At 55.0% G+C, this 116,041-nt stretch overlaps 1 protein-coding gene across 3 annotated transcripts; it reads right to left on the bottom strand.

Annotated features, from left to right (window-relative positions):
• Nucleotides 1–2,265: 2,265 nt before the first annotated feature.
• On the bottom strand, nucleotides 2,266–115,697 carry FRMD5 (FERM domain containing 5). 3 transcript variants are annotated; one of them, XM_050903626.1, is made up of 15 exons: nucleotides 115,552–115,697; nucleotides 30,087–30,191; nucleotides 25,777–25,819; nucleotides 25,098–25,176; nucleotides 18,418–18,515; nucleotides 16,318–16,441; nucleotides 15,150–15,237; nucleotides 12,541–12,629; nucleotides 11,288–11,351; nucleotides 10,458–10,549; nucleotides 8,419–8,493; nucleotides 7,582–7,650; nucleotides 7,292–7,398; nucleotides 2,952–3,304; nucleotides 2,266–2,772 (listed from the first exon to the last, which is right to left on the bottom strand). In XM_050903626.1, exons 1-15 carry the CDS (start codon nucleotides 115,651–115,653, stop codon nucleotides 2,725–2,727), a joined length of 1,536 nt encoding a protein of 511 aa, XP_050759583.1. In that variant the 5' UTR covers nucleotides 115,654–115,697; the 3' UTR covers nucleotides 2,266–2,724. The 3 variants fall into 3 exon arrangements, with proteins under 3 accessions (XP_050759583.1, XP_050759581.1, XP_050759582.1); XM_050903624.1 differs by having other exon boundaries at nucleotides 2,266–3,304; XM_050903625.1 differs by lacking the exon at nucleotides 30,087–30,191 and having other exon boundaries at nucleotides 2,266–3,304.
• Between the last annotated feature and the right edge of the window lie 344 nt (nucleotides 115,698–116,041).

Here is a 116,041-nt window from a genome sequence, read left to right as displayed (position 1 = left end):
CAGGCTCGCTGCCCCGCCACACTCCGGGCTGCTTGAGGTTGCTCCTCGCTTCGGGCAGTGGGCTGCTGAAAGGGCAAATGCCTCGCGGGTTTGGAGCTGAGTTTTTACCCGAGTAAAAAATTGGTGCCGACACCATAAATGCGGAACAAATCTCATACCAGCTCTGGTTTTCATGATATTTAAATATTTATTTAAATTTAAAAATACTTTTCATGGCACCAATGATTTTATGCTAACTAAGATATTGAATATGTAGAAAAAGGTACATTTTGAAGGAAAAATGTAACTTACAGTATTTGGCACATGAAAGGTTAATTTCTAGTGGTTTTTTTTTATGAAAACTAAGAAATTCACATTTTCAGGTATTTTACCTTCTACTGCTTAAAGATGCAGTATGCTATTACGAGATTTTTTTTTTTTTTTTCTGATGTAAGAACCTATGGAAACAACATTTTAATATAAAGACAGGTAAAACTAACAGGTAGTGAAACACGAGACGTAATATGGAACGTACAGGAAAAACATACAATGAAAAATCACCAGTTCTCGTGGTTTTGCAGTAAAACGCTGGGTGAAAACTGCAGAGGTAAACTAGGTCTGGCATTTATCGCTATTCTAGAGTAAGCCGATGCAGAAGGTTTCCAAGGTCAGTACTTAGAGGCTGCACTTTGTTTGGAAGGAAGATGTCTCATGTACAGAGCGCGCGGGGCCGGGCGCCTCGCTGGCGGACGGGGCTGTGCTGTTACGACATCACGCAGTACATCAGCAGTGAGGAGGAGGGAACACTGCATCTTTAACCCGGGGCGAAAAACGTCAGGTTCGGGACTACCACGCACTGCATAGAAACACCATTAACTACGGACTGAGGTAGGAACACTACACTAAGAGTTAATTTTGCTATGTTGCATAAAACAGGATTATCATGTTAAAAAAAAAAAATTGATCCTCCGCTCGTAACGGCTCCCGCCTGCTCAAGAGTTAGGGGCTGTACGTGAAACCCTCCCTGGCCCTTGTGCTGTGAGCGGGCGGCCACGGCCGCGTCCTCAGCGGTGAGACACGCCGCCTTAGGTCTTTATTCCCCCTCCCCGACAGACAGCAGTTAAACGGGACCTCTCTCTTTATTGCAGTGACAAACGATCCAAGTCTGGCCGACTTGTCGTGGTGTTGGATCGACCAACATCATGGTCACGCTCCTTTGCCAGGCGCCGGCTGAGGGGTCCGGACCGGGCAGGAGCCGGCCTCGGCGGGGAGCGGCGCTCGCACGCGCGCACGGCGATGGATGGTGGGATGCTCAGAGACAAGAACACAGACATCGGGCTTTTTAAAACTGCAGTTATGGCCCCAGCTTACGTAAAATCTCTCCCTGAGATGAAATAAAACTCGCTCACCTGTTTTCACCTTTTTTGTTAAGTATGTCCAACTTCTCAACCAAAACTCAACAGAACTGGCTTTTATTGCTCCCTGTGCAAATAGACTGCTGCTTCCCAGGTAACTGAAGGTCCCGGTGGTTATGTCACAAGTACGATGAGTTGGTTTTATTGATTTTTGCTTAAGAACAGATGGGTCTAACGGTTGTCCGTTGGCTTGTTCAGTGTCGCCTCCACTCCTGTAGTTCTGTCCTTTTCATCTTCAGAAAAGTCACAAAATTATAGCTCCTTTCTCTAGTCCAAAACTAGCAAGGGGTTAATCTGGCATTAGGCTTCCAAGCTACAAAAGCGTTCACTCTTAAACCATTTGCTCAACGTGAACCGCTTGGTACAGCGCACCACGGTCACCCAATCCGTAAAGTAAAAAAAGACTTGGTTAGATTCGATAACAAAATAGCATTTCATTGTTAAAATAGACCTTGAAACAGTCTTTTTTTTGTTGTTCTTTTTGTTTGTTGTTTTTTTTTTTTTTTTTTCTACAAAACAGGTACAACTTTCGGAGGCTAAAGGTCTTCCTAATAAATCCGACACGGTCACTACTGGCTACGCGCCCAGGCTCAGCCAAGGCTGCCTGGCGTGTTCTCGCCTGCCCATGCTCTCCCTGCCCTCGGGAGCACCGACGCTTCAAGGCTTAGAAAAGTGACGAAAGGCTGAGTCTGCAGCGCAGGGCGAGGGCTCCCGGGCGCCGCTGTGCCGCACGGAGCCGGCTTGCGCACCCGCCGGGGAGTGGGGGAACCGGGGCGTCCCCCAGTAGCGTCACGCCGCGCATCGCCGCGTAGGAGACTCCGGTTAGCAGGGAGGGATTTCTGCAAAGCGGTACTTGGAAGGTGGTGGTGGTGGTGTGCACAGTGGCGGATTTAATAACGTAACAGTACACGAGTGTTTAAATTAATACTCAGTAGCACCATTGCTAAAGCTCCTGCATAATACAGCATCGCGAGCCTCCCGGCTGATGCTCGTACACTGACGGGTGGCAACAGTAAAATAAATTCCTCTCTTTGCTCGGTGCTTCCGAAGTCGTACGCGCGTCTGTGAGAATCGAAACGGTAAAGTGTTGTGCGGGCTCCGGGGGTGGGAGCAGCGCGGCTGAGCACGGGGAGGAGGAGGCCCCGGGGGCTGCGCCTACCCCCCTCTTCCTCCCGGAAAGCCGCCTCCTCGGCCGCGCCGTGCTCTGGGTCGGGAAGGGAGGATTAGTGTGTGTGCCGAAGGCGCCCCGGCGGGTCCCGCGCGCGGGGGACGGCGGCAGGTCTCTCCCCAGGCCCCCGGCTAGTTACGTGGCGACTCCTGCCTTCAGGTGTCAATGAGCAGGCTTACCACGGCGCGGACTTTGCAGGCAAACCATCGCCTGAGGGGACAAAAGTATTGGTAATGGAACTGCTCGAACTCGGGGGTCTGGCGGATATCACGGAAAAAGGCAGTGTCAAGGTCGGACTCGGTAAGGACGATCAGGAGGAGGAGCAAAACAAAGAGGAGTCCAACTGTCACAAGGAGCAAACGGAGGACACTTAAAACAAACTTATTCACCTGTTCCGCCTGCGCCGCCCCCAGGCCGCCGGCGCCCGGGCACAGGGCCCGCAGCTCGCCGCCCGCCTCCTCCGCCTCGGCCGCCGCCGGCGTGCCGGCCTCCGACTCCTTCTCCTCCTCGATGCTGCACGGGGCCCCGTTCGCCTGCCGCGAGAGCAGCATCAGCTCCAGGCTGTGCTCGGCCACCGGCGTGGGCAGCACACTGTCCGCCGGGCTGTAGTTCTCGTCGGCGATGACGGCCACCCGCTCGCTGCTCTCGGTGCGGCCGCTCCGGCCGGGGGCCGTGAAGGCGTCGCCGTGGGAGGCCGAGCGCACCGGGGTCGAGTGGGCGCTGTCACGCAGAGACTCCAGGCCTGGGGGAACAGCAGGGAGGGGAAAAAGGGGGACGCTCAGCGGTGCAGAGGTGTGGGGGGGTTTCCCTCCCACTGCTGGAAACCCCCCCTTGCCCAGCATCCCCTGTAGGGAGAGGGCACGGCTGCCTTGGGTTGCTTTTTGTTGTTTTTGGTCCGCAGCCCAGCCGGAGCCCACGGCAGCCCCCTCGCTGCAGCTCATGACTGCAACGGCAACGCTCACACACCCGCCGTGGCTTGTCACCGTCACTGACAGCCGCCGGCTGTCAGTCTGGACCGCGGGCAGGGGCCTGGGCTTTGTCATCAGTCACAAACACATCCGTGTGCTGTAACTGCTCTGAGGGACAGCCCCCACGGCGCGGCTTGAGGCCCCTCTGCCATCGGCAACGCCAACCCCTACCCAGGAGCAGGCGACGCCGCCACCGCGGGCATGCTGCCCACGCTACCGAGACGCAGGCAGGGATGAGCCGGGAAGCGCGGCCATAGCAGTGGTAAGGGGTGGGGGGCAGAAACACACCCCCCCAAGGGGTCCGCACTGGGGCAGCTGGTGGGTCCCTGCCAGCCCTGAGCCAGGGACCGGGGGTGAGCTCTCCTCGCAGCACCACTGCAGACAGCCAAGCCTGCTGCAGCCCATGGGGCGATCCTTAGGTATTTATCCTTATGGATTTACCTCCTGGCGGCACAGCCCTGCCCTGCCAAACCCCTGCACCCTGAAGAGGCGCAGTGGGGTCCTGACCGAGCCGGAGCCCTGCACGGGCAGCAGGGCTGACCCCGCTGTGGGAGCCCTGCGACAAGCATCTGCCTGCCTGCCTTGAGGTGATGAATTAAAAGACAACCTGGGGACGACACGTGTGGAAAGGGAGGGCTGTGCCTGCCTGGCGGGGAGGAGGTGTCCCGGAGTCGCAGCCCCATCATGCGAGGGAGACTTCCCCGCAGAGCAGGCTGCTCGGGGGCTGCGAGTCAGACCGGAGTCACTGACACCTCTGGTTTCTAGTGATTCGCTACCAAAAAAAAAAAAAAGTTTTACACGCACACAGGAACAAGAGCCGCATGAAGAGCTGTGTGCCAGCCACACGCTCGGCTGAGCTAGAGTTACAGCCGAGCTGCCCTTTGCGCCGAGGCTGAGCATGGCGGCAGGACGAGGGGAACGCCTTCCCCCCCACCAACTCCCCCCCTCCAAAACCCTCAAATTCCAAGAAACCCCACAAGTGCGGGACTTGTTTCTTGCAGTTTTCAAGAGGGGCAGGCGATGGGGGGGTGGGAGGTTCTGCCATCGCAGCGTCCCGTGCCTCAGGGAGGGTGTCTGAAGGTGGTGGTGGCCAGGACCAGCGGGTCCCCAGTGCCACCCCGCAGCCTGCTGTGAGGGGGACAGGGCTGGATATTTCCCCAGGAGGCGAGGGCACAGCGCACCAAAGCACCATGGACGGTGTCACCGGGTGCCCTGGCCCTGGGTGCTGCCAAAAGGGTGAAGCGAAGAGCCCGGAGCCCGTCCTGCCCGCATTCCCCGGGGCTTTGCAACCTCTCGCTTGTAAATACTCCCCAGATGCCTCCGGATCAGCTCAGTTTAACGCGAGTGCCACTGCGGGCACTGAGCGCGAGCGGCAGCTCAGGCGATAAGTGCAGCAGAGGAATAAACATGTTCTCACCCCGCCAGCTACGTTTTCTCCTGTGTAACAAAGCTCATGTGAACATCCCCTCACTGCACCCGCTGCGTCCTCGATGGGGTGGGCACCCACCAGAGCGGGCAGCAGCTCGGCTCCCCAGGGAGGGCAGCCGATGGGGAGGGCCCCCTGCTCATCACTGCCATGAGAGCAGTGCTGGTCCCCCCAAACCCAAACCGTCCTGCCATCCGCTTGCTCCACGGGACTGACATAAAAAGCTAGAAAATCTGGGGAAAGCCTGGTCCAGCCCCAAAACTGGAGCTGCTTTGCGGTAATAACGTCCCAGGTCCAGCCAGCACCGGAGACCCCAGCCCGCTCCCCACAGCATGCATCCTGCATCCGACATTCCTGCATCCCGCATTCCCCCGGGGGCTGCGGTCGTGGGGAGCCCGTGGGGATCCCTGGGGACACTCCTGCCAAAGAAGAGCCCAGATCCCGCGCAGCCCGGCGGCGCAGCATTACCTGGCGCGGGTGCGTCCCCGGGGCTGTGCAGAGCATCGCGGCCGAGGCCAGGGAGAGCCGGGAGGAGCGGCAAAGCCCCCAGAGCCCGGGCCAGCAGCCGGGGCCCCAGGGCCAGCACCCGGACCCTCACCTCCCGGCAGCAGTGGTTGATGAGCCGCAGGTGGACGCTGACTTTGGTTTTAATCTTTATCAGGCACTTCACCATGGTGGCACGGGCAGCGGCCGGCCTGGCCCGCAGCACGGGGCGCCCGTGGGGACTGCGAGGGGCCGTGGAGACGGCTGCTCGCCCGCCGGCACGGCTGACGCAAGCGGTGCTGGTGCCGCTGGCCCCGGGGTCAGGGCTATTTTGGGCTCCCACATTTCCATGGGACCGAGTTGAAGTGAGAGTGAAGAAAAGCAGCTGCCAGGGCAGGGGTGGTGCCGGGAGGCCGTGCCAGCTCAGGGTAATTTGTTGTGGGAGGCTATTTAATGCTCTTGCCGCTTCGCAACGGCACGCGTGGGAGGCGGGGGAGAGGGTGCTCACATTTAACTGGGCGGCAGAGGTGACCCTGTCTGCAGGGCTGCCGCAGCGGCCAGGCACGCTCCCACCCCAAAAATCACCACAGACGTCAGCCCTGGGATCCCTTGATGGAAACAAATACCTTTCCTGCTCTGAGGGACCTGTCCATTTGGGCAGGCAGCGTTTCTGCACCCTGCCCATGCCCGTAGCCCGGGGAACAGGATCGGTGCGGCTGTGCTGGGGCAGGGGCTGGCCCCGCAGCCCATCCGGGAGCAGGGTACAACCGCAGGGTGCACCCACCCCCTCGCCCCATGCTCCCTGCCATCCCCGTTCCCTCGTCCACCTCCCAGTTTTCCGAACTTCTGTGCATCTCCACATGGCCCCAACACACCCCAGCAGCACCCACCACACACACTGCTCTCCGTCACCCCAGTGTCACCGGGAGTCAGACGCTGCCGTCACCAGTGGGTACCACAGCCACCGCCAGCAGCACAACCACAGCCCCCAGCGTTGTCCCCAGCCCCACAGGGCAGCTCCAGGGCTGGTCCCAGTGTTTTGCCCTCTGCCAACCCTCCTTCCCGGGTGCATCCCACCCCTGCACAGCCCCAACCCTGGCTGCAGCCTGGCCCCGGGACGGGGGGAACCAGCCTCCCCGCCGCAGGCTGGCATAGCCTGGCAGACTGGCAAGCCATCGGCGGTGGCCATCAGCCAGCCAGGAGCAGCTCCCAGGTGGGCGACAAGTTCTTTTGCAGACCAGCTTGTTCCTGTGTGTGGTCAGACGCCAGCCTGGCGGCTCTCGGTAACCCGCTGCTCTGCTGGGACCCCACCGGGTGCTGGCGTGCCTCTCCAGGCAGGTTTGCTTTGCTTTTAAACCAGGGCGATGTTTGGAAGAGCAGAGTGAGGCACACCAGCGTGCCAGGGTAACTTCAAAGCAGGGCTCACTCACCTCTCCCCTGGGTCAGAGCTATCAGGGCAACCTGGAGCCTTCTGCTGTATTTCCAATTTAACCTAATTTAACATTGCTGAGAAATTCTCCTCTGCCTTGGTTCTGCACTGGAAACCTCTGTCCCGCGACCAGGCCTCCACTTTGCCTGGGCTCAGCTATTGATGCCAAACCGGCCCCGAGCCGCGAGAGCAACATCTGGTGCTGTCCAGCCTTGCCGTCAGACCCTGGGGACACGTCAGGGACTTGCCCTGCCCCGGCGTCCCCACATCGGCATCAGGGGCTACAAAAATCTGATTTTCAGCTGGATGTGCGCATTGTGTGTGTGTGTGTGTGTACGTGCACACGCATGCGTGTCCCCGGCGCCGGGGCTGCCCCAGCTCCCGAGCCCCGGCAGTGGCAGGGAGAGCCGCCCCGAGCCCTACCTTCCATGATGGAGATGTGCACGGCTCTCCTCCGGGTGCGGGGCACGCTGCTCAGGCGGGGGCCGTGGGTGATGGAGGGGCAGCTCCGGCTCGGCACCAGCCCTGCCCTGAGGACGAAAACGGGGACAGTGTCAGAGCCCCGGCCCGTGCCAGAGCCCCGGGTGCATGACAGCTCTCCCGCTTGGCTCCTGCGGCTCCCTCCACCGCCCCGGGGAGCCGGTACCAAACCCCTGGGAGGCCCCAGCCCCCGCGGGCTGCACCACGCCGTGCCGCTGCTGCCGGGCTCTTACCGGTGAATCTCAGGCGGCTCCCTCTTGATCTTGGCGCTGGACTCCATCACCTCCTTTGCAACGCGGCCACTGCAGGTGGTTCAAGAACAGCAGCCGTGAGGACGTGAGCACCGCACCGGCGAGCCCCCCCCGCGGCACACCGTGCCCCGGCACGGCCTGGCCCCCTCCCCACGCACAGGGGCTGGTGGGGGGGGGCTCTCCCCGCGGCTCCAGGGGAAAGTAGAAATATTTGCTGGAAACAGGGGTGATGGGAAGAGCAGGGAAAGGCTGGGCTGACACCTCTGCCGTCACGTTTTGCTGCTTCTCCTGGCATGAGATGCTGGACACCATGGGGTCACCTCCCCTCCGGGGGACACACACCATGGGCACCCAGGCCCTCCCGTGCCAGTGAGGAGGGTGCCGGCATCATGCACCTCGCAGCTGGGGATGTGCTGGGGTCTCTCGCCCTGCAGATACGAGGTCCGAGGTCCAGGCTCTCACTCCAGGGCCAGGGAGGAGCAACACCCCCCAGGAATTTAGGAATTGCAGTGATTCGTTTGACTCCTTGTTCTTCTCAAAAGCCAAACCCCAAAGCCCCCCATCCTCTCCCCTCCTCCATGCCTGTCCCTCCAAAAATCTGCAGTTCTGGGGCTGGGGAGAGGGAATTCAGCTGTGAAACACAGAAAGAAGTGGTGATGGCCTCGCTGAGGCGGCAGCGCTGCAATGGGAGGACCTCTGGCGACAGGAGAGCCCTCAGCAAGTCCTCGGGCCGCTGCAGCCCTGAACTGCTCCCCACAGCACATTCAAAGGAGCATCCGAAAATACACCCAGTAGCTGCTGCTTACTGCCATTATTTACCTGTAGCGGAACCGGCTTCCCTTGAAGAACAAGTTGCTGCTGGACACTGTCCGGACCTGGCTCGATTTCTCCAACCTGCAACAGCACCAAGAGCTGCGTGAGCTCCCTGTGTTGCCGGCCAGGCGCTGAGCACCCGGGCAGGGTACGGCCCCCGGCACCCCTTCATGGCAAAGCCTCCGCCCAGTTTTGTTTCCGATGCACCGCGCCGGTGACGAGGACGGATTGCTCTGCCAATGCTCCTACGGCACCATCCCCGCCAGACTGACCCGCAGCATCAGAGGGAGGGAGCCGCGCGCTGCCAGCAAACGGCAGCGAGGCCAAATCACAAGCCCAAAGCCCTGGAGATGCGAAACACCACCAGGAACAACACAAGCCACCGGCGGCTGGTGGGGTGGCACCGGCTGGCGGGACACGAGCACCCGGGCTGTCACGGCATCACCCCGCAGCCCTCTCTGCCAGCGTAGCACGTCCCTGCCAGCAGCTGGAGCGCTGCCCAGCCCCTGCCCGGGCTCCAGGACGGACCCGCTGCCGACGGCTTCCCCAGCGGCTGGAGCGGGGCTCGGGCTGCAGCTCACGCCGGGTCCCCCGGGCCACCCGCATGCAGGAGCTGCACAGGGCTGAAGCTCTCCAGGGAGCTAAAACCCTCACCACGACGTCTGCGTCGCAGGGGTGCAGGCATCGGCCCGTCCCAGGCAGGCCAGCACTCGCGGGGGTCAGTCCGGCCAGCGGTGGGTAAAACTGCCGGGAAGGACAGTCCTGTCTCCTCCTCATCCCATGGGAGCCGGTCCCTCGCCCCGGGAGGAGCCCAGCAGCACCTCGGCGGAGCCCACAGTCCACTCCACCGGGTGCGTAATGCAGCAGTAATTTACTGACATGATTAATCATAAAAAGATTTGTAAAGCAATATTGCAATTTCATTTCATGTTAATATAATGAGAAATGAAACCTGCTGATTGCAGCTGCTGATTGCAGCATTCCCAAAGAGAATACATCACACGCTTTATCTCGCATCTTGCTGATTAAAATAAAACTCATTACAAAGCACAAAGCAGGCTATTTTTAAGTACAACATGAGCAGGATGGTAAAACCAAACCGTTCCACCTGGCACCTCCCGGTGCAGACAGTCCAGCCTGTGACCTCTCCCTTTCTGTTTGACAGCCCAATTAACCAAACCGGGGGCAGAAAAGCCGCCTTGGTGGCCACGAACCAGGGAGCCCAGAGCTCCTGGGGAAGGACACCACCTTCCCCATCCTCCCCAGGCAGGAGCTCCCACCGCCTGGGTGAGACCCCCAGCCCAGAGGTCTCCCAAAGCCTCCCCAACATCACCTCCCCGGTCCCTTGAATATTTTCCATGAATAATTAACTTGTTCCCAAAGAGCTCAGAAGCAGATTATTTCTGAAAGTTGTTGAGCCTTCCCCATTAAAAGGCAGGCTTTTCTAAAGCACCCCAGGGCGCTGGCTTGACTTCAGTGGGGATTTTCTTGCAGGATTCAGCACAACAGGCCCTGCAAAGCCATTTTGAAAATCCACCCTTGAATATTTCAGAAAATATTCCCTGAGTTTTGCCGGTGTCCGTCCCTGCTGCATCCCGCACCGGCCACGCGCCGCACTCGCAGCGCCTGAGCATCCGCACGCACGGGCCGGCTCCGAACAAGCTGCCATTAACCAGGAAAATGCTAAAACGCATCCGCTGCTGCGGACAGGACGTGTGCCGGTTGCTCAGCATTAAAGGCTTAATTTCCAAACAATTAGTTTTAATCTCCTGATTAAAGGTTTGCTGCGGAGGGATGAGCGCAGCGGGGCTGGGCCGGGAGGGATGCTGCCGGGCAGAGCCCCCAGCGTGGGGGCACCGGTGCTTTTGGTGGCTGGTGACTTTGCCAGGGCCACGGGGACAGGGGTGCCACGCGGCCGGTGACAGCCAGTGCCCGAGCCCCGGTACCTGGATGGAGCCCTCGGGTGGGCGCCATGTGGGGCAGTGCCGACCCACGGGGAGATGCAGAACACACCACCACGCACGCCTGGGGGGCCTGGCACTTACTTGTAGAAAGCCTGGTTTTCTATCCCGCACTTCCAGAGGTGTTTGCAGGCTTCTGGTGTTGGGGCAAAATACGTAAGAACAATTTTCTTTTCCTAAAGGAGAAAGACAGGGAGTCGGTAGGGGAACAAGTGAGTGGTGCCCACAGGGCAGCACGCTGGGAGTGTGGACAGAGGCCAGAGCAGTTGGAGCTGGAGAGCGGCGCTGACACGGGGCACATCCTCCTCCGGAGCTGCTCAGGACACGGGGAGCCGTTGGAGCATCAGCCGACACCCCAGCATGGCACCTCGCAGGAGGGATGGGCAGCCGTGCGTGCCAGTGACCTGCCACCCGCCTCCTCTGGCACACCTGCCTTTTGGAATAGGCAGAAATACATTTTTAAAAATAAGTCCTGCTGATGGCTTGCGTGGGAGCCAATTTCAGCCAGAGGTTTTCAGGCTGATTTCTTTAACCAGGGCTGACCGAGCGGGATGGCAGTAACAAATAATCACAATAATCCCAAATGCAGCGTGCGGCTGTGGCGGGCAGGCACGGTGAGAAGCTGCGGGGAGGTCCTGGGCTGCTGCTCAGGGCAGAGCCCTTGCCACGGCACAGCCCGGGGCTAACCCGGCGTCTGCAGGCTCTAACGCCCAGAGCAAGGCGCCAGCGGGAGCAGGGAGGTGACCCCAGCGCTGCTGCCGAGCTGCAGCCCCAGCCGCCGTGCCCGTGTCCCTGCACCGCCAGGCATGGGGTGATGCTGCTGCAGGCTGCAGCCTGCCAAGCTCATGGAGAACCTGCTGAAGTGACGACCACGGCTGCGCTCGGGAAGTCCCACGGGAAGGGAAAGCACTCACCTCTTTCTGACTTACGTACAAATAGAAAGTCTTCCCTTCGAATTTCATTTTGGTCACCTCGTTCCTGAAAGGACAAGGACGGGCAGGTGAGAGGCTGCGCGGAGCCCACCGCAGCCCGGCTGGCTCACCGGCAGAGCCCCGGCCAAAGCGCTTGTGGGGGGAGCTGCAGGTTGAGAGCTGGTGCTGCGGGGGTGGCAGCGGGGCAGCTTCAAAACCCCGGGTTCCGTCCCTGGGAGGTGCCACGGGGCGGTGAGAGGAGCCCTGGCTCAGAAACCAGCACCTGGAAAGGGGGATGCCCTGGGGTGACGCTGATGGTCAGCGGGGCGTCCCAGAGTCACTGGGACCTCGTCACACGGGCACCGGCCGGGTGGCAATGCCAGCCGTGAGGGACACGCTGGCCAAAATCTGAGATGCAGCAAAGACCAAGGAACAACGCAACCAGGTTCAGAGGGGCTGGGGGGGCTTTCGGGGGACTCGGCCAACATGCGGACGATGCAGTTTAATGTAGACAAATGTAGAAAATAGTAAGTCTGGGGCAACAAAGCAAATGGAGAGAGAGTGCAGCTCAGATGGGAGAGCCCTGCTGCGTACTGACCAGTAGCAGGCTCAGGGGCCAGGGTAGAAAAGTCCTGGGAGCCAGCAGCCCAGCATACGGCTGCAGCAAAGGAGGCAGCCAGGCTCCTGGGCTCCTCCAAGGGTGGGACAAAGCAAGAAGTGACACCCTGAGCGGACATCGCAGGCTCCGCTCAGCGCCGCTCTCCCCGTCTCAGGAGAGTCCCGCTGCCCCGGCAGCGCAGCGACCACACAGCACCGTGAAGAGGACCTGTTTTCCCCCCTGCTTCTGAGACGCAGGCGTGCAAGCTCACGGGTGGGCTGGTGCAAGCGTGTGCGGGGCACGGGACGGATTTTCCAGCCGCCGCAGCATCGCTCCCCTCCGTGTCCTCTGCTCGGACCCCGTCCCAGCTCAGACGTGGGTACTCGGTGGACTTACCACCGTCCCGTACGGGCACATCGCCCCTACCCCGGTGCGGTGTGAGCGCCCGGGGAAGGCACCCGGCGCTGGGATCACCCACATGCCCCGTCCGTGGGAGCTCACTCGAGCATCCCTCGAACACCCTGGGGTGATGTGGGGCACTCGTGGCCCCTGCCCTGCAGCACCGTGCGCATCTCGCGACTGAGCGAGCAGAAGCGAGCCGGCTGGCGCGGCTCCAAGCGAGCAGGGCACCGCGGGCGATGCCGGGGCGGGAACTCACCATTTGATGAAGTGAACTCTCTTGTTTCCCTGCAGAACAACAAAACCGAAGGGAGTGAAGGCCAAGAAAGCCGCGTTCCCCGACACGTCCTGGAAGACAACAGCAATTTCTCATCAAAATATTGCCGAGCTGGCAAAGCTTATACATCAACGGCGACCCTCAGCCCTAAAGGCAGTGGCGATGCAGAATCCTCCGAGCGGGATGCTCCCGGCAGGTTCACCCGGACCGTGACACCGTGCACACACAGCAAAACCCGCAGCCGAAGAACGGGGCAGCTGGTCCAGCAGCACGAATGAGGAGAAACCACAACACAGTTCCCAGCCCCAGCGGTCCCATCCACTTGCTGCTGAGGAATAAACAGCGAAGGCAGTGCCCCACCACCCCTTTCACTAGTAATTAAACCAGAAAATGGTAAAAACCCGTTACACTTGACTCCCTCAGAGCCCTGCACAGCCAGTGCAGCTGGGCGGCATCAAGACAGTTTAAAACCAATAATTACTGTCATGTACGGAGCAAGGCAGCAGTTTAACTTAATCATAACGTCTAGACTCCAGGGAAGCGATCATTAACAGCACTGGTGTGCACGGAAAAAACAGATATACACTGAATTTTTAAAATATTATGAAACAGTTGGGGCCGATCACTAATTGTTAGATTCGTCCTGACTTTTTTTTTTTTTTGGCCAGAAGACATTCAGACAGCTTTCAAAGGATGCTGAGCCGAAGGGAAGGTGCACGCCAGGCTCGGGATTTCTGGTGCACTGGGCAGGAAAAGCAGGCAAGGAATTTTACATGGGCGGTTGTAGAAGAGTGATGCCTGTTTGGTGCCTGCGATGTTTTCTTGGCGGGGAAAGCGTGGCACAGGGCGTCTCAGCGGCGAGCAGAGCTGCCCTGCAGATGCGGGGCAGCTCTGCTCGCCGCTGAGACGCCCTGTGCCCAGTATCTCCCCAGTTTGGGGGTACAACTCTCCCCCTCTGCTCCCAGTTGTACCCTTCCCTGGCTTAATCAAGAGGCAAGACATCTTCTCTGCTGTTTGCTTTCCAGCCCGGGATGCTGGATCTTGGCTACTCTGCTGGCACAGTGCAGGGACGGCAGGGAGCCGGTGTTGTGATAAGATCTTCTGAATTTGAGCGGAGAACAAATTGGTTTTAAATCCAGATTAGATCAAAAATCCATCTTAATCTATCAAGGGTGAAGGGCTAAAAAGCAGAGAGCCCTGAACCTCAACCCAATACCCTGCACAAGGCAAGATGTAAATCCCCAAACTCATCGTGTCTGAGATGCAGCAGCCCTGTCTTGCAGAGGAAGGAAGATTTCTGCGCATCTTCGCAGAAACCAGCCCGGCAGCAGCTCCTGCAGCTCAGGCCTTGGGCTGCCCACAGCTCTTTGGCTCTTTCCTGAATCTGGGAAAACCTTTGGGAAAGGGAGAAGCAGGGTCTCAGCAGAGGGATGTACCCTCCCGGCGGGTACGGACCCCCTTGCCCCTGCACACCACTGCCACAGCAACCCACTCAGTCCTGCCCTGGCTGTGGCTGATGCTGCAGCCACGGGCAGCGAGCGGGGCAGGTCGGAGATTAACGGGGTGTCAGGCTGGAAGCTGCATGGTTTTGGAGTTGCTGCTTTGGGATGGGAGGAGTGGGGCCGAGCTCCCCACGGTCGGGGGTACCCCCCGGGAAAGGTGGGTGATGCTGGGGGTGAGGATGGGGAGCTGGAAGTGCAGAGGCTCGTTAGGGGCTGGGGATCCTAAATGGGCACAGGATCCTACAGGGAAATAAGAGCAAAACACAGATCCCCCAGCACTGGTGCTGAGCCAGACGTGCTGAGCATCGCTTCCGGGGCAGCATGGCCCAATCCAGCAGTAACACAGGAGAGCTGAACTGGTGCCGTGATTCAGCTCCTCCAGCCTGGCAACCTCTTTGGTAATCACGGACTGCCAGTAAACAGGACACCCCCCCACCCAGGCCAGGTATATTTACCACAATTGTGTATTTATGTGGCATAATTCAGTTAAAAGCCCCGGGGGACCACAGAGCAGGCACTGCCCTTACAGTAAAATTCTGTCTGCTTTGCATCCGCATCCATCTGTATGCAATGAGATTGTAAGGGACCAGAGAGAGCCACGTGCAATGACATCTACAGTCAATAAAAAGCATTTCAAACAGAAAACTGGATTACTGGCCAGGGAAGAGCAGAGCGATAGACTGTCTCTGGCAGATGAATGCTTTGTTGGTTTCTCAGACACATTACTGACCTTGTTACTGCCTCCAAATTACATGCTTTAGCAGAAGATGATCGGCCACTGTCTTTTATAGCTGTCTGCATGTGAAAACGCTTTCTTACGGCTTCCCTGAACACTCTCTGGAAGGATTTCAGAGTAGTCACCCTCCCTGCTCCCCTCTGGGCACACGTGCCTGGTTGGGGCTGGTTTTTAAGGCTGGAGATGGCTGCTGGCTCCAGCACACCCCACGTGCCACTGCTCTGCTAGCACCAAAGCCCGCTGGCAGGCGACGAACGGCTGCACTTGGGACCAGTCACTGGTCCCTCCGCAGGTTGTTACCGGCTGGAGCGAGAAATCCAATGCAAGGAATAGCGTTCGGAAAACTGTTTTACCTTGCAAGGGTGTGGGTCAACGCCATAGGTCTCCAGAGTCTGGGCTTTCCTGAGGAAATTCAGCTCTGAAGTAGCTGGTGTCTGCCCACTACAGGAGGGGAAAAAAAGGAAAAAAAAGAATATTCCATGAAAGACATGAACGTGAAAGTCAGCCCTCGGCTACAGGGTTTCTGTTAACAAGAGGTATCAGTTGTAGCATATTGCTGTTACATTCGTTAGCACAATCAATCTGCAGCAGGAGACCAGCACTGAAACCCAGCCTTTCTTCTCTTGCCAGCCTGATCTAGCAGGAGATACGCTGAACCAGCAGCACCAGAAAGGATCAAAATTCAGGAGCATCTGCAAAATTTAGGGCTGAATTTCCTATCGCAGCACAGGCATCTCTTCAGTGGGGAGGAAAGGGGAGTTTGCCGAGCAGAAGACAGCAGCCCACAGCACGTAAGGGCACGGCTCTGCCGGGTTTCTGGGGGGTAAAACTCCACTGTCCTCCCCGGGGACCGGTGTGCGGCTGTCCGGTCGGGACGCGGCCCCGGAGGCACCGCCAGTGCCATGGGAGGATGGGGCTTTGCCAACGGTCTCTCACACCTCATGTCCCCAGAGCAGGGTGAAGGCAGCGTGGGGAGATGGCAGGAGGGGATCTCTAGGGGACAGGGGGTTGGTCACTGTCCCCATCCCACCAGGGGAGACCAGGGACCCCCTCGGGTTGTGCTGGCTGAGCCAACAGCCAGGAGTGGGAGAAACCCCTCAGCCCTCCCTGAGGCAGGAGGGATCAGGGCTGATTTTGCACCAGGACCGGACTGCTGCATTGCCGGCGTATTTTTTTATTTGCCTGCACTTTCTGTGGCTTGTCCTTGGCCGCTCGATCACGTCTTCCTTCCAGCGAGCAGAGGTTTGGTGGGACACGGCAGCTCCTCTCGCAGGGTGATTTGTTGTGACGCCTCCACGCCACCAAACGACCTGCTTTCCTGAAGCTCGCTCTGCTCTGCATTTTTGCTATTACCAACGCTGCCGAGAGCACCGCTGGCTCTCAGCTGGATCTGACAGACCAGAGCGGTGAGTGCTCGTCCCACGGCACGACTGACAATCCCAAACAGGGATAAAAACCAGCTGAGCATCAGTAATCCCTACAGCAGCTGACACTCCCGCTCTGCGAAGCCCCCGGCCGTACCTCAGCTCCGACTTGTGGATCTCCGCAATTTTCCTCTCCAGCTTCTCCGAGTGTTTGGGGAAGAACTGGAACTTGGAGCTGTAGCCTTCTGGGTGCTTCCCCGGGTCGTAGTCCCCGATCTCGGCTGGGGGGAGACAGAACTGGTCAGGAACAGCAGCACAACCCAGACCGCAGTGTGCATCCCCGCCTCGGCAGCGGAGCCGGCGGCAACCAGGCGCAGGGTCAGGGCTCAGAGCATCCCAGGAATGCTGGCCGTGCTTCCCATCAGGAGGGATCGTTTGTAAGGCATTAACTGCATCCAATTAATTTCACCGTTTGCTTGGGAATCACCTGGCAGCAGATGGTCACTGTCCCAAATTTATTAATTCCTCAAGCTATTTGCCAAGAAGGCTGGGTCCGTGCGATGGCACCCTGGGGTGGTCGGCCTGGAGCACCCTAGGGGCACCCCTGGCCCCCACCCCGATCCCAGCCAGCCAGGAACAAGGCAGCGAGTGAATTCTGCTCACCCTGTGGATGCAACCGCACCTCGAAAAAATATAATTAGTTGGAAATCTGTGAAGTGACATTGAGAAAAGCTCCTTCCCCTCTTTACCTGCCCCGGGGAAGTGCTGCCGGGTGATCCCGGGGACAGGCTGACCCAGCAGCAGTGCCCTGCAGCGGGGCGAGGGGGGGCTGCCTGCAACGGCTGCGGGCAGGGATTGATCCCCTGCCTGGAAAACCTCCTTCAAGCCTGGGCAAGCTACAAGCGCAGCGACAGGAGGTCTGTCCTCAAAACAATCCCATGGCCCTGACCCCAAGCACAGAGACCAGGGTGCAGAAACGCCCGAGAGGACTGGATTTCTGAGCTCAGCCCTGCTCTCTCCTCGGCGCGGGCTGACACAGCTCCGCTCCCTCTCCCAGCACCCTGTGGGAGCCGGCAGTGATCGCCACTGGCATCTCACTGTAGCACAGCTCTGTAGCTGGTGTCTCCTGCTGGGATTTACAGTAATCCGGCAGCCTCCTGCCACTGGGGATGAAAGGACCTTGCTCTCATTTAATTCCCTCCAGCCTCAGGTCCTAAGCGAAATGGAGACGTTACATTAATTTTTATGTTTCCTGCTTAAAACACTAAAATGGGGGAAATACACCAGCTCTGTGAAATAACTCCAAAATGAAATAACTCTGAAATTTGTCTTTTTTGATTGCATCTCCCCAGCTCGTCCCAGGGACGCGACCACAGGCACCAGGGGACTGCAGAGAGGGGCACTGGCATCGTGCCGAGCCAAGCACCCTTGAGTGGGGAAGCCCACTCGCACGCCCGGCATCGCAGTGCTAACGGCACGTCAAGGTGCTTTTCCACCACGCCAGCACCACCCAGCTCTTCCAAACAGCCTGACAACCCCTCGCTGAGCACCTGGGTGTTGCACCATGCCGAGCAGATGCCGTCCACCTCTGTCCTCTCGGTGCCACAGGCAGCGGAGGCAAGAGCAAGCAGAGCCATGCCGGCAGGAAAACAGGCAGAAGGGCAGATCGGGCAGAAGGTTTTCAGAGCTTTCCCCACCTCCTGCTCCGAACTCCACCAGCGCCTCTGCAACTTGCTGACAAAAGCGCTTTCTTTGCCGAGGCGCTCAGCAGCAAGCAATGAGCTTACCCAAGGCCATCTTCATCCGTCCTAGCAATCAGCAAGACTGCATTTCACTCTGGAGCCCTCTTTGCAACTGCAAACCACAGGCGCTTGCCAGAGTTACCGCAGGCTGCGCACAGCCCCAGAAAGAGAAGTGCTTTGTCACAGGGCTGCTTCTGCATCTGGACAAGCACTGAACTAGGAGACACAGGCTGGATTAGCTGCGGGGATGCTCACGGGGACGCCGCTGCCCCAAATGCAGGTGGGACAGCTCAGGGAGTGGGCAGCAGCACGGGGCTTCTGCTGTGGGCGAGACCCCAGCATCAGTCCTCACCCTCCTCCAGGCCAGCACTGCACGGCACAAGCACAACCTTGAAGCATGAGCCCTGCACTGGCAGGATGACATTTGTATTCTAGGTGCAGTGATCTGTTGTAAGTGAAATAATGTAATCAGTACTTAGCATGAAAAGCAAATTTATCTTGTCAAAAAGCATTACCTTGAAGGATATAGGCGGCCAACAAAGCAGCATCCGAAGTCTTGCAGAGGAGACGGCCGTGGTAGAGATCCCTTTTGATCTGCAGGAAGACTAAATACCTGAGGACAGAAGAGATAGTCCATTTATTAAGCAAAGTTTAAATTACCTAAACAGGCAATTTAGATGTGGAATATCTGCCACAAGACACTTGCACTAACATTTCTCTCCGAGCAGCCCATTTACAAGACATTACGCTTCCTAGGAGTGAACACGTGCTAATTACCAGGTAGCTCCCCCCAGTTAGGGCCGGTGCTGGGGCTCAGATCTGCACGTCCCAGCCCCGCTCCAGCCCGCAGGGACATGGTGCCTGCTCCGGGGCCGGCACCCAGCCCGAGGGCTGACAGAGGTCTCCACCGACCCAGCTCTCCACCGGCATGGCCACTCGCAGCAGAGCGAGCTCCCTTGGGCACGAAGATACTCAGACGAGCATTCCCACCAGGAAAATGCACAGAGGAGGAAATTCAGAGGAGGAGGTGCCGATCCCCTCTGCCTGCCAGCCCCCGCAGCCCCGGCGATGCTTCACCCTGGTTTGGGCAGTGGTGCCCCAATGCAATTGCAACCGCCCCAGCCCATCACAAGGGTGACTGAGGTGCCCGGGGATGATGCTCTGAAGGGAGCCTTGTGGTCCTGAGCCCACCAGTGACTGCTGTGCTTCCCAGTCCGGCATCCTTGCCCAGCTGCTCAGCTTCCCCATAATGTGATTTTCTCCTTCCCCAACTTTCTGTATCCTTCCAGGTCTCTGTGTACGCACCCACTTCCCTCCTCCGTGCTCGCCAATGATCAACAGTACATCATCTAGATCGAGCTACCTCTTGCGCTCACCCATCTCTATCTCCACGCACCAAAGCCCAGTGAAAAGATAAACTCTGTTGGAAAGTTACTTATTTGAATAAATTTAAACCTAAGTAACAGTTTGGGCTGAGTCATGTAGCAATGAGTTTGGGAAAACCTTTTGATGGTAAAACGTAAGTCACAAAGTGAAGGAGCAAAATGGAAATTGGAGTGCTCAGAAATGTGTTTAAAAAAATCAGACTTGCACTCTGCAATATCTTAGTCATGCTTCATTTCTCAAATCCATATTTATGATGAGATAAACCACTAATTTTCACAGATAAAATACATTAAAGAGAAATCCAGATATTAAAGTGCACTCAGTCCAGGGGAAAGCGAATTTTAAGGCCAGGTTTCAGCTGCAATTGCAGGCACACCTCGAACGGCAGCAAGCAGGGGCAGCCCACCCGCACGGGGAGCTTGCCCTGGTGCCGGGGAGGGACCCGGGGGGAACCATCAGACCTGGACCCCAGCTCCTGGGCAGACAGCCTGAGCCCGGCTGGGCTGCAGAGCTCCACACTCGCCTCAGCCGCAGGGCACAAACGGGGCCGGAGGTGGCTGCAGTCCTGAAGCCGGGCTCATGCTTTATTGGTGAGAAGGAGAACACGGTGTTCTGCTCCCAGTCCCCACCGTCACCTCTGAAGCACCGGCAGTCTCAGTGGTTGGTGGCCAGGGCTTCCAGCGCTCAGGGTGACAAACCCTGCTGCTGCCTGAGCGCACCCGCCTGCGGCCAGCCTGGATGGAGACCCCAGGCTCGGCTGGCACCCTCGCCCAGCACAAGACCTTCGCTGCACCAGCCCTTCCCCAGCACCTAGCATACGCCTCACAAAAAATGCATCGCCAAATGGGTTTAACCCTGCCGATCCCCCCCCTCCAACCTCCCCCGTTCCCTTTAGGCAGGGCAAGTCTGTACATCTGAGCTGGTTTTACAAACAAAAACATTCAGCAGGTACCAAACAGCTTTTCCAAAGCCTTGCCTATGCCTCGGAAATATCCCCTGGAAAGGGGAGTTTTCCCTGGGGCAGCACTCGGCTGTGGGATGAGGCTGCCTTGGAAAAGGACATTAAAGATGGGAAATATTTCTGAGCTTGAACCAGCGAGCTCCTGGCCTGGCTCCGTCCCCGATGCTCTTTGGGTCCAGCTCCCGCCCTCCGCAAGGGTAAATCCCTGACCTGCATTTCAATTCTCCTTACTGTGCTTGACAACTGCAGATGTTTGCTAAGCTCTGATTAAAGGAAAGAAATACAATTAACATATTGTATGCACAGCTTAATACCCACATAATAGCTGTCGTTACTCAGAGACCATGTCTTTGGCCATTTCACATTTAAATTAAGGCCTGATGGCTCCACAGGGCTGCAGTTGCTGGGAGTAAATGTAAAATCTGCAAACTAAATAAATGCCTCTTAAGCAAAACAAGAAGATGTATACATGTGAAACTATTCCTGGGCACTTCTGTGGGTCCCCTAAAATGTGCCTGTACGAAAAAACAGATCAATCCTATCCAAGAAAGCTGATTGCAGCGCACGTCCTGGCAGCAGCAGAAAGACTGGCATTCTGGACATGAAGATGCTTCTAAACAGGCCCAGCAAATGCGCACAAGGCTCTTTACAAATGCTTTCCTCCTAATCTGCGTCTCCCGTCTAAGGTCAGACCTGAAGAACCGAAACTTTCTCAGGCTTCCAAACAACATCTTAAGGGGTTTTTTAGTTTCGGGTTTTGGGTCCTTCTGTGAAACACAAGCAAAGCTTTCATTAGTTTTGCACATTATCATGGGGAAACCAAACTCCAGAAGAGTTTTTGAAACACGTCACCATCCTCTACTTCTTCTAACTGATCTGCCCAACAAAAATACAGAGTTTATTAATGCAAAACTGAAGTAAAAAGCTCAGTCCAGGTATATTCCAAACACGCTGCATAACAGGCTGCAAAAGCCAGACATCCTCTCTCATTTGCTGCCTGCAGAAATAGACTGAAAATCCCAAGAATTAAATCCTGAAATATATTTAGCTCTATCAGTAAGCCTACTTAATTCTCGACGCGCTTAGCAAGGACCCCAGCTATTCATCGGGAATGTGTAATGGCAGCCAGAGCAAATGGAGACATGGCAGCCCAGCGTGGGGCTGGGATGCGCAGAGGGGTTCGGGGCTGCACGGCTTCAGGCGGCTGAGACTGAGCCACTCTGAGCGAGTGACCAGGGCTACCTGCCACCATTTGAGGGTATCTGGGGCCAAGACGCTGGGGGTCCCGCAATTCGCAGCAGCTGACTGTCCGCAGTGCGGCAGGGTGCTTACAGCCTGCTTTGAAGATGTCAAGAGAAGCTTGTGCTACTTTTGTCCCTGTTCTTTACAGGTAAGCAGGGGGGCTTCCTTCTCAGGGCCAACGATCCCCTGCCTTGGACTAAGGTACCTCACAGGTAAAAGCTGAGGTAGGAAGAGGGGAGCACTGCAGCTGCAGACACAAACAATGGTTTCTCCCTTGTGTTCACAGATGCAGCTCACTGGCTTTGTCTGGAGCCCTTACCTGCAATTTGGCAGATGGCACCCTACAAGTTTTGCACCCTTTCACACCCCAAACCTAGATCCAGGGCATAGTCAGGAAAAGCATTTCTGCAGTCATTTCTTCACACGTTGCTTCTCCAGATCATCTCCCTGGCCTGGACTTCACATAAGGACACATGCAAATGACTAAAAGCAGAAGGAAAGTGAAACGTTTCCCTCCTAGAGCTTGCTGTGACAATCAGCCGGCTCCTGCCGCAGTGGCCCAGCTCCTGGGGCTCAGCAGCCAGCACTTTTTGCCCCAAAACACTTTTGGATCCTTTGAATTGATTCGATACTTTTCTCAGCGGTCTGCAGATGCCCACGCACCAGGAGCGAGCTGACCGTCTAAGGTACAGAGAGGCCCTGCTTTGAAGCCAGGAAAAACCAGCCAAATAGTCTGAAAATCAGGGTGGCAAAGCGCAGCCTGGCAGAGGGGAGCAGCAGATGCTGCTGATGCCATCCCAGCGCCCGCCAGGGACCCCTCTGCCCTCCCGCTCCTGGTCCCTCCCCGGGCAGAGCTGTCGGATGCTCCGGAGCTTCTGGTGGCAGCAGCACGAGATGGGGAGAGGTGTGCGGTGCAGCCGAGCGCTCCACACCAAAACCTGCCGCCTTCACCCGGCGGGAGATGGCTGGGCTGCTTTAGCATCGCGGGAAGGTTGCCAGCCCCTCATTCATCATTTATTTCTCTGTGGTTTTTACCATAAATTTTTGGATGCATTTAAGAAGCAGCAACTTTTCCCCCACGATACAACAGAGAATAAAGGGGAACTGAAGCTGTTCGCGGGTAGACACAGACCTGGCGCTGTGCGAGATCCAGCGGCAGCGAGCCTGCCTCCATCTCTGGAGCGACAGGAGAGGAGAGGTCCCTGCATGAGCTGTCCCTGGTCTCTGCATGACATTGGAGGAGCACAGCTGGTGAGCAGGAGCTGCTACCCAAAAGGTGACAGTCCCCTGATCAGCCAAAGCACCCTGATGGCAAATCCCAAGCCCTCTCCTGGGTGCAGGGCTGGCAAGGGACCTCACAGCCCCGACGGTAACACCACTGACATGTGCCGGGGACAAGTGCAGGACAGAGCCCAGGGGACACCACTGAGTTACAGAGGTTCATCCATGCCACATCTCCTCTAATCACATCCTTGGCAAACGGCCCCTGCCAGAGCCACGACGGGAGTCTCGCTGAGCCCGGGGGCTGACCCATCTGCCCTTCACTTTCTGCGTTACAGGTTCATTTAAACTTCTCTACCTGGGTGAGAATCCAGCGGGGAGCAGAGCGGTCCAGATGCCCCCACCACCCGGGAGGCAAGCAGGGAGCCTTTATTCCCGATCTGAGGAAAATCTGGAAAACATCTAAGCACGGCTAAGGAACTCACTTCCAGCTTTGCTTTAAAAGGTGACGGCAGCCCCGCAGGGAGCCGCAACAGACCTGGGCATGGGCAGGGTGCGTGCCACCACTGCCCCAATGGGCGTCCCCGCTGCCACAGCCCCTCACAGAGACCCCCACCCCGGTCTGGGGTCTCGGCACCACAGGCACACAGAGGGGCCAGGCTCAGCCCTCATACCTAATGTCCCAGGGGACAGCACACCAAGGCAAAAGCAGATTGTGGTGCCTGACACATCAGCAGGGCGATTAACGGCAGTTCCCTCTTTTCCCTCTCTAGCAGAACTGGGGGGCGAGGCACTTGACGTGCCTGACATCCCGTCAGCCTGCCGGGGTCTCCCAGCTCTGCCAGCCCTGTGTCAAGCCCAGGCTGAGCCTAACAGGCCAGGTCTGCTCCCGGTCCCACGGCATGCTGACATGCTGCCTTTCACACTCTCGCCTTGTCCTTCTTACAAGGTAAAATCCCCCGCAGCACCTTTAAACATCTCTAGCAAATTTTATTCAGCATTTAATGAAGCCTGCACCCCCAAGACTCAAAAGCAAGGCTGCTGTCGCTCACCCAGCCCTCGGGTGAGGCTGAAGCGCTTCTCGCTCCCCTGCGCCACCACAGAGCGGGCAAACGATGCAGCCTGCACCCCGCGCTGGGTGTAGCGGCAGCGGAGGCACTGCAGCGGCGAGCTGCCGGCGGAGCAAGGGGTCCTGCCCTGGGGGTAGGTGACCGCCCTGGTCCGAGGCTGTGGGGGACGGTGGGGTGCCCCTGCCATGGCAGTGCTCTGTGCCGTTGGCACGCTCCCTCCAGCGTGCCTGCACCCGGTCCACACCACTTTTATTACCTTCTCCCTAACATACGCCAGGCTTGTAAAGACAACTAAGAATTATTTGCAGCAATAATGGCAAAAGGTTCCAGGGGAAAAATGCAGAAACCTTTAGCAAAGGTGCCAGCCCAGCTGCCTCAGGCAGAGACCCAACCCTCCACACCACGGCAGGCGGGGGGGCCTGGGCTGCCGTGCCTCGGAGACCCACAGTCACGCTTGCTGTCCAAAGCTGCTGCGATTTCTCCATGAGTGCTCTTCACGTCCTTCCTTCTGGCAGGAAGAGCGGCATGAAGAGCCCCTAAAGATAGAAACTCGAGAGAGGCAGTGTCAAGTTTCTGCATCGCAGTTTATCACCCATTTCTCCCAGAGCATTCATGCCCCTTACATAAAAGGGATGTGGCTAATTACTTCCAGGGGGACATCAAGGGAACTGGAGACACTCAAACTCTTTCCGACAGACCAAGCACACGTAATGACACCCTGAGCTAAGGACGTGCTCAGGCAGTGGCACGAACAGCTGATTCAGAAGCGGGAAGAGTCTTAGCAGAAACGGAAAATGGACTCTCGCAGGAGAACTGCTGCTCCTGCTTGAACCCACCTTCCTGCACCGACCGGGTTCCAGCGGGAAGGAGAGATTTTGGAGAGCTGCAGGGAAGGGCACGCACCCGGTGCAGCCCAGGAGCCGCTCTGCATCAGCAGGGTGGTACCAAAGCCGCGATGGATGTCACGGCGAGCAGTGCTGCACTCTGAGCACTTTGCCCCGGACATGTGGTTTTTGTAACCGACTGCAGGCAAAGACCAAGTCCGTGGGTTTAAACGCAGAGGTAGTGCTCCCCGCCAGGCACGGCGGCTCCACACGCCACCAAAGCACAAGTGGGCATTTCCACACTTTTCCCCCTCAGTCGGGACAATCCAGAAACATTCAGGTTTGTTTGGAAATCTAAATGGCTGTTGCTCCCCCTTGACTATAAAAGGAAGCTCGGCAGAGCGCGTTCCTGCCTTGGCCAAGCCTTTGCTGCCCGGTGCCGGCCGGCGTGGGGCTGGCCGGTCCCACCGCCCCGGGTGCCCCATCCTTACCTGGTGATCTCCTCCTTCAGAGCAGCGGGGTCTGTGGGATAAAACTTCACGCGGAAGCACATGGTGAAGGGAGGCTGGGCTGCAGCGAGAACAGTGATACCGCGGTCACCAAATGGCAGGGTTTGTCCCCTTCATCCTCCCGAATAACCCCGCTCAAGGAGACAGTCAGATATTGCTGGGGGTCTCTCCTGCCCTCCCCGTTACCCCCAAACACACCCAGCTGCCCTTGGTAAGGAGGAAGCAGATGGGCACGGGGCCATTCCCCACTGTGGTGGCCATGGCAGGCGCAGATGTCCCGGGTAAAGCCACGGGGAAGTACCCATGGCACTGTCTGCCGGCTGCGCAGCCCGCTCCCCGCTCGCCAGGTGGGCCCTGGTGCTGGCAAATCTCATTTGCTCATCCCCATCATTTCTGTCCCGGTCTCCAGCAGGGCCGGTGCCCCGTGCCCGTGTGCCACTGGGGCACAGCCCAATGCGACTGCAGTGGGACTGGTGGAGGATGATCCCACTTTCGACCCAGCAGAACAGCTTTGTGGATAATCAAAAAAGCCCTTTTTCTGGGAGATGTGATGTGCTGGGAATTGACCCCAGAGGGGAAGGACCAGAGGAAATGGAAACACATCTAAAATGAAAGGAGCACACACTGTCTGTCCAGGACGTTTGCTCGCAGCAATACTCACCCCTCATCTGCTTCACAACCGACTTGGTAAATTCCAGCCAATGCTGAAACGAAAAAGAAGGTAATTAAAGTAACTCCATAACAAATACTTTTCAATTAATAACATCGACTCTTCGGGGCAAAAGTGAAGAAGCAAAAAAACCCCTCTGCTCGCCACGAGGCATCTTCCTTTGCCCAACAGGACATGCTGTCCCCGAGGGCAAGTGCAGTTTTCTGTTGTGACAACAACGTGGCCAAGCTACACAGCAAAGGCGTCCTTCTTCAGCCTGAGCAACCTCCCGCTCTCGGTGCTCTGCTCGCCAGCTAGCTGAGTAAGCAAACGCAGCAAGGAGGTGAACATTTTTGTGCCGAGGCACCTGGTCCCCAGCTGTTAAAATCACCCTTCGCTGGTGCCACGTAGCTGCACGCGTGCGCTGGATGGCGTTGAAGAACTGCGCGGACTGCTCACTTCGAGATCCGATTTTTAAAGCCTAAATCAAGGTCCTGCGTGCAAGAAGTACAAACCCACCTCCCGCACGCTGGCAGCTCTGGGGAACGCGGGGCTCCCCCGGGGCTCTGCCCGGCGTCCCGCTGACCCCCACCGCAGCCGTGGGACGTGCAGCTCCGGGGTTTGTGGCTGCCTGTGCCACTGCAGTGCCGGCAGGCGGGAGCCCACAGCAGCGCGGTTCTGCCGGGGAGGGCGACCACTCTGCGGCGCTGGCTGCAACAACCGGCTGCAATCACCCAAGCTAACCCCAACCGGAACCGGGATCTGTAATTACAGCATGACACGGGAAGGTTACGTTCAAGCCTGTACTTCTGAAATTACCCTTCTGTGCCATCAAAAAGAAACCATCAAGCTCTGCCGGCAGCAAAGCCTCTGCAATAGCTGCTGCTTTCATTTGACAACGTTTGGGCAGGCACATGTAGGAAACAACGTGTTGTCAGTCAAGAAGCAGCTTCAGATGCCTGTGTGTTGGGAAGAGGAAACCCCGAAACGCCAAAGCAAAATGACTACAATTAAGGCAAACACTAGTTAGCACAAAAGATTACAGACCTACAAAGAGACATCACTGAAATCTGGGATTGCCATAGAAAACTCTAAATATTAATGCCCACCACTGAGACAAAAACAGTGAGCGGTGGCTCCACGCAGCCGCACAAACTGGGCTGGGTTTCACTCGGGCATTTCTGGGGTGCGTTTGGCACCCGATGCAGATGTGCTGCTGGCAGCACTGCAAAAACCAGTGGCAGAAGTCAAGGGGGCCACAGCATGCCCAGTTACCTGGGGGTCTGGTCCCTCGCGTTGGTAACTCCGGTGACTGTGCGGACGCAGCCCCTTGCTCAGGAGGCTTTGGGAGGCCCTGGGGGCGCGGGGCAGCCCCGTGGGACCCGACAGCAGCCCCGAGGATGGGGAACATCATGGAGGGTTCCTGCGGGAAACACCTGCCCGGTCCCAGGAACTCACCCCAGGACCAAGGGAACCTCCAGGTCACTACAGTCCCCACCACGCTGGGAAGTACTACCGTTGTCTTTTGGACTGGGCTGAATGGTTTGAGTGCCAGCATGCCCTGATCCAGACCCAAGAGAGTGCCGGGAAACGACAGGTAAGGAGGCAGGATTTTTTCTCTCTTTTTCTTCACTTTGCAGCATCTCTGCTGTCCGTGGCCCCGTGCTCTCTATAGATGCATCTCACTTGCAGCAGCCCCAGGGCAGTGCACAGGCTCCTCCCGGCCACGCTTAAAAATTAAGAGGTTTTCAATGACTGCCACGCGCCCTCCCGGCAGGAGCTGTAGCTGTGCCTGGAGCACGCTGCGGGCTGCAGCAGCCGCCTCTCCCACATCACACGAGCGCTGTGGCTGCCAGCCCAGCCCCGGGCAGGAGCAGAGGCTGGCCCCGCTCGCTGTCCCCCCCCTCCGGTCCCCCCCCAGCCCAGGCTGCCAGTCAGGCACGTGGCAGAGCACACTTTCAATAAGGAATATTGACTTGTGCATCAGAAATAATGGACTGAAGTGACAGCTTAGTTCATCACAGGCTTAAATGCAGCTCTTTCAGCTGAGGAAATGCTAAACCTGGGCAGCTCTTTGATAGCCACAGTGCCCATGAGCTGCAGGGCTGGGGCTGGCTCTCACATGGAGGGGTCTCCCCCCCCGCCGTCCTGGGATGCTGCTCAAAGCTGAGCGACGGCTCTTGCCTCAGCCCTCGTGGCCTGAACTGAATCAGATTATTCCCAGGAGAAGCAAAGCACCAGTAAAAGGAGTGTCCTCGGCATCGCCGAGCGTGCCAGCTCTGTCTCCGCACCCCTCTCCCCGAGGGGCTCCCATGCTGCTGCAGGCAGCCACTGCCTGCTTTGGGCTTTGCATCCAGAGCGCAGGAGAAGCAGGATCCGGCCCTGGACACTGACCCACCACACACAACAGCAGAGAAACGTCCTCTCCTTGCACCAGCTCGGACAAGACACTGACCCTGTGCTCTCCATCTGCCCGCTCATTTGCTGCAAGAGAAGATGCTCCGAGAAAAAAACCCAGTACACCTCCTCCACGCAGTGACTGTGCCAAGGGGTTTTCCAGAGCGCCATGCGGAGCTCTCAGTGAGCGCAGACTTCTCTCTCCACCGACTGTGCCCACAGAGATGATGCATAATAATGCATTATGCACAGGGTTTTATTTCTACATGTGTTTAAAGAGGCGATTCACCAAAAAGCAGGGAAACAAAGAGCCGACACAAGCGGAGCGGCAGTTAACGATCCCTCAGCATCGTGCAAGAAAAATGCCGTTCTCCAGCGCTGAAGAGCCACCACTCCGCAGCCCACTGCAAATCCAGCCCTCAGACAGGCCGTGCATCAGCGTGACAACGACGGCCAGGAGGCAAATTTGGGAGAAGACTGGGGAAGTCGGGAGGGAGAGAGCCCAGAAAACACAAGTTGGGGCGCACAGGTGACGTTGGGGGGTGACGGTCCAGAGACCCTGCGAGAGGCAGCAGCATCACGCGCCCCTGATAGCCGTGACTTAGCAAGGTGGGGAGGACGAGGAAGAGGAGGCTACTGCTCCGGGTGAGAAAAGCCTCATGAGTGTCAGTGGGTGCCCATGGAAGGGAGAAGCGGGGAGCAAGGGGCTCAGACCGGCCCCGTCCCACTGTGGGCAGCGGCGAGGGAGCAGCTCCGTGCCCCACTCCTCGTTCAGCAGTGGCTGCTCGCTATAACAGACGTGGCAGAAGGTGCCTGGGGGAGCAGAAATTGTTTGTTACGGTGGCTCATATTGATCAGCAGGAAGCGCAACACAAGATTGTTATTAATAGCTACGCCCGCGAGCGCGTTCACAGCGCTTCTCATTCACAAGCCTCAAGTGCTCTAACGGCAAGCAGCGACTTAACACGTGTTTGTGCAGAGCTTGCGTTCTGCACGCCTTTTAAAAGGAGCGTGGACAGTTAACCCTGAAGAAGCGGCAGGACTCACCCACTCGACTTCTGCGTGGAAATCCAGCTCGTTGGGACTGCGGCACACGGGACCCACCCGCAGGGCTCTGCCCTTGCGAGAGGCTGGGCCACCCTCTGCCCGGACCCGCCGCAGCTGCCCCGGGACTCAGCGGGACTCTGCACGGATCCGTGCTGAGAGCTGCACTGCTGGGTCAGACCGGGTCCTGCCGCGGGGGCTCTCGGCTCCATGCACTCCGATGTCTTGTTTCACTCTTCAGTGCCCGAGGCAACGCACACAAGTGTTTGGATTCTCGGCACAAAGCTGTCGCGTGGCCTAATCTCGGTGTTAAAACGCGACTCTGCGCTAGAAACAGTCCTGCAAACCCAGTGTCAGGAGCTCTCCCTCTTCGCCTTTGCAATAGCACCAAATCCTCTCACTTTGCAAACGCAAGATGCTTTCACCACTCACGCGGGGATCTGAGAGCTGTGCGAGTTCCTCTGGCTCGCACAATCCGACCAATGCCGAGGATGCGTCAGCGGAGCCGGGACACCGAGGCTGCTGCTCCCAGATCCCGGGTGCACCCCAGCCCCCCCTCCCCAGGGCTGCAGCACGAGACTCAGCCCTGGCTCTGGCAGAAGGGGTGGGAAGGGGCAGGGGGGTCTCCCCAGGGTGCTCAGGGGGCCATGAGTAGATGCTCTTCCCACAGGCAAAGCCATCAGGGCACCCATAACCCGCCTTGCCCAGCAGCAGGGCAGGGGAGAACTGCTGGGGAAGAGCCCCTCATCACTGCCTAAACCAAATTTTATTGCAGCCATTTGCCTCACGCTCCGGTTCTCAGCTGCAGCAGCAAGGACAAGTCCGATACCACCGAGCTGCAAGAAACCCCATCACCCAGCCCGGGCAGGAAGGGCTCTCACCCTCTGCTTGTCGGGGTCCACAAACCGAATGCCGAAGTAGTCCTTCTCCAGCAGGTTCAGGTGGTGGCAGAGAAGGTCGAACAGGTACTGGCCCTTGGCATCTCTCTGCAAGACAAAGAAACTCATTTACAAAGCGGCAGGACAATGGCAGTGGTGCAGAGGAGCTGGGGCACGCCGGGTGGTGAAGGGTCCGAAACTTGTAAGGTGACACCAAGGACGGTGCAAATCCCACCAGCTTCCCTGGTGCTGATATTTTCAGCTCAGAAACCATCTCCCATCCCACCTGAGGGCAGCCCAACAGTAGCTGGGAGCAGACCCCGTAACGCACCAGTCCCCATCCCCATCCAGAGACCTGCGGCCCGCGCCCAGGCGGGATGCTGAGGCTGCCCAGGGCTCGGCAGGAGGCTGGAGCATCGGCCAAAACCCACGGCCACTTGGACAACAAATCTGCATCCAGGCAGCTGGATGGAGCATGCAGCGAGAGCGTGGTGAGAGCGTGAGCGGGGCAGAACGGCAACCACCTCAAACATGTCCTGAACGCCACGAAACACCCAGGGTATTTTAAAAGCATAAAGAAAACTGTGACCAAGGTCAGAGTCTGCCTGGGAATCACCCTGCAGCTTGAGTCGCAGTGAAGCTTTAGGCAGGGAAGCTGCGAATTTTGGGGTCTGTTTGCCTGGCCCATGTTTTCAGGCAGTCAGATCAGCAAGGTTGCAGCTTTGCTGCTGTTGTGATCCCTGTTGGACTCCCTCGCCGTAGGCACGGCACAGGTCACCATCAGCTCATTGCTTTGGCTCTCTTCTGGCTCTCTTACACAGTCTTTCCCTGGTCTGGCACTACGGCGTGAGTCCAGTGCTGACCTGCCTGTTTTTAGCATATTTCTTCTGTGCCCTTTTCTGCTATTGAGCTTTTAGGAAAAAAACCTTCCCCCTTCCTTGTCCCTGGGGCTCTGCATCGCTGCGGGCTGTGGCAGAGGGACTCCACAGGTTTATACTTTCTGCAGGACCCACCTGTGCTGCCAGACCCCCGCTCTGGAGAGAGCGGGAGCATCTGGGCAATGAGAATTACAGCTTTATAAGGTCCTGTGTGCCAGTACAACTTACAGATAGTGCTAGACTGAACATTAATAGGGAATTTTGAAGTATTATAGATATAAAATCTGATACATCTCAAAATTATTAAAAATGTAACTTCCAGCGCTGCGAAGACTGAAGCACACGCTTAATTTGAGTGCTGTGAGCTGCTCCACAGCAGTGCTGGGCCCAGGACACCATGGTCCTTCCTGCGTTTGGTGTGGAAATGCAGCACTCGAGAGAGCCGGGGGCCCCAGGACCCCCGGTGACGCCCACTCACAGCCCCCCAGGACCCCACTTACAGCTCGTCCAGCTGTGGGGGTCACTGCTGGAGATGGGCTGTGCGTCCTCTCTGTCAAAAAGATGATCACTATTTTTTCCAGAAATGGTTTTCCTATGGGCTAAAGGTTTGAAGTCAGTAAGCCAAGAAGAATAAGGAGCTATACTGACGCTCTTCTGGTTCAACGCTTTCTTTGCTCTCCAGAATTGCACCCCCAAGGGCCACAGAGACCCCCATGCAAGCTGATTTATCAGCAATGGGATTTGCCCAGACCAAGCGTACAGCTGTGCCATGCTGTATATCAAACCCCTTATACGACAGCAATTTAACAACTCCAAAGTTTTCCATCCAATTTATAATCAACCACTGTAATGTTTTGCTTGTGGACAAGAACCCAGATAATTCATGAACCTCTGCTCAGCGGAGCTGCCCGCAGGATCTGTCCCAGGGCAGCGACTCCATGCTGAGCAGAGCCGTACCTCCGCAGTGCTCTCATCCCCTGAGGCTCAGCGCTTGCCGATAGCGGGGTCCTCTCAGTCTGTGTCAGGTTTGGGATCAAACCCAGTATTTTATGTATTTCTGAAAAGCTTAAACCAGGTGCTGCTGCCCTGGGAAACCCCCTCGCCTGGGGCCAGAGAGGGAGAAGAGGTAAAATCGTTCAGACCCTGCTGTCTCTGCGCCTTTACGGCAGAGCAAACGGCACCCAGGTGCCCGGGCTGACAGGGATGTGCTGGCAGGATCCGGCCCCTCAGCCTGCCAGCCCTCCCTGCTGCCTGCCCTCGGCCGCGCTCTGGGGTCTGCCGAAGGACGTGGGAACGGCTGCGCTGCAGGTGATGGGAGACCTGCTTTACCTTGCAGTCGACGGGGGACCTGCTTTACGCTGCGTCTCCGCAGATCAAAGGCTGCTCCTGACAGCCGACGCTGCCTCCTTCAGATAACACAGGTTTCTGTTTCCCGACAAATACATTTAACATGTGCATTATCTGATCAAATAATCACTCAGCAGGCACAGGCCGTGCAATCAGGGAACCCCACGGGTCTGGCATTAACCTGTTCCTGGGGCTTGGTACAGTATGATAAATGCCTCTGCATTTTAAATAAATAGCGCTTCATTTATAGCATCACGAAGTTCAGGCTGCAATCATGCAGCTGCTAAAACGACTTGCCCTCGGCACCGGTGCCAGAGCCTGGCAGGCACCAGGGCAGCAACACGGCGATCCGACGCGGTGAGCCCCGGGCAGCGCTGCCGCTGCAGCAGGGTGATCCTGGTCCCGGGGTGCAAACCCTGCCTTCGCAGGCGGCCGTGCGGGGAGAGCCCGTCCTGCTCGCCCGGCTGCTGCAGCGATGGCGCTCGGCCAGCGGCAACAGGCCAATGGAGCATCCTGGGCAGCTGCGCACAGAAGTCGGCAGGAGAATCGGCCGTGCAGCACAGAGGAAAGGGCTGGGGGGGATGCGGGGCGTGCAGTGCCCCCCCCATCCAGCTCTGGATGAAACAGAAGGAAGGGGAAGGACAGACAGCCCCTGCACCAGGCAGAGCAGCAGAGGGGAGACCCCAGTGCTGCCCAGCGAAGCTCGGCCGAGGGGCAGGGGACGCTCACCGGGCCCTGCTGCTCCCAGAAGATGATGGCCTCAAAGCGATCGCCGACATGAAGCCTCCTTTAGAAATCCTGCTAGTGACTGTGCCCCAACCCTCTGCCCTGGGGCCGGTGCTGTCATGGGCATACCCCAGCCCTCCCCTCGCTCTGCCACCTGCATCTCCCAGAGCCCGGCTCTGTACTCACCGCATCGGCACAGCGGTCTCGCCAAAATACCCGGAGGCAATGCCGAGGATCCATCCGCTGCCTCTGAGGTTCATCCCTGCAGCCTTGGGCATCCCACCCCCCCAGGGCTGTCTCAAGCCACCCCCAGGGCACAGGCTGATCTGCACAGCCCGACATGACAGCCCTGGGAGCAAGTCCCCGCTCTCCCCTCCTTCACCCCTCGCTCGCAGGATGGGGTGGGACTCACTCAGGCATCGGCCAAGCTTAAGTCAAGTCTTAAAAAGCCTCCTGTGGCAAATGTGTTTGATGGGATCTGTTTGGGATGCAGCCAAGGGCGGCTTTTTATGCAGCGACTTATGCACTGTAAAACACACGGCATTAAAAGACACTGAGCCATAGCCTGAGTCCTCGGGGGCGTTCAGACGTCTCTCCCCCTGCCAAGGGGCACCGGCACGTTCACAGTTCTCAGAAGCATCACATCTCTGCAGATTAAACAGACACCCCCCCATTAGCCTTGTAGCCCTGTCCCTGTGGGCTGCGTGCACAGGCAAGAGAAAACTGACTCCAGAAGAGCTTCGTTTGAGCGGATGAGACGACTTTGAGATGAAGTTGCAGCAGGTGGGTGCTCCTCGTGAAAGCACCCCAACATGTCCGAGCGGGCTCTGCTCGGGCTCTGCACCAGCCACGCCAGCAGCTATGGGACGCAAAGCTCCTCCGTTCTGTGGTTTGCAAAGCCTCTCTGGGCCAACAAACAGGTCTGCGGCTTTGCTCTCACACGCTGGGGCTAACAGCAAGGTTTCGCCTTCCTGCAAGTGAATCCCCTGGGAAGGGATCGCAGAGGATCCTCCACGGAGCATCGGAGAGACGGCTGCGTGTCACAACGCCGGCCGGGGCAGTGGCAGCAGGCGCCATCGAAAGCCAGCGCTCGACGGCAGCCCCAGCCACGGCTGCCGGCTCGTTGCTTTGTCCTGAGGGCACCTGCAACGCCTGCGGGCTGCAGCCCAGCCCCAGCCCAGCCGCTCACACTGCCCATGCAGCAGCTGGGGGCCAGCATCCTGCTCCAGCACCACTCGGGGGGACGCTGGGCACCCACCACCCCAAGGGAATGCAGCCGAGGACTCCAGGCTGCTGTTCACGGGGCCACGAGGTTGTCTGGCACCCGCGAGGATGAGTGTCCTCGTGCCGGCCAGGCTGCCGCTGCTGGCATGGCACGGCACAGCAAGCTGTCCTCGCGCTCACCTGGAGGAGCCCGACCTTGCAGCCTGGCAGAAAAAGGCTCGCCGAACCTCGCCTGGCTCATGCCGAAGTAAAACAGCGCTGGGCTTTTGGACCCTGCTGTTAAAATACAGCGGAGCAGCCAAAAGCCTGCTGGCAGAGCCTGCAGCTGGGGACGGCTGCTGGCTGGGCTCCGCAGTGAATCCCAGCTCAGCTCAGCTGACTCACGCTCTTCCCCAATTTATTACCGAGTTTTTCAGCAACTCTCCTTCTTGTGGAAATGGAGACTTGAGGCAGCTGCTCTGGGCAGAAGGAAGGTGAAGGAGCAGGAGAGCATTGAGAGCGGTGCCATGAGAGCTTGCACCGAGGCAGCTGAAGCGTTTTGCAGCCGCAGCACGGCTGGGGAGATGGGCTGGAGCTGAGCAGGCAGCAGTCCTGCCAAACCCATCCCAGCCCTTGGGAGATGCTGAGACCATAAACAAACAGAACTCCCCACAGGCAGCAAGTCCTGCCAGCCGATAGGAACAACGCTCTGACAGTGCAGAGCTAAAATTTCAGGAATTGTCTCTGCCTGCTCTCCTCTCCTGCATCCCGCCCGCCTCCTCCCCAGGCCAAACAGCAAAGCCTGCTGCTTACCCTCGCTATGATTTTCCAATGCCGGGTCCATTTGGACAAATGAAAGATTCCCATTTCCATACTCAGATATCGAAACTCAAAATTTCAGCTGCCGCCAGCCGCAGCCTGCCCTGCGCGCTGGACCCTCACCGGGCTGGGTCAACGGTGCTGGTTGGCCTCCCCAGCCGCGCAGGTCAGCTGCATTTGCTGCAGCCCTGCAGCCACAGCCGTCGGCCAGCAACCCACTGGCGAAGCCACAGGCTGGGCACCAGCCCCGTGAGGCTTCGATGCATCACGGCCATGCAGGATGGGCACCCGCGCAGCAGCTCCCATGCAGCCCACGGGTACAGCCACCTCCAGCACTGCCCGGTGCTCGGAAAGCATCCTCAGACGGTGTCCAGGAGAGACCACTCCGCAGAGGAATGAGATGCCAGTCCGCGGTGGGAAGAGCAGACATATCGGGAGCAGGAAGGACGGTGGGGACCCCAGGGCCATCTGCACCAGTTACATTCCCTTTTGCATGGCTCAAGGACCAGAAACCCGGCGTTTGAGCACAACTGCTCGGCTCCAGCCCGAGCCAAAGGCAACTCCTTGGGCTGGCGAAGCAAGCGTCCCCTAGGACGCCAGCCCTGGCAGGGCTGATCGCCCACCTCGCCCCGCAGCCCTCCCTGGCTCCCTTGTGCAGAGACATTAACATAATGCAGCTGGGAAATGGCAGGTCCCTGTCAGCTGCTGCTCCCGCTGGGAACGCAGATGTGGACGGTCCTGCGCTGGGTCCCCACGGCTGCGGTGCCCACCCATTCCCACCCCAAACCAGACCCTTCAGGCCTGCGCCCCTCGCCCACCGCCCCACTGCAGCGGCGCCCAGGGATGCGGAGCAAAGCGTCTCCGGCTCGGCTGAGCGGCAGTCACCGGCACTGCCGGCTGCTGCTTGGGAAACGAGGCCGCTCATTTATGAGCCTGAATACAGATTTAGGTGCCAAACTTGGAAAACCGTGGCCTAGATTGTGCTTTATTAATAGGCTAATTGAGTCTCTGCGTGTATCATCCATCACTGTCAAACACAACCACCACCCGGTACAGGCTGTGCGCCTGGCTCAGGTACAAGGGCACAGAATGGAGAGGAATAACGAAACCTGCCAGAATCCAAATCCCTTTTCCTGAGTTAGAGCAAGTTATTGTTCTTTCAGTAAATAACATACATTTTTTCAATGAGGGCTGAAGCAGCAACACGGAGCTTGAGAAGAAAGAAACTGCAGCAGCATCTTGTGAGCAGCAGAACAAACACCCGAGCCTTGCTCGCCTCTCAGGCACGAAATAACCTTCCCAGATCAGATGTTAGGTGCATTAGAAGACTAGACCTCCTCCCACATTATGTAGAAAACAGTAATAAATACTGACTTTATTTTCTTCCCCTAGAAAAGATTACTTTGCAGGCTGAACTAAAGGGACACGTGACACAGCCACAGAGGCTAAAACAACTGACCATATAGCAGAAATTGTAGTTGCATAAAGAAAGACGTACTCGTAAATTATTCCCAACTGGACCTGAAGGGCTGTTATAACCGAGGCAGCTGCCGCAACACGCGCGCTCTCCCTTCCCCCTCTGCTGCCAGCGGTGCGGCGCACATCTGGCACCTCTGCCCGGGCCCCTGCCCTGCCGCAGGCAGCCCCGGCCAGGCACGCCGCTGTTACAGGCAACAGTCACAGCAAAACGCCAGAGGAAGCTGCAAAAGCGTGAACCTTTCTAGCTAGACGAGAAGAGCAGAGGGGGTGATTCGCCAGCCCCAGCATCACGCCCTCCTCGCCTCCCAGAGCCAGTTTTGCAGGGGTTTGCTCCAGGCTCTTCTCCCTTTCCCTACCCGTGCCCCAAATTAGCACGAACATCTACATAACGCTTTCCTCTGCAATTTTAATACAGAGAAATCGCAGCGAAGGACAAATCAGACATCCCCCCCAGTCCAACGGAATATGGTGAAAGTGTAAAAATGCAAACGGCTTTACAGGGGAAAATGCTTTCTTTTTGATCTCTCTAACTTGAATTAAACATATTCTAAATTAATCATTATGAGTATGTCTTTCAGGAAATTATGTGAACTGTCTTTACAAATCACGACTTAAAAGAGCTCTCTATTGCATAATATCAGCTTAAATATTCTATGTTTTGATCTTTATATGTTCTTATAAAATAAGACTTATAACTGTCTTAAGGTCTGCAAGTTTTTGAGGTCAGCCTTTCAGGGTACAGCAGTCTAATGGAGAGACTATCGCCAGCCGCACCATTAGCAATCCCCACTCGCACACACCGGGAATGCCGCACGCCAAGCTGACACGCGCCACGCAAAGTTATTTGCTGCCAAATACTATCACTTGCTAACGACTTTCTTCTGTCTTAAACTTCCGTTACATATAAAAACTTGAGGAACTGCAGATAAGCACAGCATCGTGTCCAGACACATCTGGATGCTGTAGGGTGGTGTATTACCATTATTAATTTCAATTGTGCGATTGAGCAGGACAGTCAGGAGCGTTCCCGGTGGAGGCTGGTTTGCAGAGGCAGCGCAGCGGCTGTGCCAGGAGCCAGCACGGCCGTGCTAATGCTGTGCTGCTGGCTGCTGCTTCCAGTGCAGAGCTGCGGAGGATAACACGGACTGCCAGTCACTCGTGACAGACCACACTGAATTGTTCCTATTCATAATAGTCCCTAATTTTGCCCAGTCTCGTGTTAAGTGAGATGAAGATGTGCCACTGCTCGCAGGAGGCTGCATTATGGCACAGGCAGGCAGAAAATCGGCAAACCTGAATTTTTCTGCGGCAGTCCCTGCAGCCGTGTTGTGCATCGCCCCAAAGCACGAGCGCAACCCGAAGGGTTTCAGCACTGCAGAGCAGCGCGGCAGCATGGGGCAACGCCGCCGGGGGTCCGACCCCCCTCAGCTCCCGCATCCTCCCTTGCACCTGATCTCGTCCAAGGGTGCTGGGATGTCACTGGGACCAGATCTCACGGCACTCCCCATTTCTACGGGATCTCTGGAGCCCCGAGCACATCCCAGTACCCAGACTCACAGCCTTGCTGGACCTCTGCAGACCGGCTGACCTCCTTAGGGCAGCGGGTGGCCTTTGGGGACAGACTCCGGGACAAGACCGATCTGGGGCTGGAAGGGCTCAGAGGTGGGCACTGCCTGGCGACACAGCTGCCATTCATGAGTTCATCTGTAGCCATGGGTGCAGGCTCTGCTCTGCTCCGCCAGCCCTGCCTGCCGCCGGCCAGGGCACGGCAGCTGCCTGGGTGCGCTCCCCTCCTGCCGCCCCAGCCAAACTGGGGGGCTCTCTCCCACGGAGGAGAGGAGCTGGCTGAGGAACAAGCCCTGTGGAGGGGGACACTGCCATGGGAGAGAGGAGCGGTGCTGGCTCCAGGAATCCATCACTACCCGCGCCGCTCCTCTACAAAGCACTTTAGAGCCATCCGGCCCCGCAGCATCTTTACGAGGTACCTGAGGAACATTAACATGTCAGCAACAGCTTCATACAGAGATTTACTGCTCTCTGCTCGTGGAGGAGACAGGCTCACCAGTGGCCTTGGGAACGAGCTCTTCCAGGGAGTTTTATGATCCCTTTTTATGGGAGGACAGAAAGACAGCACTGTGCCAACGGCAGGGAGATCCTGCCGGGATTTTCCAGTGGCGAACACACCCGTCCCACCACGGCTTGGCGATGGGAACCTCCCTGTGCCAGGAACTGCAGGGTCTGCTTCTCAACAAAACTTCGGTTGGGACTCATCTGGCCCTAGACCTGCAGCATGGCAGCAAGGATGCTGCCAGCCCAGCATCGTGGTCCCCCTTCCCAGCACGGTGCGGAGGAGCCCCCAAGCGCCTCGCCATGCCGAGCATCGGCATCTGTAAAGTTTCCTAAGATGAAAAGTGCAGAATGCTGAAATTTGGCACCCCTTACTGCAAAAGAGTTTTGCACGACGTACTGCAAAACAGAAACAAGGTTTCTACAGGGAAATAAGCGCCTCCAGCGCTATCAAACAGAAGAATCCCAGATGATTTTTAAACTTTAAGAAGATTAAAGTAACCTTGCATTCTTAGCTTTTCTAAGCTCCTCAGCCAAAATTAGGGTCATCCACAGCTAAAAAAAAAAAAAAAAATATATTTAAAAATAGCAGCTTATCTAAAAATGAATGGTGTGCCTCACTTTAGGCAGGAGCGTTCCCCATCCCACCGAGCACAGCAGCTCTCCAGCAGCACGTCTGCATGCCCCAGCCATGCTCCGGAGCTGTGAACTTGCTGAGGCAAGGAACGGCTTTTGCATTGCAAGGATGAGACCCAGGCCTGTCCTAAAGTCTTGCTTGTGGAGACTGGCAGCACAGCCAGTTTTTAGCCATTTACCATGTGCCATGATGGTTTTGTTTCACTCCAGCTTCTTAATCAGGTATCACGCGGCACCAAGCCCAAAGCCATATAAAAGCGTAAGCTTCCCACATCAGCCCGAGCACCCCTGCCGTCACGGGGAGATGCTGGAAGTGTACTCACTCCAGATCGAAAGCAAAAGCAGGGGATCGTTTGCATTATTCAAGCAGCCACGATACACACCTTGCGTGGCGGGGAAGCAATTCCCATGGCCACAGGCTGCAGGGGGGCTGGCAGCAAAATGGAGGGGCTGGGGCCCTTCTACCTCCTGCCAGGGGAAAAAGGAAAATACGTCAACAGAAGCTGCGAGGCATCCCGCATCTCCCCGTGCGCAGCGGGAGAGGAGCAGGTCGGATGCCCAGAGCCACAGGCGAGTTCAAAGCTGCTCGGTACGGGCTGGGAAAAGCTGGTGAGTGGTGGTGATGGCTCTGCTGCACCTCAGCTCAATCAACCACCCCAGAGAGTCATCTGAGATCGCTCCAAACTGCGTAGTAACAGATTCCCTCTTCCCTCCTGTGTAATAATTTTGTGTTTCCTTCCACGCAAACCGGTGGCCACCTCTCCTCTGCCGTGCCCAGCACCGCAGCTCCGGGCAGCTGCACTGAGCCAGGGCTCCAGCAGCTCAGGACAGAAAAGGGGTTCAGAGCCCCGAGCAGCCCGTCTGACCGGGCTCACAGCCCCAGGGCCTGGGGAGGGCTGGATCTGCTCCATGGATGTGGCCAAAAGGGACTGGTGAGGAGCAGGAACAGGGCTGAAGAGGGGCACCAGGGCTTTGCAGCCTGCCGGGCTGAGCCCCCACATCAGCCGACTCCAGTTCGGCCGTTTGCAGAGTGCCACCCGCATCCCAGCTCTCCTGCCAGGGCACGGTCGGGATCTGGCGAGCAGCAGCACCCCGAGCCTGTGGGACGAGGGAGCCCGACCGGCCCCACGGCTGCAGGAAAACACTGCTCACCCAGAGCGGCACCGGCCACCGCCAGCCCCAACCCGACCCCGTCAGACCCCCAGCCCCACTGCCACGTTTGCACTTCTCGAGCTGAACCGACGCATTACCCCGCAGCCGCTCCGCGGATTAAGCACAGGATTTAGAGAAGAAATAGCAGCAGTTGAAAGCGGCTCCTTTCTGCGCTATTTGGTTTGGAAATCTCATTGTGGGGCTGGCCATTCCTCCCTGCTTCCTGAGCTTAGGAGAAGATTATTTTTTTAAAGGAAACTGTCAAAAAAAGTCTATTTTACAAAGTGAAGTTTAAGCTTACGTCTCTTTGGCAGCAACATCTGAGCTGGGAGAGATCAAAGACCCACCAGCTCCACTGCCAACATGAAGAGATTTTCGCTAGCAATTTGATTGCAATATTGTGGTTTAAATGCTTCATTTTCAAAATTCAGCATTGTACTGTACGAGCCTGGGATTTATTATCCCTCAGACAAAGTTAAAGTTCACTTCGCAAGCAGGGCAAAGTCCTGAGAGCTCTCTTAGCCCTCAAAGTAAGCCGGCATCTCATCTGAGCTGTGGTACGAGGCGGAAATGGGCAAAGATATGTCTAGAGAATATTCATTTCCAGACAGGGAACCAGGAGCTCAGAAATCTGTGACTATGCCTGGAGCAGAGTGCTCAAGCCTGCAAGGCTCTAATGGGGGGTGCTTTACCTGCAGTGACCCCTCTTCTCCCAATGGCCCCCCAAGGAGGGGCTACGGAGCAGCCTCAGCACCGGCCCAGAGGGTCCCCGCCAACATCAGCCGGGTGTCCCCGAGGGGGACGGCACGCTCCCCAATGGGGCAGGAGGGCAGGGCACCGCGCAGCTCTCGCACTGTCCACTGCTCCCGTGCGGGTGCCGAGACCCTTCCTCCTGCAGCACCCGCAGTCTGCCCTGTCGCCCCAGTCCCTCTCCCTGTCCCCTGCTCCATCGCGACAGAAAGAATTTATTATCATTGGCTATTTTGCTGCTATTGCACCAGCTGATGCACTTGCTCCACATAAGCAGGGCACCAGGCGCCCGCCGCGGCAAGGAGGGGAGCGGGGTCACCCACCCTGCCCATGACACCTCCGACTCAAACACATGGAGAACCTGGCTGGCAGCGAGAGCTCAGCAAAAGGCTGCCGTGCTCAAGCGTGCTGCGGCAGGTGTTTCCAGAAATGACTTCACAACACCAAGGAGCCTCGGTGTCATAAAAAGCCGCCGGGAAGATGCTCTCGGAGCCATCGGTGAAGCTAGGACTTCAGGAGAGTGCCTTGGTTTCTGAGAAGACCCAGCAGAGGATGAGCCCCGAGCACGAGCAGCCCAGTGCAGGAGGGAGGAGAGGGGCAAGCACAGGCATGTTTCCAGCCAAACCTCTGAGCCCCGGGCTGGTGCCCAGCTGCTGCAGTGATGCTGGCCCTGCCACAGTGACCGGGAAGGGATGGAGGGGCGAGGGCGAGAGGGGAACGACTTTTCTTGGGGGGGATGCCGCGAACGGCTTCCAAAGGCAGCCCCAGCACGAGGGAAAAGGAAGATAAAAGGCCTTGGAGAACCAGGTGGCTAGGGAGGACTTGGAACAGGGACACGCAGACCCCGAGGAGCACCGGCCCCCAGCGGCGAGGTGCTGGGGATGTGCTGCTGCCCAGACCCGGGCAAGCCCACCCTGCCCTGGGCCACCAGGCATTTTTGCACGTGCCAAACAAACAGGTCTCCATGGAACACACACAAAAAGCCCTTTCAGCAAAGGCGGTCGGAGAAGCAGAGTCGCCTGATGAGGCAATGGCAGCTGCGAGCAAGAAGCGAAGCGGGAAATGCAGAATAATGCCCCGATAGCCCCAACTCCCACCGGCTCCACCGCACGCTGCAGCCCCTGGAGACCTGCTGCCGGAGCCCGCGGTTACCCTGCCCACCCGAGGAGACTCAGAGTAAGGAAAGGGGGTTTTACATAACACTCAAATGTAATCCTGCTATATTTATAGCATATGCATTTCAGTATTAATTTCCTGTTATCTGTAATCCTTCTTCCTAGCTGACACAGTAATTTGTCTTCAAGACTTATCCGGGGAGTTTGCCCCTGAAGTTTATAAAGCTTTTGAGAAGGAAAGTTACTAATGAAGTGGCTCTCGGAGCCTTAAACTCCAGATTAGCAATTCCTTCTTTTAATCCACAAGCAGGTTTTTAAAAACCTTTGACACGCTGGCATATGTGAAAGGTCCTTCACGGCTCTCCATGACTGAATTTCAGCCGCTGATATTTCTGCTTATGTCCCCATTTAGGAAAGAATCCACTGTGGGACAGCAGTTTAGCACATTTTTAAATCCTACATCATAATCAGGGGCTTACCCCCTTAGAACACACCAGCCTCCCAGCAAGTAAACCGACGTGGCTGTAACCCCCTCCATACCTCATTGCTGCATCCAGCGAGGTTTTATCTCCTCGTTTGATGAGGAAGTTTTCCTGACAGCTCTGTACTCCCAAGGGCTTTGGAAAACTTGCTCTGTACTTTCCCCTCACCTTACAAAGCCCAGTACCAACGCCTGCACCGCAGCTCTCCAGGCTCAATCCCCGCAGCGTTTTCTCAGCTTGGAGCAGGATCTTGCTGGAAACAGAGCGGAGAACAGCAAAGCAACGCTGTCCTCCCCTGTCCTGCATCCCTGGCGAGGGTGGCTTGTCCTCCCACCCTCTGCACCCAGTGGGACCGATGCTGCACGCCTGGCCCCAGTCCTCCCCGGCGCTGAGCCCAGGGGACTGGGAGAGCGCCTGGCTGGGCAAAAGGCACCTTGCTGGCGAGCCCCATCTCTCCCAGGAGGGCAGCTGCCTTGTGCCTGCCCGCTCTAGCTCCTTGAAAAGGCATGGATGGAGGCACTGGAGCTGCTCTCAGCGCTGCTGGGCAGCAGTCCTGCCCCAGGAGCAGAGGGCTGTCAGCGCCAGCGCACACAAGACCCCGAGCGGCAGGGACAGGGCTGCTAGCGACCACCGGCTACTGCGTTTTACACAAACCAAAATAAAGCCTAGCAGTTCCATCAGAAACATCTCCTGTTCAGGCACCAATCCTGCCACCTCGGTGCCAGCAACAGGGCCATCTGTTTGCTCTTCTCGCAGCAAAATATTCTTCAGTGAGTCACAGTTAAGAACAAGCATGGCACAAGTTTCTGCCAGAATGGCGAGTTTAACACCATTCAAATATTTATCATGGATTAAATACAGGGGATTTTTAAAAATTAAGGGGGAAAAAAAATTGATTTTTTAAAATAACATGAACACAGCACATCCAGGCTCTTCGGGAAGTGCCGGATCAGAACTGAACCGAACCTCAGCCCCTCAGGTCCTGGTGAGATGAAGCGGGAGCAATTCCAGACTTTGCTTTCCCAGTCATTCGCCAGCTCATTTGAAAAGCAGGGAACCACCCTCCGGGAAATCTTTGCTTTTACTTGTGCATCTTCCTAAGGCCAGCTTTAGGTGCATCCCTTCCCCCAGCTGGGGATGGGGCAGAAGGACACTATTTTATATAGAAAATTAAAGTGTGAGGACAGGTTACTTGCAGCTGGAGCATGAAGGAGGCAGGACCCTGGGCCAGCGGCGAGGTTCAGTCCTCGTCCAGGATGACACAGCCACCATGGGGCAGGGAGACCCCCAGAGACCCAGGCTGTCCTCCCCAGCCCCAGGTCGCAGAGGAGCTGGCAGGCAGGAGGAAGCCTTGGCCAGGGCAGTGCCCACAGGAGCAATCACTTCTGTCCCCTTCCAGCAAAGAGCAGGAGGCCCGAGCAGGGTAAAAGCTGGATGCTAATGTGCCAGTTGGGCTGCTCGGCTCACTGGAGGGACTGTTTTGCATCAAAATAATGCAAAAATGGCAGCGGAGGGGTTCAGACCATCATGTGAAATGCTCAGCCCGTAGGACATCCTCACGAAGCTGTTTTGGCTTTCTGCTGGTCCAGGGGCTCACCAGGGATTTAATCCAGGGAGCCTGGAGCAACAGCATTTTCTCATGCAAAGCCGCCACCAAAATCAGATGGGGTTGGGGCTCCCCCATGCCCGTGGCCATCGCAGAGCCTGGTGACACTGCAGCCAGGCTCATCTACGAGGGCTTCATAGCATCACGGTGTCAACGTGGCAATGGAAAACCTGAACATGAGTGTTTGGGGGTAAGAAAAAAAGATTCTGCTCTGCAAAGCCTGAGGTCCTGACATTTTATTTTGTGAAAAATCTACTACCCTGACTCATTTAAGGCAAGAAATAGTTTTTTCCATGTTTCCCCTGAACACCCATGGGATTACCTAGAGCCCCAGCACCGCTTTGAGTTAGTGATTGCTTTCATCACCAGAAATATCACTTCCTCCACCCATCCCGACATCAGTCGGCGCAAGGCAGGACGTCCCCATCTGCTAATTGGGACCTGGAGTGACGAAATCCTCACCAGCGTCAGCACGGGTCCTGCTGCAGAGCCTTCGAGAGGATGCACAAAGCATCCTTCAGCCCTGAACACAGCTCTCGAGCAATCCATACGTTAAGCCCCAGTGACTGATGACATGTCACCTTACATTTTGCTACTTAGTGCTACTGTGTAACTTTTATGAATTAAATTTAGAATTTATAAGTCTATAAATTAGAGGCACTGAAAACCTCTCTCCATAAAACCAAATTGTTTTTTCCGATAACTCAAACTCACTTTTTTCATTCATGCAAGCTTGGAGTGGCTCCACGTGTGCTCTTGTTTAAATTGGCACTCTTTCCATTAGCATGCAAAAGATTCTTGGTGCCACTAATTCTGGTATATATTATTTACAGGCTGATAAACATGTTCATAGCAATCATCTGATGATGAATATTGCCTTGTCAGAAAGTAAGCCCTACTTGCTGCATACAAGACAGACATACCTTTCATGCAAGTCGTGCTGCTTGTAGCACATAGGAACTAAAAATGCTTTAGCAACAGCTTCACTTGCAATGGCTGCACGACCCAGCGAACGGCAGAACTGCCCGGCTTTGCTTCTGCAAATGGGATGGCTGCACTTCCGAACTAAAGCAAGGAGCAACCCCAGCCTCAGTGACTGCCTGCAGGCTTCCTCTGATCTGCAGAGCAGCATTAGATGGCACAAGCTCGGTGTCAGGTAATGCTGTACCTGAACTTTTGCATTTGTACCTGGAAGTTACACTGGCTGCAGCGTAGCTCTGGTACCACTGCAAACTGGCAACCGCTCCTTGGACCCGAGCCCTGTATTCCCACAGGATCCCCGAACTGTCAGCTCTGGCTCAGCATCCTCCAACTTCAGCAAAGCTGGGTCAGACCTTGTGAAACCGAGAAGCCGCTTGCAGAAGAAAGGACAGCAATCGCATCGGCTGTGCTCAGCAGCACCCTCCCACTTATGCCGCTGTAACCCTCAAAGAGGCGCAGAGGTGCTGTGAAAACCCCTCGGGACGCCGGGCATAAGGCAGCCCCGAGCCGAGGGCAGAGCCAGGGCCCTGCCCGGCGGAGGGCCGGGGATTTGCAAGGTCCTGGGGAGAATCTCCCTTTCGAAGCAGCATCCGCTTCCAGACCTTGAGGGAGTGAGCTCTGCACTTTGTGGTCAATGCTATTGCACACACAGCCGATGAGAAATAAAATAAAACAAACAACAAAAATAAAAATCCATGTGTGCTACTCACAACCAGAAAACCAGGCACCTCCGGTTTTCTTGGCAACATTCCTGCTGAGAAGCTCGCTTCTCTTCCAGCAACTGAATGCAGCAAAAAGCTCATGGGAGAAGAGAAAGAAAAGTATAAATGCTTCATAAAAAATTTACTTTTCATGAAAGCGAAGTGAGGCGCTGGAAAGAACACAGGGGCGAGCGTTACTGAAACGCCTAGCGAAAGCCACAGTCCAGCCGCTCTTCCTTCGCCCTCCCCTCCCCAGTCCCGGCTGCGGTGGGACGCGGCAGCAGCTCCCCGGGCATGCAGCCCCCAAACCGGCCGCCCCGAAGGCCTCTGCCGCTGCGCCGGACCAACCGCTCGAGCATCACGTCCCAGGGACGGAGCTGCAGGGAAGCCCAAGCACCCCAGCATGCCCAGGAAGACAGAACGAGCTGTTTCATTTGCTTGTACTCCACAAGTGTCCCCAAACCCTTGCTATCGTGTTGTGTAAGCCGCTGGAGTAATTTGGCGTGAGATGTTAGACTAAAGCCCTGGGCCAGCAGCGTCTGTAAGACCTCTGAGTAAGCAGATAAAACCCATGAGCCGGACGCGAGCCCTCCTGTACCCCACTCCTCCACTGAGACCAACGCCAAGGTTTACAGCTTCCCCCAAAATTATTTCCCAGAAAAGACGTTCATCTGCACAGCCTCCTGGATGGAGGGGAGGGGGTACAGCTCACGCTCCTACAGGCTTAAAAACAGAACCAAGATAAACCAACAAAAAATAAGAGCAAACCCTGAATCCAAACACAAGGTAGAAGTTCAAAACCCTGATTCAGAATCAAAACTAAGAGCAGGTTCAAAAGCAATTACTATTTAAATCTCCCTGAATTGCACCTCAAGAATATAGATCGTCAGGCAAGGAAGCGACAAGCGCAAGGCTTGTGACTGAGGCAAAAAAGATCTTATTTGTGCTACAGAAATGACCATATGTGGAATCCTTTCGGGAGACCGTAATCAGTCAGATTAACATGATAATGAACTCTGATTTACCCAGCGATGGGAAGATCTTTGTCCTCGGAGACATTGCATCGCTCACTGAATATTAACAAAGATGACTTTTTTTTTTTATAACCACAGATATCACTTGACTGCAAGATTGTTAATCCTCCCAAAAGGTGATTTCCTAGGGAGAGGGAGGAGAGCCATTTTAAGGTGTAAATGATCCACATTAATAGAGGGGCAGACAGCGGAAACTTTCCAATAAATCTGATACTGCCTTCAGCAGAAAATGAGATATAGACACAAGCACTGCGTGATGTAAATCTCCACAATGACAATGTTATTTTACCAATAACACCGTGGAATAAACCTTAGATAACACACTGGGCGCTGTGCAAAGAGTACCTGCAATCTCTTTTAGAGAGTCCATCCTTGGTGAGAGCAGCCTCTCATGGGGCTGGAAAAGCATATATTGGGGGAAAATGCTGCTGTGAGCCCTCTTTCCAAAAAGGGGGCCCAGGGAAGGCTGTGCTAGCCTCGGTCTGCTCTGGGACAGCCCCTCGCCGAGCGGGGATGCTGCAGGCACTGGGGAAGCAGCACCAGGAGCCGCTCTCCCGCAGTAAGAGCCGTGCTACTGCCTGCTCCCCTGTCCCCTTCCCCAAGCGAGGGACGCTTTGCTCAGTGAGCTCAATTCGGGGGGATTCGGAGGGGCAGAAGCAAACACGCTCAGCCTGCGCCCTGCTGCCAGCGTCCTCATCGCCACCAACAAGGATGGCTTGGCCAAAGGCAGCTGGTGAAGCTCATGCAGGCACTGCTGGACAGCACTGGGATATAAAAAAGACAAAGCGGAGAGACCTTTGGAAGCGGAATCCGCCCCCAGCATCACCTCTGAGGGACTGAGGGCCACATCCCCGCAGGGATGCAGCAGTGCAGCTGGTCCCACAGCACACAGACCGGCCGGGCACCCCATGGCAGCTGGCAAGGGTGGGCAGTGCCGTCCGGCAGCGTGCACGAAACAAGACCTCTCCAAGGGAAGGGGCACCAGCACCGGCCCCTGTTCCCCTGAAGCTGTGGCCAAGAGAAGCAGGCAGGGGCTCCAGCATGGGCAGGCAGCGGCGCAGGCAGCACAGCATCACCTCTGCCAGGCGGGGAGCCGAGTCTTGCCAGCTGTCAGCTCTGGGCCGGGGAGCGTGTGAGCAGAGACAGCAGGCACGTTTGATCACAGCTCTGCTCCTCGACTAAACGCTTTACAAGCTTGTTGAGCAGCTGGGTGTCGACTTCAGAGCGCAGCAAAGAGCCCTTGTTTTATTCATCAGAAGTCTGAGATAAAAACACGTTCGGAGGAGAACCTGTAACGGCGGCGGAGCCCCGCAACTGTTTATTTTATGGTGCCCATTCCTCCAAAGACCCGCTCTGGCTTGCACAGGACCGCTGCCCACTGCCTCCCTTTGCAAAGCTCGGCCAGCGGCTCCGGCAGCCCTTTGCTGTGCCGGCTCGGCAGATGCGGCCAGGCAAACACTGCAGGGAGTGACACCGCGGCGGCGACAGACGGCAGGTCAGCTCTCATCTCCCCGGATGCTCAAAGCACCGCCTGACGCCAGCCCAGCACCAACTGGGAATCAAAAGTGCCGACTCAGCGCAGAAGATGCCATGCAAGACTCCTGCCGCCGGCAGCTTGTGGCGTCAGAGACCGAGGGCCGATGCTGCTGCTTGCCACGGTCCAAGCCCCGATGAGCGGCCGCCCTGGCCATACCCCACGCGTGCCAGTGCCGCTTGCTCCACCGCGGGGTCGAGGGGCTGGAGCCCCGGGCTCAGCACTCAGCTTGCCCACGGACGGGGCTTCGGGCTGCACCAAGGACTTGAAAAAACACCCAAACAAACCAAGCCCTGCTTTGCTTCCCAGGTCCCCCAGAGCTGACTTGTTTTTTCCCTCCTCTCTATGCAGATTTTTCTCTCTCTAGCAGGATTTTAGGATGAAAGAGAAGCTGACCTGGAACTGCAGAACGGCTCTGCCATCGTTCTCCTGCACATCACACGCAGACCCTGCAAATCCACCAATTCTCTTCTTTTATCACTTAAAGTTTCAGTAGCTCAGGTCCACATCAAGTATTTACAGTAGGCTGTGGTTTTCAGAAAAGAAAAGGAAGAAAAACTGCTTTAGCTGATGTGGTTTTATTTCCAAAGGCTGGCTGGCACAATACCAGGAACAAGCATGAGAAGCGATGTATTTGTCATCTCAGCAAGGCCTTTATTCTGCCTGTGGGTTTAATGTCTCAAAATACATATTCATTTAAATGCAAATTTCTGGTTTCACCTGGGACCCAACAAAAGGTTGTGCCAAAATGAATGTTGATCTTTCACATTGACTCTCCATCTCTCCCTGCTTTCTTCTGTAAATCAAAGCCTTTGAAGATGACCTGGACTTTCCCACCTTGCTGGGAAGAAAGCAGCGCTCCTCCTTGGTGAACCGCAGCCGTTAATTGCCGACCCCTCTGCACCTACCCCAGCCCAGAGCAAGGCAGCATCCTGGTGACATGCGCCAGGAGAAAGGTGCTCCGAGATAACAGACTTCTGCATGCAAAAGGCTCCCTGGAAAATGCAGCTTGACTGCCCAGGAGAGGCTGGTTGGAGCTGGCTCATGGCTGGTGCCGCAGCACCGTGGTGCTACCCTGAACCACCGCAGGACCTTGCCAGGTCTAGGGCACAAACCCCGTGGAGACGCTGAGCGTCAGCAATGTGACGCTTCCCAGCAGCTCTTCAGCGGGCAGAGGACACCGCGGTCCCCTCCCCGGGGGTGCGCAGGACCACCCTTCAGCTAGCGAGGGGCCCCAGGGGGTCTGCAGGGACCACGCAGCCCCTGTCACCCTCTGTCTGCTCCCTGTCCCCGTGCTGGGGAGGGCTGGTGGCTCTGCCCTGGGGACAAGCCGTAGGCACAGGGGTCTGCAAGAGGCCATCCTGCTGAACATGCTTGTTCCCCACAGACCCCCAGGAGCCTGCAGCCCCCCTCCAGGAGCGGGGAACGCCCCTGGCCAGCACAGCCAGCACCCTGCTAGAGCAACGTGTACAGCACACTGCCGCGGAGGAACGAGCCCATGGGTGGGCTCGGCACAAAGCTCCCGTGGCGCCGGTGGGAGATTTCCAGCTGCGCGGGAGCGGGGCTTCGCTCAGCGGTTGCTATTTTTAAAGAAAAGCCCCCAAAAGGCCTCCATCCTTCCAGTCGCATGCCAGTGTCACACACGACCTTTTCAGATTAACCCAAGAGGGCAAAAAACATTCTCTTGGTAACGTGATCTGGGGAATGGTTATGCGGGTTGACATCTTCCCCTGAAAACACCCACAGCACGTTGGTATTTTGCAGAAAACACGTCAGGGAACTTCAGGCCCTTTCGAGCTCAGAGCGGGTGCCCGGCAGGCAGTGCTGCACCCGATGCCAGCCGCCCCCCCTCCTCCGGGGTCTCCCCCCACCTCCCCTCCGCAGCACCTCGCCGCAGCCAGGATTGCATGGGGGAGCTGGAGGGCACTCGGGCATCAAGAGGCCATCGCTGCAGGGAGCAAAACGCAGCCCAGCTTAAACCCCAGCTGGGGAAAAAAAAATCATCAGTTCCTATGCAGACTGCAAACACAGATAAGGAGTTTGTTTGATATTTAAAGCTATGGATTTAGGCAGGATCTGCAGTTAACATCTGCAGGAAGGATGTGCCATCCTTCATGGGAAACTCTTGGGGAAGCGGAAAGAAAACTGTCGTTCCATCCATTTCCCAAGTTCCCCGGCAGGATCCAATTATCCACAGCAAGCCGTAAGCAGAATTACATTTTTTTTTTTTTAAAACAGAAACAAGTGACCTTATTTCTCTGTTCTGTCCTGAGCGTTGGCGTATTTTACCCCCCTTGACCCCATCACACTCCCTGGCAGGGGACAGTTGCAGAGACCTTGGGGCTGTTCCCCCTGCTGCCAGGCAGGAGGATTACTCATGTTCCTGGAGAAAGACACTGTTTTAAGCCCGGGTGGCTGTGTAAGCTCTACTGCAGCCGAGACCAGGGGATGAGAATTGCATGAGTGAATGGCTTGTGCCCCCAGCCCACCAAGCCGTGCAGGAGGTCCGCAGCAGCCCTGCGGCGCTGAGTCCGTCCCTGTCCACCCAGGGCTTCTGAACGCCTGTCCTGGGCCCTTCCACCCACGCAGCGGAACACCCCTGTAACTGCACAGGGAAAGGTATGGAAAAGTAAGAAAATGAGAGCCTCTTTGCAAATCCCCCAACGCCTTGCTGGTAGGCAAATGGGGGGAGCAGGGACCTGAGGTCGTGCGTAAGAAAGCACACAAACCCAGCCCAGATTTCTAAAAGCAAAAGCATTTCCCATATTATATTCGGTATAAGGGATCTAATCCCTGCTAACAACATCACAGGCAGTGCATTGCTTTCATCGCTCTCTATAGCAATCTAATTCCGGGGGTACAGCGGCAGCACGCACACAGCACCCCCCGAACGCTCAACACCCGCGCGGCTTCAGGGGCTGGCAGAGCAGGAACCGAGGCCCAGCCTTGCTGCATACTAAAACCCAAATGCCATTAAAAAGAGGCCTTCGTGTTAACTTGTTTACTTTCCATATCAAAAAAGACAGAATAAAGGATTCTTAGCTCCACTCAACAAAAAAACGTTTGACAAAGCATCACGCCTAGAGATGAGCAGCAGTCAGACGGGCGGGCTGAGGCTTTACAGAAATGTTATTGCTGCATTGGCACAACAGAGAAGAAAGAGGAGCAGCCCCGAGGGAGGGGGAACCGACCAGGCCCCCGGTACCCGTGTGCCAAACCCACCCATCGCCCGGCCACCACCTCGGGCTGCGCAGCCAAGGAGGAACCAGAGGCACTGCCACACGTCTGACGGACAAACTGCCAGCAGGAAAGCAAGCCCACACCCTGAGAAGGATACAGCCACGAGCACCAGGCGCTCTGGAGCCCCGTGAAGCCCATTTCAAACCCTCCTTGCTGCGCCCCTCCACGTGCAGCGTGGGCGGTGGGTGAGCAGCTCCCGGGGCGGTCTGGGCTCCGTAAGGGTTCAGCTTCCCAATACCTGGGGAAGCATCAGCTTTCCGTAAAAGTGGGAAATGAGTCACAAGGTCTCCAAACCCCGCGGCTGCTCACATGTGGAGGTGCCCGGCCAAGCCGCTCTGCAGGGCTGGGTCCCCCCATGGAGCCCTCCGGGCTCACAGCCCTGCAGAGAAGTCAGCTCCAGCATCTCCCATCACACCCCAAAACCCAAGCACTCAAACCCAGCAGGTGCCTTGGAGAACTGCAGCACAAAATGACTTTGCCAAGGTCGCAAACAGGCACAGCCTCAGAAATGCCAGGTCCCAGGCTCCTGCCCGCCGCAGGCAGCAGGCAGGGCAGGAAGAGGCACATGGGGACCTGGGACCCACCAGCTGTGGCTCTGACATTTCTGCATAACCTTTAGTTACTAAAATTACAAGAGCTCTTATGATTTAATTCCCTCATTTTATATTGCACCTATGAGCAATATGCAAAATCCTGCTGCCAGGCAGGTGCTCTGGAAATGGGACGGGTGGGAAATTCCGGACACCGCAGCGCAGACAGAGCCGGAGGCGCAGGCAGCACATGCAAACAGGTGCAGGCAGCAGGACCGGTGCCCGGCAAGCGGCCGGCTCCCACCTCTCCCTTCGCAGGAGGGAAACCGAGAGGTGCCCGGGCACGCAGCAGGGCTGCCCGGAGGAGGATGCCCTGAGCGGGCTTGAGCTGAGCAGCCGCCTCATTACACTAAGTGGGGCGAGGCCATCCTTCCTCATTACCGCAGCGCTTTATCGCCTGGCTAAAAACACGACAGCAGGATGACAGAGACGTCATTTGAACCTTCACTGCATAAATCGGGGTGATTCTTCCGACACGAACCGCAGGGCTGTGCTGCAGAGCCCGTGTCCTGCCTGATGGGGCCCATCTGAGCTGATTCTGGGGGGAAAAAAGTGGGAAACCAGGTCCTGCCGGCATGAGGCGGGGGGGGCAGGGTGAACCTGGCAGAGCATCACCCCTGCCTGCACCCAGGGCAGCCACCACTCTCACAACCCCACACACCTATTTTAAATAATGAAGTGGATTTTTAAAACCACCAATTAAATGTACCACCAAGACGAGCACAGCTGGGGTCCCGCGGCCGGGTGTGGGCTGCGCTGCAGGGGTACAGCTCCGGTGGGTGCGTTCCTGCTCCCTCTCGCAGGCAGACCCCAGCTCCCCAAGTTGCCTGCCAATGATTTACGGCCCGGGAGTATTTGGAGATGGGCTTAACACAGTCCCGCAGGCAGGCTGCGGTCTCGTGGGGATTTTTGCCCCAGTGCTGAAACGCAGTCCCCTGGAGCGTGCACGGGCAGGAGGCTCGGAGCAGGGCAGGCGTTGCAGAGCCGCTCTGGAGTGGTCCATGTATTTTTGCTTGCTGAAAGAACATGGGAATTACAGTGGAGCAGAGCATAATCATCCCCTTTCAGCTTGGCCAGTTCATTAAACAGACTCCAACAAGTTCAAACAAATTACTTTATCACTTTTAAAAATCAACTCCTGGCAATACTAAAAATCATAGGCATTAAAAGAAATGGTCTGAATTCTCTTGCCAGAAGCCACTTCTTCTGTGTTCACGTCAGTGTCCTGGACAGCCACCACTGCCAGGGCAATGACATTAGTTTTAAATGCTGCTTAGAGAGAATTTCATATTTAGAGATAAAAATAATCCACAGAAACGTGGCCCACGGCTGTCCCATGGGCTCAGAAGCAGCTGAGTTTGTACACAACCTGAATTTTAGGACAGATCTCCACTGACAGCAGCAGTTTGCAGGAGGGACTGGCCCTGCTGCACCCCCCTCGGGTGCAGGGGTCCCGGGGACACCCGCCCTGAGCACGTCCATCCCATGGGGACCTCAGCACCCCGCCGCACACATGGTCCTGGCTTCCCAGGCGCAGGACAGGGGCTCTCTGCACCACAGACCCCCACGCTCGGGCACGGGGCATTTGCCCTTCGCAGCAGAAGCAGCTTTGGGAACCCAAACCTCACCCACGGCCCGGTGCATTTACAATGCATTCAGACAAAATACTAATTAAATGATGTCAGGCAGGAGGATTACTCATGTTGATGTAGAAAGTCATTGTTTTAAGCCAGATGGCTGTGTAAGCTTTACTGCAGCCCAGATCAGCAGATGAGAATTGCACGACTTAATGGAAGGAGACTTCCGATCGAGCGCTTGATTGAAGCTAACACGAGCTGAATATCCAAACATAAAACACTAGATTACTCAGCTAGCAACAGCAAAAGTAAATACAGATATTTTTTTTTTTCTGTTCCGTTTCCTACAGAGCGACTTTCCCCTCTGTGTACCACAGGGCACACGTTTTACAGAAGCCAGTTCAGATGCCCGTGAAAGGAACATTTCCTTCAGGAAGCCTTTGGGGTGAGATGGGGAGCCCGGCAAGGGCAGGCGAGCCTCGACGGTGGGCGAGCACATGGAGAACCGGGATGCGCACGAGAGGCGAGCGCAGCTGGACAAGGCTGTGCAATGGAGTGGAAGCAGGCGGGAGCTTGCCAGTAGGTTTTATCTTGTCAAGTGAAACCAGAATTAGGTCACAAGCCTAAGAAGTCCTACCTATGAGTACCGTCCATCCTCCCAACGTCATGATGGGGTCCCAGCTTCTGCAGGAACATTTCCCATCCCTCAGACCAAAGCCTAAGTTTAAAATCCTTGGTATCGCCTTCTGTGGCAATATCTGAGCCCACCCCACTAATCTGGAGAGCGGGAGAAAGCAAGCAAAGCTGGGTAAATCTGGCATTGAGGAACAACTGAACGTTCAGTCCTTTAAATAAAATGAAAAAAAGGAGATGAAGATGTAACTCAACGCATTGGCTCCTGAGTTTATTTTAAAACACAGGCCTGCAGAAGAAATAAAAATAATTACAGAAATGAAGTCATTGTGCCTGCACTATCACATCCAATTATTGACAAAAGATTAGGCCCCCAGGAAGAGTCTCCCATTACGCAGCCGAGCCAGGAGTGCTGCCAGGACAGCCCCAGCATCACCGTGGTCAGCACGGCTCCCTGCTGCCACGGGGGTTTCATTTGAAACACTATTTTCCTTCCTCTGCGGTGAGATGGTGATGAAGCACATCCCTGCCCATCGCTGCGGGCAGAGGCTCTGCTCGGCTGCGGACACCGGATCGCTCTGCTCCCCTGTGCCACACCGAAGGGCACCGACCTTCTCCCAGCACGGGTCTCCTGCCCTGCACGCTGCAGAAATGTGCTTTTTACAGCCTCCCTGCTACTGCTGCTGGCTGATCCTTTATCTCAGCTGTCACCAAGTTCAAATTGCCTCTGGCGTTATCTCTGAAAAGGCGCTCCGGGCTTTGTGGGCTGCACCAGGACTCACTTAGCCCCAGGTCTCCTGTGACTGCACGGGTGCAGCACCTCTGCCCCGTCAGCTCCCCCAACCAGGAGGGTTTCCCCCTTCATCCGCTTTGCCAATAATAAGGGAAAGCAAGACAGTGCACCCAACACCTCAGCAAGGCTGTGCCTCAGTTATTAAAGACGAAAAATCCTTCCATCACAGGCTTCAACAACCTTAACGTGTTCCATAAGACAGAACGACTCGTGGGAAAGTTCAGAGCTGTCACCAAGCTTCTCCGGAGCAAGGGGAGATGTGAAGGAGAGAAACCACTAAATGGTGACTCAGCTCTGACAAAGTAGCTCTGCAGCGACTATAAGATATGCAAGAAAGGAGAATACAGGAGACCTAACAAAGAGGAAAGACAAAAGAAAAACCTCTCCTATAGGCACAGGCAAGCGCAGCATCTCAAACTTCCCAGCACGGCTGTATTCTAGATGCCTCCACAAATGAGACATCTGATCTGTCCCCAAAAGATGTTTTTCTGAATTAAACCCTCTCCTGGCTGGGATCTGCAGAGCAGAGGGCAACAGATGTGCCAACAGTTGATAATGAGTTTTCACCAACCGGAGCAGTCAGTCTGGGGGCAGCAGGCAGCTGAAGCCTCTGCCAGCTTTCAAAGCACCATCCCCGACAGCTCCTTTCGACAGGTACGAGGAGCCATGCTCCCAAACGCCGCTCCCCACCGGCCCCGCAGCACCTTCAGCCACGTGGCAGGGACACTCCAGGCCCACAGCCATGTGCTTGTCTCCTTCCCCCATTTGACATTTATACTATGCCAGACACCACAGCCCTAGGAAGCATCCTCAAAGTAACAACCGCAGTGCAAGAACTTCATTCGGAGCATCCCAGGGCATCCTCATTTCCCAGATCTCAGGTACTGCAGAAACAGGGAACTTGTGTCAAACACATCCCCGTCCTGCAGCCCAGCTACGCGCAGAGAGGAGGATGCGGGCTCTGAGATGCTCCGTCACTCCAAGGTCTGCACCACTGCCAGGTTCCACACCTGCATCTGAACACAGGGTGGGATCCCCTTGGAAAGGGCTGAAGTGTTAATTATCGGAGAGCTGAAATAAACACTTCAGCTCTAAAAAGCCTCTGCAATGGGCAGACAGGAGAGACGCCCACCCCACAAACTGCATCCTAGATTTCTAATCGGCGCAGACTGAAGACATTGCAGTGATCAGATACCGCAGTGCGTGGAGAACAGCAGCAAGCTCGCTGTCCCTCAGGGGCTGGAGGCAAGAACCACAAATCCCCAGGACGTCGGAGCAGTCGGAGCAGGGTCAGACCCGCACAAGGGCCAGGCTCCCACAGCGAGGAGGCTGCGGCAAGCGTCCTCTGCCCAAAGGCAAACCCAGCAAAGCCCTGCACAGCAGTGCCCCTTGGGGCACGCTCGCCCCAGCTGCACAAGGAAATCCCCGGGCCCAGTTAGCCAGCTGGGCGTGCAGTTAGCCCACAGCAGTTCTGGAGCGGGTACGCACACGACAGCCACCTGCACAGCCTCTGCAGGTTGTCCGTCTGTCCGTCGGCAATGCCGCAGACACGCTCCAGCTTAGAGGGAGCCCCGGTGTAGAGCGCTCTCGGCACCAGCCAGGGCATGCCGTCACCGGGCACAGGCCATGTTTAAAAAGGAGTAATTTTTCCAAAGGGGAACAGTGAGAGGATTCCGAAGTGCAAGGTTTGCTTTCACAGATGAAGCCTTAAGTGGTCTTGTACTCAAGTTTCAGCTGACCAGAGTCACCCGTCTCTTGTTCCTGTATATGCACACATCCGTATACAGAGAGAAAGACCTTCAAAGAAATAATAGCTGGTGGAAGCAGACGTAAATTATCTTTCGGCAGCCTTCAATCTTGCAAATTTTTACTATGCTGTTATTGTTTGGGAACCCAGCTTTTGCAACTGGTTTATTAGGGCAAAAATCACCCCCCATGAAAGCCTGCCAAACCAGTGAGATTACACTGGCATTAAGTTCACTCTGCCTTTGCTGGAGTTGCTTATGGATAGGCTGGGATCCTCATTACCCTGGCAATGAGACCAAGGCCTGGGATCTTACAGCAAGCTTTGCAATATTTGAGGGTTCCCTATAGGTTCCACCTGTATACCATTCTATAAGAACGGGTACTTGAAGTATCACTGGAATATAAATTAATCTTATTTTCGCTACAACAAACAACTGCATGAACAAACACCAAAATATGTTCCAGAAGCCATGCAATTATGAGCAAGCCTGCCATTACATACTGCTGCTTGCATGCAAAGCGTGAAGTTGAACCCATTCATTTGAATGAAGGGCTCAACGAGACAGGCTGTGGAGAGGTCTATAATGCAGTACAACGTATCTGGATTCAGAGATCAACTGCCATTTCAGATACCAAAAGGAAAAAGAAAGTGTGATGAAACCACTTTTCACAGCCGATATTATTGGATCTACCTTAGGCAGAGCCGATCTTATTTAAGCCTAGCCCTTGTAACTGCCAAGCAGTACCAGTCTCCATTTCCTTGTGCAGTGCACTGCTCCTCACCTGCAACCATTTGCAAAGGACAGCTTCAGGCAGCAGAAAGCTCCATCAGTGACAAACGGAACAACTGAAGCCGGCAGACGGGGAGAAACAGCAACAGGGAGAAATAACGCAGCCGCCAACGCGGCGAACCCCCACCCGCCATCCGGGACCCCACCGCCCCTGCCCTGAGCACTGCCCCAGGCGCCGCATCGTTTGCCACCTTTGTTTGCAGAAGCAAAAAGAAGGATTTTAGGAGATGCGTCATGAAAAATGACCTAGCAACACACACCACTGGATTTAGGTCAGCTTTTCCCTTTCTTTCCTCCCACTGTGGCTGTGGACATGGAACACAGAACTACAGGGAAGAGAACTCCAGAGATTAGAAGAGAACAATATGGAGGAATTCAGTAAAAACAACTGATTCCAACTAAACCGCCCGGACACCTCCCGTGTTCCTCAGCTGGGACGAAGCGGCAGCAAGCAGGCCTGGGGACAGGGCCCCAGACGAGCAGCACAGCTCTCGGGTGTGTTTGCCAGAGCAGGGTTTGGAGGACCAGAGCAAAGTGCAGCTCAGGCTGCAAAACCTCCCCAGCCCCGCAGCTCTGCGCCTCCTGCCAAGCCGGCTCCAGCAAACCCATCCAGGCTGCTGCTCTCCATCCCGGGCAACGCATCCCTGAGAAACGGCTCCCAGACTCAGCTCCTCCAGCTCCAAAGCCTGATAAGAAAAACATATCTACAGCAGCACCTCATTGTTAATTTTAAAACATCACCAGATCCTGGGTGCAAAGACCCGTTTCCCTGCCAGGCCACCCTGCTCCGGTGTGGGAAGAGGCAGCAATAACGCCCGAGAGCTCCTTTCCCCCCTCCTGCTGCATCTTGTATTACTGAGTGCATTTCAAATTATTCATATTAAAAAGGCCCCTCAACCCACATCAGCAATATTTGCCTCTTTTAATTAAAGATGGCAGTAATAAACATGAAATACGGACAAAAAAGATTTTAATAAATACTGCCTCAGGGAGCTTGGAGTCGAGCTGGAAACAATATCAGATGTTGCATTGTTATGAAATTAAAAGAATATATTGCCACATAAAAGCGATATTAAAAATAATTATCATAAATTAGGCTCTGGTAGGCTGGAACCCCCCCAGGCGGGAGGGAAAGCGCCTTCCCACAGTTTTCCCAGGAAAATCTGTGTGTCTGCCTCCAGCCCCGGATCTGCTCCTGCAACGGGACCGTCCGATGGGAGAACCAAACATCTGTGTCTCCTTCTAGGAGCCGTGGCCATAAACCCTTTTCTCCTCCCCACATTCCCATTCTCAGTCACGAATTTCAAGGTGACCAAACCTGAAATAATTAGTCAATGCCTAATTAGCTTTCCCCTGCCCTGGGGGCCTGCGGAGCAAGGACCCAGCTCACGGTTTGCATTGGATGGCAGAATTCAAATATTTGCATTCAGAAAGAGAAAACTCTTGGCAGACTCCGGTTTAAGCATTTAAATTGCAATTGCTTTGGGATAGGGACTGTCGGTCACTTCAGGGTTATGCAGTTTCCCTTACAGTCAGAAATTCATCTCATTTTATACCTCTGCACGAGAAAGCTCCACAAGTCTGAACGAGAAGAACATTCTGCCAGTAAATGGAAAGGATGGGTGTCAGCAGGGGCAAACGCCATCCCTCCAGCCTGACCCCGATCACGGGAAAAATAAAGGAGCTGCCGATACAAGCTGCTGATACTGGAGAGCGGATGCTAAACACAGCTTGTGAAAAATGAACCCTGTCAAATCTATTTGATTTTTTGATGAGTTTAAAGATTGGTTAATAAAGGCAACGGTGTTGATTTAATATATTTAGACTTCCGTAAGACGCTTAACCTGGTATTGCATGACATTTTGGTTAAAAATTAGAATGACACAACATCAACATAACATGCACTAAACGGATTAAAAGCTGTCTGCAACGCAATTAGGATGCTGAAACTGCTGCGTGTGTGTTTAACAGGGATCCTCGAGAAAACAGGTCCAATTCCAAGACTTCAACCAAAAAATCTACAAGGAAATGCAGCATCACTGTGAAGCTGGCGGACAACACGGAGCAGCAAACAAGAAGATGCCAGGCCAGTGGTACAGAGCAATTGGAATTGCTTGGTAAACACAAATTAAAAATCAACATTTTCTCTCTGCCAAGTGAAGCGCACACACCTGGGAATGGGAAGCACATACACACTTCTCCTTCATTAAGGTAACGAAGCATCCCCATCTCATGGCAGAGAAGGAACTGAAGGCCACAGGGCAGTGGGACGATGGACAGCGGGACTAGGGGAGCCGCGGGTGCCAGCGGGACCCGGGCACCGAGGCAGGGATGTCACCGCCTGCCTGGCACTCGTGGGAGCCACCAGCCCCAGCACTTCCAGAGGAGTGTCACAAGAACATTACAAAAAATTAGAAAACATAAAAATATAACACACACACCCTCCCCGGGCCAGAGCAGAGCTTCAGCCCAGCCTGCCCTGACACCGACTTGACAAAAGAATACAAGAAAGAGCCAATAAAGTAAATCTTCCCCTAATGACTGCACCCCCACTTGCAGCAGTCCATGCTTTGGGGATACCTTCGCTAGTCACACGCAGCCTCAGCACCCGCGCTCTCCCCAAGCACTAAGCCACACAACCTCGGAGAAAAAGCTGGTTTTGAACTTGCTCCTTGATGGAGGAGCACAGCTTTCTGCTCCGCTCCTCCACGGCTCATCACCCTGTGCTCCCGCTGCCGTGCTTTTATTGCTGATGGGCCCTCCAGACCCCACTCCTGCTCTTCACCTCCTCCGGTTTTACTCCATCTGCGAGGACCCACCTCACACCTTGCAGCACAGACCCTCACCACCTCCCACTGCAGCCCCTCCCTCTGAAAAATGGCCATTTCTGCCTCGCCTCCTGGTGTACCACAGCCACCAACCCCCCCGACACCCCTTCCATCCCCCCCTCACAGCTTTAGCAAAAGGTCTTGCTGGAAGTGAAGAAACCATGACGGGATCTAAATTAAAAATCACAACCGGATTCAGGAGAGAGATGCTTTCCAGACTGTGGGAATTCCAGCCAAGGTGGCTCTACAGCACATCGCCAGGGAGGTGAGACACCCCAGCTCCTCGTCTGCGAAAACAATGATTGAATTAAAGGCAAGACGGATGGTGACAGCGAGGGTGGTGACATGGGCGGCGTTTGACGGAGCAGAGGCTGTGCAGACCGGTGGGGTGACAGGAAGGAGGGATGCTGCGAGGGGACGTGCCCCTGCCTCTGCCGTGCGATCCGCTCATCACAGGCCGAGCCCACTGCAGAGAGGGGAGGAAAAGCATTAAGAGTCTGCTTTTACAGACTGAATTTCTCAAGCACGTCCCTATCAACATTAGGGTTTAAATGTTTTTAAATCCACATCTGAGTTCTGACACTCCAAGGAGTTGCCAAGAGCTTTGGACTTCCAGGATATTTACATCTAAGATAGAATTTAACAAACAGAACTGAAACGTATGACAGTTTATTTTGACTAAAAGAGATTTACTACAGCTTCTGGACCACGGTTTGGGGAGATTATTACAAATTATTCCTCTGGTCAGAGTTAGAGCAAAGATTTCAACATCAGTAGAGGAAAAAGCACAGCCAAAGAAACCAGAGACCGAAGGCCTGCCGCTGCAGCCGGGCACCGTGCCGGCCAGGACCACCAGTCCGACCCATGCCGGTTGCTCTGCAGCTCCCCTGCAAGCTGCAGCCCTCCGCTGCCTGCGCAGGCAGGGAGCCCACCCAGCCCAGGGACAAGGAGACCCTTCCCCAGTGCCAGGGAACCCAGCGCCCGCAGGAGGCACCTGCCTGCGCCCGCTCAGCCCCTCCTGCCGCCTCTCGCAGGGCTGAAAGTCATAGAGTCATTTAGGTTGGAAAAGTCATCCACTTTCCTCACCAAGGGGAGGTCAGAGGCGGACGGGAGCGGAGAGGAAACCCAAACGCGCGGCTGGAGGGGGAGCCCTGCTTGGAGCCCGCAGGGAAACAACGCTGCGGGCTATCGGGTGTGAGAGCTATTTATAAGCTTACAAAAACCCAGACACTTGTGACTCAGCATCAGACACTGTCCTGCAGACAGAAAACCACTTGCTACAAGATTTTGGAGTAGCTACTAGTAACTCATTCACCACTTTATCTTCATTACGAAAAAAAGAAGAGAAGGGCATCAGTAGCGATGACCACGGCAGCCAACGATGCTGGAGGACTGCAGGAGCAGAGGGGGCCGAGAGCCATTGGCACCAAGAGCCCTCTGGATGCAACGTCAGCCCGACTCCCTGCAGCCAGCCCGGGTCTCAGTCAGGACCAGACATCACCTTCTTTCCACCCAGGGCCATTGCTTGTTTTTTAACTGCAGTGAAGAAAAACGCTCCTCTGAAGTGCAAGATGGAAATGTAACATGATTTGCAGCAGCCACCTTTTTCTGGCTTTGTATTTTTTTTCTCTATAAGGTCCAGTAAACGTACCAGCCTGGGGTTTTGGTTTGGTGCCTTTTCCCCAGTCTGTGGGTCATAGTTTATATCCAGGGCCACTCCTCCCACTCTCTGCTCCAGGTTTCTCAGGAGAAAGCGTTGATTTTGTACCATCTTTCAGAAACACATAACCTGGCACCTGCACCCCCAGGGGCTTCTCAGGCCTTACCCAGCGTATCAAGGCAAAGTGCTTGAACTCCCAGGTAAGCGAGACGAGGACACCAAACACCCTGCCTCTGCCGTAACCAATGCTGTTTTGTTTTCCTGCCACTTAAGCCTCTGAAAGCTCAGCCCTTTTGCAAAACCTTTGACTCAGCACCAGCCCCAGCCTCACCCTGAGCGGGGAGCCGAGAGCATCTCCCACAGCAGGTCCCAGCACACAGCCTTCACCTGAGCCCCAAGGTAAGTGCTGTAGGGGTCAAAAAAATCCTCCAGTCTCCTGGGGACCCGAAGGGCCTCCCATCTCACCGAGCTCAGCATGACCGGAGTGCTTTGCGCGTGGCTTTGTACTCACCATACAAGTGTCCTGGAAGAGCACACAGCTATCCACTACCAGCAGCCCCAGAGGGGTCCTTGCCCTACGGCTGCCCCCCATAAATAAAGCCTGCTCCCACCTCAGCGGGGCGGAGCAGAGGCTGCCCAGCTGGGTGCACTTGAGACCCATTAACACCAGGGAGCAGCCCCCACCCAGCCCTTGCTGGGAGCCCCGGGGGAGGACTGGGACCGAGTGTCTGCTGCAGGGCAGGGAGGCACCTCTCATGGGGTCAGGCTGCTGGGACAGACCATCCAGCTCACCCTGGTCATGGATGCCCCTTTCTCAGGGTGCTCAGCACCATGCCCAAGCTCCTACAGGCTCAAATCTTTCTCCTTGATTTCAGGCACAGCATCAGTCTTCCATAACACACGTAAGAGGAAGAACCACCTCACCACATACGAACCCCCAAGATACTTTCCCATATTCCCAGGTAACAGTGGATTACTTGCCACCATCAAAGGGACCTCCCAGCAGACAGCAGCTCTTGTCTCCAGATTTCCTTCCCTTACTTTTGCATTTCACCTCCAGTTCTGAATTGCTGCAAGAGCCGCCGTCCCAGGAGGTTTCGCTGATGAGCAGTCTGAAGCTGTAAACGTTCAGCAAAGGTTCATCTTTTGTTTCCACAGGAGTCCTGGGACACTCACTGAGCTGCAATGCCAATTCGCAATTCATCTCGATATATTGTGACAAGGAGAAGCTTGTGCATACAAGTGGCAATCTTTTGGGGGGTAAAACAGAATTTTTCAGCACCATTAATGCTAGGAGAGCAAAGAAGCTGATTTCTCAGTTGTGCATCTCCATCTCCTGTGTCCTCATGGTGGCATCAAAGTCCCCATCCTTGTCCACTGCAACTGTCACCTTGGACTTCACATGATGTCTTTTTAGGTGTGAACTTCACTGTCAATATTTGACCCAAAGATGAATGTGATATTTTCGTTGTCCGACACTCAACTGAACAAAACCTCACACCTTAGTAACATCAATGGAAATGAAGATAACCTCATGGGACACAGAGAGCGAGCGGTGTCTCCCGTTCAGAAACCCAATGCAGGTTATGGCCACACAGTCGACACGGAGGCAGTGCATGCCGCTCCAAAATCTTCCAAAGCAGCTTTACCATTAAACTGGCAAAAGCACTTCACCATACTCATCGCCCAGCTTAAACCAGGCATGAAATGAGTCTCGGAGCCCACAGGCTCCAGCCGACTGTAAATGAGGACAAAGGCACGGGGGACAGCCAGGCTGTGAGTCCCGAGGTGGGAATGCCCACCGCTGATCCGCTTCCCGGGGCTGCGAGGGGCCCACGACCGCCCCAGAGATGGGGAGCGGGCTGTGAAGGGCTGTCTGCTGTCAGCGTCTGTGCTTAACAGATCTCCAGTGCCCGTGCCTTTGCCAAGACCGAGCTACGACGCCAGAGGTGCCAAATTGCTGCACTCCAGCAGCTGAGGCGACAATATCTGCTGATTATTTATACACAGAACAGCATATGGCCACCAGCAATAATTGCATATTAAGCAGAACGTTAAAACAGTTCTACTCCATCCGTAGCAAACCTTCACCGTCCATCAGCAGCACAGATTATTATTAATCACCTTTTCTGCCCTACCACAGAAGTCAATCAAATGGGAACGCTGCAGAATATTGTTCTGTGATGAACCTGTTTTATAGTTACTGGTGATACCCATCATTATTTTAATATTACTGATACTTAATATTTCTGCATAATGCAGAAGCTGTGTCTGGTTGTACCTCACGCATGTGTAGACAAAAAAATAGGCCTTGACGGGTCTTAGCTGTTGTAGCCCAGTTCAATGCAAGAGAGCAATGCGGGTTTGTCCTGGCAGAGGATCCAGTCTGAGCACCAGAAGGTCACACTGCGAAAGCATGTTTGCAGGAACAGCCACGTACATATTCTGCTCCTCAGCTTCACTTGTATGGGAATATGAAGTAATGCTAAGGCAGGACTTGGCCCCCTTCTGTAGATGAAAATAAAGTGCAAAATGGGGTTTTCGTATGGAAATATTATCATTTGCAGGGGCTAACGGTTGCACCTGTAAAGTTGCAGGTGCTCAGCGGGAGGCAGAGCCCCGGCAGCAGGAGGGGAAGCGCTGGAGGTACCTGCAAGGGATGGGGCGGCATCGCGCAGCCCCACTGCAAGCAGCACTAACCCCTCACAGGTTGGCGATGCGTGTTTTTAATCATGAGAAAAGATCCATCTCCCTGAAGGTACTTTCTCCGACATCATGGGCGACATCATCTGTCCCTCTGCAGTCCTGGGGAAAGGAAGACAAATGCCTCCTTTCTGCTTAATTCTGCGGCTGGTGATGAAGAGGAGCAGCAGGCAGCCTGCAGCGCAGACCTGCCAGCCTGGCTCCCCGAGCATCCCCCAGCGCCCGGGCATGTGCGGGTTAAACCAACGCGCTGCCGCTGCGAATCCCCGGCACCAAGCTCCTGAAACACGGGAACAGTCACAGCTCCATGCCATATAAAAAACATTAAATCGACTGCGGTAAACTGGATTAATTCCATCTTGGCTTTCTGAAGAAAATCACAGATGACTCAAATTCCACTCAGATTCACCTATTTTGAAGTCACCAGATAACTCTGCCCTTCTAATTTTATCCTTTGAATAAAATAAGCCAAAAAAAACCCCACAAAATGACATGTGTGCATTAACAACAGCGTATGATTAAACCAGGCCCATGGCTTTTAGATAACTTCAATTAGACAGAGACAAAATCTCCATCATTCCCCTTGGTAAATTCTTTCCACACCTAAGTACACTTTCTGTTAAAGTAATGCATAATCCTGCCAACGTTACACCAATTTCAGCCCCCAGGGACTAGACCTTGTAGTATTTTGGGGACTCACTGGGATTAAAAACACACTTAATATCTGGTTTCTTCCCCAAATCCCTCTCCCTCCCTCCACCTAGACTAAACTTTTAAAACTACAGTTCCTAGTCTTCAATTTTTTTATTTTTGGCTATTTTGTGTGGTAATCACTTCTGGGCCTGACTGAACAGCCTGGCTCCAACAGGCGTCACAGCATCCCACCCCGTCCTTTAAAATGCAAGTGCAACTTTTTGGTAGAAGAGGCCACGTTTTTCCCCTCTGGAGAAAATGTTTTAGCATTTGAGTCCAACACCCTCATTACCTGCTGTAGTTATTGCCACCCTTAAAATCTGCAGAGAGGTGTCCTTCCTGAGCCATGCAGTATGACTCGCAGCTATCAAACAGGAATCCCAGGGCAGCTTTGCCTAACACTCATCACGGCAATGCTTTTTGACTCATTACTGCTATAAAAAGAAAAAAGCTGTCAAAGAGAATCATGCAAATTTTGCAATACTGAAACAGAGGCATTTGTGATAGGCAATGGTGCCCCTTCAGACTCCAGTTGTGCCTGCAATAATTAAATCAACCCTCTCAGCACCTACTAATGACAATTTTTACCACACCCGTCTTAAAATGCTCAAAATGCAGGGGAGATTTGGCGGAAGGCAGCTCAGGGCAGCGGGAGGGGCTGGGAGAGTAGGAAACCCAGCCGGAGGGATTTGACTCCAAGCCTTCTGCTCTTGCTACTATAATCCAAATATTACCCATTACCCCAGCAGAAAAACCCAAGGGGCTCAAGCCATGGCTCCCTGGGACAGAAAATCCCATTTCCCTTGCTGGGATGTGCCCCAGCTGTGGGCAGAGCTCGGCACCAGCGTGACCCAGCTCTTGACTCGGGTCTGCCCAGAAAAAAGCCGATGGTGACGGACGTGGGGGCACATCACTTCTGCCTCCCTTTGCCCCTCTGACTTTAACAAAGAGATTCTGATTTGCCAAGTAACAAGCAGCTTTTAAAGTTTTAAACTCAGCATTTCATATCCACACGGAGCAAACGAAGCCTGCCTCCTCCTCAGACACCCTGCAGCGAAGCCATTTGTGAAGGGTAAGATTTAAACCCCAAACCTCCGGCACCAAAAAAAGTGCATTTTCTGTCATAATCTCGGAAACAGATTATGTAGCAAACCTCCTCGGCTGATGCCCTTAATGCCTCCAAGAGCAGCCCCCATGCAGGCACTGAAGCAGGAGAGAAAATGAACATCTCAGCTAAGCCCCAGCACGGAGGATGTCCCTGTCAAGACGTTCATGGGGTATTTAAAAATTCCAAATTCCAAACCAGAGGGTGTCCTGAAAATGACATGTGGGGAGGATACATGAAACTTGCTTTCTACAAGGTGAAATACCTGCACTTTTTCCTGTTAATAACACAATTTTCTTGCAGCTACCTTGTAATTTGAAAAGAATGAGCAATTTCAGATTTCAGAGTGATTCCAAGCAGTAGTTATACAAGTGACTAACGGGTTTATCGGCATCACGGTCAGCCTTCACAGGACATTTGTGCTGTCTCCAGGTCCTCTGGTGCGATCCTGTCCATGGAAGCTCTCGGGTGCCTGAGCCAGGCCAGTCCCCATCATCCTTAAACCTCAAGCCAAGCTGGCTGCCATCCACCCTCAGGGGCCTCACTCTCCGCAGCCCTGAGAACAGGGTTCCTGCAGGCACTAAAGATGAAGGGCAGGGTGATTTGGTCTGTAATAGACCACAACAAAGCACTGGGGACCAACGCTTCTGGGAGGTGATGTGGAAGGGGGCTTGCTCTCCTGCTGCCCCCGGCCAGGTGATGGCTGGAGCCCCATGGAAATGCTCCGATCCTTGGACAGCCTCCTCTGTCTCAGCAAGAGCCAAGGGAAACGCTCAGCTGGACCGCGGGAGTTTGCTCTGGAGGCTTCCCAACCACACACCAGCCAGTGAGGGGACACCACTGCGTCCTCTCCAGCTCCTCCAGCCTGCTGATCACGGGAAAACAGGGATTTTCCATTAGCTCTGGCAGCAGCTGAGCAGGAGGAAGAGCTAAACCTGCTTGAAAACTGAAATCCTATGGAATTTGCTGTTTGGATTTTGTCGTGAGTCCCAGGCAATGCATCAAACCTAGCAACGTGCAGGTCCGTTTATCATAGCTTCTCTTCCCTGCAGCGGTGGAAGCCACTGCTTTCCCTGCTGCTCCCACGATTAAATAAACCCAGAGATCAACCCAGACCCTCAGCCGCTGTTTGAGCATGGGGACGGGAGCCAAAGGAGATGATGTGGGGCTACTGCCCTGCGTGCTGACCGTCGGGACAGTGGGGCGGCTCATGAAGGTGGAGCTTGGGTCAACGGGCAGATGCCCACAGAGAACATCAGAGACAGGCGGAGGTGAGCGGGAGGTAACAGAGGGACAAGTTAACGGGATGGATGGGAAGGAGACCAGGGAGCTGGGACGATGGGGAAAGCCGGGACTCTGCTGGGGGGCTCCTCCGCCAGCATGGGGTGAACCCAAACGGAGCAGTGGCGGCTCCCCGGGCTGCTCCCCTAGCTCCGTCCCGGGGGAGCTGCAGGGCGCAGGCTGGAGGCTGCCCCACCGTCGGTCTCTAAGCAGCGCGGTGTTTAAAGGAGGCAGTTTGTTTTCCAAGGGTTTATTTTTCTTGCTCTGCAAACACGGTGACTCAGAGGCTCCCCTGGGGGGAAGGCTGGCTGCCATCCTCGGCCCGACCTTCAACGTACAGAGCAGCTCTAAATGAGAGTATCTTCAGACGTCTAACTACCACTGTCAAGCTACAATTTTGTTTGGTTTGGCTTTGGGGGGGGTGCCTAAGATGAATAAGATGAGAATAAAGAGAAATTAAGGCATTTGGGAATGGGCCCATATTATTAGGAGCATCTCAGCCGAACAAAGCCGTGTTTCGGTGTCCTGCCCCGTGCCGATGCTGCAGTGCCCTGAACCCACAACTGCTGCTCCTTTGCCTCCACGGGGGGAAGACAGGGAAGGGAGGGCAGAGCAACGTTTCTAAACACCACCTTTAGGTATCTCCCTAAAACTTCATTTATTACCAGTCAAGTCATCTGGAAACAGCAGCAGCAGCAGCAGCTTCATTCCCCATGTATTGTCCCTGTAAGTCAGAAAAGCCTATCCTTCAGCAGCAAACTTATTTAAAATATTTCCTTGTAACTCTAAATATTGCCATCTGCTCTTTCTGCCAGTCCCGCTCCCCTTGCGCAATTAATCCCTGTCTCCATCCTTTCTGCCAAGCATGAACTCTAAATCATCCTGTCCCCTTCCTCCGTGCCCCGGCAGCGCTGAGCCTCGCTGCACCATCCACCACCCTGCCCGAGCCCGGCTGCCAGCCCCGCATCCCTCCCAAGCCCCTTCTCACTGTGCTGCCTCCTCCTCCTCCTCCTCACTTACACCAGTACAGCCCAGTCACTGCCTCATGAATTAGCAACACGCCTTGGCACAACATGTCCCCACACTGCAACGCTTACAGAGTGACCCTCGTAAGAGCCTGGTGTCTGGATGAGCCTTCAAGATCATTTCAGTGCCTTACGCTGAAGTGCTGACGTCCTTTGTCACATAAGGTGACCTTGCAAAGGATTTGTAAAGACTGTATATAGAGTCTTTTTTTAATATATATATGTATATATATGTGTACATATATATACACACACCCCCACAGGCAGGCAGGGGCAGCACAGTCCCACCCGGGGTGGGCAGCAGGAGGGGCAGGGAGGCCAGGGTGCCAAGGGGAAGCTCTTGGACAAGTTTTTAGAGGAAGACCAGGATCTGGAAGAGGCATCTCTGCTAAGAGAGACCATGGCTGTCCTGCAACACACAGCCACATCACAGCTCTGCTTCCCCGCAGTGAAGAGGCGCACGTACTGTCCAGAGGATGCTGCAAATTGCGTTGCATTCCCTCTCCCTCCTTCTCTGGCACTGCAGAGCACGAGGCCACATGTCCCCAGGACACCCACACGGCTCTGCTCGGCCGAAGGGCCAGCCCTGAAGGGCTTGTTTCCAAATGCAAGTGATGGGGAGAGAAGAAAAGGGACAAAAAGGGCATTTGCAGCTTGCCCACCTTGACAGTCTTCTCCTAGTGCACAACTATCGTTGGCACCCTGACCCCAGCCCACAATACAAACAAGTGACAATCATTTTGTCCCCCAAACCATCGGATGTCCTGCCCATCGCTACCAAGCCGTGCCTGCGCCTGCCCGCTACCTCCCTGCTAATGACTGACAAAAATCAGATCTTGCAATGTTAGAACCTCTTTTGTCTACCTCGCGCTCCTGGGGGAGACGGGCTCGGGATGAATAAAATTAATAACTGCACACGACAATATGGAAATTCACTGCCGTGGGCACCACGGCCGCAGATGCCCCAGATTCGGCTGCTGCCAGCTGCGGCTGTACTAAGATCTCAGTGGACAGCCATGAATATTTTTATATGAGTGTGACATCATGCGCAAAAGTGTCACATTGTTTTATGTCACACAGGCGTCCACGAACGAGCCCGCACGCCTGCCAAGGGGAAGCAGCAATCTGCTTCTGCAGCCCGACCAGAAGGTAATATCAGAAACAAGCCCACGCAGCTGCAAATAGCCCCCCGGGGCCGAGGGGACTTGGTGGGCAGTTGTTTTTCCCAAAATCTCTGCAACTCTCTCTTTTCTGGCAGATGCCCTTTGGTCTGGGGACCACTGCAAAACCCTCCGGGTGAGGCAGATGCCGGCCGGCGCTGTGTCCCGAGAGCTTTGCGCCAGGTCTGCACCCGCTCTGCTCCCTCCATCCTCCTCCTCGCCTGGCGTGGGACCAGCCCAGACCTGCCAAGGCAGCCCCTCATTAAAATCAAAACCTCAAAACCAGAATCAGAGGGAGCCACATGGGCAGAGTAACCCGGAAAGCCCCTCAAAAATATAGGAACTCACTGTCCATTAATTGTCTTGGGGATGCAACTAGCTCACTTTTGGCTGAGCTCTATTTCTAACCACGCAATTTCTTGTATGTCATGGGCCTTTTCTCCTTGTTCCACTGAGTTTGTTTTCCAATTTGTTCGCTCTAAAGCCTCTCTGTCTTTTCATTTAAATTTTCACCTTCACTGCTTTCCTGAGCAAAAAACCATCGGATGAGAAAGGCGCTGAGAAATCCTGCACAGGCACGCGGGGATGTGACCACCGTGCCCACAGCTGGATTAAGCAGCTACCGTCAAAGTGCTGCTCTCGGCTCTGAAATCAGATTCCCGACTGGAGGAATATCCCAGCATCCAGGGCATCTCCTTCCCTGCGGCCAGGTCTGGATGCAATGAAGGGCAGCATCTCTGCCCCAAAGCTCGCTCCCCGACGAAGGCAGGACCGGGACCTCCGCAGCAGGACGGGCTGACTGCCGGCGGGCAGGAGCAGGAGGCTCATTCCCGGTGCGGGGGATGCCCAGAGCCCCTGCCCGCCGGCACCTAAACCGTTGTGCAGGCAGGCACAGCTTCAAACACCACAAATGACTGGGTTTCCTATGTGCTTGTTCAAGGCTTGACGGTCTAAAACGTGTGCCGGGCACACTCCGGATTCTGAAAAATAATGTGATTTGTGCAAACAGGCCTGGAGAGGTTTGCCGAGAAGCTGTGGTCCGTTCCACGTGATTTTCCCAGCGCTGGGGCTGTGCTCTGTACAATCCCCAGGGACGGTGACCTCTGGGGCCACTGAGATGTTCGGTCTTCGCTGACTTACAACTGACAGCAGAGCACAGCTCCCCGCTAGCACGCCAGCGCTCCCGAGCAGGTAAAGCTCGGCCCCGCGCTGTACGGCGTGCTCACCAGCAGCGCTGCCGTGGGACGCTGTGCCATCAGCTCCCGGTTCACAGCCGTGAGCCACCCGAGCATCCCCTGCCTGCCTTGCTCGGAGCCATCCCCGCTCCTGTCCCCTCCGCTGTGAAAACACCCACAGGAATAACGATGCTTCTAACCTTTGCTGTTTTCACTTTTCATCTATTCAATTTATCCCATCTGTATTTTTTTTCTTCGTGGTTTGAAAGTAAATTATAGGTGTACTTTGCTGAAGGAACCAGTTATATGAGCTGCTGTCTGTTCTGCAGTACAGAATATTGCCACAAGATTTTGTTTTACGCTGATCTCTTCCATTCAGGCAAATGAAGCGGGTTGCTTCCAAGGATCAAGGTCAGCTCCTCCAGACTGCAGGGGACATTGGCACTGAACAACAGGATTCAGACAGTCAGGAATTCGTATGAACGGGCATTGATGCAAAATGGCAGCAGATCCATAGGAAGATGCTGTCAAAAGCAGTAACTGGAAAAACATACACCTATCAAACCCCTGGGCATGGGATGTGCAGAAATCTATTCTTCTGACTACAATCTTCCTTTTGACAGAGATCTTTTTTACCAAAATGCAGTACATTTTTATTATTTACCCATTATTGGGGCAATATTGTCTCCTCTGACCCACAAGAAGACCCTCTGATGACGGTACGACGGTATGACCCCCTGGCAGGGTATGGCCGTGCACAGCTTTACCCAGGGCGAGCAGCCGGGGCCCCAGGGCCCGGCCCGGCACCGGAGCACCTCACCCTTCCTGCGAAAAATGAGGAAAAAGAGGTAGAGAAAAATGCAAAATACGAAGTGCAAAAGATCACGGAGCTCATCCCCACCAGTCACCGGGGGTCTGGCCCGGGCAGCACCAGGCAGACGCGGGCAGGCTGGTCCGGCTGGGACCAAGAGAGAAAGGGAGGGTGATGCTGGCCAGGAGCGGGCAGGGAGCAGAAGGGGCTGGTCCCTGCGGGGGATGCCGCAGGCAGGGGAAGGGGAGCCGGGGAGCGAAAGGCTGCCGAGGGACTGGGAAGGGAAGGTCGGAGCCAGGGCAGTGCCAGGACCAGAGGAGGGTCACACTGCTGCGTCCCTGCCTCCCTTCAGCAGCATCGTACGCTGTATTTTCTCCTGCGCAGAGCCATCCTGCTGCGTGCCACATCCCCTGGCAGGGGCAAGGCCAGCGCACTGCTGAATTTGGACGGGATCTGCTGGCGGTCGTTCCGACACCACTTCTGTGTCAGCATCAGCTTTGGGTACCAGGTTCCCACAGGGGTTCATCCCGGCCAGCGGCTTTGCAAAATCAGGACACACGCAGACGACAGGATGAACACGTGCCGTTTGTCAAACGCCGTAACTTCGCTCCTCTGCAGTCCCAAGCACACGTCTGCCTGCGAGGAAGTCATCGTCGTTAAAGGCTGCTTGTGAAATCTAAGCGATGCTTTTTGCAAGTTTGCTCTCGCGGAAAAGGACTAGAAGGGCCCGCACGTGCCACACGGCGATGCCACCAGCACAGTCTCAGCAGCTCGGACCAGAGGTCCCCCAGTCCCTCCCCTGTGTCTGGCAGGGACCGGCAGAGGCTGCTGGGGACAGATGCAGAAGCAGACAGGACCTGCTGTGCTGCCTGCCTACATAAGCAGTTTCTATAAAAGGAAAGATAATTACATAAAGGATGCAACAAGTCGGCGACCCCGGTGCTATCTGGCTGTGTTTGCAGAGCTGGGAGCAGACGAGGAGCTGGGGGCAGCCCCAGCACGGGCACCAAACAGCAGCGTGGTAGCTGGAGGTGCGAAAAGGGGGCTCCAAGTCAGCTCTGGGGAGAGGCTTTTGCCTCTGCACAGCCCTTGTGGGTGGGATGCTGGAAGGCTCTGCCCGGCCTCGGTACCTGCATCGCGAAGGGGAGGTGAAAATAACGGGGGAGGTTGCAAAAAGAGACAGAAATTGTTTGGGAGCCAGAGAAGCTGCCTTGCAGTGGGACTGCTGAAGAGCTCAGCCTCTCTAATATATCAAAAAGAAGAGTGAGAGGTGACATGATTATCATTGGTAAGTGCCTTCACAGAGAGAAAATATCAGCTACTAAAGGGCTCTTCAATCAAGTGAAGAAAAGAAGCACAAGAACCAGCCTCTGGGAGCTGGAAGCAGACGAATTTGGATTAGAAACAGGATGCAGTTTTTAAAAACAAGGGTGATTAAATAGAGGAATAAACTGCCCCGGGAGGTGGTGGATCCCGCAGCTCCTGGTGCCCCCAAATCAAGACTACTGCTGCTCCGAATGCAGGCTCCAGACAACGTCCCCGGCTGCCTGCTGCCTCCGCGCTGCCGCTTGCACCCGCAGCCCCAGGCCAGGCAGCACGGATCCTGGTGCCCAGCCGCCGGCGGGGATGTGCGCCACGGGGATGCTCCACTGACACAGCGTGTGTACGCATGCTGGATATCTCCCTGCAGGTCACCCGTGGTTTTAAATATTCTGCTTTGCACCGTGCCTCTGAACGAACTTCCAGCGCGACCACTGCCGGCACGGGGCACGCGTGGCTTCTGTGTAAAGGAAACACAAGATGGGTGTGGAGGAAGGAATCGGCGGGACGGGGGCTGAGCGTGGGGCCGAGGGAGGAGGCTGGAGGGACGGGGGCACCCGCCCGGACCCTGCCACCGGTGCCGGAGCCGCCCTCACCTCTGCCGCAGGGGCCGGTGAAGAGGCGCCCTTCTGGTACCCATCCCACTCTCCACCACCGACTTCCACGTACACAGATTTTTAAACAAAGGCAAACCATCCAATTTGCTGTAAATTTTCCCTTTGGAGACAGCTCTCCTTGCCCAGCGGGGCAGTGGCATGCAACGCCAGCACGAGCTTTGCCTCGAGGAAGGGTATTCCGCTCACATTAATCACAGTACTTGGGAAAGGAGGCAGGAATAAATGGGAATACTTTGTAAAATGGATGCGAATGCAGCAGTTCGTGTGAAGGCATTCCTGATGGTTTAAAATGCAAACACCCCAGCCCAAGAAGATGCAGATCTGAGAAAGCGTTAATGCGAGCAGGCTCGGAGGCAGCAGCTGGGAGCATCGCTGGAGGATGCCGTAGCCATGGCAACGGGAGGGAACACGCTACCACACAAATCAAGGACACGATTTTATGGTCCAAGCGCCGAGTTTTTTAGACCAGTTTCTAGGGACTGCGTGTTAATAACGGTTGCATCCTATTTATCATGGGCCTTTATTGTCTCTGTAATGAGCTCTCCAGGAAAACCTGGAGAGCGTTTCCTCAGAGGCTGAACGCCAGAAACGCAACTCCAAGTTAAGTGGTTTGCTTCGCTGGCAATTCCCTCCCATGCCCAACACGCTTTGAAATACAGAGCAGACTGATTAACTATTAATACCAGGACAGTTACAAACAACATATTATGCCCCGTTTTGTGCCGCTTTGTTCCGAACGCACCCGGAGCTGTCCCTTTCACGGGAGCTGCCAGCAGCGCAGGAGGGCGAGCAGCGGCGAGGCTCCTCACCCCGCTGCAGGTCAGAAGCGTGGTGATTTCCCCACGTTCAGCTGCGCCCTGTCCTGCACTCTTGCTTGGCCATGGCACATCAAGCGGTCTGCACACACTGCGGCAGTTGCGCTTCCCAGCAAACCTTTGGCTGGTTCCCAGAGCCTCCTCCGGTGTTTGCCGATTGAACCGCGCTGGAGCAGCCCGGGGATGGCACTGCCTGACGCCTGGGAGCTGCACACTCCAGCAGTTTGGGCAAGAATCAGCTCAGGTGGATGACAATGATGATGATGGTGATGAATGATGGGGTTTGGCTGTGCACACAAAGCTACCCAGCGCACCTCAAGGATAACGCCATAACCACATGAGTAAAGCCTGGATTTACTTTCCTACTTACAAACACAGCAGTAACTATTGCTGTGCTGTTAAATTATTTCCTGTATAGAAGGAAATCTTGGCTGGCTCCAGTAAGGTTTGCCTCCAACGAATGCAATCCCCTATCCCTTCTGCATCGCAGCAGTGATTACTGGCCATCCTCACTGAAATCTGCCTTGAAACCAGGGACCTCCAACACGACCATCTCCTGAGAGCCCAGACACGATCCCACGCACGGTGAAGGCACATATTCACCAGCACTTAGGAGCACTGAACGTCTCTGCATAAAAGAAACACTCATGCTACCGTTGAATGTGATTTATTTTAGGTAGCGCACTGTTTCTAGGACTAATTCTGTTGGATGAACATCATCAGACCGTTGGCTTTTTAGTCTTCGAGCAGCAGTATAAATGTCACCCTGAAGCGCTGAATGTTGCCCAGGTGTGGCTGGAGAAGGGAAGCCGTTTGTCGGCTGGCATTATCCGTTTTCCCCCCGGACCCACCGCTCCCGGCACCTTCCCAGGCTGGGGGCTTGGGTGAGAGGGAGGGTGAAATGGGGCGAAAGCACCTCCAGCTCAGCAGCGGCACAACCGTGCTGCTGCTGAGCTGGAGGTGCTTTCGCCCCATGTTGTTAGCTTAAATCCCGGCAGTCGTTGCAGCACTGAGGAACAGGGATCAGCTCAGCAAACCTGCTGGCAGCAGGCACTGCCAAGCTCAGCTTTGCAGCGGCTTTACCTCCATGCAGCCTGGCTGCTCCCGAAGACCTGGGATTTACCACCCCTGCCTGGGGCAGAGCCGCCCTGGCCGACCCCGTACCAACAGCCCAGGACCCGCCAGCATGGAAATCCCCACCGTGCCACGACAGAAACCCGGGCTGCAGCCACGGGCAAGTGCCAACGGTTTGTCCAGCAGCCTCGGACAACTCGAGCATCCCACAAGTGCCCCGTGCTGGCCCGTGCCTGGTGCTCCCCAGCCAGCAGCCAGCTCAGAGCGGAGCTTGGCAGAGCCCCGGCACCACGTGCCATCGCCGAGAGCGGCCGGCGGCGGTTCACGGGGCTGAGCAGAGCTGCAGGCTTACCAAGGTGCAGCTCAGAGGGCAGGCTCAGCTTCAACTTGCTCGCCTTGCCCTGCTCTGGCAGGAGGTGGCTGGTGTGGAGTCTGAAACCATCGCCCTTGGGAAGGCTCCGGAGAAATAGCACCTAAAAATATCTTTAAGATGTATTTCGTCTCACGTACATGCTCATATTCTGAGCAGCTCCTCATCCCAGCAATCACCACGTTTCTGTACGACTCTCACCAGCTACAGGAACTGGGGACCAGGTTTGGTTTTGCATTCAGCATTTGCCATGAACTGTTACCCTCTGCGGCATTGCCAGCTTTCTGCTCCATGACTAGCCCAAGCCGACCGTGGTAAACAACTCAGCCGTTCAAACGTACGGAAAAGTCTTCTTTTCTTTTTTAACCAACACACACAGTCACTAAACCCCCCCTTCTGCTTAATGCAGTTTTGCATCAAAGCACGTACAAGGCAATACATTTACACCAGGCAAACTTCTAAGGCTTGAATTTTCCCTGATGGCACCGCTGGAAGGCTACAATACCCCAGCAGGTCAACAAGCTGAAAGCAGTATTTTATCTGGCAATTTATTCAAATAAATCTTTCAAAAATATGAAATAAACTATAAAGATGGAGACTGTCAAATCGACTGCACTAGCTGAGCTCCTGAGCAGAATGACCAAGCATGAAAAGCAGCAGCAGCAGCCTGAAGGGCATCGGACACCACGGCCCAGCTACCCGTGCTTCTCCGGTAAGCTCGGCGGGGGCAGGAGGATTAACCAGCCGATGTGTGCAGAGCACTCAGCAAGATAAAAGCAATAGGTTTAAAGATGAAAAAGTGTTTTCATTAATTACTATCATTATCGTCATCAGAGCACTGATGTTGTTCCTGCTATTACCGTCCAAAGCCGTAGTCAGAAAAACGGGAAGCTGATTCCTTCGCCACATCGGGAAGATTTTCCATCAGCTCTCCCGCGACGGCCCTTTGGGGTGGCCGGCTCCTGCCCACCGATGCTGCGTCTCCACTTCCCAGCTGCTTCACACGTACCTGCCACCGCCCTGCAACGCGTTCCTACAGCTTGCACTGTACATTGACCTAAAATGACACGCTTGCTGTATAATTTACATGGGTGAGATCGGACAGACCTGTGGGGTCTGGAGCAGGGTGGGTCGGGGACCCCCCCGCAGGGTTTTTGGGGACAGGATGGAGCCCCACTCCCAGCTCCAGGCACAGGAGGTGCTGCCACAGCACACGTAACGGGGCAAAACCATGGGTTTTCTTTCTATGTTAGCACAGGACAGAAAGGGGAACGAGCTGACCATGCCACCGCCTCCAACGTCTGTCTGGGGGCTGAGCCCCTGGGGTCTGCGGGAGCGGCGCTGGGGGCTGCAAGGCGACGTGCAGGATGAGGACTCGCTCTGCCCCGGCTCACGCCACGGGGAACGGCACGACCTGGGCGCCCAAGAGACAAACTGACCGACTCGTGTGGGAAGTCACCAGCTGCCACCAGCCTTGGCACAGGGGTTTTTTTTTTTAAGAAGGCTACGAAACACCCAGGTCAGAGCTGAGCCAAGACCGCGCAGCCCCTGCCTGGGAGACGATGAGAGCAACCGAGGGGGAACTCCAGCGCAAATAAAGGTTTTACTGCCATTGTCTGTGGGGCGAAAGAGGAGCTGGGGCAAGTGGCCGCGCATGCTTTGGGTGAAGAAAAGCCCCTTTGTGCTGTGCACACCGTGGGCGTTGTTTGCTGGCCGCTCGCCCTCGCACCAGGGCTGCCCTGCTTGGCTGCCAAGGTTAGCGGGAGCCTGAGTCATCGGTCACGTAAGAGCTGCCTCCCTTTGTGCCATTTACTTCTCTTTTCTAACATTTCGCAATTAGGCTCGGCTCCCTCACTGATTCCTCTTTCCTCTTCACTATGTTACATTGAGGAACAGAAGAAATGAGAGAGACTCACTAATAACACACATCAAATCATTAGTACTTCTGTTGGATCCATCGTGTACACCAAAAATCTCAGCCTCATCCAAATCTGGCAGAGGGAAATGGTTTTGCTAAAACCAGCAAAGGCTGACCCAGATTGGGCTCCTGCTTAATCAGAAAGCCTGAAATTTGGAGGAAAAGAGAGCAGGTAGCTGTATTTTTGTGCTTGCGGTGAATGCCTACCTGAGCACAAGTAACTCTACCGAAAGGTGAACACTCAGGGCCCTCCCCAGTCACCCCAACGGGAACACAGCGCCGTCGCGGAGGGTGCGGAGTCACGGCCAGCTCACCAGTCAGACCAGGAGCTCCGCAGCCCACGGCACCGGGAAGCGAATGGGCTGCTCAGGGAAAACCAGGAAACAAAGGTTAATCCATTAGCTGATGCGCTGACGGCTGTTGTGAAGATTAAAGACCTGGCGGGATCTGTGGTCTTCGCTCTTCTTTCATGGACCCCCCAAAATTAAAAGCTGCTTAGAAAATCCTAGCATTATCGTGCCTTACCCCCGGATCCCACCGTGTGCATTTGATGGCCCCGACCCATTTCTGCAGTATCTGGTTCAGCCCCCCTCTCCAGCCTGAAAAGGAGCTTTAGGACCTGCATCCCAGTTCCCCCGCAGCAGGGAGACTGTGTCTTTTCCTCGTCCCCCCCTCGCAGGGTGGGATCAGCCCCTGCCTGCCCATGGCAGGTCCCTGCCGCGCTGCCCCTGCTCCCACTGCCCCCACTGCTACCGCGGCACAGCGCGGCGCGGCACGGCACGGCACGGCTTCACTGCGCTGGGCAACTCACTCTGGTGATGCCCATTAGCTCTAATGGGAAGCTACACTGCCATTACTTCCCATTAGGGCTAAATGGGCGCTGCACAGATAATGCGGTTACCTCTGCAGAGACACAGCAACTTCCCCGTCAGCTAAACAGACCGTCAGGGTCACGAGCCACAACTGAATTCTCTTTGATACAGGAACCAAATTAGTCCATGCCGTGGACTGGCAAAGAAGTTCATTAAAGCAGGATGATGCAAGATGAGCGCTGGGCATCGTCCTTCGTCCCGCCGCCCCCACGCTGCCCTGAAGCACAGAGAGACGTCTCAAGCCAAAGCGGGGAAGAGACCAGCAAAATCCTCATCCCCCGTCACGCCAGCACGGTAGGACCCTGCAGGGTTCGACATCTCAAAAACTGTAAAAGTCTCTGGGCTTGGAAGAATCCTCTGGTCAGCTAGAGGGAGGGATGCGGCGGGGGCAGACACGTAGGGAGCACTCCTCCTACTCCAGCATCCCGCTCTGCCAGACCAGTTACTTCCCACTGTCCAGGCAGCAGATACAGGGACGCCTTGTTCATTTATTTCACACATTATTCATGTTCACTTCAAGTTAATTCAGCGTGCCTACTGGGTCATGAAAGGATTTCCACATCTATCTCCCCTTACAAATTCAGGATAAACTACAACTTTTTGTCAGGCTGTGGGGGGAGGGAGCCTCTTTTCATCCTCCCTGGATCCAGCCCAGCCTGCTCTCTGGAACAGTTTGCAAGGCCGAACTCTTGATCCTCCCCAAACATCTTGGATTCTGAACAGAAACTTGATTGTTTCTGGGTCTACTTTGATGTTATGTTTTCATAATGAAGCCGTTTGCAGCATGAGAATTAGGATTGTGTAACGATTTATACTGGAGATAACAGCCTTGCAGGAGCTGCTAGCTGAGAGCATTGGCCCTGAATGGAACTTGCAATGGAGGATCCCAGCCTTGGGAATTTATTTTTTTTTAAGTGTTAGTATTTACTAAAAAAGATTTTGATTTCTAATTCCAGAAAAATAAAGTAGCTGAAGACATTTGCCGGTCTGATTTGGGCTTGCAACAGCACGACATGGCCTCGAGGCTGGCACTGCTGCTTGGCAAGCTGATTCGGCAGTCTGCTCACATCCAGCATCCCGTGGGCGATGGGAAACGATCCAGAATGCAAACCCAGGGAATGTTTAATTTCTTCCCTCCACAAACTTACTACCTTCATCCCCAGGAACGGAATACACAGAAACAGCCCTGTGCAGAAGATAAGGTTCCCGACCGTCTGGAGGCGTGTCAGCACTTACCGGCTGTCTTCAGCACTGACATCTGTATTGCGATAGCGCTGGAGAACGCCAGCCCGATGCTGCCGAGGACAAGGCAGAGAAAGAAGAAAGCAGAAGAAAGCCCAGGTGAGAACCTCCTCGGCACGGCACAGCCGCTCCGCTCCACCTCCTCTGCAATTGCTGAGAAAGTATTTTCACAACAGGTAGGGAGCGAAAATGATGCATCTGCCCGTCCCGGCTGCTGCCCGCCTCCCGCTCCTTGGGTGTCATCGTGTGCTCAGCTGCTCGGAGCAGCCGGCCCAGACACCACGGCAGCTGCTGCCTGAAAACCAACAGCACACGCTGGGAAGCCGTGCCCGCGCTCTCGCTGATCTGCACGAGCCCCGCACAGCCCAGCCGCGGCCCACTGGCTCTCTGTGGGAGCCGGGTCAAGGCACCGCTCCGAACACCCACCTCCCCCTCCAAGCAAAGGCAGAGGGGAACCAAACGCCCAAAGCCACCAAAGCCACCGCACCGGCGACCCAACGGGATGGAGCCAAGGGCACGGCTGTGCCAGCGCAGCCGCAGCTCCCCACCTTCCCACCCAGCCTGGGGAGCCCCAACATGGAAACCAGTGCTGCTCCTCCACTGGGATATTTCAATAACTGGGGACAAGGAGTGTCTTCTGTCAACAGGGGTTAGGCTGATTGTTGCCACAATGAACTAACCAGCTCTGCCTGTTCCCGGGGAGGTGGCGGTGTCGGCAAGTGATGCGAGTGGAAAACAAAGAGCAAAGACGCATCACCTCCAGCACACATCGTGGCCCCAAAATGCATCTCTGTGACACTGGGGGTTTGCAGCTTTTTTTAAGAGAAAACACGCTGTTAAGAGGCTTGGACACCTATACAATAGCAGTACCTCAAAATCACCATGCTCGTGGCAGATGCAAGAACACGCTGCTGGTCTGCAACAGCTAATTAACCGCAGGGCAGCTTCAGAGGCAGCTCATACCTTGAGGACTGCCTTGGTCTTCCCCAGGAGCACCCAACAGCCGCCGCTCCCAGCAGCGATATTTAGCTAAAACCCATATGGTACAGACCGGGGAGGGACATCACAAGGAACTTCTGCTTCACCCCTGCAAAGGCAGCAGCCCCTGCGGCCCCGGTACCGGAGAGGGGCTCGGGGGTGACACGGCTGAGACAGGGCAGAGCTGCGTGTGCACGAGCACGCGTGCATGCACCAGTGCTCCTGCGATCCTCCCAGGGCAACGTGAGGGCCAACCAAACCTACCCCAGAAACGCACACTGAGACTCTTACTGGATCAAACTAATAATTACGAATAAAAATAGGACTGGAGTTTCTGGGTTGCATAACGAGGAACCGTGAGAGAACAAGCCTGGGGGACCAAGCCTGCGGGATGCTTGGGTTCGTTCAGACTGCTCTGACAGCTCCAGCGTGGTTAGCGCTTTGTTTTGCTGCAGGAGCTGCGACCGCAGCTGGGCTGGCAGTTGAACCCAAAAAGAGGACAAAAAAGCTACCACAGTCCAGAAAGTTGCAGATGGCCTGGAGCAGAGAGATGCTGGAGCGATGAGCTTATCTCTGCTCTGATTAGCCCTGCTCCGAGCCAGGAGCTCATCCCGCCGCAGGGGCCAGGGCATGGGCAGGAGCCCCCTGGGAGGGCTGCACGAACCCACATTTAAGGCACAGCAGAAAGGGGTGCTTATGCAGAAGTCAGAAAAGAGAATAAAAAGGGGCTTTGCAAACACGGGCAGCACAGTGAAAGAACATGGTGAAGGGAACCTGGGAGTCCAGGTTTGCTTCCGAAATGGGAAGGGTGGAAGAAAAAGGCTGGGTGTGCAGCCAGCGGCACCAGCTCTGCCTGTGCTGGAGAGAGGTCTAGCTGAGCTTTTATCTGGGGAGGAATTGGCTTGAATTGTGGCTGCCAGCCAGAAGCACCAGGAATCCTCATTCCTGCAGCAGGAGGGATGATCCCGACACAGCCACCCCTGCGGGGCTCCAAGGCAGAGGGGGCTCAGCAGAGGAGCAGGACTTGACCCCGGGAAACGGCCTCGTGTCCGTGTTCCTGTGGAGGAGCAGCCTGGCTCCCGCGGGCGAGCTCTGCCCAGGACTCACGGCTGGGACGCGTGCCCCCCCAGCAGAGACCTGCCTGCAGGCAGCCCGCTGCCCTCTTTTTTGCTGGAGCAGAATGAACTCTGCATTCGTGTAACATCGTACCAGCGGTGCGACGTCTCCGTGGTATGCACGCTCACAGCATGCAACGCGCAATTAAATATTTAAGCATCTCGTTAAACATTTAAATTGAGGGTGACCCAATGGCATCACCGGCGTCTGTCAGGGCAAGAAAACAACAAACGTCAGCAACAAAACTTCAGCTGTAAAACCTGCGTGCAAAATTGTCCTCGGTTTTAGTGCCAGGTGATCAGAGGTTACCCAATGCCCACCCGGGCTGGAGGACGGAGCACCACAGCCGGAGCCCTCCAGCTTCTGCCCGGAGCCCAGGGCACCCCGACTCAGGACCACTCTGTGCCGGCACCCCCTCACACGAGCTGACCCGTGCCGATTCCCTGCAATGGGCGGATGAGGTGCATGGGTGCTGGGGCTCGCAGTGACAAACGGCACCAGCTTCCTCCCGCGCGTTTGTCCATCGTCCTCCACGTCCCTTATTCCTCTGCGATGGGCAGCCCTTGCCCGTGGTCCGGGGCTTGCCGCGGTCTGGAGGCGGCAGCAGTGCCGGCAGGTCGGGCAGGCGAGCGCAGGAGCGGCGGCATTTCCTCGAAAGCCACTCGCCAGACACCCGCCGAGAGGGACCGAGGCCAAGGGCAGGGCTGGGGCCGGCGCCGGCATCCTGCGCAGCCTGGGACCGTGTCCCTAGCCTCTCTGCCAGCCAGCTCCCAGACCGCTCTCCCTGCCAGCCTGCCCTTGCTGAGCTCTCTTTCGGCCCTTTTCCCCCACAATCCCGCCACTGCGTCCCGCTCCCTGCAATCGCTCTTCACTCCCACCCTGCCCAGCAGCTCACCGGCCCGCATGCGGTCCAGAGCATCGGAGGTTTTAACCTTCCTGGGGCTTCGGCCATACCTTTCCCTGTGTTTGTGTTACGTCACTATACGAATACCATCTGACTGCAACAAGACAGAGGACCACTGGGCAAATACCAAGTGCTGTTCATACACCAGAGTCCTCCTCAAATACAGCTAAATCTCTGATGCGCTCTGGGACTTCTCTGTGTACATTTTAAAACATCCCTTGGTTGCTCCTGTGCTGGGAAGCAAACCATTTACAGCCCCATCACGACCATGACTAGAAGAATCCCCTCGTCCCATTTTAACCCCGCTAACGAGCTGCAGCATCCGCCCGGGTGCCCGGGTCGGAGCTGCGCCGATAGCAGCAGCTTTTGCCATGACAGATTTCCCATCAGCTGCTCCATGAACTGCAGCTTAGCACAACAAGAAATATCATCCTGACATCCCCAAGTCCATGCATTTGAAACTGTATTTCCGTAAATACCCCAAAGCTGCAGCGAGCCCCGCGCTCTGGCAGAGCCGTTGCTGCCCGGCACCACTGAATCAGCACTAACGTTTTGTGCTTGGTTTATACCCTGTCGATTCGCAAGGCGACAGGAAAAATAAGACAGGCGCTCTCAATGCAATTTCAGCTTTTAATTCCCCTCACTGCTTATCAGCAGGGATGCAGACACCTGAACAAGAGCCGGCTCCCATTCAAACCTCAGCGTTTGTCACAGGCACTTCAGAAAAGTGGTAAATCCCCTCCCTGGGCAGCCACCCATCCGCCTCCCGCTGCCCACGCACACGGGTGCCCGGACGCCTGTGCCACGAGGGCAGCCAGCAGACACGCACCAGCATTTTTGCAACCGCAGTCCCGCCATTAAACTGGAAGCACAAAATGGGAAGTTTATTGTGACGATCAGACCCAAGGAGCCACCAAATCCCGAACCAAAGCCTACGTGCAGCTGCAATACCGGGGGGAGCTTTCTGGGCGCCCGGCGCTCCTTAGCCAGGGGACACAGGAGCAAGAGCTGCAACACACCCGGCTGCAAATGTTCTTAGGCCAGTCCATTTAAATGGAATTTTTCATGTTTACTTTTTACCCCACCTTTCTGTGCAGTCAGTGCACTGAATCTTCTCTGTTCGATTAATGCCTAATTAATTTCAAGAAGTCCACGCACTCTGAAGACACATTACCTGAAAAAGCCTGTCTGTGTGGGTGAGGGTTACTGATCTGCCATTCATTTGCAAAGACAAATGCCTCATTTTTAATTGGGACATGCAAAATGATTAACTGAAATTTTATCTTTTCTGCACATACCTAAACCACCCCAGCAGAGCTGCAGGTACATCTCCCCCACAGATGCACATCTTTGTCCCGTGCGAACAGGGTGTCAATAAGCTAGAGAATTCATTTCAAGAACTTTAATCAACAATTTAGAGCTTTTCAAGTGGTGTTTATCCACTCCAAAGGAAACAAAATATTTCTCTCTCAATCTTTAAACCCAGCCTGGTACTGGAAGTAGACCCAGTACCTTATGACCCAAAGGCACTCCAAAGCCAAGCAGGGACTCTCTCCTCTCCTGCGCTCAGATGGTTGGCATGATACCAGAGAAACTAGTCCAGCTCCACAACGGCACAAAAAATCTCTTGTGAATTCTGGATCCAATTAAAATTATTTCAGGCTTAATGATTTGAGGTGCTGCTGGTGATGGAGAGCTCCAAACCTTATTGCAGTGTATAAATCCTATTTTTATGCTGTCCCTCAGAAGCAAACCAGAAAGGGAGCGTTCCCTGCAGCAACGGGTCTCCTGGACCCCAGGCGAAAGCTCCAAATGCGCCTGCGGCAGTAAGGGACCCCGCGCCAGGGGACCCTCGTGTCCATCCCAGGGGCAGGGGAAGATCCCCAGCCAGTCCCATGCCTTTCAGCAGGGTGCAGGTTACCGGCTCCCCATCTACAGCACAGATTACTAAAATGAGGAAAACGTGATGCTTTCCTCAATAGAACACAAGAAAAGCAAATTCTTAGTCTTGGCACCTGGTTATGGGCACTCACTTTTCAGTACATGGCACCAAGTGGGTGAGAAAAGCTGCCCCGGAGAGCAGGAGAAGGCAGCACAGACGCACGGAGTCCTGCTGTTTGCGAGCCTTCCCGCATCCCTAATGTATCGCCAGACCCCGGAGCATTTCTCCAGTGGAAGAGGAGAGTATTTAATGCATGAGCATGCAAGGAGCTCCTCTGACCCACAGCAAAACCCTCCCTCCCCTGGCGAGGCAGCCATGACTTTGGCCAGGTGCAGGCAGAGCCCGGCAGCGGGCAGGGAGAGCAGCAGCACCGCTCCGGGGGGCAAGGGGAGACCCTGCCCCAGAGCACTCGACTGCTGGGTGCATCCCGGGCGAATTGCTCTTCATGAGCCTCACCAGAGCAGCCCAGTGTCTCCCCACCGGCAGCCAGTTGTGCCAGTGACCCTGCAGAGATGGGAAGCGGGAGGCAGAACCGCCGCCAACCCACCGGACCATGAGTTGCTCCAACATTTCACCACGCTCGGATGCCTTGAGAGATGGGGAGGACTTTTTGTTTGAGCTCAATCACATCTGAAGACACGGCTCTCAGGCACCATCCCAAGGGCTCCACAAATTGCAGCCATCTCCTTCCCTCTCTTGGTCTTCCTTCTCACTCTTGTTTCTCCTTCCCCTCTTCGCTGTTCTAATATTTATCCAGGCTGTCAGCCTTTTACCCTCTAGGAGCTCCTGCAAACGCTTTGCCCAGAGCTCTTAAACCTTAAAGATACTACTGAGCCTGCAGGAACAAGCATTACCAGGACCTGCAGCCATCCCCTCCCAGCATCAGCTCCGCCGGGACCTCGAAGGGTAGTTACAGACCAAACACCAGAGGCGGACATAACTTGGTTGGGTTTGCTGCTGTTGTTTGCGTCAGTCAAGGCTTTGCTCCCATAAAGCTGCCACGAAAGGTTTGCCGGCAAAGCCGGGACTGTGCGTCCTCGCCGGTGCCCCTGGCTCTGCTGGCTCACCCGCAGCAAAGGGGGCCAAGGGATGCCGAGCTGGAAGCCCTGATGGCTGGGGCAGACGTCCACTGCCTGAACTGAGCTGGGTTTGTCTTCACTGTGAATTCTACAGGTGAAAAAATACCGCATGAAATCCCAAATCAAATGTTGTTTTATTTCACCTTTGTCTGCTGGAAGGAGAGCGGAGCAAAACTACCTTCTCCTGCACAGATTCATGGGAATAGCTCTCCAGGTGGGCATCAAGCCGGGAAGGATCACTGCTCCCATTTCCCACGGGCTTTCCCCCGAGGCTCGGCAGTGCTGGGGACCCTGCACAGGGGGGTCCGGCCGCCTGACCGTCCTCCCACCCCCCACCCACCCGCAGGAGGGACGGGGCAGACCCAGCCATGGGGACGTGGAGCTGAGCGAGGCAGCACCCTGTCCCGCCGGGCTGGCAGTGATGCTGGGAGGGGTCCCACCGGGAGGGGTCCCTCCCACCCCCCCTGAGCCCTGCTGAAGCCCACCGGTCCTGGGCACGTCCCTGGCACCCCCCTGCCCAACATCCATCTTCCCCACATCTCTCACCTATGCCGCCCTCGTTGCATCTCTAGCCTGCAGTGCCTCAGCCTGCCCACCTGCACACCCGGAGCGCGGCCCATCTCCTCCTCCTCGGCAGCAATTCCCGCTGCAGGAGACCGACGGCAGAAACCCCCTTTGCTTTGCTCCTGCTCATCTCCTTCTCCCTGACACTTGCACGGAGCAACACCTCCGAGACCCATCGCAGGGGCTGTTTTCTGCCCTTCCTCACCCCGGCTCTCTATCGGGGGTTTATCTTCTGTCTTAAGGAAGAGGAGTTTGTTGTGACCTTTATTCTTAACCCATGCTAAAGAAGCAGACCCGCCGGCGCTGGTGGGTTGATGATTCAGGGAGGGAGAGCTCGTGCGGCGCTTCCTCCATCATCTGTCGGACAGAAAGCGATGGCTCAGCTGGCTTGCCCGGCGCTCCCCACTCAGCAAAGACTGGCTGCAGCCCCACGGGGACCTCCTGAGATGTGTTAGCACTACGACAGGTCAACTCCTGGACTTAGCGGCCTTGGACATGCCCTTAAAAAACCCTACCCAAACGAGCTGCACTTAAAACAGAGTGATCAGATTGGAACAGAAACCCAGACTGGACAAAGGGATGCGTTGTTTTTTTTTAATGGCCACAACAAAGCAAAACGAGGGAAGCTCTCCCAACAGTTCAACCTCATAATTTTCAGAAAGCGACGGAGCCGTGCTGTTTCAGAAGTGCAGTCGTGTATCCTGAGAGCGTGTAAAGCCAAGGTATCATGTCTGCAGATAACCCTCATCCAGCACAGTGTGTGCACAAGACTCTGCGACTCGAGTTTAATGTAAAAAAGGTTCTGCCTGTCTGTTCCACTTATTCACATCAGACCAGGTTTCACATATGATTAGAGAGTGTCTCTGCTAGAGGGAAGCAATGTTTTGTGAAACCTGTGGGAAGAAAAATGAAAATACACCTAAGGAATGCTCGCACGGGTTAGAGAAATCAATGCAAGTTGCACTAATTTGATCAAGAATAAACATTCTGACTACGTTTTCCATCTCTGGTGTATTATTTGCGCTACAAGAACCACTGAAGGGTCTCAGACCAGTGTGCATGTACATGCACACACACAAAAGGACAGAGAAATAAAGGTAAGAAGGTTCCTCCTCCCTGACTTCAGAGAGGGGCCGGCCGATGCGCCTGCACCCCGCGGGCCATCCCAGTCCTGCAGCAGCGCTCAGAAAAACAGCCTTTGGTCCCACCAGCTCCCGGCTCCTCCTCGGTGTCCATCCCTTTACGAGCCCACCGCTGTCACAGAGGAGCTCATCCCGCGGGCACTGCCTGGTCCACCTGGAGATGCTGCTGGAGATGGCACCTTCCCTCCTTCAGTCCCTGACCTGAACCCAAGCCCCATGCGAGGGGCGGCCACCCCCGGCCCCAAGTCCCACAGCTACCGTGCACGCCACACAGATGTTGGATTTGGTGGGTTTTTGGTTTTTTTTTTTTGAAACTCCAATATTAGAAAATTCCTAGGAGTTGCATTTCTTCCAAACGAGATGCTATTGCTGACAACAGCAGTAAAAAAATGCAACCAAGTGCTGCTATGCGTGGTCCTATGAAGAAGGCGATGCATTGCGGCATGGATGCACTTCCCACCCACTGAAACTCTACAGAAGAATTTGGGCTTAAATAGCTGGGAAAGGGGGAGTCGAGAGGGCCCTTTCACTGCCACCAGCGCAGACAAAGGCAGCGTGCCCAAATTCACCCACTGCAGACGCAGGGACCTCGCTCAGGGAAATAGTTGGTGGAGCAATTCCACCAACTCAAACCGAGTTACCCTGGAGTAATGTGAGAAGAATTGAAGTCGCGAGGACACAGGGGTCCCTAATTCATTAGCAGGAGAAAAGGCATCGTGCAGAGAGCACTGGCACCCTGACTCTGCTGCCCGAGATGTGCTGTGCTTTCTCACAACACAACCGCAACAATATCAGCGTGTCTCTGCACAAATAAACACAAAACACACGTTGGTAGTAGATGAAGAGACAGAAGTGATTTTTGTATTACATATGCATTGGAGAAGTGCAGCCCATAAAAATTATGTATGTGCACCTTATCCTTTACTGGGCAGGCCCAGCTCAGTTCCTGCACATGCCTTCCCCTGTGGGAGTCACAAATGCCGCTTTACTACAGAATATTTCGTAAATCCTGGTCTTGCAGGCAGCTGCTGCCTTCACACACACAGCACTGCCGAATCCTACCCACCCAGTTCACCAAACCTGCCCTTCCTACCTCCTCAGCAGCTCCGGGCGCGGGAGCCTGGCTCGTGAATCCTGCACAGAGCTCCCAGCTTCCAGTAAGATCCCCAGCAGAGCTCGGCAGGTGAGGATGGCCGGCAGCTGCCCCGCATCCGTCTGTCCGTCCGTCCATCCCGCACAGACCCTGGGTTACGAGAAAGGCACCACACGTCCCGCACCTGGGGCTGCTGCTGTCACTGCTGCCGCCACACCCCACGGGCACGGCCTCACCGTTGCCCTTTTCATCAATATTTTTCTCTAAATCACCAAGACACATGAAGGAGCTACCCAAAGACACAAGAGTCTGCTTTAAAGCTGCTCTGCTGCGGCATTAAAATAACAGTGGAAACAGAACAGCAAAGGACCTGCCAGCAGGCCCAGGCAGGGCTGCGTCCGCAACATCCCTCATCCCCAACACTGTTTAAAACTGGAGAACATGTTTAGGAAGGCTGAGTCAAGTCTACGTATGCAAGGGCTGCTCAAGCTGCTTTATTTCATAGAACGTATCTAAACCTGGGCAGTTTCTACCCCTGCAGTGACGATCCCTTGTGCCGATGCTGCTCCGGAGGGGGAGGCAGACGGGCACCATCCAGCGCCGTTCCCATCCCGCTCCCAGCCGCTGTCCCCTGCCCACGCGCCGGAGCCGGGCAGTGCCCTGCCTGCAGCCCTTCCTCCGGCAACGTGCCGGGCGGCTTCAGAGGAGTTTTGCTGTAGTAAGGGAAACGAGAGCGAGACCTTCCTGGCTACAGCCCGGTCTAGTGCCACAGCTCAGCATTCGTGTGCTGAGGCACACCATGTACAGCCGAACGCGTACGTGGGAAACGCCATCCTCTCCATCACCCGTCAGCTGCTCACTTAAATGGCCAAGAATCGCAGCGCAGTGCACGGTCTGTGTTTACAGCATGCCTGTACTCAGTCCTCTGCGGGTCTTATTGCAAATCCCATCTGCCCAGATTCTCCTTGTAGCCTCATGGAGCAGAGAGACCCACCTCAGTTACGCCTTGAAGATACGGATCCATTCTCAGCTGTTGCTTTTTATGGAGAAGCAGGAAAAGCAAAGCAGAAACCAAGCAGACTTCAGCAAAGGCCAGCTTAGCACGCCTGACTCACGCTGGGCTGGTTACGTATTGCACATTACTGACCTTTAAAAACCCTCAAGGACTTTTCAAATTGTGTCAGTCACTTGCCTGATTAGACAACGCAATCGTATTTCCCTTAGCTACACAGGGGGGTTACTGGTTGGAGGTTTCACTTTTCCAGCTGCAAGAGCTGATGTTTGCACAGCAAAAACTAAACCAAGTTACAAGAGGAACTGTTCCTCTGGGCTCAGCACTCGGCGAAAGCGGGTTTCCAATGGTTTGCTAAGGACTGGGCTTCGCTCATGTCTGGAAGTGGGTGCTGGCTTCGCTCAGCATCTCCCCGGGGGCCGAGAGGCCACGCGAGCTCCGGGGCACCAGCACCGAGCCGAGATCCCACCGAGGAACCGCTCTGACCCAGCGAGCTCCCAGGTCCGATCTCCCCTTTCCGAGGGGAACAGGGATGTTTGTACCAGGGATGTTTCCTGGGCTTGGTCTGAACATGCCAGGGATTGATGCTGCAATCCCTAGGGCCAAAGCAGACTTTCTCCAGGGTCCTGTCCCCACGGTACAAACCGGTGTGCAGTAACCCCCCCACATCGGGCACTGGAGACCCCCGGGGACCGGGTCCCTGGCAGGACGCGTGACCCACGCTCGCCCCGAGCAGGGACCGGGGCCACCCATCAGTGACTGAGTGCCCTGCGTGGGCACACCGCAAATGGCTCAGAATAAAAAGCTTTCCCCAAAATACAAAGTGCTGCGCAATGGCTTTTCAGAGCCATCAGCTCGTACATTATTCGCTCAATTAGGTCCTTACTCTGCAGAAATAGATGGGTAAATAGATAGAGGACTACAATCCTGTCATTCTGAGCTGCTAAAAAATTAAGGTGGCTGCACGGTCAGTGCTGATCGCATGTCAGAAATACGTGGCGGGGCGGAGAGAGAGAGAAAGGCAAGCTTTGCCTGGCAGTTACAAGAATTGTGATCTCCCCTTGCAATCAAGGCAGCACCTTTCGCTGCAAGCAAGTCTTCATATCAGGCCTGATACAAAAACACATTTTCAAACCACTCGCTATCTCTAAGATCCACTGCTCCCTATCTATCACTCAAAGTTCCTGGAGTTTAGCAAAGGAAATAGATGCTCTGGACTGTCGGAGATTTAATTCAAAGCCTCTGCGAAGATGCACATCTCTAAACCACCTTCAGAAACACCCCCAGATTTTAGCAGGGTGCCAAGGCAGACTCTTTCAGCATGCCCAGGGGCACCTTTGCTTAGCCAGTCACCGACAAAAACACGTCCTTCACAGCATCCCTCAGTGCACACGGAGATTGTAAATGCAAACAAAAGGCGGTGGAGGACAGGGGGAACCCACCAAGGAGAGAAGAAGTTGCCTGTCGCTCCCAGTGCTCCCAGCTTAGCACGGGGCGAAGGGCAGACTGGGAGCGGGCAGACCATGCCCAGCAGGGATGCAGGCATTGCCCACGCAACCTGGAGACATTTGAGGGGGGAAGCGCCAGGGAGGGGGAGCAGCCTGGAAACAGCGGGGCTTCAGAGGGAAGCTGATCAGGGGACGTGGAGGAAGAGCGAGTGTCTTTGTAACCACCTTCTCCCAACCCAGTCTGAATCAAAACCCCATCAGTCAGTGATTGCCAAAGGGCATCTTTCTGCCAGCATGGTACTCAGCCAGCATCAAGAGCCCTTAAATTGGCCCTCGAAGCTTGGATGACAACATGCACCTCCCATGCACGCCTACTCATGCTGATGGCAAGTGCTCAGAGGTATAGTAGCCCATCCTATATAACACTGCTCTCAAAAAGACCGGTTGCCATGCACTTGCCAGATACTGAGACTTTGCTTATTTCTAGGCAGGGTGGTTTGCTCCCTCCAGGCAGAGGCTCAAGCATTTTACTACAAAATGACAATGGAAGTGCAAAAAAAATAAGATAATAAGCCTCATCATCTTATCCATTCTCAGCTGCTTCACAACATCCAGCTTGGTTTTGCAACATCATATAAATCACATTTGAATCACCACTGGTACAGAACTGTGATTGTCTGACCACCTCTGGCAGCTCTGCTGCTCCACTTTACAAACCTCATGCTACCAGAAGCATTTATGCACTCAAACAGCCTAAAAACGCTGCAGCGCCTGCCTTGCCCCAGCAGCACAGAGACTGTGCCCGGCACGGGAACACACACATCTGAGAGGAGCTGCTTCCCTGCACGGACGGAGCGGAGCGGAGCATCGCCTCCAGGCCCTCACAGAGGGGACCGGCGCAGACCCAGAGGCGGTGGGTGGCAAGGCTGGGGGGCACAGGGGAGCTCGAGGGGGGTTATTCCTGGGGAGCACCCACGGCACGGCAGGGTCCGGGTGCCAGCCCAGCTTCGGGGCACAGCACCCACAGCCCCTGGGGACCTCTCTGGTCCCAGCAGTGCTCAGCATACCAAATACTCGGAGCAAAATGCATGTGGCTTGGTGTCAAGCAAGCCAGCAGAAAGCCACTTTAGATAAGGGGGGAGGGAAAAAAGCAATCCCTTTGTAGAGCAGCCCCTGGTTGTAATTTCCTAATCTGGGCAGCAGGTCCTGCCTTCCCCAGGACGTGCAGGGGCTCTCGGCCAGCGCTGACGGCCTGGGCGAGCTCCTGCTCCCGGCACGGGACGGCCGGGTGATGGAGGGCTCCGCTCTGCCCCACTGATGGCAGAGATGCTCCCGCCAGGGAGGCAGGAGGCAATGCTCCTGGCAGCTCCCCCACCCCCGGCCCCGCACAGGGACACCCAGCCCCGGGGTGTCACCCGCACCCCTGGCCCAGCGCCCTGCCACAACACAGAAAGGGGCAGGTTGTGCTTTCTGGGGTCTGGTCTAAATCAAAACGGTAATAAAGGAAGAGAACCACATGGTACGAAGAGCTTCCCACTGCATCCTCCAACAGACGTGTTCATTAGTATTAATTACGGTGAACGTCCTGCACCAGCCAAGGTGATGAAACACGGTGTTAACCAATTAAAAGATAAAGATTTCATGCCTTGGCCTGTAACCTCACGCTCTGAAACACATATACGCCACTGCCACATCCTTCTAACAGCGAGGACCATGATTATTGTTAACTTAATGCTTTGCTTATGTTGATACCATGCTATAGTTGTTATCTGCAAGCAACAGATCACTCCAGTTTTATTAAAGTGACAATATTTATGTTGCAAAGGAGTTACTCTAATAGCACGAAGGCACCGCAGCTGCTTCTCTCACAACCATAGCAATTTATACTCCCGCTGCGGGTTTGGGCCCCTGCCCCGCCAGCCCTGTGCCTCCCGGGGGGCAGCAGACCCCCCAGCCGGGGACGGCAGGCCTGGGGGCATCCGCAGAGCGAGCCAGGCAAAGGCATCCAGCCACATCCCAGCCTCCTGCCCGGAGGATCTCATTAAATGCCGCCCGTCACCGCTGCTCTGCGCGTCAGCGCCGGCTGTCAGTCCGTCCTACAGCACCCGTCACTCCGCCGACTGCATCGGGAGCCGCTTCAGAGAGCGGCGAGGGAAGGGCCGGGGTCCTTCCCCCCTCCGCAGGGATTGCATAAGCAGCCGGCTTTTGTCCTCGGAGCCGCACAGCCAGCAAAGGCACGTCAAGCAAACCGCGCTCGATCCTCTCCGACAGCTTCTTCCTAAAGAACAACAGTTGCGACGTGGCTATTAGGCCTGATTTCTAATACGGGCTTTTATTTTAAAAAAGGTTGTGCAAAATAATATGCGACGCTGACAATCCAGGACTTCCAAACCTCATCGCTCGTGTTAGCCCAAGGCAGAAACACGAGCGGAGCACGAGGTGCCACGTGAAGGAGCGCGTTCCCAAATTGCCCTCCTGTTCAGATTCTCTGATGTCTGATAGAAAGCTTTAACCTGCAGCCACTGACCTCACCGATGCCGGCAGGAGTGGGGTGGGTTTATGTGAGCACTTCACTGGCTATAGCCATGCTTGGAAAAACCAGAGATGCGACGAAATCCTGCCTCCATAAAACATGAGTTACGGCTTTACAAGCTTTTCCCCTTGTAGCAACGCGCTCACATACCTGGGGCGGCTGTAGAAACCCGAAGCTGGAGAGGTTATATCCCAGCATCGCCATGCGGGAACGGAACGGCAGATATATAAATCTGGCTGTAATTGTGGAAGTACATTGGAGACTGCGATAGAGAAAAGCCACAGGATTACACAGGATTGGGAAACGCATTGTACTGTAAGATCAGCACCTCTGTCTTACAAAAGGAAAATTGATTCAGACAAAAACGTTCTAAATGGTTTATATTCTTAATATGTTATCAAATTAGTTACAAAGATGTAACAGCGGTAGATGTAATTTACCTATTTCATGCAAGCACTAGATACTCTACTACACGCTAAATTGATTTACAAAGCTGGGAGGCAAAGCAGTACTACAAGAGATTATTTATTGGCCCAGGGATAGCAAACCATCAGCAGGGGAAAGGTGGGTCCGTCCCCTCCCTGCCCGCGCCAGCAGCTCCCCGGGCATCGAGAGCTGACGGGGGGAGAGAGGCTTCGGGGGATGCACGGGGGGAGTGGTGGCTTTGAGGGCAACCTCTCGTAGGGCAAAGCTTGATAGAGTGGGTGGCACGTCGTACTTTCTCAATCTACATCATAATTCCCATTAAGATAACCCCTAGCTATGGAAAAGCACTTTTAAATACTGGTTTGAAGAAATTAAATACATTAAAATGTTCTTTTATAGATGGGAAGCTGCTTCCCACCACCTCCCCAGATGACATTCACCTTTCACGTACTCTCGATAACAAGCATGGCAACGACGCTACTGCTTATTCCAGGATTTCCCTTAAAAGTAGCAGAGGCTAGGGTGATGTGCCGTGGAGGCCGCCGTTCCCCCAACACCCATGGAGAAACCAGGGAAGGGCTGAGGTGCCACCACCTTCCTATCTCCCCGCAGATGCTTCACCCCTGCTGAGAGACGGCTGCCCTTTAATGTGAGCACAGAATCCGTCAGGCTTCTTGAAAACCCTCTCTTTGTCAGCCAAACACACCCTATCTTCAGCTCTTTCCCACCAAAAGGTAATTACCTTAAGAGCTCATTACGACTACAGGATGTGCAATTACTGCCTGGAAATAATGCACTATTTTTAGCACATCAGAGTAAAAAGTGGCAGATTGACAAGAATTATCCCTCAAGCAGTAAGGCAACCGGCTTGCTAAAACTGACTTTTTTTTGGCTAGAAAATAAGTTCCTGTCCCTCCAGAGCAGGCGGGGCACCTCCAGCAGACCTGGCGCAGGGTCCACCGCTGCCGACGGTCCTCTCGTGCATCCTGCCCCAGTTCCCCAGCTGGTGGACACGCCTGGGCTGGGGATCTACTGCTCTGCCTCTGGCTCTTCTGCCACGTCTTCACGCACGGACTGGTGACAGCAACCCCTTCGTGGTCCCAGGGCCACCGTGGCTGGGTGTCACATCTCCCTTCCAGGGCTGGTGTGGAGCCATATGTCCTGTCTGCAGTGCCAACACCCTGGAGTCACCTATCCCATCGGAGGAACCCTGTCTCCTGCGTGGATCCATGCAGAGGTCGTGGGTGTCCTCGGGACCTGGGGAGGGAAACAGTCCTGTCCTGCCTTCCTGGCAGCCACCGAAATGCAAAGACAAACAGCCACATGTCCAAGGAGGTGAGGACGGAGGATGACCCCAGGAACACAGTCTGGTGCCCAAGAAAAGGAAGACACTCAACTGGACACTCAAAATGACCAATATCCCAAAGATGCCACTCAGGTCTCTGGGATTGCCCGCTGTGTCTGAGGAGACCCTTTTGAATATCCTGCTGCCCCTATTGCCTGTTATGGATGTCGTCTCAATGACAAACGCCGGGGCGTCATCCTGCTCCAGCCTGGGGACGTGCACATGAGCCAAACATGCTGGCAGCCGTGGTGGCCGCTCCACCGCCCATCGCAGACCCCGACAGGGCAGATGAGGCTGCCCGGGGCTTGCTGCTGCCCGGGAAGGGGCCATGGGGATGATCTTCCCAAAAAAGAAAAAGCCCTACTGCCCCATTCCCACGGAGACCGTCACGAGCACAAAAACCTCTCGCTGTGCTCCTCAGCCCCGGCGCACAACAGCCCGCAGTCACCACGGACAACCGCAGGCAGGCAGAAATATTTCTGGGTCAAGAAAAAGCCCAGGAGGTGAAACGCCTGGAGATTTCAGACTCCGAGGGAGAAAAAGGTAAAAGAAAGGGCCGATGCACACGCAAATAATGGTGCCCCTGGCTGGAAACAGCCAACCGCCCCAGTCCCTGCCAAGAATTCCCCGTTCTCCTCCCCAGACCATGGGAACAGGTAATGGCCTCATGCCACCTTCCCTCCCGCAGCTCCAAGCAGAGCGTTATTTATTCACCCACCCACAGCACACGCACGTCCCTGCAGCCCTGCAGAGCACCGAGGCTTTCGCCGCACTGATACAGCTCAGAACGGCGGCACTCCTGCTCCCGAGCCGTGGTTTTCAGCAGGCAGGTAGCACCACGTAACATGCTCCATGGAGGTAAACCTATGCTATGGACACAACAAAATGGCCTCCCAGTACATCATCCCAGGCTGTGAGATAAATTCCAGCTGCGGCAGCCCCAGCAGCCACCCCTGGGCACCGCCGCCACCCAGCCCATGTCCTCCTGTCCTTCAGCAGGTCCTCTGCCCCACCTCAGAGCCTTGCAGGAGCTTCCTAAAAACACTGAGCACCCGGCGGGGAGGCCACTGTGCCTACAGCTGCACACTCAACAGGGACCACATGCATGGATCACCCTGTCCCTCCTGTCGCTGCTCCCACCGGCTGCGGTGGCTTCAGGAGAGGTTTCATCCCATGCAGGCGTCCAGCTGTGCCCTTCTCCGATGAATCCCAAGACCAAAGCTCTTCAGCAGGCAGCAGCTTCAGGCATGATGGAAGGGGCAGAAGTGAGGAGAGTGATGGAGGAGATACAGCGCACAGGAAAAGGGAAGATGCTGGAGTATGTCTGATGGAACCTGACATAAGAGGGTTTTCTCTGGGCTATCCTTTAAAAAAAATTGGTTTACTATAAGAGAAAAAAAATCCAGGCAGTTTTGAAATGAAAAAATGCACCCCTGTGCCACGGCAGAGAGGAAGGAGGCATTAACATTTCCCGTTCTGATGATTTTTTTAAATCTCCTGCACAATAATCTTAGCCCAGTTTCCAAGGAACCAGCACTCAGCGGGGCCTCATGGACCACGTGCAGGCGCTGGTGCTGTCCCCCTCCTCACACCGGCGCTGCCCCAGGGGAACCCACAGCCCAACGCCTGCACGATGCCCAGCCCGGCCCATCAAACCAGCACGGCGTGTCCCGGCCCTCGGCAGCGTTTCCCCACCACAGGAGCAGGAGCCTGCTCTCTCAGCCATGCAGGACACGACCGAAAACCAGCGAGGGAGGAGGGACGGAGGGAGGGAGGACGGAGGAAGGGAGGATGGAGGGAAGGAGGATGGAGGGAGGAGTGCTGCCTTGCAGCTGTGCAGACAAATCGCCTAGCCGAAGAGACGATCCATCCCGTTTAGTTGGGTTTTGATAGCTTCAAAGGAACCCAAAATCCTCCCAGCTGTGCCGAGAGCTGCGCAGCTTCCCCAAACCCGGCTGCTGCGACGTGCCAGCCCGTGAGGCCCCGCCATGCCGGCGCTCGCAGCCGCGGTGAGAGGTCCTCCGGCACCCCTGCGCAGGGGCAGGCGCTTCGGGAACGCAGCGAACGACAAGGTGACTTTGAGTCACTGAAGAAACGACTGAGACATCTTCTTCTCCTCAGGCTGCTTCACTTCCCCGCAGGCGATGGTGAGGCGGGGGGCAGCGCGGGGGGCGGCTGGGCGTGCAAGGAGGGGATGAGCCAAACCCTGCAGCCAAAACCCTCCTCACCCAGCCAGTGCCGGCATGTATCCTGCATCCCAATCCCATCCGCTGCACGAGCAGTCAGTCACCTTTGCAAGTGCTGTGCAAAGCCCCTCCTCGCACTATAAAGAGCTCTCTAGGAACAGACTTTATGACTCCTTTCTAAATCTCAGCTATAAAAATATACATGCAATGCATGGCTACCTGCAGCTACCTCCTACCAGCCGTACAGTAATGCTCTCTGGCGTCTCTCCATAAGCAATGACAGATACAAGAGCAGCGTAGGATGATGTCAAATATGCTTAAAATGTGTATGGATTACAACGCCATAAATATTTTAAGGGCTTGAGTGAATCTGTTGCTAACCTTGTACCAAGCTCTGCTGGCCCTCTCAGCCCTTCCTTCGGCAGTGGATGCCATCCAGGCAAAAATATCATATTTTTACCCTGGTGCTATCACCGTGTCTAACTGATACTCTAAATAAAGGCCAGAATAATTGTAGCACTTACAGAAGAATCAAGTGCATTCAAAATAGTCTCTTTTGGCTTCTGTAGTTTATCAGATGATTTGTTTTCCCAAACACACCTAAAAGACAGCATGCCATAAGCACTCACCCTCTTCGTGCTTGCTCTGTGTAAGTGTTATTTCATGCCAGCTTGCTCGCTTGGAAGAATACAACAGCAAAATGGCACCATATTTCCTTTGCCCGGCCACTGAGAAAATACCAAACAGATCTTAAATAATCCTATCACATGCAGACAAGCTTTTACGGTCACCCGGAACAATTTGGGTCGATTCTGGCCAATGCCAAAGAGAAATGCATCCCTCTGGAACAGGCACACTGGAGCATCCAACAGGCGCAGGATTTGCAAATCCCGTACTCCAACAAGCACAGAGCATCGGTCCCTGCGCCCCCCCTTGCTCAGGTCCTGCAGAGGTGGGGAGTTTGGTCCCCTGCTGCCAGGTGAAGGAATATATGTCCACCCACCCCTGCCCTGCAGCTTTTACCCAGGTACAATCAGAGGGACATCTGGTTTTGCCAAAACCACCCTTGCCATGCGGTATGTCATGTCACAGCCCGTCCTGCTGAGGTCTGTGTGCATGAGAGACTGGCCAAAGAGAACCGGACCCTCTACAGTCATCATAGGATGCTAAAAGAAATAAAGATTGTAGCCACTGGTACGTAAACCAGCCAACTACACCAACCCCAAGAATGCCACCAGCCAGCAGAGCCAGCACTGGGAAAACTGTGAACAGAAATAAGCCTTTTAAATCATCGGCCCTTATATAATGCGTGCACAACTGCCTCCCCACAGCTTATGGCAGCGTCACTAGTATCTACGTACCCAGAAAAAAGCATCTCAGTGCCCGCCTCCAAGTGAAGAGTAACCTGCCTTTGGCTGGCAGCGAGGTGCCTGCTAAGGCACGCAGGGGACCGGCAGGGAGGTGGTAAGGAAGACGCAATCATTACGTTCATCACTGCAAAACAAGGGGACACCGCAAACACCCCTGCTCCCCTTCAGCCCTTGGATGCACCAGTGCCATCATGAACTTCCCTTGCCCCTCCCTAATTTAACAGATTAAAGAGAATCATTCAAATATGCATTTTGTTTATTATTATTGCAGCACACAAAATATCCAAGTGTGGATACTGTTATAAAAGCATAAAGAAAAGGAAGAAGCAGCACTGGCAGCTGCTTGCACTGCCTGCAGAACCCCACCACGCAATGTGAACTAGGAGAGCATTTCAGCAAGGCAGGCATGAAAAAATTTATAAAAACAACTAATAGTAACTGACAGGTGGCCGTAATTCAAAACAGGCTCCCCAGGCCCTACAGAAAAATCACACACTGCAGTACACAGACAATATCTGATGTGCTCTCCTGCCTACCGCCTCTGAACCTCCCGCCAGCAAGTTCAAACTTAGCGAGACCGCAGAGCAAAGCGTGCATCGCATCACGAAGATCTCCCAGCACCAAGGCAGTTCCCAGTTTAGAGCTGCGTGTTTAGTTATTCCAAAAGTTAAGTGCAAAGGGGCTTATTTATTTACTTACTTCCATGTTTACTTTTGCCTGCTTCATTTGTTATTGTCACACAAGCTGGATCCTTCCCGCTTGCCTTAAGGACGCTGCTCATCAGCCGCGTTTCTGAAGGTGGCCTCCGCCGAGATGCTGCACCGGGATGCTCGCCCTGCGTGCCGCCACCAGAAGCGGTCTCGCTCCACTCTGCGACACGTCCTGCAAGGGACTAATGTCAAACGCGCCCAGAGGTGCCCCCCAGGGTGATTTTTACCTCTAGCACTGAACTCCTGTCCACCCGCGAGCCTCTGCCAGTCAGAGCAGACCCGCATCCCCTGGCACAGCACCCGGGACAGGCAGTGCAGCCTTCAGCACCGCGGGGGTCTGCAGTCTCAAAGCAGAATTGCTTCTGCTGGTCTGCTGACAGTGTTTTAAAAATCCAACCATGCCATGACAAGGAAGTTTCAAGTAACAACTAACTTAAGCAGACATTTATCTGTGGCACTGGTTAATCTGACTGCATTAATTAAAGAAACGCTATTTTAGCACAACTTATTTGCCTAAATGGTGCTTTAAACCCAGGTGACCTTTTCCAGAAGCTCACAGGGCAAGGTTCATCGGAGTCTGTGTCTGCCTTCAAGTGCTTCCCTACATCACCCAGCACCACAACTATCAGCTTGCAGGAGCCGAGCTCTTAACCCATCCCGGGAACCCCCTTCCACAGGCAGGGACACTTCCCACGCGCCGGCGGCAGCTCCACGCTTCAGTTGCCATGAACTAAGTGTCCCATCCAGACGAAACTGCAGGTTTTACAGATGAAATAAATAAGGAACAAAGAGGAGGGACGAGATCCCATCCATCAGCGGTCCTAATCCTCTGCACTAGATGTGAGCATCCCAGGGCATCCATCCAGGCTGAGGTCCACGGAGGAGCTCAGCCCCCTCCTCCCTCCATCGCCGGTGCTGAGGACCCGACCGATGCCAAGGGCCACGGTGGCACGGACCCAGGGAGCCCCGTGGAGGAGTTCCCACAGCTCAGCGGTTGGGACAAGGCTGGATCTGGACCAACACCAGTGGGTTACAGCTCCTCGTGATCACTTCCAGGGGCTGGACGTGAAGCTCCAGCACGCCGTCCCCGAAGCAGCAGCGTGGACGAGGGCATCTCCCAGGCGATGGCGGTGTCCCCTGCTCACCATCAGCCCTGTTCCTCCGTTCCCATGGCAATCCCCGGCCCCGCCAGCTGCACCACGACGTTGACTTTTCCTCTCTCTCCACAGAGATCCGTGAAACAAAGCAAAATAAAACAATTAGGCAGTGTCTGCGGGGGTCAACGTGCAGTCACTCCTTTCAGGCTGATTTACGGTTTCCCAAGTCCCAAGCAGCCATTCTGGGCTGCTTCTTACTCTTATCCCTGTCTCGTGGAAACTGCACAGGGTGTAGCCCAGCTCAACTCACCTCCTAAGCCTCGCATTTATCCTACAGGCACCACGACCACCGAGCCGCTGCCAACACCTCTGCCAAGCCCCCGGGGCCGGCCCCGAGGCCATGCCTGCTGAAGATGCCACTTCTCCGCAGGGGTGAGGAATAAGCAGACAAACAAATAGAGGGAATGGGAAATCTTGTGTTAAGAGGACTGGTTAAAAGAACAGCCCATCATTTCAGTTAAGGTCTAGCACTGGTGCTGGCTCAGTGAGGGAAACACCAGCACCCTTGTACTTGGGGAAGCTTTTCGGCCGCTGCACCTGAGCATTGGGAAGAGCAGCCCATTTTCTAGACCTGGGCTACAACATTCACATCCATCCTGGGGAATCCGAATTTTGACTCGGAATTGAAGTCAAGGAGAGCTCGATTAGCTGTAACAGAAAAAAGTCATGAAAGGAAGCTGGTGGCCTGGCAGGGGCAGCTGCCTACCTCCCCAGCCCAGGCAGGGTGAGGCACCCAAAATCTCTCCTGGTCTCAGGGAACCATTTAACCTGCCAGTGACAACCTCACGAAGGACACCGAAGAGGGCTGCAGAAGACCAGGGCCACCAGCTGCCACCCAGCAGCCTCCCGGCTTTCCAGCATGCCCTCCGCACCCGGGCTCTCCCGGCCCCCTGCCGAAGCCGCTGCCGGGGGCTAATCCCCACTGCCAGCTCCCAGCATCGGTTCTCCCAGCCGCCCTGTGCCTGGGATGGGCACTGGTCTGCTGGGATGCAGGAGCCCCTGGCCACTGCAGGCAGCCGGCCCTAGGCGCCTGTCCCTGCTCGAGGCACGGTGCCTTCCCACACCCAAGGGCTACAAAGGCTCCTTAGGAAATAATAACACGGCAGATTAGGCTCAGAGAATACATCTTCTCCCTGCTCACTTCCAGGGGGTGAACAGACAGCCAGAGGGACTTGGAAATTTCTGTCTTGAGTGCATGAGGTTTAATTGCTTACGCTCTCCGTTACTAATGCACTCCCCTGGCAAAACCCGCGTCCACTCCCTCTTCACCCAGCGATGCAGGAACCGTAACTGAGTTGCAGCTCGGCTGTGATAAGCCTTCCCCTGGTGAGGGTCCTGGGGGACAAGCCCTGCCCCAGGTTGGAGCCGTCTCCTGCTCGTCCCTGCGCTGTCACCGATGCCAGCGGTGCTTCGGCACTGCCGTCCCCCTCGCAGTTATCCCTTACAGGGGACCTGCTCGCCGCTGCTGGGTTTTGTACTTCTTTGTACCCAAGAATGGATCACCTCCTCCTCAAAAATGCTGCAGTTATGTTTCAGGCTCAGAATCGTATTTCTGGGGGTTGCAGGTCTCGGGTTGGTTACGGAGGAGGAGCTGTGACCACAGCACCAGCACTCGCTGCTCAACCCCGGGCTGCTGGAGCTGCACCTCCCGGGGTCCTGCACCCTGCAAAGGGCCGTGGGGCAGCGGGTGGGCACAACGGGAGCCAAAGGCTTCAGCCTCCTCGCCTGGGCTGAGACACGAAGGGTCGGGACGTGCCCTGCACTGGGACAAGCAAAAAGCTCTGCTGCAGGCTGCTCTGCTTTTCCTTTGCTTGCAACCCTGCAGTGCAACGCAACATCAACCCTGTACAGTGAAATTATTCTCACTGCAAAAGCCACATAAACCCTGCACAGTGAAATCATCCTCACTGCCCATGGCGCTGGCCCTGGCAAGTCCATGAACCCAGGCACCGTGCCCAGCAAACGCCACATCCCTCGTGACGTACTCCCTGCACCCAGTCTGTCACCAATGGTGTCCTCAGAGAAACTTTGATGGAACAAGGACGAGCCCTTAGCCCAGCTGTGCAGCCGAGGGAGGCTGCGGTGCAGGGAGGAGCCGTGGAGGACCCAGAGCAGCACCTTGCCGAACCCGGGGCGCAGGGGCTGCGCTGCCGCTCCCCGAGTGCATTTCCCCCCGGCAGCCCCAGGACACTGGCAGGACGTGACACGGCTCATCAGCGTCAGCTCACGGATACAGAGATGAACCGCGTCCGAAGAACACATCTCTCTGGAAAAGCCCAGCAGAGCTGACTGAGAATTACAGCCCGCCCGCAGAAGTTTAAAACCGAATCAGCCTAAAATGCCTCAGACATCGTTCCCCGTTACACTCGCTGACATCCTCGTAACAAAATCCCACATGTTAATTAAAAAGCCCTATAGAAATAGGAATGCTCTCCGCTCGGTGGTACTGGGGGTTACTAAGGAAGGCCTCAACCTTATTTCTTTCCTCCAAGCCCTGTTAGTTGTGTTTTTATTTAATTCTGGGGGACTTTGCCAAGGGGCCAATGTGTTAATCCTGACAGTGGGAAGCATCCCATAAGGCCAGAGAGGTATCACTGTCATTGTTATTTAAGGCACGCTACGTTGGGATTAGTTTTGTATGAGCACCTTATTTATGCCTAGAACAAAACCCAGATGTTAAGCTGGGGGACACGGTACCTAGCCAACACCAAAGCACTGCTAAGGAGACGTGCAAGCTCCCACTCACGCCAGGGGAAGCAAGGCAAGGCAGAACGCAGGCTGCCAGCCACCGCTAATCCCTGCAGACCCTCTGCTTTATTCCAAAACCCCAGATGAAGAAATCTGTCATCGGAAAGCAGAAGTCACAACCAGTTAAAGCCCCGTCAGCGGCCTTAAGGAGTTGCTTCCCAGAAGCGGTGACAGGCGGGGGAATCGTTCCCTGCAGGTTTTGGGGTTTTATATCAACGTGCAAATGAGAATGATGCAAAACTGTACACACATAAGTAATAAATGCCAGTGGAAGAAAGGAAGGACAGTAGTAACAAGGACCTGGACCAGAAGACAGAAAAGTCCATTCTGGATCCGCAGAAGAACCTAAATATTGAGGAACAGCCCAGGAACAGCAAGGTTTAGGCAGGAGCTTGGTCCAAGAGAGTTACCCTCGGAGGGAGGTCCGACAGTACCACTGCAAGGGCAGGAGCCGAGGCTTGGTTCAGACAGCAGTCCCGACGGCGCGGGGCTCGTGGGGTCCCGGTACGGCTGGAGGAGGATGGCCTGGCACGGCGGGCACACTCCCAACATCTGTCACACCCCTGCCGCCCTGATCCCGTCTCACCGTCGTCTCCAACCCCTGCCCTCGCCTCTCCTGCTGCGTTTTCTACTGCCCTCACATTTTCTCTTCTCCGCTTCCCGTGGCCCCAGGAGCTCCAGGTTTTCAGATCCCAAAGACATTCTGTTCTCATTACACATTTCCTTTGGAAAGCCGTTGTTGTTTGCAAGCCAGAAATATTACTCAGCATGCTATATAGTGCAACGCTAATGAGAATTAAATCGATTCATGAAAAGTACCTGCTCAGCATGTTTATTATCTATTTTTCAAACATAACTATATTGGATTCCAGCTTTTTTCCCCAGTCCCAATATACTGTCCCTTCTATGAGTTACGTATATAGATAATGTATAGTTACAATCGCTATAAACTATCTAATCTATATATTCCTAAAGTCTCTGTCTAGCTCCAGAATGGCTTAATCAATTTTTGTAATTTTTTTATTAAAGAAAAATTTCATACAGGCAGCTAGATGGATATTTCCTTTGGGATCCGAGCTTATGTGCCAAGCTAAAAGCCAATACGATCTGAAACAGCCCTGCTATAAACCCTCTGAAAAATAGAAAAACCTCATCGATATGACAGATATGCCACTATAATTAAAGTCTTTGGTAACAGACATTATGCAGCCAAAATATTCTATTTCCAGCTGCAGCATGGATCAAATTTTGACATCCTACATTAAGTAGCGGAGGTCTCTCTGGCCTCACAAAGCACAACGCCCCAAAGCTTTTGTTATTATCATTTATAAAAATGCCTCGTCTATCTGGTGCGACACCGGTACCTGGCGAGTACTGACCCACCTTATTTCACTCCTTCCCGCAGCATCCCGGGCCAGCCTAAGATTTTTCTCCATGCTCAGGAGTCTCGTGCTTATATTCTTTACTGCCAGATATGAAAGACTACAACACATGTGAACCCTGAACTTCCAACGAGATGCTCGATGCAGAAAACTGGCTCTCCCAGGGAAAGAAAATGGGTCTTGGCGTACGCTCAGCTCCGGTGGGACCGCAACCCAGCCAGGAGCGGAGGGAGGCTCCCAGCTCAAACATCTAAAGAAAATATGTTAAAATTATTATGTTAAAATTATGAGGGCGCAGCCAGCCCGTGGCTCTGAGCCCTGCAACGCTCGTGCCTCTTCGGGAGGGATTTCCTAACCTTTGCATTTTCACCATGTGAAGTACATCCTACAAACCCAGACAGGTTTTTCAGTCTGTTCCCTTGTCCGCAGAAGAGCAGTTTCCATTTACATCAACTTTCCTGGTCAGGACCAAAGACTGAACAATTTGGGAGAACAGAACCCCCAGTTTCCATAAGGAGAACTGGGATCATCCACTAATGGAAGCACAAAGTTGATCCTCAGAGCAGCTAAAAGATCCCGTGGCTTACAATACAGCTCTGCTCTACAAACTGATTACGTAAAAATGGCACCATCTTGCTCAGTAGCACAGCTCCTGACGTGTATCTGGAGAGACAGCTGCTGACTTTATTGAGTAAAATAAGATTTTACTGTATTTTACCCCTGCTGTTCCCTACAGATAACAAGCCAGAGGAAGCACGATGGCATCTTGCATTTTGTGTGTGCGTAGAATAAACTATATTTCTCACAAAATTTCAGCTGCCAAGTCACTTTTGCAAACGAAGACAATGGTTACCCGTGAAGGTAATCTACACGGACGGTAATTGCCACAGAGTAATTAAGGGCAAAGTACGGTCTGCATCTTTAAAACGACGATGCAGGAGGCACCAAGCGCCCAGCCGCTCCCCAGGACCATGCCAGCTTGGTGCACTGGCAGTTACAAAAATCCCATTTTTGCTTAGAAAAAAGAGCCGTTCTCCACCGGCAGTCTGAAGCGCGCTTCACACAACTTCCCTCTGCACTGGGAGGGAAAAAAAATTCCCTTTTCAGAAAAAAATAAGACTTTAAGAACCTGGCATTTTTTTCAGATATTCAGTTCAGTCTTGGCCATAATCACACAACAGACATGACCACCTCTGCACCGCGCGCAGGAAAACTGCCTGGGCAGCCCCAAATCCCACAGGTCACCTTAGAAACAACCACATCCCGGTACATCTCACCCGGTAAATTCCTGGAAAATCAGATCATCGCAAAATCTGTGCCACAGAGCAATGGGAGAGAAAGATTGCACGCGACTGTCACGTATCCACCCACCGACCGCGCACCCGGGGGACGAGGCTGCAGCGACTTCAGACCTCGCCACTCTTCCTCTCGTTTCCAAACGCTACTGAATGCAAAAGGCAGCAGTTACTCTTCTGCCTAGAAATGAAAACACCGTAATGGATATTTAATAGCTACCTTCAACTGCGAGAACTCCTTGTGCCAGTGTCCCAAAATATACAAAATAAGAGACAGGCTTGTTTGAATAGGAGGCGGGCGGTGGCAGCGGGGGGAGACGTGTAGAATTTGAGTGTGAAGCTTAAAAATATGCTTTCACTTAAGATGGTCAGGTAGGCACGTGCCCGCCAGCCCGGGGCTGGTTTACGGGCAGCGATTTTGTGCACGCACAAACCCCAGAACAACACCACCCCGGGCGGGGGGGACGGAGGAGAAGAACCATCTCCTGACCCACCGGGGCGACCGCTGCCCCGACCCCGCTGCCGGCACGGACAGGCGCAGAAATCTGGAAAGAAATTTGCTTCCGAACGCTTCCTTTTCTGGAGAGGAAGGAGCTGATCTTCGGGATTCGTGCAGAAGAGCCGGCGCATCTCCTGCCCCGCTCCTGCCGCTGCCCGATCCACCACGCTTCTGCCCCCGCTGCCCTCCAGCACCCCTGAACACAAACCACACAGGCAAATACACCTCCAGGGTGACATATTTAATGAGATTTCATTCCAATTTTAATTTTATTTTTTTTTTAACAAGCAAAATATTTTAAACACAGATAAAACTGTCTAATACCCACATTTTTATTTTCTAGAAACGCCAGTATTTTACATGGCGTCGGAGCACGGCTCAGCGAACCAGCGGTGACACATGAAGCCGGGGATCTTCGCTCTGCCATTTCAATCCACTCGTTGCAGCCTAACAACAAAAAGCTTTCGTGTCCGTGAGTCCCAGCGAACACGTTTCCACGTGGGGCCAGCTCGCATACCCCTGCCCCGCAGCGCCCCGGACGCTGCCCTTCGCGCTCCTCTTCCTCGCCATGCAAAAACGCCCTGGCAGCCACAGGGCTCGTGCAGGGAGTTGCTCGCGCCTTGGTCCACACTGCTCCGTCCTCTGAAAGGCTGCTCTCGCCCCGTGCCCGTGCCCTGCGGACCTTGTGAAGGCAGGGCTGTGACTGCAGGAGGTTCGGCTCGGGGCATCGCCCAGCCCACCGGAATGCCGTCCCGTCGGCCCACGGACTTCGGAGCTGGTTTGGCAGACCATCACCTCCTAAAGAAAAACCTGGCTTGTGTTTCATGCTCAGAAGATACCCCGAGGTTTCTGTATAAACGCAGATGACCATGCAAACCCTAATTCTGACATCCTTACTTGTGCGCAGGGAGTCTTCTCGCTTCTTTGGACCTTTCTGAAAACTCATCCCATTTCTTCCACATCTCCTCCTTTGTCCTGGTGCTTAGAGCAAGAGCAACCTTCGCTTCAGCCCGGCCTCCACCAGCAGTTTGCTCTGTAGCCCTGGGTAGGTCTGTAGCTCGTTATCCAGTTCTGTAAGGAACATAATAAAACCAGACTGCACCAGCTAACAGCGCCTTGTGCAAAACTAGGGTTGCTTAAAATGTTGCCGTGTTTAGGTGAAAGCGCCAAAAAACGTTCAAAGTATTAATTCCTTTCTGTCGTGACTGAAGACAGTGGGTTTGCCTTTCTCCCGGGCTCTGGCAGCAGCTGGCAGAGCTCTGCTGACATGGTGAGGGAACACAAGCAAAAACGTCTCCTGGGATGATGAAGGTGCCACATAAATTTGAGCAGATTTTAGAAAGTCACCAAGAGCCACAGCAGCTGTAACTCCGTTGGGAATACAAAAGGGGAATCCACAAGAGGTGGCCGATGAAGAAACAAATTAGGATATATTTTCCTGAGTTCTGAAGCTTCTAAGAGGCTGATGGGAACAACAACCAAAAACAAGTAACTACAAATCCTGCCACAAGAGGGGATTTAGCCCCATCCTTTCAAATCATCCCCCTGGCCCCGGCAGGACAAACTCAGGCCCACGCACATGTTAACTGCAGCGTTGCTGCGCCCGTCAGAATCTGTTCCCCATCTCCCTCTTGCCATGCAAGAGCCACAGTCTCTGCAGACGGTCGCTGTGGATTCATCAGCCTTGCAGGCAATTCCAGATCATCAATATGAAATTGCTCTCATACTGCTATGATAACTTACTCTGGAAAAATTTCAAAGAAAAGAATTTGACCTGAAACCTTCTTATTTGCAGAAGCAACTCCAAAGCTTTCTGTAACCAAACAGTAATTGGGTTTTTTGACCACAAACAAGTGGCTGATGACAGAAGCACCGTTCAGTTCTCTCTGCAGCAGCACCAATGTCCGACCCTTGCGCTAACGAGGTATTGTCTGTTCTTGACAAAATTGACAGCAAATAAAATACAACACCACTTCTCGCATGGCAAATCCCTGCTTGTTCCCCAGCCTTCTCCAGTAACGCACTGGCATTTCTAACAAGTGACAGTCATGCCACGCTTCCTCTGCCGTTTGGAAACCAGGAGCGCGGTGATTTCGGAGGGTTCGCTCTACAATGCCACTGCCTACTCGGAGACACAGCCGCCCCGCGCGAGGCAGAGGGACCGCTCCCGTTTCGGTGGGAGCACACGCATGCTCTGCTCTGCGTGTCGGGTCGGGATTCCCGTCAGTCCTGCACAAACTGTGCTCACCACGGGGTACGTGACATTCCTACAAGTCCCCAGAAGGCTGAAGTGTTGAGGGTACCACAGGGTTTGGTTTTCTCCCCGCTGGCAAACTCCCACCTCGCATAGCGCGAGACAAAGATAAGCGCACACCATCCTCGAACACGTAGGACCAAGCGCCTGTCGGCTATCGAGTAGCTACCCCCCAAGCCAACAAGGACTCCACTTTCCACTGACACCCCAATTCACCCAGCACGGCGCAGGCAGAGGCCATTCCCAGCGCCCCTACCCGTGCTTAGGAACCCACCTTCCCGCATGATGCCACCCACCCCGGAGAGGACCCCCACCCCTACGTGAGCTGTGGAAGAGCTTCCGCAGACTGATGGCATCTCCATCAGGACCTTGCCCGCCACCATTGACGGCATCTCAGTGAGGGTCTTGCTGGCTGCACAGTCTTTGCCCATCTTCACACACGGCTGCCAGGAGAAGCCAACCTGCAAGGCTGCAGCCAGAAAACAGCTCTGCCAGGGGTACCAACAGAGAGGGATCACAGACACGTTCGGTGCCTCTAGTCTTGTGTGGGGCAAACCGAAGCATCGTGCAAGTCTCGGCTTTGCTGGAATGTGGCCACAGACATCTCATTCCCATATACACAATCCCTTTCAGCTCCTGAAGAGTGAGTCAAAAATTAAAAATAAGTGGGCTGCTCAAGGCACTTTTAGAATTCCCCAGACACCTTAAAAAAGCCTCCTACTGTGCATTACCTAATTTTTACATGACAGAAGCAGAAAATTTCTTCTTTCATGATGCTATTGTACATATCTTTCCACAATGGTATTACTGTGCGTGTGTGTGTTTGTGTGTATATACCTATATTTGTCTTCAACATCTCATAGGGGAAAGTGATAAGCGAAGTAGTTCTTTCAGGAGACTGGCTCCTAAGAGGGGGATGGCCAGCAGTTTCACAGCAGGTAACGTTGTAAAACAGGTATGAAAAGTTAACAGAAAACAGACATTTCAGCTGGTCAAGAGATAGCAGCACTAGAAATATTTTCAGTGGGTCTCCAACCAACTTGTGTTTCTGCCCCCCATTAAAATGAGAGTAAATATGTCACTAGTTTTTCAGTGGACATTTACCGGATGTTTTCCTCAGCTGCCTTTTGTATCCCTTGTATTTAAAATTATATACTTGAAAGTAAATTTAAAAGGAAAAAGGAGATGAAACCCAAGAAACTCTCAGCTTTGACTGTTACTTTGTCTTCAAATCTATTGTGCGTTTCAGGCAGTTTTCTTCTGAGCCCACAAGCCATATGTATGTAAATGTTTGAGCAGGGAATGAAGGATGCTGCCCTGCCAGCGTGCAGCTCTACTGAGATTTAGCTGAGTGAGGATGATAGGTTTCTGTTGCAAATACATTTCCAATGCTACAAATAAAAACATTCCTCTGAATAGAGTCAACAGCAAACCGGCCAAAGAAACCTGTCGGCATTGCTTTCGCCATCCCTGGGACCCGCAGGCTGGGAGGGGTGCGATCCTGCACCCGTTCCAGCCCAGAGACTTTGCCGATGGACTTCTCGCTACCACAATGCACTGGCAGTGCTGCGGTGGCTTTGCCGGAGCCTCGCCGGTGTCGGACCGTGAGACCAGGCGATGCTCAGAGAGCCCGACCCGCCGCGCAGACCCGCAGCCTTGGACCCAAACCCCGCCTTACTCCGCGTTTCTGACAACAGGTTTGGCATCAGTCCCTGCTACTGCACCCCGGGTTCAGGCTGCGGGAGAGAAGGGAAGGCTCTGGGAGCAGAGATAAACTCCTCGGCACGAAGCCTCGTGGTTTCTGGCGCTCTCGGCAGCAGGGAGCAACCTCCGGTGCAGAACGCATCACCTGCGCTCAGGACTTCAGACAAGAGACCCCACTGCGGAAGCAGCGGTCTGCTAACCTGTTTCCCAGCAAAAGCAATTGGAAACTCTCAGAAGATAAAAAGATAATGAACAAATAACCTTCACAGTAGCCAGCGCTGCAAAAACCCAAGGTTCCCCTTTGTGTAGACTGCCTGTTATTAATGATCCTGTCAGGTCTCCTAATGAACTTTGTGCTTCATGTGGAAAACGTGGGGTTTGTCCAAGAGCATAGTCAAGAGCTCGTTTTAATTTGTTTCCAATCTGACGCAAGAAAGTTCTTACATTCTGAATCTGAGAAACCACATTTTTGTATTTATTTTCTCACATCTCCACGTTCTTGTAGTACTACTGAGGTTTGAAACAAAACACCACTGTCTTTTCAGGAAAATGCTTGATGCATCAAGCAATGGCAAATCATTAATTATTTCAAGTCTTTTATACCACCACTGACACCACGCTGAAGAATTTAAAACATTTCCTCAGACAAGCAGCTCAGTCACAGCAAAACCGCAGCGCAAGAGCATTGCTTCGTTTCTTCAAAGCTTGCTTTATTCTAACAACGGCTGCAAGGCTGCCTCGCTGGCAAACGGCTTCGCATCTGCGTTTGGAGACACGGAGCACAAGGTGGTAAACATAAATTAAATAAACTGCTAGACCAGACCCTTGCCATGGAGATGAACAAAAAGCCTTCGGGAATGGCTGCCCCTCTCTGCCAGCCAAGCCGCTCCCCGGGGACGCGTCTCGGGGCAGTGACACCCACAGGAGTGGGGTCCCCAGCACCCATGGCCAGCAGTCAGCACAATGCCAAGGGACAGAGCACTAATGGGCATTGCTGCCTTCTCACATCTGACGGTCCCCACGCTGCAAACTACCGCCTTTATTGCTTTTAAAAAGTGCCTCTGTGGCATGTAATACTATTAAAATATAAGCTTTTCTGAGTCAAGAAAGCCCAACATCTCCATGGTCAGGCAGCTGCTGGGAGCCCCCGAGTCCTGGCAAGTGGCTGAGACCCGCAGCCCTGCTCGCCGGCAGACACAGACCATCCCCCGGAATCCAGCGGAGACAGACGCTGGGACAGCGTCCTCCCCAAAACAGCAAACTACTGGAATACACAAAAAAAACCCCAGCAACAAAACCGCTTCTGGAGGTGCTGACCCAGCTGCCCTGACCCCCTGCACATGCCCCCTCTGCCTGCAGCAGCTCTGTCCCCCCAGCACCGTCCCTGAGCCCACCGGGGCCGGGGACCCAGGCACGAGCTCTCCAGGCTCCTCCGCCTGCTCGGATGGGCTGTTCGGGAGTGAAAATTAGGGCAAAAGAGAGGGAGGATTCATCCAAGCTCAGACAATGAACTGTTCGTTCAACATGGGAATATGACCAAAGTAAACTTCAGATAATCAAATAAAAAAGGCTTTATTTAGAAACAGAATATTCAGGTATTATCTGGCAGCATCAAACCCCTGCTCACACGCCTTTATCAAGCACAGCCAGAGGTTAATTTTGTTGACAGGTTTAACCAGTGCCATTACCTCAAACGTAAATAAGACCTCTTAAAATCAGCTCTGCCTCCGAGTGCTTCTTTCTTTTCCCCAGCAATGGAGAAGCCAGACGACACATCAGACGGGCCACACTTCAGGGAGGGTACAAAGCCCCTCCACATCCCCACACGCTGCCGGGGTGAGCGGCACAGGCACATGGGTACAGCAGCAAAAACACACGTTACAAACTTCCAGCGAGCAGCTTGGCTCCCCAGATGTGTGCCGTGATTAACAGCACTGCGTATGAAAATGATGACTTATGCCTTGGACAGCTTCTCCGTATTTAAGTAAAAATAGAAATACATAAATTAGAAACAACAGGCGTAGAAACAGCCTGGGTGAGGAAACACTATGGATCTCAGCAAGACGTGAAATATCTGCGCTCGTGAGGGAATGACCTTCAAAACTCATTCACCGCTCGCAGCCTGTACGGTGATGGTTTTTCTCACTTGCGAGACATTATACATTCCTACTATGTACGCTTTAATTTTGCACGGACTATAAATACTTGGCTTATAAGGCAGCAGGAAAGCAATAGAAAACAAATATTTAACTGGGGTAACCTTGATTGTGAGGGTAATACGAGCTAATTCTTTATACCTTAGGTCATGCGTGCTAAATACGAGGATTCACTATTTACTATGCTGAACATAAAATAAGCCACTGAAATACGTGATCAAGCGGTATTTTCTCTTAAAAAAAAAGACATGCAAAATGACGACACCTTGTTAAATTATCTTAAGGACAGAAAATCCAGATTTTTCTTAACTGCATTGCCTACACTTTCTCTCCCAAACTACAGTTTTCCATTTAATTCGTATCAAAAACCACCTCTGAGAGACAAATTAGTTTTGCTTATGCAAAATAAACTAGGTTGCCGTTATAGTTGTTTACTGGGTCACACTTTACAACCCGGGGGGGGAGGTGAGGGAGGAATGAGCGGCATTAGCATTCTTCAGCCGTTATTTGCACAAAACACCGTATTTATCTATTTTAGACGATTTAAGCAAAAATGACGGTGCCTCCCATAGCCTGCAGCATTCCTCGGTAACCATTCTTTAGCATTATCATTTAAAGCCTGTTTCCGCCTGTAAATGAAAAGGTGCTCCCTCCTCCTCGGAGTTGCAGGACAGGGAGAACGGGGGAGACCCAGCGAAGGCTGGAAGGTGGGAGTTGTTGCTATTCACATCTTGAGTCACCTTTACTCAAAACTCTGCCCTGAATTTTCCATTGCCTACGGACTGGGCTGAAGCCAGCCGATACCAGCAGGAAGAGGCGCGAGTGCTAGAGCGGACAGGTTTTCGGCGAGCTCCCTTGCAGAGACTATGATAACTGCAGGAACGAAGAGTAAAAGCAGCCGGAGCCGGGGATGCTCCTCTCAGCCCCCCAGTCACAAGGTCCCGTTACCTAACTAGTTGCAGCGGAGACGGTGAGCGTGTTTTGCCAGTTTTTAGAAACACGACATCCCACGGTCTCTCCGCGCCGAGCCACGGCTCCGCGCAACCCCCGGCAGCGAGGCAGCAACCGGGCGGGGGGCGACGGCCCCGGGTCCTGGTCCTGGTCCCGGTCCCGGTCCTGCCCCGGCCGGCACACGGGCCGCGGGCAGCGGCAAACGCGCACCCCGGCCCCGCCGCTCCGGGCTATTACAAAACCCAACCGCTCATTAGGGCAGAGCTGGGCGCTAATGAGGGGGACAGCCCGGGATGCGGCGGAGGCAGGGGAGAGTCCACCCCTGCCCGGCAGCATCCCCGGTGCATCCCTGCCCAGCAGCATCCCCGGTACTTCACTTCGCGCCGAAGTCCTCCCCGCGACGCGCGGAGCCTCCGCAGCCGGCGGAGGAGGGCGAGCACCGCCCGGCTCCGCGGGGGCACGGCCGAGGCTCTCCCCGGCCCCGGGGGTGGCCGTGCCGGGCTGCCCCTGCCCCGCTCCACCTCCGGTTGCGCTCCGGGGGCTGCGGGCACCCCCGCGCCGGGTGACGGCGGGCGGCTCTCCGCGCCATCCCCGCACACCTCCGCGGCGGAGGAGGGGGGCTCGCAGGCGGGAGGCTCTGCCCCGGGGCTCCGCGCCGCCGGCAGCCGCGGCCCGCCTCCCGCAGCGACGCTCCGGTCGCCTCCCGAGAGCCGGGGGACCGCGGGCGGCGGGAGCCGGGGGGTGGGGGGTGAGGGGGGTGTCCGCCTTTGTTCGCGGCGGCGGGGCAGGACCGAGCCGCCCCCCCGCCGCTCCGCTCCTTTTGTCTGCCGGCTCCGGGCGGCAGCGCGGCGGCTCCGGGGGGCAGCGCGACCCCCGGCGCGGGGCTGTCCCGCCCCCCCCCCCCCGAGCCCCGCGGGGCGCTGACCTGGATGGTGCAGGTGTACTCGCTGTCGTCCAGCAGCCGCACGGTGCAGTTGTACTCGCGGTCCAGGTTCCTGCTGCTGCCACTCATCCACCTGCTCAGCATCTTCCCGAGCCGGGCGGCGGAGCTGGGCGGCGGAGCGGGCGGCGGAGCGGCGGGCGCTGCCGGCGGAACCTCCGCTCACATCCCCGCTGCCGGCGCGGTGAGGCGCGGTGCGGTGCGGTACGGCGGGCGCTCCCCCCCGCCCGGTTCGGTTCGGTTCGGCTCGGCCCGGCCCGGCCCGGCCCGGCCCTGCCCCCGCTGCGGGCCGAGCGGAGCTGCGCGGAGCAGCGCGGAGCGGAGCGCAGTGCCCGGGCCCGGGCCGCGGCGCACGGCGGCGGGGGGGGGGTGGAGGCAGGCCCGGGGGGGGGTGCCCGGCGCCGGCTGCGGGGGCCAATCTCGGCGCCGAGGCGGTGACGGGCTCCGCCGCAAACCAATGCGGCAGGGGCGGCGC

The sequence above is a fragment of the Gymnogyps californianus genome, chromosome 11 (genome assembly GCF_018139145.2).
Source record: "Gymnogyps californianus isolate 813 chromosome 11, ASM1813914v2, whole genome shotgun sequence".
Taxonomy (NCBI): Eukaryota; Metazoa; Chordata; class Aves; order Accipitriformes; family Cathartidae; genus Gymnogyps; species Gymnogyps californianus.
Note: the sequence above shows the minus strand (reverse complement) of the source record. Positions and strands in the feature narration are given on the sequence as shown.

Bases quoted from the DNA above. Each gene is read 5' to 3' on its own strand.
- FRMD5 (XM_050903624.1), bottom strand. From the start codon at position 115,653: ATGCTGAGCAGGTGGATGAGTGGCAGCAGCAGGAACCTGGACCGCGAG. The intron at 25,177-25,776 runs GTGAGTATTGCT...TTCTCGCTGCAG, and splicing joins GGTTGTGAAGCAGATGAGGG to CCCAGCCTCCCTTCACCATG. The intron at 7,651-8,418 runs GTAAATAATGGC...AACCACCTGCAG, and splicing joins GGAAGCCGGTTCCGCTACAG to TGGCCGCGTTGCAAAGGAGG.